Consider the following 105,320-nt stretch of genomic DNA (forward strand, 5'->3'; position numbering starts at 1 on the left):
ATTTTGCATTTCATTAATTTTTTATTGATACAATACTCGTATTACTTTAAAAAAGTCAAGGGAGAGTCGAATTACTTTCGGATCATCTTCAGCGGACTACGCGAGTCTGTCTAGCGAGCCTAGTGGGCGTGTAGAGCCTGAGCAGGGGGCTTAGCGATAGGTTCTGGGTTGAGATGACGTCAGCTGCTCGCTTCGTTGATTGGCTGCTTCGAGAGTTGTGACTCGCTCCAAAGTTTCAAATGCATAAAATCAAAGATGTTATGGAAATAATCTCCCTCTACAATAGTAAGCTTCAGAAATTTTAGAAAAATTAAATTGAAAAGTTCTTTTGATGCCTCAGCAGTAACTGTTGACTCAACACAAAGTGATTTTACGTTTTTCTTTCTTTAAACTGTACACATCAATGAAATCGTCTAAGACTCGATATTTCGGCGCAATTACCGCACGTGCCATCATGCCAAACGTCAAGATTTGCGGTATGGCTTCATAACAAAAATGTAGTAACTGAACTTAATCCTGTGTTATTTTTTTAGTCTTTCTTAAGTTGGGGGCCAGGCCCCCCCTGGCCCCTCCAGAACTCCGCCTATGCCCTATAAGCTAAGCAGAAGTATCCCCCGTCATTCAACTATTTCTCAACTTTCACACATGTCATTTTTCACTATATTCTCGGTTTTCTCATCGCGGACAAACACAAACATTCATGTCCTAGCCGAGCCAGTGTGTTAACGTAAGTGTTATCGGAGAATGTCTTACATGATCATATTTATGTATTCCCCACCTGCCACATTAAACCCCTCCCCTACGTATAAAAATACGCCACTCATTGTTTACCAAGTTTATCTAGCGTATGCATTAATATCAATCACGTTCCCCACACTCGCCCCCATGTTCGCAGAATGACCCAAGGATTTATCACAAATGTCACGTGTCAATAATCATTAATGACCGAAGTTCTGTACCGTTATTATTTATAATGTGGAAAATAGGCACGAAAAATGAAAAAAAGGCAAAATATCCGAAAAAAGGCACATTTGTCTTTAATTTTTGGTAAAAATGTTAAAATCTACATTGGGAAGAGCATCTCAGTTTTCTCCGTCTTGATTGCACATAACTACAACTTAAGTTCTCAACATTCATTGATAGTCGTCTGTCAGAGAGTATGTTTTTCATAATAGAAAATGATCTTTCTACTTCGACAGAAGTTATTGGAGTATACATAAAACAAGCTAATGTAGCTGGACTCATTTCGGTAACAGCATTTTCACCTTTTAGAATATCACAAATTGTTTTCAATTGTTTCAAGTTCTCATTTGCACTCACTACCCGTTTGCACTTTTCCACAACAGCTGACCCCTTTTCTCCTGGCACTTCCATCATCTGCTGCATTTATTCCTCGAAGATTTTCATAGATGCTATAAGAGTGTCACCTCTTTTTTCTAGCTTTGTAATTGTCTCTGGCAATGCACCATAATGTGCAAAAATAAACGACAGTTCATTCTTCAGTTCTGAATAGCACAGGCGTTTCTTTCACTTCATTTTCTGGAAGAGCATCGATCACCTCACTGATTTTTTCAAGGTTGTTAGCATAATATATAGCTACTGATATCCAGGTTCCCCATCTCGTCAAGACTGGTTGCGGAGGTAAACTAAGTTCAGGCGCAACTTCCTGAAATTTTCGGGTTCGAGAGGGAGATTTCAGAAATATCTTCTTTGTGTTCGAAATCAACCTGTCCATTTCTGGGTGCAACACTCTAACTTCTTCGGCGATTCTGTGCATTGCGTGGGCTACACATGTGATATGAAGCATGTTCGGGAAGAGAATTTTCAATGCTATGGCAGCCTTCTTCATATAGGGAGCTGCATCACTGATAAAAAGTAACACGTCATCATGATTGTACACCATCTGGCCAGAGCAGAAGTAGGGAATTTGAGAATAACTGAGCTATTGACGAACCATTGGCTCTCTCTACTTGTTCTGGCGTGAGAAGAAATGACGAGGATTCTCCGCATGTTGGTTCCATAGTTCCTAAGATGACTTTGTCTATGTAGCGTCCCATAGTACTTTCATCTATTGAAATCCAGATCTTCTTTCCAACAACTTCAGCACCAGTTCTTTGCAGAGCTTCTTTCTAGCAGACGCTTAAATATGTTTTACGCAGCATAGATTTCGACGGCACCGTTTTCTTTAGTGTAGTTCTCCAGGAATTTCCTCAGTGACTTTTTTTCCACTTTCTAGAATGGCATTCATTCCTGCTTCCATGAAGGCTTTGCACAGTTCAAGAGAAAACTGAGATTGCCTGTTGGATGAAGTGCCCACTGATGAAATTAGGGATATCTTCTTCTGTCCAATCATTTTAGCAGCTGCAGATTTAATATTTGCTGTTGACACATGCTGAGATATAAAGTATTTTTTCTCATGGTTGATTGTTTTTTCACATATCTTGCAGAGAAGAATTGTACCGTCTGTTGAAAATGTGCTTTCACCAAATTCACGCACGTAACCATGTAACTTACCACTTAATGGCACACTAAATTTCGGCATGATGACAACAACACGATTCTTTCCCTCCAAAGTGTAGAACTAAACTAAAGATAGAGAACTTGATTTTGGAATCCATGCAAAGGCCCTTGGGCATTAGTGCTGTTTCTTGTCAATAACCTCCTGACACGGACGCTGGACGTGATGACGTAATTGTCCAGGTGTTCTGCAACAGGTTTCCAGCAGTCAATCATGCACAAGGAAATGTTAACAGAAAGGCAATATCCTAACTCAGCATGAAATACTTTTTTCTTACATTTTTCTCCTTCAGCAATGTTGAAACATGCGTGAGTTCAATATTACTTAAATAAGGCGAAAATTATTTACATAATAAACGGAAGAAAAATAAATGCCAACAACGTTTTTTGGGAGAAAAATAATTTATATACACACTTTTTTTTTAAAAAAAAATGGTCAAATTTCATTGAAAAGCGCAAAAAAGGCATTATAATTAAAAAGTAGGCAGTGGGGTCCCAAATAGGCAAAATGAAAAGGCTTCTAAAACATTCGAAACAACATGAAAAACGTATATCCGGAAAAATTTTATCAATATATGCAGTAGATAAAAAGAGGCATTTTGCCAAACTTCCGGGCTCTAGTTATTATGTACAGTTTTTCTACCTACCTTTGGGTAATCGCGGTGATGGGGTTGAAATGAAACACCACTTCTTATGCCTTTAGAATAGGTTTGGAAAGAAGGTGAGGGGGGACGTGCTGCTATTCACATTAATACAAGGTTAGTCAAGCAGATAAACTGTTAAAATAATAAGGTTCAGTACACTAACAATTTTGTACGTTTTATGTTAACAAGCATGAGAGTGAGCCTAAAGTACGTACCTATTGTTTTATTTATTTATTTTTTATATTTTCCACATTATAAATGCCTTCTTGCCTGCCTATTTTAACCAAAAAAAAATGGCTAAACATCAGGGCTCTATCCATCACCAAACAAGAAAAAGTTGAGTTCATCTGCTTCTTCAAATGCAGTGGCGTGTCCAAGGGGGTGTTGATGGTTGTCATTACCCCCTTTGCCCAGTAGATATTCCTTAAAAAAATTAAGTAACCCCCTCCCCCGTTCGAAAATCCTGGGCACGCCACTATTCAAATGCTTCATCGCGATTGATCTGGGCAGTTAGAAAAGTTAAAGACAACGACAATAGAAATATCTCTCATAAAATGCCAATGCATTCTCCTTCTTTCGCGTATTGTCTGTTAGCAATCATCGTCGCTGCTGCTATCTGCCGGCCACGCGGTGAACTTGTGCCGGCCATTGTGGAGTGGACTCCTGATTAGCTATCATTGCGGAGGTCAAGTGGCTTCTTAATCTCTGGACGGCCCTTCCTAGGCTTTCTTTAGTCCCATTTATGAAAGGCGTCTTTCTTTGTGCGTCACCGCTTCTGTTGCCACAGTGACGGACCGCCCAAGGGGGTGACTGAACCTTGATAAATCTGTTTAGTTACCCCCCTATGTTAACAAGGTGGATTATTTTTTTAAAAAAATCACTTTAAATAAATCATTTATAGAATAATGTACATAATGATATTGTAGACATCAGAATCACTTTTGGTGAAAGTGAATTCATCTTGTAACCATTTAATAATGTTTACTAAGTTCTAACAAAGGAAATTAAAATAAAAAAAATACCATATACGAAAGGAAATGTATTATGTAAATTGTGAACACACTTAAATTCTCCTGATATAAAATTCAATAACCTTTATAGGCAAAAAAGCAAACATTTTGTGTAGAAAAATATACAAGATACTAATCATTTTAAACCGTAAATAGTGTTATTATTATTAAACTGTAAATAAACATGGCAGCTAATATTTTGCAAACTCTCATTAAAATAATTCCAAAATTCAGCTACAAAGACTAAAAATATATTTTAAGCTATAATTATAGAGTACATTTATTTATTTATTTATGCTAGTATTATCCTGCTGAAAAACAGCTGGCTGGCCTTAGTACAGCAGTACGTTTACATGTAAATACAAAAAAAGTCATAAATTTATAATACAAGATTGAATGATAAAGATGTGACTGTACAAAAGAAATACTAAATACAATAAGAGGTACAATAAAATATGAATGATATATACATTAAAATATAAGTCATTAAAATAGGCCTGGTGAATGATTAAAATACAATTGATATTTAGGCTCGTTGGAAATCATTATAACTACTGAATATGAAGTTTAAAAACTCATTATATTTATAATCTGTAGATGTTGTCAATAACGACCCTTTATTGCGTACTCGATACGGCGTAGCTCGTATAGATATTCTCGATAAAAGCGTAGGGACAGAGTAGTAACCTTCTAAAATTTTCTCAACGAATTTTATATCATTTCTATTTCTTGTAACTGAAAGGGATTCAACTTTTAACTTATTCAATAGGTTGTCATAACTATAAAATAATTTAAACAGTTTAAATATAAAATATAAATAGGAAAGAAATTTCTTTTGTATATTCTCAATGATGTCACGTTTTCCAACACCACAGGAAAAATTCCATGTCACATCCAGAATGTTTTATTTTCACTGGAAGAAAAGTTATTGAAATTGTGTATTATAATTTCATTAAAACACTCAACAAACATTCCCATAGTAGGTTCATATATATAGTATCAGAAACAGAAATATGTATGTATTTCCTTTAATCAATCTGTTCAAATATTTTACAGAGCCGTTTATTAGAAAAAGCTTTTCTGTATAAAGAAAAAAATATGTTATTTATGGTGCCAGAAACTATATCAGCAATTTTAAGCGTGTTTGTTTTAAAAAAAATGTAAAAAATCTACTTAAATAAAAAAAAGGCCGATTTAAATAGAGAAATCATCAAAAATATTTTTTAAAATAAAGACATTATTTTTATCCACCCTGTATGTCAATGGCATACTTTTGTAGGCGGTTGCCCGCGTAGCTTGATTTCGTACTCGTCGACCAACTAGAAAGCAAACTGACCCTTTCTCAAGACACCAAAATATCTTCTTCACTTCCACGTAGTACACCCTAGACTGCGTTTTGCAGGCTAGCGAGGCTCTGATTGTCTAGACCCATGGTTAGTATAATTCTCTGTGGGACTTGTGTGATGTCCATGTGTGTTTGTGATTGTCCTTTCATCCATTTTATTGTATCGCCATTCATTCTCATCTTCCCAAAAGTGGCAGAAATGCGAAATAGAATAAAAATTCAATATGCTGACCAAGGCAGTAATTTAATTTTATTATAAAACATAAACTAAACGTAACGTTTCAACCTTATCCCTCTATGGACGAGCGCCTCAAATATGTAACGCTTCAAACGCAGCCTTGAAAGGGGACAGTTGGTAACATTTTCGTTTCGTTGCCGATCGCGACCGATTTGTTACGCTTGAACTCTCAACCCCCACCACTAGCGACATCTTGCAGCTATCTGTAGAACTTTCTGTTAAAGGTATACGTCGCTGATGCTTTGTCTCCTGGCATGTTGTGTGGGGCTCACAAGAAACTATTCTTTTTCTGAAGTAGAAGGTAAGTTGGAAACTTTTCAAAATTTGTAGTACATAGAAGTAAATTATATGTAGCCCTTCGCAAATTAGTTATGAAATTTGACAGTGTTGTAAACTTTTACAAGCTTATTTCCAAATGTTACAAATTTGTGTAGTCAGGCATTTACGTAAGAATGTTTTATTTTGCAGAAAATGGACGCTAGATTATTTTACGGCAAAAAGAGGGTTGCAATCACCCGCCCTGCAGGAGGAGAGGATGGGGATAGTGAAGATAGCTGCCTAAGTTCGTGCTCAGATGATGATGGTGATTATGTGCCTAATAACGAAGAATCTGTAGGTTCCCTGAGCAGCTCTGAAAGTGGTAAGTTTTAGGTGGTTTTAGGTGTGTGTTGTGTATAAATATAAATATCCATACATATGTGTGTGTCTGTTTTGTGTGTGTGTGTGTGTGTTTTGTGTGCGCGTGTGTGTGTATCTTGCATATATTCATTTACTATATTAGTACATACTAATGAGCTTTTAGTGAAAGGAGGGGCAGGTTCATTTAGTAACGTCCTTGCTTCATGTGCTTCCTGTATTTAGTTAAAAATATAACTGTCCTCTTCCTGATTTTTTGTGGGCTTATATTTAGTATCATTGGCTACATAGATAATTATAAATGGAATTTTTAACCGGGGGCTGCAGGGGCTACTGCCCAATCTAGAAAGGAATAAGAATATGAGTAAAATCATTAATAAAAGGCCATTGCATTTAAATAAGTGTAAACTTAGAACAAAATATTGTTTTCTAAAAAGTGGGCTATTTTTTCCCTCCCAGTAACAAAGGTAAAATTCCACCAACTATTAGAATCAAGTGCTTTTGATTGCTGGTCCAATTGCTGGTCCAATGACAAAAAAAGGATAAATATTCTACAAGTAAATATCTTGGGCTCAAATTCAGAAAGAAAATATGATTTCTTCCTTTGGGATATTCATATTATTTTACTATTTTTTGATAAATAAATGTTTTACTGTTTCACTTTGTTTTCAAGCTGAACAATTTCATTTTTTTTAGATGCTAGTGATGCAGAAGGAAGAAATGAGACTAGAGATGATGGTAATACTCCTACTTCTTCAAGCGGAAACACCAGGCGGAGACCAATTTGGAAAACAGTGCAAAATAGAAACAGTGTTTGTGACCCACCTGAGTGGTTAGGTAGCATACCAGACTCCACCTCAATTAGGGAACCAATTGAATATTTTCAACAGTTCTTTACTGATGAATTGCTGCAAAATATTGTTGAGCAGTCAAATTTGTATGCTGTTCAAAAAGATCCATCAAAACCTCTTCATCTGACAATGTGTGAACTTGAACAGTTTCTTGGTAGTGTATTTTATATGTCACTTGTAAGTGTGCCTCGTACACGGTTGTACTGGTCTTCCCTATTTAGTGTACCCTGTGTTTCTGATGTCATGGGCAGAGATAGGTGGGAAGAAATCAAATCAAATCTGCATTTTAATGACAATACATCAGCACCTGATATTCATGATCCTAACAGAGACAAATTATTCAAGTTGAGACCACTAATAAACAATTTGCTGTCAGTGTTCAACAAGTTGCCAATTGACCGCATGCTATGCGTTGATGAACAAATGGTTCCTTTCAAGGGTTTGTCAAGCTTGAAGCAATACATGCCAAATAAACCAAACAAGTGGGGATATAAAATTTTTGTTTTGTGTGATTCCAAAGGTATTGTATACAATTTTGAAGTGTACTGTGGAAAAATTAATCCTGTACCAGGAATCCAAGATTTAGGAGCCAGCGGAAATATCGTGATAAGCCTTGCACAAGTTATCCCGAAGGAAGTAAACCATCTACTGTATTTTGATAATTGGTTCACAAGTCTCCCTCTAATAACAGAACTTGCAAACATGAACATATTTTGTTTGGGAACAGCTCGGAGTAATAGGCTACAAGGATGTCCACTAACCACTGACAAAGAATTGAAAAAAAAGGGTAGAGGTGCTTATGAGGAAAAAGAGGCTGAAGTTGAAGGACACAAAATAAGAGTTGTCAAATGGCATGATAATAGAGCTGTTGTACTTGTATCAACCTTTGCTAGTGCAGAACCCTTGGGTAAAGTAAAACGATGGGACAAGCCATCTAAACAGAGGGTTGAAGTAGACTGTCCATCTATGGTATTGTGTTACAATAAGTTCATGGGGGGTGTTGATCTGTTGGACTCTCTGATTGCATTATATAGAATAACAATTAGATCTAAGAAGTACTACCATCGCTTGTTTTTCCATTTCTTGGATATGGTGGTAGTAACTTGCTGGCTCTTATATAGGAGAGACTGTGATTTCTTTGGTGTGCCTCAGTCCAAGCAGAGTCCACTTTGTCGGTTCAAGGCTGAAATTGCTGATGCTCTATGCAGAGCAAATAAAGACATGGGTAGTAAGAAAAGGGGACGACCATCTGCAAGTGTTGAAACAGAATACAAAAAGAAAAAGAAAACAGGTCATGCTTCCAAGCCAATACCCCAGAAGAATGTTCGTACAGACAGTGTGGGTCATTGGCCATGTGTATCTGATAAAAGAGGTCGGTGCAAAATGCCCAATTGTAAAGGTAGTCCATCCATAATGTGTCAAAAGTGTGGCGTTAACCTCTGTTTGGAAAGAAAAAGAAACTGTTTTCTGAATTTTCACAGAGAATAACTAAATGTAAAAGAGAAGTGTCTGTTACAGGAAAGAGTAATAATTATACTCATCATCATTATGTTTAACAAATATATTTAGAATGTTATTAATATTTACATAAATTCTTGACAAATTCCATTAATGTAATTACTCTTTATATAGGAAATTATGTGTAATAAAGTTGAATATTTAAAAATAATAGTAATTTACCTTGATCACTGAAAAAAATCTCCTATGCCTGATGCTACAAATTTGTCACGTTTAAAAAAATATAACAAAAACACAAGCTAAAAGATATTATTTTCAAAATATGTTCAAAGTAGCTCATGAAGTGTAGATATACAGTGGCAATATTTTTTTTTCTCTACTGTTTCAAAATTCTGTCCATAGAGGGTTATAGCAAGGTATTCTTCAGACTCTGCACCAAGTACAAATGTAACAAGGTACAAAAACAGGACGATTTATATACACAAACATTACTCCCCTCCAGACTATTAGAAAGTTGTTCTGGAACATTCTAGCAGGTGGCTTTCCCTTGTCAACTATACTTTCACCTAAAAGGCTAAACATATTAACTTCCATAGAATGTGGTTGGACTTTTTTATCTCACGTGAGGAAATAGAGAAGAAAGGTGAAGAAGACACAATGAACTGGAATGGGGGACTGAAGTTAAACAAAGAATGGAAGAAGGTGTTAGAAAGAGTGGAAAGGACAAGAGAGAAAGAGGAGAGAAGAAGGGAGAAGAATGAAGGAAAAAGAGCGTGAGATAAAGAGTCCAACCACATTCTATATGGAAGTAATTGTGTTTAGCCTTTTAGGTAAAAGTACAGTTGACAAGGGAAAGCCACCTGCTAGAATGTTCCAGAACAACTTTCTAATAGTCTGGAGGGGAGTAATTTTTGTGTATATAAATCGTCCTGTTTTTGTACCTTGTTACATTTGTACTTGATACAGAGTCTGAAGAAGACCTTGCTAGAAGGTTGAAACGTTACGTTTAGTTTATGTTTTATAATAAAATTAAATTACTGCCTTGGTCAGCTAATTGAATTTTTATATCATGGAAACAAGGCTTAATGGTGTTATAACGAAATAGAATAAATCAATTCATTAATTCAAACTGATGTGAGCCTCCCTACTAGTTCTCCAACTTGCTCTCGTCCTATATTCACCACCGATATCTTTACTGAATGCAAGAAAGAGTATCGTCCGTCTATGTGTAAACAATAATAAGTTGCAACTACTCGTAAACAATGCAGACTCTGTAATACACGTAGCCTGCAGTGTAATCTATGTTAACAACACTGGGACGAGCGTGAGCTTAACAATGGACATTGGAGAAATAAAATAGAATTATCCTGCATTTCAATTGTGGAAGAAGTGTGAAAAGTACGATACTTTCCACTTTCTTTACAATTAGGAACAATTTCCTGCTAAATATCAAACAAAATATATACACTGACTGGTATGGCAAAGAACATTGGCCTCCATTTGAACCAAGCCCGTGATAATAATTTTGGTCACTCTGAAGTCTACATTACAGAACAGTGCTTCTCAACCTACGTGAGACTGAGACCTGGTAAAGTCATTTTTTAAAAGTCGATCCCGACAAATTTACTCGTAAATACCTGTTACATTATACCATTGAAATTAAATATTAATTAATAAATTATGGCACAATTATAAAGAGTAATACAGTAAAACCTCATTAATCCGGACCCCGATAAGCCGGACTTCGCTTAATCCGGACAGGCAAAAGGCCCAAAAAAAGAAAAGAAAAACAAGGCAAGGTTTTAAATGTGACTAGAAAAGGAAAGGAAGTCATCCACTGATGAAATTCTGTTTCCCGCAGACTTTGTACTGTACTGTATAGTGTATTTATGCCTATGCCCTTTAATACAGCATAATATACGTGTTTCGTTACTATAAACGAAGTTCTAACGCACTTTCTACTGTTCTTTTAGGTTAAGTTAATCAGGACTTTCGTTAAACCAGTCAACTTATCCTCCCCCCATTAGTCCGGATTAACGAGGTTTTACTGTAGTTCGATAGTATATATATATATATATATATATATATATATATATATATATATATGGGGAGACTTTAGCGGGTCCAAACCCTTCCCTCTCGTTTAGTAAACTTTTTGCACTAATTATGTAATGAAATAAACAATATTTGAAAATTAGTCAAGACACTATCTTGATTGAAATGGTTTCGATATTTATGTTAAGTAGGTGTTTTAAAAACAAAAGCTTAACAACAGTTGGCCACCACTTTGAACAACTCTTACAACACAGGTTAGTACTCGTTATTGAATATAAATATAATTGTTTGCATCTAAAGATATGTGCGTAAAAATAAGCGGGACGTTAAGGATCGAAAATGTCGGCATCTTCGCCATGCCTCGCCGTCAGCAGTCACGCGCTATCTCGGCCCCGAGCCAAACTGAACGCTCTGTATAGCACAAATGTACTAAAAATAATATTATTACGGTTATTGCAATTAACGTACGCCAATGTTTACATGCAAATTGTTTAGAGAAAGTTATTATTAATAATATAAGTGAGATTAATAAAGAAAAATACATACTAATTTCCCTCATTGGGATAGTGTCGTTTGTCCACTTCCCCCCTGGAAAAAGTTTGTTTGCCCTATTCCAGGAGTAAATTATGGGTACGCCCATGACCCTGACCCCTCTTCCCCCCTCCAGTGACGCTTCTGGCAGCGTGGCGTTGAGGAAATCGAGGCAATTATTTTGTGAAACGGATGTTGTGGGAGTGCGATAAAACATTCCACGCTTGTGACAATCGTAGGTGCGCTCTTTGGCGATCACAGGCTTCTGGGTTCATCCCAATTAGCAGGAGGAAGCAATTATCTAGGAGGAATAATGCACGCACAAACACAGGGTACGCTGTCCTCCATTTGGTTACGGATAGCAGTAATGTCACGAGTGTGGTGTTTCGATGAGATTCAAGGCTTACGAGGTTTGTTGCATTTATACGATTTCTCATTACCTTACGATTCTACACAAACAAATGTACTGTCTAGAAATTTCAGCGAAAGACCTGGTTCGAGTTTTGGTGTAGCCAGGATTTTTCGTTGAAGGTTCAATATGTTTACGATTCCTTGTTTGTAGAGAGATGTTTCGTCCTAGGCTGTACCTCATAGCCAGGCAATTATCTTGTATTCTAGTTTGTGTTTCAAGTCTACTTTCGTCGTCGCCTTGTAATCCAGGGGTCCCGGGTTCGATACCCGGTGGAGGCATATACACTCAGAGAACTAAATGCATCATATCGACTGATGCACCAGAATGCGTCGATTGATGCACTAAAGTGTGTTTGTTTTATGGCTTCTTCAAAGAATCAGATTCACATTTGATGCATTTGGGTGCATTTTTGTATGTCGTGAAAGAAACACCAAAGTGCATCATTTGATTCAAGTGTGGATTTATTTCAGTCGAGATGCACTTCAATGCATCAGTTGATGCGTTTTGATGCACAAGAATGCATCTTTTTTGATGCACGAGAATGTATATTTTGTGATAATGTACATAAACTTTGTAGCTCAGACAAAACGTTTAAGTAAATCATCCAAAAAGATGCAGGAAGGTGCATCAAGGAACATCAACTGATTCATTGAAGTGCATCTCGACTGAAAGGAATCCTCACTTGAATCAAATGGTGCACTTTGGTGTTTCTTTCACGACATACAAAAATGCACCCAAATGCATCAAATCTGAATCTGATTCTTTGAAGAAGCCATAAAACACACTTTAGTGCATCAATCGATGCATTCTGGTGCATCAATCGATATGATGCATTTAGTTTTCTGTGTGAGTGGTTCGGATCCCACTTTAAACTGTAGGTATCCAGTCCTGATTAGCCTTTCTGTGCATAAAGTGGTCTTAAAACAACAAATCAATCAATCAAGTCTACTTTATGCACAGATAGGCTAATCGAGACTGGACCTACAGTTTTAAAGTGGGACGTGAACCACTATGTGCTTCTTCCGTGTATCGAACCGGGACCCTTTGATTACAAGGATACGACGTTACCACTACGCCATCGGAGAGTACCCAATTATTATTATCTTGTATGTTTCGGGAAGGATCCGTGCATGCTATTTGTATTTGTGTATTTATTTTACGCTTATTTTCTGCCACTTTTGGCTAATCGCGACGATGAGAATGAGTGGGAATTGTTGGGCTTGTTTTAAGGCCACTTTGCGCACAATCATGCAACAAACGGTATACAATTCTAATGTTGGTACGGTACAGTGGGATCCATGCGTATTACCGTGCAAATTGTCCATCACCATGTTCGTGCACTTTATTTGACCCAATAAGAGCTTCAAGAATTAAAAGAAAACTCAAAACAAGCTGTTGACAACTTCTGCACGAGCATACATAAAAATCCATCGCTTAAAAACACATACTATGTAAGAGAAAAAATTAATGAAAGCAGTCATGGACAATTTGCCGAGCTATAGTAGTGGATCCCACTGTAGGCTACTTGGCAATTCTGTCAAGGTGAACCGGACGTTCTAAATTTGTAGCGCGAAGTTTCCACTGTCGCAGGTTAGTGAATGTGTAATTGCTCATGATGACGCAACGATTCTGATTCATGGAAGTTCCTGGCGCTTTCTTCGCTTTCTCCGGACGGAGAAAGGTGAATTAAATAGTTCATTTTCTGCGAGTTTTGTGGAGCGCGATCTGTGCAGTAAGTACATTCCTCTTTATTCTGTTTTCATTATTTCCTTATCTGCCAAGTAAGCCGCTTGTGTACGTTATTGTTGCGTGTGGGTGCAATAAAGGGGATGGCTATTTTTCTTGGTTTCGGTTTTGGACTAAATATTAAATTCGTCGAATACAAGGGCGTACGGAAGAAGTAATTGGACAGGTTTTCTTGCCAGTGTCAAAATTACCTTGACATATACTGCACAGGTATTGTTCGACAAACTGGCAAGAACCATTTTCACTCATTTTTCTCCTATACTTCAATATCTTCATATTCTTGAAGCTCTCACTGCGTGAACCATGTGGCTGGCAATTTGCTTGATAATACTTATGCATCCCACTGTACAAACCAGAGTTGTTACAGAAATTACCACTATAAAATATGGACTTCTCGGACTTGGTGGACCCTCGACCTTGCCACCAAAGTTCCCGAGTTCAAATCTTGTCGTGGGCATCGGTGTTCTTTGTGAATGTCCCTTCATCAATTTCATATCATCACTCATCCTCACCGTCGCCGCAATTAGTCAAAAGTTGAAGGAAAGCGACACTAATACAACTGAGGATATTGACATCAATGAAAGGAGGAATTCGCAGTTTTATTGAATTTAGTGACTTTGGAATAACAAGGCACGAACCACTGTTGCATATTCTCAACGTTCAGAGGCGCAGTGGCGTGCCCAAGAGAGAGAGATGAGTTGATGGGGGTTGTGACTTCCATTTACCCCACCATTCATAAAAAGCAGAGAACAAAATACCGGACTGACTACTAAAATAGAAGACAAATCCCCCACTTTTGGTCATATTCCCCCCTTACGAAAATTCTGGTCCACGCCACTCTTGGAGGGAATGTTGAAATCCGAAAACCTGTGTTAAAATCACTGTAAAATTCAAGACGGTATCTATCGTCCCATAAACAGTGATATATCTACACCCCACCCCTTAACAGGCGTAGTTATCGTCCTTTTAATCAAGGGGTCCCAGGTTCGATACCAGGTGGAGGTACGTAAGTTCGAATCCCACTTAAAACTATAGATCCGGTTCCGATTAGCCTCTCCGTGCACAAAACGGACTTAAAATCAACATAAAGTCCAATTTTGATGGTCATTTGCCGCTAAATATGCATATTACATCCAGTTGGGGAATTATGGATAATGCTTATGAATATAACACGTGGCAATATTTCCCAGTGTTCCTCGAAACTTGATTGTGACTTGCATGGGCGTAACGTGTGATCTTACTTTGGGGGGCAGAATCGAAAAGTTTTCTATCCCATAAAAATAGCATCCGGGGTTTTTTGCTAAATAACTGTTACATTTGTGAAATCACAATTGTTCCTCTTTATTATTTTGCTCCTCAAGTCCCAGGATGTTAACACACAAAGGTAACGTTTCCTTTTAAATTTTAATTAACCTGAATATTTGGGAGGGGCAAGTATCCCCCTTGCCCCCGCCAAATTACGCCTATGGTGACTTGCTCTAAAGATATTTCTACAAAAAATCCCAATACTTCCGAGACGTAATTCTTGTCAACTAATGCCGTCTCAATGTACTTTATTGAACAACCTGCATGTATTCATCTGACCGCGCGTATGACGAAAATAAACCTTATCGCATAACGGAGGGATGTTGCAATGTTGGGTGGAGCGCTGATATGAATGAACCCTCGTTGCACCCCTCTCTCCTCGCCCCTCAACGCATTATTGCGTTCCCTGACGCACGAACACGACAAAGGTACTTTCCTTCCAGCAGAGCGTGTCGAGCCTACTTTCCACGGCCACGCAGAATGCTCGGAGGCGAGTCTGCGATTGTCAAGGCCGATCGCCACAGCATCAGTCATGCCAACCCTAGCATGATGGTGCTAAATGTAGACAATTTGAACTTCGATGGTACTGTGTTTGACACAATGGTAAAAAAATCCATCATCATCTGCCAACGCACATCCCTGAGAGACAGGTAAATGGAATTGAAAGGAATATATATTTTGAAATTATATTTGTGCGGACATGTTTCAAACAAGAGCTCACAAGGAACATTTTATTGAAGGAAATCGGGAGAAAGCTGGGGTAACAAATAAAACAAGCCTTTCCTAGTCGTCGAATTTTCTCAAACTTTTTCAAGCACTATATTGAACCCATTTCATTAGTTAAACCTTTGTAATATGGTGGAAATTCCCAATATTGTTTAGCTATAGTACGAGCAATAACGCACGTTCCCAACTCTCCCCCCCCAAAAAAATAGATGTATACATTGAACTTGAAACCTAAGTCATTGATTGAACGATTGAATTGCTGTTTTAAGTCCACTTTATGCACAGTAAGGCTAATCGGGACTGGACCTATAGTTTAAAGTGGGATCCGAACCACTGTGCCACTTGCCTCCACCGGGTATCGAACCCTGGAACCCTTGATTACAAGGCAACAACGCTACCACTGCGCCATCGGGGTAAAACCTAAGTCATCCGAAAATAATAATAATAAATTAATAATATTTATGTAATAATAATGTAAATACTACTAATGATAACAGTAATAGATCTTAGCACAGTTTAGACGCATTGAGCATAATTTAAGAGAGGGCCTCCCCGATGGTGCAGTGGTAGCATCGTTCTGTAATCAAGGGGTCCCGGGTTCGATACCCGGTGGATGCACATAGTGGTTCGGATCCCACTTTAAACTGAAGGGCCAGTCCTGGTTAGCCTAACTATGCATAAAGGTGGACTTGAAACACCAAATCAAACCTAATTTAAGAGTTTAATCAGCCCTTTTCCCGATCGGGTGGTTGGCAACGCTGCACAGCACAAACCACATGCCCGCTTTGGAGCAGACGAAAAGTGAAAAGTTGGCCGACGTCATGTAAACCCGTTTGGAAGCGCAAGTGACGTGTGTGTTGGTGAGATTGTTTACTTAGTGATAAGTTCGTTCCTCATGCGGCTAGCTCGGTGAACGCGTGTGCAACAGTTTGTGAAACAAAAGAAGGTTTCTGCAAAAGTTTTCGCGGACAGGGGTAGCTCATCCAACAACCATTCCTGCCCACTGGAGTAGCGACCCCAGCTTTACATGGCGTGGGAAGCGTCATGGAGCTTTTCGAGAGTGTCGACTTGTCCTCGACGGCGAACGTCAGGTAAGCGATGCTCTTTTGTTTACTTGCGTTGTCTCGTCTACTTCTAAACTCACATAAGAATTCCATACGAAAGGTGGCGTCAACAGTCAACCGTCACGAAAAGAGTTCCGGCACTTTACGTCAGCAAGATATCTCGAGGTGACGTCATTCATGAGCGATTATACCCATTCATCAATTTCATTATATCATCACTCATTCTCATCTTCGCGATTAGCCAAAAGTGGCAGAAATGCGAAGTAAAATAAACCAAATCAATCAACCGAAGTGGGAGCTGGCTATATCCTCGTGCATTGCAAATAAAACCAGTAGAACACCAGAAAATTATATATCTTATGTATTATCACTCTTTGGAAATGTTTGTACAGTGGGATCCATGAGTATTGCCGTGCAAATTGTCCACCATCATGTCGTGCACTTTATTTGACCCAATAAGAGCTTCAAGAATTAAAACAGAACTGAAAACAAGCTGTTAAAAAATTTCTGCATCAGCATACATAAAAATCCATCGCTTGAAAACACATGAAATTCATGAAAATAGATATGGACAATTTGCACGGTAATACTCATGGATCCCACTGTACGTTTTAGAAATATGAGGTACGATCACCCGAGAACAGTTCCACCGATTGATTTTCATTTTGTTTTATAGATTATTATAATATCCAGAAATATTTCTGTCCCGCAGAGATTTTGCACAAACACAAACTCTGTTCTCTTCCATTTTGCATTGTCACATTTGATACGACATGGACTTTGTCTTACGTAATACTGTATCGCGTGTTGTCCCATCCATGGCCAGCTTCGTGCAAGAAGTTCCCGTTATCACCGTACAAGACACCACGGTCGCCATGGTAGCTAGCGCCTCTAACGGAAACTAGCCGAACTCGTTGAGCAAGAACGGTCGTGACCTGACGTGAACTCCACAAAGTAGGTCGGCGAATACGAGATCGTTAACGTAGCCAACAGAACATTTCTCTGTTCCCATTTCGGTAAAAGTCAGAAATCCTGAATAGAAAGATAGTAAATATTCTAGTCACAGCGACTGCTTGTGGTGCTTATTTTGACAAGTTTCAGTTCAGCTGCTAATGCCAAAGCCACTTCTCTCTGCCAAAGCTGTGACGTTGCGATAAGGAATTGATGATATAGTTGTTATCCTGAAGCTTATACAACCTCTTCGCACGAGACTGTTGTGCGGGTTATATAGGGGAGAGGATACGTCACATTTCTTGAATTTGTGATAGACAACGACAACTTTTTCGCTCGATTTATTGAATATCTTTACAAAGGGCGAGAAAATAAATTGATTTCGAAAGTGTTTACACAGATAACAACAGCAACTATGTATGGCATTGTTGCGAATAAGCCACCCATTCAAAGCCAAGGCCTGATAAGCAGATTTTTGTTGTGTGAAACGTGGTAAACGCATTAGATCCCTTCGCCGCTGTTTTCTGACTGTAGATTGATTGATTTAATTGGTGTGTGATTGATTTAATTGGTGTGTGATTGATTTAATTGGTGTGTAAAGTCTACTTTATGCACAGTAATGCTAATCGGGACTGGACTTACAGTTTAAAGTGGGATCCGAACCACTATGTGCCTCCTCCGGGTATCGAACCCGGGACTCCTTGATTACAAGGCGACGACGATACCACTGCGCCATCTGGGAGACCGTCCCTGACTTTAGAGACGGGAGTCCGTCACTATTGCTTCAAATTGCTTGCTAATTGTCCTCACGCAGCTGGACATTTTGCTTATTTTATCCTACAAATGCTACAAAAAACTACATTCACTCTCCTACATGCATGCCCGAAATTTAAAGCGTAATAGTTACTAAAATACAATGAGACAAGGCTAAGAATTAAGATGAAAACAAATTGTTCAAACAAGAGGATTTTCGAAAAGGAGGGGTGTATATATATACTTCAGTCTTCATTTTGCCATTATAATCCCCGCCATATCCCCCCCCCCTTTGGGCACGCCACTGAGAACAACCCTTAACTAAAAGTAAGAAGTGGAACAGAGGAATGGAACACCGAATAGGAAGGTGATAAAAGCACTGAAGAAAGAAAAATCTAAAATAGCGTGTGAAAGAAAAGGGGAGCTACAATTTTAAAAGTGGGAAGCTCAGGCCCGTAGCCAGGCAGGGGCCAGGGCCAGCCCCCCCTAGCACTGCCGCCAACCCCCTTGATATTAGGTAAAACTATTTTGTACTCTAATTTCTTTTGAGGTGAAGAGTGAAAATGTAGACAGCATATATTATTTTGTTCACAAGTTCCCGAGGAATAAATTCACAGAATATGAACAGCAGCTATTAGATTTGTTCATCTTGTTTGTGAGCAGAAGTCTAAGTACCGACAAGTGTTTAGAATATTCTCTAGCCTTTAGAAAGTTCTTTCATAGGGGAGCTTCTTTATCTGTACCTTCCTTGCCCCTGTTGCAGCCTCTCGTTTGACAGAAATCTGTGACTTTGATGTCATTATCCACATTCCTTCCACAGCTGCGTCAAATATCAACAGATCCATAGTTTTGGGAACGAAGAGGAGTTTTATTGCTTCGGCCGGGCACAGTAAGCACTATGATTGAAGTGAATATTGTACATCTCTACTTGTATTATTTAAATACCTCTATCATCAAAAATAGTGGGCCTCCCCGGTGGCACAGCGGTAGCCTCGTTGCCTTGTAATCAAGGGACCCCAGGTTCGATACCCGGTGGAGGCACATGCCACAGTGGTTCGGATCCCACTTTAAACTGTACGTCCAGTCCCGATTAGCCTTACTGTGTATTAAGCGATGGTGTGAGTAGCAGTCAATTAACACTTCAATAGATGTTTTAGGAGACATAGAAAAAATTGTAGTACGAGTTGCATGATATTTCTAAATTTTATGTTTTATAACATAATCTCCTCCTCCAATTTACCTTCATTTCATACTGTTAAACTTTTGAAAACTGGACTTGATTTACAAAGTCCCCCCGATAAGCCGTGAGCACCCCCTGAAAACCCATGGGAGCCCCCTGGAGATCAATTCTGACTGCGGGCCTGGAGAAGCTGGAAGCTAGAACGAAACATGTATTTAAAATAAGGAATCAGACTGATTGAGACTCGAGAAAGATAACGAACAGTTAGAATACAGATGGAATTACTTATTGATCCTATCGAGCACCTTTCTTGCCGGTTTACATGGCGAAGTGGTCAGCGCAACGCACCTCGAACCAAGAGGTGAGAAAGGTATAGGTTCATACTTGCGTTTGCCTGCCCCCGTGGGGGAGTGGTTAGCACATCGCGCTACGATGCCAGGGGTCCAGGGTTCGAATCCTGACCTGGGCATGTGAGTGTCCATTCATCAATTTCATCATATCATCCCTCATCCCCATCTTCGCAAATTAGCCAAAAGTGGAACAAGAAGCGTAATAACATAAGGCAAATCAATCAATGGTACTTGCGTTTGTCCCATCAGCTATTTTATTAATACCTCTTTCCTCATCCCAAGGCGTAGAAAGCGGAATAAATTAACGGAGATGGAAGGGGGGGAAATGGAATGGGTCATTCCATGTGAATGTGCCCTGAACCTCAATTTTCAAAATTAAATGCAATGCTCTAACTTTTTTCTATCTTGTGAGAGAACAATCTAAAATTGTCATTTGGATAAAAATTCAAGAATTATGCATAATGAAGTTAGAATGTAGAAGGTATTTTTCACATTGTTCGTTTATTTTAACTTTTTATATACCTTTCATTTTTATTGTGTCCCACCCGTGACACCAAGAAACAATTAATTTCTCCTTTACCTGTTACATTTCCCCCTCAACTCCATATCATTACCTTATATAATTTATTTTTCGTCATTTGACAATTCACAGAAATTAAAATAAATTTCTTATTAACTGTTCCACCCGTGACACAACACTGTCCACTTATAGCTATAGATCTTGGAAAGTATTTTAAGGGTAGTTATTTATTTATTTATTTATTTACTCACAGTTTCAGATACAGTCTTATTTGGCCATTTTACACTGAAACAATATAAAGTAGAAACAAAAAATAACAAAAGATAAAAACAATAACAAGATGGGATAGATTTACATGTTGTTGGTCAGTAATATACAGAAATTACGTTCTGGAAGGAAAATATCTACATTCAGGGGAAGTTTGTTGTAGATTGCTGGGAGCCTGTATAACAAGGAGCGCTGTAGAAGGGATAGCCTAGTGGTTGGGTTGTGGAAGAGTTGCAGGTTGCGCGTTTGCTTTTGGGGTACCCTAAGTGTGACTTCACTGATTAGGAGATCTGTTCTGATTTTGCCATTTATTATCTTGTATAAAAATTTCATGTCGGCTAGATCACGACGAAAGGATGGAGTGTGAATATTCAGAGCAGCCATGGTGTCTGATTTGGATACATGTCGAAAGGAAGGTATTCTATGGCGAACAATTGCAAGAAAGAAACTGAGAACAGAATCTATTCTGGTGAGATTGGTTTTTGAGGCCATTGCCCAAATTGGGGAACAGTATTCGAGGATGGGCGAGATGAAAGATTTAAAGAATAAAGCAAGAGATTATGGGTTTTGAATTTCGCTAAATCTGTATAGAAGACCGAGAAGGCGCATCGCTTTTTTAGTGGTAGCTATAATATGATAATTAAAAGTGAGTTTTTCATCCATGATAATACCTACGTCCTTTTGGGTGGAAACGTTTTGGATTGGATTGTTTTCAATAGTATATGTAGACACCACTTTGTTCTTTTTTAGGGAATAAGTAAGGAAAGAGCATTTCTGAGGGTTTTGTTCTAAATTCCACTGACGACACCACTTAACAAGTTCTGTAAGAGCATTTTGAAGAATCATCATGTCATGATGCGATGAGATCTCCTTAAAGAGTTTACAGTCATCCGCAAACAAAAGTATATTGATAGGGAGGGAGGACAGTTTTTCAGGGAGGTCATCCATGTACAGAAGGAATAGGAGCGGCCCTAAGACACTCCCCTGGGGAACTCCAGACAAAACGGGAAGAAAGTTAGATGAGGTACCTGAAAGAACAACACGTTGTTCACGCTCATGTTTAATCAACAGTATTTCAAGTTTCACATTTCATTGCACAGAAACTGTAAGAAAAATGTTGCTTAACTATCCGTAGAATTGTTACTTTAATACAAAAATGTAGTCCGCGTGTCTCACCTCGTGATAATGGAATGCCCCAATTGAAAAACTTTGTCAAACATTGTATTTTTTTTTATCAAGACAGGTTTACCTTAGGTAACCAGATAAAATATCCAAAGGAACAGAGGACCTCACGATGACAGTGCGATAGCTCTAACCATTACAATCATCGGAGAGGTTCAATAAAGTACACCCATTTCAATTTCTTACTTTCCCTACACCCATCATCTAGAGGGAGTCGTTGCTTTGTTGTACACGTTCCCTTCCCCCACCACAACCCCCTCGCACCCTGATGAATGGAAACAGAAACGCCCTCACACAAACATGAGTGACCTATTTATCGATTCCTTCCCCACAATCCATAGGTCAGGTGTAGGACGTCACCTAGGTAACAGATCGAAGCATTCCTTTCAATTCTCATCTTTTCCCCCAAATCGATTGCTCTGTCAATACAACTTACATTGTCCGCAAGTGGACAAGTTTTCCTATACCTTCTCAATTCGAAGTGTACGTTCAAATCAGTAAAGACACTCAAGATTGGAATATAAAGGTTGATCCATTAATGTCCTCAATCACTGTCTTTCGTATTGTGCTTATTTTACTTTGCTTTTCTGTCACTTTTTGGCTAATCGCGAAGATGAGGATGTAATATGAGTACATGAAATTGATGAAGGGACACTCACAAAGAACACCTAAGCCCAGTCTTGGACTCGTACCCAGAACTTTGGCTGAGAGATCGACGAGATGATTAAGTGACGTCACTTGGAGGACCTTGACTTCTTGTGAATACATACTTTTAACAGTGGGCTGCAATTAATCTCCAACATGAATTTATCTTGAATTATCCTTGGAAAACTACGCACCACAGAAGCAAGGGGGCAGCGAGGGAGTGGCTGCTTCCCCCATCCCAAATAATTGTGATAAATTGGGGGAAATTATTTTTTGACATAAAATGGAACCAAAAAAGGTTCGTATCAACCTTGTGAGTAGATTTTTTCTGTAGCTTTTGTTGATCCTTCGGAGACCCCTGATTCAGATGCGTCCCTTTTCAGAGAAGGAAGAACGGGTTTCAATAGAGTGCACTTTACAGCCAACTACAACCATGATCTCTCCACAGAATGTCCCGATTTATATATGTAACCCCGCCCCTCCCCTATACACAGACACACCTATATACAATTTCATTTGCCATTTTTAGGCCAGGTTATGCCACATTGTTAGTTATATTTTACCGTATTTCACATATCTCCTTTTTTTTTATCTTGTGCCCCTTTGTAGACGGGGGCTCCGGACTGTACACTTCAAGGCCACCTCTAAATCAGGGGCCTGGTTCCGGGTTCGAGTCCCGACTTGTGTACGAATCTTTCTTTGCTAGTGTCCATCAATTTCACACAATCATCATTCATCCTCATGGTCGCTAACCTCCGTGGCGGAGTGTTTAGCATGTCGCGCTACAGGGACAGGGGTCCCAGGTTCGAATCCAGGCCTTGTCATGGCTGTTCTTGGTGAGTTCCCCTTCTTCACTTTTACCAAATCAACGCTCTTTCTCATCTTCGCGATTGGCCACAAGTGGCGGAAAATCGAAATAAAATAATTAACTCTCTAGCATTTTTAAACCCGAAGGTTCACGGATGTAGCAACACAATCCTTCCATCTGTCCCTATCCTGGTCAAGATCAATCCAATCTTTTCCATCCTTACCGATTTCCTTAAGGTCCATCTCAACGTTATTCCTCCATCTTCGTCTTGGCCTCCAACAGGTCGGTTACCACCAGGTTTCCCAACAAGAATTCTGTAAACTCTTCTTACCTCTCTCATTCGTGACCTGCCCACCTAAGTCTTCTTGATTTAATTATTCTAATAATATCTGCATATGAATACAATTATGCAGTTCTCCACTCACGTGTCTCCTCATCCCTTTTAGGTCCAAATATTTTTCTAAGGATTTTATTTTCAAACACTCTTTTAATGGCCAGTACTAAACATGTTTAATTTTCAGGAATGTATAATGTGTGTTCTTAATAGTTACTAATGGAACGTATATGGTCGCCTGGGACATTCTTATCCCGTCGATGACATTGTTAAGCAAATTAAATTATGCTTAATTCAGGGTGCAATTAATTGCGAACCTTGCGAAACACCCTCACTGCGCAAGCTTCTGTAAGAACTGACGTGGCTTTTTCGTTCTTCATCGATCAGTTTCTCCCTCTGGAACGTACTTTCCGTGTCGTGAGTCCAAGTCACCATTCGCTCGCCGCACGTGAGGGAGAACAGCCACGAAGCAGACAAGTGGCGCCGCGGTGGCGGATTCCTGAAGTTCCCGAAAAACGTTACGGTGCTTCTCCACGTTGAGAGAGAAAATGTAAAAAAATACTTATCGTGTCGCTGAAAGGGCTTAAGAAGGGCAAGAATGGGGAAGCAGGAAACGGATGAAGTGGCTTTGAAGGAGAATGAAGTGAGTCCGGCAAAAGAATATCCACCGGTGAGTTGAATTTTGCTGTTTATGTAATTATTTATTTATTTGGCCCGTTCTGCAATAAGTCCAATAGTAAATGATCTCACTATAGTGTGCACAATGTGGTAATAGCATTCACCAGCGTTTTCTCTACACGGCGGTATATCCTGAGAGGTTATGCAATCCGACATGCTTGTGTGTAGTGTGCATTGTCTACCTTCACAGGGGCGCTGACTGGGGTTGTTTGCAATATAGATTCCTTAGTAACGGTTGGTATTGAATACTTATTTGATCATTGATTACATTACCGGGAAGCAATCGAAAAAGTTCTTGCAGAGGCATAAAATTATCGGCTCACGTGGTGCAGTGACTAGCGTGTTTGCTTGCTTCGTTTGTTCTATTTGGATATTCGATAAGATGAGGATCAAATACATGATGCGATACTCACAAGTAACACTTATGCCCAGGCTGGGATTCGAAACCTGGACCACTAGCGTCTTAGCGCGTTGTGGTGGTGACTAGCGTGACACGCTTCAAAGCTAAAGATACCGATCTCCGTGGCGGAGTGGTTAGCACAGCGCTCTACGGCGCCAGGGGTCCCGGCATTGGTGTTCTTTGTTAGTGTTCCTTCATCAATTTTAATTTTATCCTCATCTTCGCGATTAGCCAAAAGTAGCAGGAAAGCGAGGATAAGTAAACAAATGAATCAATCAATCCAAGACACTGTGGTCGATGTCCGTGTTTCTGTAGGTTCTCTCACATATTTAATCGCTTTATAATCCATGTGAGTCATCAATGATGGAGCGGAAGTTGATGAAATGTCATCTTTTTTTTCTGACATCTCGGACAGGATGCCCATCAAATATGCACAATATTACACTTCGTCTAGAACCCAAAAAAGATAATTTTTAAAGTGCATTTGTTTTGCTTTTTTTGCCAATTTTCGAGTTTTAGCTCATTTTCCCCGATTTTCGGGATTTTCTCGTTATTTTTCGTTATATTCGGTGTATTATTTCGTCATATTTTATCACTTCTTTCATTTTGGTAATATTCTTGAGTCTTTTCACTAAGGTGAACATAGGCCTATGTATATATATATATATATATATATATATATATATATATATATATATATATATATATATCGTAAGATTGCAATTTACAAGCACAGATGCGGGAAATTAATGCATTTTGCACCAGTTCATTCACCTGAAACTAACAAATTAAATGGTCATTTTTTCCCATTTTTTAGGACATTCTATAGGTCATATACCTACATTTTTAGGTCATCAACTTCCGCTCTCTAGTCATCATACACACTCGCCACACGCATTTGAGAGTGATTGACAAAAAATTAAATTTGTTGTCGTAAACACGGCATTTTGAACGGTTTAGGAACATTCTCCTCGTTAAATTGGCACAAGGTCAGACTCAATGTTCTTTCTGTATGGCCACTTCACGTCGCTTTTCTAACTATCTATATTAATTGCGACGATGAGGATTCACAGCGCGCTCGTGAATTAGGTAATAGGGCAAACATTCATCAGGATTCGAACCTAGGTCTCCTAGATTTGCAGCACGCTACGCTAACCACTCCTCAGAGAAGCCAGATGTGGGATCTTAATGGGGGTGGGAATTCATGCCTGATAAGTATGGTAATTTTGCTGTAAACACTTAATAGAGTTGATAAATCTACGTATTTCTGCTATCTGATCATATACAGATATAACATTATTCTATGATCTAGCTAGTGTCCACACTCGGACCCCTTACTTACTTGTACCTACTGTTTCTTTCGCTGTTGGGTGTACATTCAGTTCCTTATGCCGTGCTCTCAAGTGCCATGTTTCGTAATTACCCCGCCAGGTGGCTCCATCGGCGTCGTTTTCCAAGGAAACCATACATTGGCAGGTGGTGGAAGTTTCGAGAAAGGCATCCCCCATTCTTTTAACATTTTTACGTCCTCAAAAAGATCCGTCAGCTATTGTCCGTGAGTAGGCGGTTTGCGCCTTTGAAAATTGCCTGTCCGTCACTTCCCGTACTGAGAAAAGCACCGAGAGTCAAGAAAAATAACGGAATATTCCTGAAAAGCGTGACGACTGGGGAAATAATAAATCACGCGATGCAAAGTTTATTTTCCTAGCAGTTATGTTTAATGTAACTTTTTTCATCTCTCGGTGAGGGTATATCTAGCAACTTATTGCATAAGTTCAGATCAAGACAAGATTTATGCATGAAGCGTGGATATGCAGGACAGGTCTTGAGTCTGTGACGTCATATTATGCTATTATTATCGAAATGCACAACATGTTAGGTATGGTTCCGTTTTCAAGGTGTCGTCTTAATTGCGAACACTTGCTGCCTGAACAGGAATATACTCGAAAGACTATGTCCTAATCGCGAACACATTTTCCTGCCTCGAGACCTACAACTTTCTCTCACACTTCCCGAGTTTAACGATTTTTTTTAAAGGGGCTCAGATCGAGACTTGAGACTGGTCAGTGTTTGGTTGGATCATAGAAAATTCGACATTATATACAGCATAATTTAATAATAAAAGTGTGGCCTATTTTTTTATTGGAATACGTACTGCACACTTCTTAACTGAAAAGAGCTTCGTTCTTTAATAATACAATTATTAACTTTACCTAAATTTCAAATTCTAATTTCAAAACATATGACACTGAAAAATTTAGGAATACCACCAATTTCCTTATACTTATGAGTGCTCCACGCCAAAAAGCAAAAACACATTTTTTCTTCCGTTTTACATCTTCCATGCTCATTTCTAGGGCCCAGAACTTTATGTCCTATAAAACTGAAAAATATGTATGTAATTATGTCATAAAAATTGAAAAATATGTCATGAAAAATTCAAAATATGTAAGAAAAAGGCAGAAATATTTCCAGTAAAGCAAACATATGCACAACAGTACTTTCGAATTGCTCATTATATGGGATGTCGATATCGTCCAGGAAAGATCGATTATGGTGAGTTATTAAATGAAGTAAAAATTTCTTTAACAGAAGAAAGCAGTGGGAAAACACTCAAAATATTTCATTTCTGGAAACTAAAGCACAATTGGCAGCTCACTACAGCTCTGGTAAATCTGACTGATTGTTGTGAGAAGCTAAAAAAAGGTAAAGAAATGAGAACAATTGAAACTTGATTATCTCCTGTCCGGTGATTCTCGTGCCCGCACAACAATGACAGAGAACTTTTTTCCTCAATAATGTTCGCACGGCTATCAATTGTCAGCGGAATAAAAAAAGAGGGTATTATTGTTATGTAGAGTCGAATTACTTTCGGAACATCTCCAGCGGACTACGCGTGTCTGTCTAGCGAGCCTAGTGGGCGTGTAGAGCCTGAGCAGGGGGCTTAGCGATAGGTTCTGAGTTGAGATGACGTCAGCGGTTCGCTTCGTTGATTGGCTGCTTCGAGAGTTGTGACTCGTTCCAAAGTTTCAAATGCATAACAGTCAAAGATGTTACGGAAATAATCTCCCTCTACTAATGGGTAAAAAAATACATGTGATCTTAATTTCTTCGTTCGTAATTTCCTTTCTTCTGCCATAGATAATATGAACTATGCGATGCGCTGAAGGTACGAAGAATAAATTATAAAATAACCGATTACATGCAAAATAATTACGAGATTATACAGAAATATGTCTTATTTGGAGAACATTGAAGAAATATGTTGTAAAAACGCGATATTGCTAAAATATGTCAAAATATGCCGTATCAAGTTCGTCTATTTCGGGTCATATTCATCAGATATGTAAAGATCTGACCCCAATAATCGATCCGATGCCAAATAAAAAATATGTTATAACTAGAGCCCGGAAGTTCAGGCATTTATTTTAGTTAAAATAGGCAGGCAAAAAGGCATTTATAATGTGGAAAATAGGCACTAAAAATGAAAAAAAAAACAAGGCACATTTGGAAGTCTATTACTTTTATCTAAAATTTCTGGCAAAATGTTAAAATCTATATTGGGAAGAGCATTTCAATTTTCACCAAATTCACGCACGTAACCATGTAACTTACCACTTAATGGCACACTGAATTTCGGCATGATGACAACTACACGATCCTTTCCCTCCAAAGTGCAGAAGTAAACTAAAGATAGAGAACTTGATTTTGGAATCGATGCAAAGGCCCTTGGGCATTAGTGCTGTTTCTTGTCAATAACGTCCTGACACGGATGCTGGACGTGATGACGTAATTGTGCAGATGTTCTGCAACAGGTTTTCAGCAGTCAATCATGCACAAGAAAATGTTAACCGAAAGGCAATATCCCAAATCAGCATGAAATACTTTTTTCTCACACTTTTCTCCTTCAGCAATGTTGAAACATGCCTGAGTTCAGTATTACTTAAATAAGGCGAAAATTATTCAAATAATAAACGAAAGAAAAATAAATGCCAACAAAGTTTTTTGGGAGAAAAATAATTTATATACACACTTTTTTTTAAAAAAAAAATGGTCCAATTTCATTGAAAAAGGCAAAAAAAGGCATTATAATTAAAAATAGGCAGTGGGGTCCCAAATAGGCAAAATAGGCAAAATGAAAAGGCTTCTAAAACACTCGAAACAACATAAAAAACATATCCGGAAAAAAATTATCAATATATGCAGTAGATAAAAAGAGGCATTTTGCCAAACTTCCGGGCTCTAGTTATAACATAAAGGCCCTACGATCCTAAGAATGATGCCTCAGCCTTTAAGCTGGACTATACCTAGCTCACTGTTGATTTTGCGGTTCCATCCCCCAGTACATTATTTGTTCTGTGCTTCCTGTTGAACCAGTTTCAAATCACTTAAGGCACCAAGGGATTTCGAGTCATTAGCACACGAATGAAAGTCAGATTACGTCGACAGACTGAAAGGGTGAGATGGCCTTGGAGGGATTTGCAAAGCAGAAGATCATGATGAGTCGATCAGGTTGGCTATTGTTGTTGGTCTGTCGCTCTCCGTCACTACCTTATCTGTTTTTGAAAACAGATTTTCCAGTTTCATGTGTTCGCAATTAGGACATGAAATTATTTCTCACTTTTGTGTGTTCGCAAATAGGACGATTTAGGCATTGTTCGCAATTAGGACACAACCGTTTTAAAACCGAGACTAACTGTCCGTCTCGTCCGAGACTTTACTAAATGAAAATGTATGGCAGTCGTGAAAATCTGGAACCTTTATGTTCCGTCTCGTCAGAAATGGCAACGGACCGTTCCAGTTCAGTATTTTTTTTTTTTCATATTTCGCTAAATTTTGCTTTTAAGTGTGAACTAAATTCTTAATACTCTTTAACAGTACATATTATAGCATCCATATGATCTTCCCCTCTACGTAGAGATGCGTTCTTGCTCCGAGGGAGCTCAGCACAGTATGTTGCCTTCATCTTTTGTGCCCAAGGACGTATTTAGGGGAGGGATCCAGGGGGTCCGGACCCCACCCAAAGTAAATAATGAAAATATAATTGTTTTTGCATTTGTTCTATAATCGATGCAGTCTAGGATTAGAATGAGAACATAGAACTTTGAAGGACAGTACACTTTTACTTAATCTGCATAAAGTATTAATCAGGAACTGTACTTTCGTCACTGGATCTAACATCCTTTTGTTATTTAATAAATATTGAATTCGTTATCTGTTTGGTATTAATTTCCTTGCCAGTGCAGTTGTTCTACACAAATTTTGACGATCTTAGCTGCACATAAGCTAGATAACGAATACGTGCTGTTATATCTGTATTCATATACCGTCTTTTTACCTATTCATGAAATAATGACAATACAATTAATTAATTTACATACTTTAATTCATAATGTTATTATCGTTTAGTTTTAATATAATTATAATATAATTATTTAATGCAAACAATTATATTATTACTATTTCTGAGACACTTGTTTCGGACACCCCCCCCCGAAATATATTTTAAGATACGTGCCTGCTTGTGCCTTGTGGTTCTCTTTGTACTGTTTATTTCTTAATTGTTATTATTTATCGTGTCTTATGGGTTCTGATAGACATATTCTCCTACACAAGATCTTTTGCACAACAAGACTAGGATAATCTAATGATAAATTCTCCACTGATAAGACCCCATGCGTGAGCTCTTAAGTTGAGATCACCTATAAGAAATGTAAATTTAAATCAGGTTTCCAAAACACTAGAAAAAGGAACGGTGCTTTCCAATTATTTTTACCTGCAAAAGCGTTCAACAATGCATGAATTGCGAGAAAGGGTTAATCTCCGTTTCATCCTGTCCACTTCTCTGCTAGCAGGATTCCATTCCGTTTCCGTCGTGTTATCTAGCAAGGAAAAAAACAGCGTCACTGGCAGCAATCAATCAGTAGTAGAGTGAGATTATTTCCGTAACAGCTCTGGCCGTTCTGCGCTTGCACCTTGGGAGCGAGTCATAACTCCCGACACCTCCAATCAAAAGGTGAACCGCTGACGTCATCTCTACTCTGCGCTTATAGCTAACTCTATTGCTCACGCTGTACACTGCTCGTAGGCTCGCTGGCTAGGCTCGCGCAGTCAGCTGGAGATGTTCCGAACGTACGCGGACTCTACAAGGCTGCATACAAGCATTATCAAATTATTATTATATATATACATACATACATACATATATATACATATATATATATATATATATATATATATATATATATATATATATATATATATATATATATATTCAAAACAAGGCCTCAGCTAGCAAAACAAGTTGTGTCACAGACACCCAAATTTCCTAGACACCACATATCTTTTTAACAAACGCCGAATTTATGGTAATTTTGGGACTATATGCACACTTACGCCCCTTTAAATATGAACTTACACCCTCCCCCAGATGAAAAACTTCGGTGGTTCACTACGAAACCCTGTACACAGTGTATAATACCAAATACCCTTCTCTAATATTTTTGCATCTTTTTCAAAAAGATTGAAGCCGGACCCCGTGGCTGAGTGATTAGAATCCCGCTCTGGCATGGTTGTTTGTAAAAAATGTCCATTCATCAATTTCATCATTCCATCACTCATCCCCATCTTCGCAAATTAGCCAAGAGGCACAAACCGCGAAGTAAAATAAAACAAATAAATCAATCAAAAAGAATGAAAGATTGCTCGAATATATTAAAATATATATCGTACTTGCATCCACCCTGATCAAAACTCCTTCTCTTTTTCTCTCTCATCCTATTTTCCTCTGCATATACTGGCGAATGCTTTTCGCTGAGCTGGCGCTGAAGTTAACACATTCCTTATATTTCCTGCCAGGCTACCTAGCTAAACGTAACTCGAATATAAAATGAGGGATATGTAACGATATCATGGAATAATTGGTTAAATAAAGGCAATTTATTTGTGTTTCCTTGTCATTCTTACCGAGGATATCTCACTTTCTGGCAATTTTTAGGCTATTTTGAGGATTTTATATAGTTTTCTGTTATATTTTTGAGATTTTATTTGTTGTTGAATTTTTCTGCTTCTTATTCGAATCCGGGACCTCTTGTGTTAACCACTCCGCCAAAGAGATAGGCACTCGTTTTCTAGAGAGCACGAATTTGATTAATTTCCTGAATGTTAGTGGCAATGATTCTACATTAGCATGCAATGTTAATTGAACATTATCCATTGTCTAGCTCTTTTAACTATACTTCTAATACTATGCTTTGAGAGAGCACCTCCTCTCTCGTCTTCAGGTGAACAAATTAATTTTGTCGATGGTGGGAATCGAACCTACGCAAATCCGTTCGTCTAACCAATGGTGCGCCGAGGTAAGAGCAACGGATTTATAGTAAAATCACACGTGTGTCGTAGGTTCGATTCCCACCACCGGCAAAAGAAATTTGTTCACCTGAAGACGAGAGAAGAGGTGCTAGACAATGGATAATGTCCAATTAACATTGCATGCTAACACAAATTGTATTATTTATCTCTTTCGCTTCCATAGTAACAGTGGTCTTGCGGTTTTCTGAGCGACCATTCGAAAAGAAAAGCGAGTAGAATTGAAATGTTTCCCATCTTGACACCAGATGGAATTACAAACCTCTCTTTCAGGGATGGTATTATTAGGGATGACGAACTTTCCTTGAAAAATCTCCAAGAGAGGTACATATCAGGTGTGTCAATAGGATGTGATCAAATTTTCTTATGAATCACAAAATGCTGCCTGTAAGATCCATTTGACTTTTGGTCTCCTGTGTTGTGTCTACGTTCAGAGGACCACTTGTGATCTTGTAGGTGTCTCTTATGCTTTCCGTGTCATGCACAAACACTCCAGCTAGCACACTTACACGAGAAGTCGTACAACTTTCTACTTGACCCTGAATTGTGTTTCGGTGAAGAAGCCAGGAGCCGGAATTTCTTTCCTTTTGTCCAGGTGGGATGTGACCCGTGTGACGTCACATTGTCCTGTTCTTAAAAGGTTCCGCTCGCCAGGCATTTGATTCAAAAGGTATCTCGCTTCGAGCAACACCGCTGGAATTCTAAACAAAATTACAACAAGACTGCAAAACTTTGAATACCCAATACTTAAACAGGGTTCTCTGCTTTGAGCAAAGCATGTACTTCTTTCATCTTATCTAATGCCATCTCACCATAGCAGTGACAATAGTGAATACAGAGTATTTCTGGTAGTGTTTTTATACCATTCGGACATTGTATATACTCCTCCAGTGTGCATTTTATACTCATTTTATTTTTAGATCTATTGCAGTTTTTACTGTAGTTAGTCTGCTGATCGAATGCTAACTGAACCTAATTAGTTTTACTAACAATGAAAATAACAATATTTCTGCCTTTATCTTTCTGCTTGTTGAACTCTGAAATTTAAATAAACAACAGTATTTTTCGATATATAGTATATATATATATATATATATGTGTGTGTGTGTGTGTGTGTGTGTGTGTGTGTGTGTGTGTGTGTGTGTGTGTGTGTGTGTGTGTGTGTGTGAGAGAGAGAGAGAGAGAGCAAAGTCATGAAAATTCCATCCTATCCAAAAATTGTGGATTGGAGTCTCATCAATCTCTATCCGTTTCATCGTTGAGGCAACCCAGCGACACAGAACAATCGATAAGAAAGCAAGTGAGCGATGTGTTTAGAACGTGATAAGAGCTACGTGGGATTAAGTGTTCGCCTGATCACCTCTTGGAGGCAGAGAATGGCTGATTGATCGATGGAAAGCTTCCAGATTACAGGCTGGCAGTTTTATGAATGTTTTAAAGCTTTTCCAGGTGCATTGATCACGTTGGAGCAGATGCCACTCCACCTATCTCTCTTTCCTTCGATCGTTTAGGCCTATCAGGAAATCAATCCAATGTACTAGGTGCCATATACAGGGTGGATAACAAGTAACTAGGTATTGAAAATATGCTGTAGCTTTTGTAATATTTAAGCAATCGCAATGAACCTTTCTGTACATTATGGAATGTGTTACATACCTTTGAGTCAGCTCAGGAATTTCTCCTTTTTTAAAAAAGGTGTATTTTTGGATAAACGCACTTAACAGCAATTTATAAACTTTGAACCACATATTACAATTATTCTCGATCTTTATTTTACCATTATTATATCCCATTGCTATATGGTATTTTTAGCATGTTGATAAATCTCTCAGTTTGTTACATGTTGCCAGGTTTTGGCACATGAAGGTTAGTCTATTTGTCCATCTGATACTAGTTGCTTGTGACATCATAAATATTTACAAAGTTAGAAAAATGAACAAACACAATATTCTAACTAAATAACAAAGAATTAAAGTGTCATGTCTAGGGCTTTACAAATAGGATTACATATATGTGTATACGAATTTCACAATATGATAGCCGGTAGGGTCGTAGGTCCACATTTCCTGCATGATACCATAAATGAAGAACGCTACCTGACAATGTTGCAAGGGTATGTTTGGCCCATCGTATCTCGCTGGGGAAACATTGGTGAGCTTGTTTTCATGCAAGACGGCGCACCGCCACACTTTGCACTTACCGTACGGCCCTGGGTGGGCCACAATTTTTCGGGACGTTGGCTGGGACGACGAGGATCTAACGAATGGCCTGCCAGAAGTCCAGACCTCACGCCCTGTGACTTTTACTTGCGGGGCTGGGCAGAGGGGGAAGTGTACAGGACAAAACCCCACACTGTGGAACAATTGGAGGCACGGATTCGGGATGTTATCACAAACGTCCAGAAGGAATTCCGACAGAAGACCGTGCATCCCATCCCCGTTCGTCAGAGGAAGCTGGTGGATGCCGCCGGTGCCTACATTGAATTCTGACCTGACACATATGTAATCCTATTCCATAATGTATATGTAAATACAATTTTATTGAGATTGCTTAAATGTTACCAAAATCAGCAAATTTTCACCCACCCTGTATATCTTGACTGTAACTTCACGCTGTAATGTGCCAACTTTTCACGGCATTATGAAAACTAACAGAGATATTGTGACAAGCAAAAATATGGTCGATATACTAAATATATCGTATCGAAAGTCTTGAGAGTTCTGGCACCAATATTATTTTAAAGAAAACATTTCTTTGCGGTATTACTGTGTGTTAGATTTGGTTTATTTTAGATCGCTTTTCTGCCACTTTTGGCTAATCGCGAAGATGAGTATGAGTGATGATATGAGGGAATTGATGAAGGGACATTCCCGAAGAACAGGGATTCGAACCCGGATCCCCTGTCGTCTTAGCTCTCTGTGTAAGGTCCCTGCAGACATGTTATCGTGTCAGTATGATAATCGCAGAGATGAAAGTGGCATAAGAATATAACATAAGCTAACAACATATATCCATAGATAGTTCATACGCACTATTGATACCAAACTGATACATTCCAATCATGAAATCAGTGAAAATGAATAAACTTCATATTCAGTCGGAGCCTGGACGTCCCTATTCAATACGTCCATGAATTCGTGCGAAAATATAGATGAGTATGCATATTCATCAGTGCTGGAAACAGCTGTGTGATATTCAGTCGACGCGTCACTATGCCGCAAAATCAACAATTCTCAATTTATATGCGAGCATGTGTGAACAAGTGCATGAGTAACAAGTTCGTGTGTCGAGCAGCAGGCGGTAAGGTGATAAACAGCAGTGCTGGTTAGGAATAGACGGTTACAGTGCTGTTAGGACTCTGTGTCAACTTTGGAGGAAAAAAAGGTTTTGCTGTCTGCTTATCTTCACTCACGAAGCAGCCTGGCAAGGATGTTTGAAGGGTAGACATGTTTGTGAATGGATTTCCGTCTCACCCTGGGGTTCATATCGGTTTTGGCAACAAGGTAAATGTTTTCTTTTCAAGCGGAGAAATGTGATAGATTTAACGACAGGATCTCATGGCTGATACTTTAAATTTTGACCACCAGATGGTGCTATACTGATCACAGCCTAACTGGCTGCTGACGTACATCTGTCCACCAATCGTCTTCGAGAGGGTGTGGCTCGATGAGTGTCAATAACCTCAGTTGCGAAGTAACAGCTGCAGGTATAACATCGTTATCGCGTAGCAACGTTGCCAAGCGTACGTCTGTTTTTGTCAGTTGTTTTAATTGGCTTGTTTATACAGTGTTTAGGCGTTTTGTGTACTAATTTTCCGTGCTTTGTGTACTATTTTACAACTTTTATCCAGTAACAGCACTTATCAACACTCTTTCTCCACCGTTTTACAGCACGTTTGGCAACATGCTGTGTATCCGACGCTCATTTGTTTCGTCCCGCCATCAACTTGCGGTGCGTTGTCACTAAAAAATGCCCGATCTCAGCCGAAATTTCGACTGATCGTTGATTCGTTGTTTCCCAGCCGCCATCTGGAAATGCGAGCAGCATAGCTATGCGAGTGGTTAAAGTATAGACATGCGCAGATACAATTAGTTCCCTATGTTCCAAATATAATCTGGACAAGTGCTTGAAAAGTCGAATATGGGCAAAATTTCGATGAATGCACAAAACACGGTCTTAGGTCAGTTTCAATCATGTACCGGGTGGTCAGAATTAAAGTTACCCAACTCAGAGCCCTCTGTAACCTATTTGAGGCATCGTAGAACTCTGAAATTTGGTGAATCCACTATGCAGACCATGGGGAAGAGGATGGCGATAAAAATAGTTCAGTTTTCCACCACCAGGTTGAAATGTGGCGCTGTACTTCCATGATGGGTTGTAATAATGACGTAAACTGCTCCAATTGGTTATGGATTTGCCTTTACCTTGCAAATTTTGCAATAAACAAGAGATTATTTTCTCGCAACTTCCAGCCACTAACAAATGTCTTTCTAATTAATAATTCAGCTAAATCACTTAACGTGAGTGCTGAACAAAAGTTCGGAAGTGATCACCATGACAGGGGTCCCCATCCTCCCCCAAGGCCAATGGCGCATCCCCTCAAAATCATGTCATGCGTCCCCCCCAAATCATATCACGCCTTTAAACCATAACGTAATCCCCACGAAGTATTTAATTACGACAATGTGTCTACCGAAATTAACTTTTTTCTTAGCTTTACTGAACATTATAATAGATCTGCCCCTCCTCCCTAAACAGGGGTGCCATCACTGAAGAACACCCCTAAGATCGTTCATCATAATCGAAAATATCGCGTGGGCCCCACTTTAAACTGTAGGTTCAGTCCCTATTAGCCTTAGAGTGCATAAAGTGGACTTAAAAAAACACCAAATCAATCAATCGAGAATATCGCTTGTCTTGTAATGCAGCTTTAGCATAAAAACTTCATATTCATCTCATTAAACGCCAACACACATCGTAGCAACAAATGATTGCGAGCGAAGCGAACAAGAAAATTTTTACATCCATTTCTTTGCAGGCTTTGAAGAATACTAATTTAATGGGGTGTCAATACTTTCTTAAGATCCAGAGATATTTAGTCTTTTCCTTTTCCAGCTTTTCCTTTTGCACATTCGGGGTCGAAAACATGTGGATGCCTTATCGCTAAATACAGTCTCCAAAATGTAATGTTCGAACTCTCTCTCCACTACAGAAATCCCTTGACAATTTAAGATTTAGCACTTTATCAAGAGCTTTCAATCTCCCCCTTTAAATTTAATACTCAATCCTACCACCAAAATTACCATCCCAATTTTAGACTTACTGTTAATATTGAAGAGTGGATTTTGCCTCCTCCAAAAAAATAATTCTCAGTCTCCACACCACAATTTCCACAACAGTCTAAGACAATAGTAATACACAAAATTTGGATACCCCCCTCAATTTAATGCTCAATCCCCCTCTAACTAAAGAACTCGCCATAATCTAAGACCTAGAGTTGGATACTGCCCCTCCCAAAAAACTTTAATTCGTCGAACCCTGTGGCCGAGTGGTTATCACATCACGCTGCTGCGCCAAGGGTCCCGGGTTCGAGTCCCGCTCGGGCTTGGTTGTTTGTGTATGTCCATTCATCAGTTTCATCGTTTCATCACTCATCCCCATCTTCGCAAATTAGCCAAGAGGCACAAAACGCGAAGTAAAATAAAGTAAATCAATCAATAAAAACCAAAGTTTAATTCAGAATTCCCCTCAGAACCCACGTGTCAATTAAGGCTAAATATGTACGAGTTCGATATTTCTACCCCCTCCCTTCCGATAATGCCCTAAACACTTTCTTTTCTTCATCTAATGGATTAAATATATTGCATTTAAGGTGTAAAATTCTTACATAACGAAGCATTTAATTATGATAGGCAAAAATAACACGGAAAATGCAGACGAAACTATGTATACACACTGGTTGTCCAAAGCAGTGCTGTATCATCTGCACGTCCTGATGTAACTGGGATTCTCGGAAATTATTTGAAAATAAAGGAATTGAAATTGACCTGTACTTGAAAAGCTGGGACAGGAGAAAATTGCAAACATATCGTTGCAGTTCTTTCTCGAAAGAGAAAGGCTGGTTTAATAATAATATTCACGATTTCATGACCAGGCTATACTCACTGAAAAAGAACATTGTACTGAATGAAACAGTAACATTAGCATGTCCACCTATTTTTCTGGTTACATTTGACATTAATTCATTCTCAAACTATTTTCATCTTCTCTCTTAATCCACTTGCACCTGTTCCAAATTTCACACATACGTAATACCGGTAATACGTGAACGCATTGGGTAAGACGCTTCATGATTTTTCGAAAAAAAAAAAAAAGCTTTATTTATAAAGTACAATTTAAAACTTTACTTTCATGGTAATATATATTTATCTCTCGAAAAATAAAGTAAGCAGACTCGTGCATTCTTCGTAATTTCCTTGCCGAATTACAGTGTTATATCCCCCATACCAATCTTCTGTCAATTACGTTTTCCCTGATTTATTAACAAATTTCATTTTGTTGATTCCACGGGGTGGAAACACATGAAAACTTTTAATTTGTTCTGACCCATAAAACGATTTAGAGAGAAAAAAACCTGAACAGTAGACCTTACTCTCTCGCATATTCCCCATGCTTTAAACGACTTCAACACAACGTATCCTACTTAGAGTACTTCCTGGAAATCCCACCAGATGGCATATCGGTTAATTTTAATCGCGAATAGTTGTTCAGGATATTTATTCCTTGGTAGATGGAGTAGAAAAGTCAGAATTAAGTTTGTTTATATTTATTAGTTTATAATAATAATTATATGCATAGTTATTATTATTTCTACTATTCACGTTTTTTTCAATTGCCAACCCCCCCCCTACAAAAGTTTCTGGCTACGCCCATGGTCATGGTGAAGCAAAAAAAAACACTACACTACAAAATCAAATTGGACATAAAAGTACACTTAAACTCAAATATAAATCAAAGAACAAATTTGCTGTCACATTTACGAATGACCCGTCGAACGGTGTGATTTACAATATAGGAAATCCCCAAAGCGTGAATTGGTGTCCTCAATTGCATGATTTAATTATCTCTCGATCTGAGAATCACACCCACGCTTTGAAATTCATTTCCGGTCGACCTGTCGAAGAATCCATGTAATCGTTTGAGTGTTAAATATCTCGATCTCAATTACGTAACAGTTGTCGCACGCTAAGGTCCTTGTTTCCGGCAGAGGCATATTTTTTTGTGTGTGTATGTGACGTTCCTTTCATCTGCTTATCCATTGCAATTTTCTCGTGCTCAATTTTCCCGCGCTCATATGCTATTGGAGGACAGAAGTAACAACGGTCTTGTTTGCAGCAGTTTTGATACTCTTCAATTTGCAAAGAAGTACTTGCATGTGGTACGTTATCTTGGCATTATAGAACTTATTTTATTTTTATAACTGCTGTGTTAAAATGAGAGAAGCATTGTTTTCATTACTTTTCAGATCAAATGCTCTCTTCAAATCTTAAAGGGATTTTGAAAAAATTCAAGGGTTCTTCCAGTAGGGCCAACTTTTGAGAAATATTGGGTGGGCTAAGATCTGAAAAAGTGACAATGGAGAACATAATTTCTTGAGGAAAGTGAATTGGAAGATCGAAGTCAATAAAACCAGTACTCAGCATCTTTGGCTAGAAACCGCTTAAAGCCGGTGTGAGCCAACAAAGAAGAAGAAAAAGGGCTAAGATTTGTTTTGATTTTGTACAATAATATATGTCCCTGAACAGGAAATGTAATCTCTTACATTAGAGATGTAACAAATTATTGTGAACTATTTTCATAACCCTCAGTTAGTAATTAGGTTGTGAGAACTCCTTAAATGTATAATGATGAGACATTTTGTTTTCTTGAGTGCAGGGATTTTAATTACACAATAAAATATAATAATAGGCAATTATTGCGTGGGCTCGAGAGCCCCACAGGCCCATATAAGTTTGAGCCTTCTTGTCAAACATGACAACCAGTTGCAAAGAAATATTGAACAGCTTTAGTAGGATTTGGTTGAATGGGAGAGGAAAGAAGAGTTTACAGCATTCTTGTTGGGAAACCTGATGGTAAGAGATCCGTATGAAGGCCAAGACGAAGATGGAGGGATAACGTTGAGATGGACCTAAAGGAAATCGGTAAGGATGGAAAAGATTGGATTGATCTTGGCCAGGATAGGGACAGGTGGAAGGCTTGTGTTGCTGCAGCCATAAACCTTCAGGTTTAAGATTTTACTTAGCTTTTCTGCCACCTTTGGCTAATCACGAAGATGAGGAATGTCTGATGATATGATGAAGGAAACACAAAGAATATCCATTCTCAGTCCGGGGTTTCGAACCCGGGAACACTGGCGTCGAAGCACGCTGCGCTAACCAATCCGCCACGGAGGTCAGCTTGTAGAATTTGTCTTATGGTTATGTAAATGTATCTTTATCACAATGGGTTCTTTGTACTGCCAGTTTCGAACTAGATAACATTGCATTCGTTTTTCAAAGTCTTACCCGCACTATGGCGGACGTTTGACTCCAGACAATAATAAAGATAAACGTTTTCTCCAGACTTGTTAAGAGAAAAAAATCTAATCGCTGAAACGTAACAAAAAAAATGGCTCTGATAATGCGAATTCGCTCAACTTTCCTTGTTCGTAATCTTGTTTTTTCACTGAAATCTGCTTCACTTTGTTCTTGTGACAAGATAGTGTGTTCAAAGTAATTTATTCGACCGTTGTGTAAACGTTTTTTCTCTCTTTCGTTATGTTATATGGTTTTCTGTTTTCGTTCAAATTATCAGCAGTGGCGCCAGAAAGAAACTTGAAGGAACCAAGGGGGCAAAGTAACTGATTGGGGGAAAGGGGGAGTTCGCAAAATTCTCAGAAGTTCGAGCTTTAATAAATGATGTCGCATGTGGTAATAATAATTCCACTTTTTTTTTCTAGACAATAGGGGGGGCATATGGGGTGATGTGGAGGTATAGAGCTCCACATATTCTTGATCTCGATCAATGTGATCAGCGTCACGCCAGGCCGCCTTTATCCTCCAGAGTGGGTGGGCCTCAGAGCCATGCAGAAACAGGGAAATGACTGGAAAAATTTCTGGTCCAGATCACCTGCCCTGGGATTCGAACCTTCATCACTCATCCCCATATTCGCAAATTAGCCAAGAGGCACAAAACGCGAAGTGAAATAAACTAAATCAATCAATCAATCAACCGGGATCCGAACCCGGGTCTTTCGCGTGGTAGATACCTGATTTCAAGTCATAAACTTGACGTGACTCTGCAGAAACGTTTGTTGGGCATCTTTTTACCTCTCCGTCGTAGTACCCAAAGTACAGCAATTCATTCGTAGAGTCTGTGCGTAGTGGTAGTGCTCGAAATGAAAATTATTTTATCAGTGTGTGTGCGTGCAGTCAAGAAGTCCTGGCTTCTGGGTTCCATACTATACCCAGTGCTGGTGAAGGCACATAGTGGTTCGGATCCTATCTTAAACTTAAACTGTAGGTACAGTGCCGGTTAGCCTTCCTGTGCATAAAGTGGAATTAAAAACTCGGAAGTCAACCGTTCGATCTCTTTGGCTCTGCTTAGAATAAAAACAAGTATGGGCCTCACGGATGGCGTAGTGGTAACGCCGTCGCCTTGTAATAAAGGGGTCCCGGGTTCGATACCCGATGGAGGCACATGCCACAGTGGTTCGGATCCCAGTTTAAACTGTAGCAGCGGCATATACTCTGGGTAATCGCAGATGACCCGGCTGTATTTCTTTTTTTTAAATATATATATATATATATATATATATATATATATATATACATTTCTTCGCAATATTCTTCCAAACCAATTTCGATGCATACATTTCCTTGCTTCCAGCGCGCGAATACTTCCAATCGTTTGCCGCCGAATGTCCGGGAACCTTTCTCCAGTGGAATGACTTCAGGGAATCTCAACCTGACGTCATTCCTCCCGCTTTCCTTACAACCCTTGGCGAGGAGGGAGGAGAAAGGAAAGAGGGGGAGGAAACACTGCTTCTCAGGCGCGGTGATTCCGTGCCCAGGGTAACCTCCTCCTTGTGAGAGTCCATCGGTCGCACTCTCAACCTTCAGAGCCTTTTTACCATTCCCTCCGCTGAACTAGGGAAAACATACCCGGTAGAGTGCGAAGAACAGGAAAACTGAATAACATGGGCAAACCAATTCTACGCTAATTTTCACTTTACATTTGCTTCTGTCTTGCTGATTTCTGTTACTAGAACATAAATTTATCAAAAGGGAAAATCTTAAATATTGAAGATGAAGCAAACTGAATTAAAATTCAAAGCTTAAGCAATTAAAGCACCTATTTGCTGACTCCCCCCATCCTTGTATTTACAAAAATAGTGATTGTTTCTCCTCTCTAATCTTCAAAAGCAGCGAGAATACTTCTTTCACGGAACTGAATATTTTTTAAAGGGAAAGATATCAAAAATAAATTATATATATATTAGTTAATTTAAGTTGCTATATTCCGCCTGTTTAGATTAATAGTGATGAAGATGAACGAATTAAACATAAAACGAAAAAAACACATCAGGCACGTAACCAGGTGGAGGACTCGGGGGGGGGGGCTGAAACCCCCTTCCCCGAAATCCTACAAATATCTAATTTAAAAAGTGTATAGGGGTAATTAATTTTACTTCATTAGCAGGATTAAACACTTTGCATAATACGTTGTAATAATCTGAGATTCATCTTCAGGACTTCTAACCCCACTGTTTCAACTTTATGTGGCGGCTGCTAATAAGGGATGATCCCCATCCCGAAATAAAATTCTGGCTCTGACCTGCAATGATTCGAACTTTTAAAAATCTGTCATTTCGAGCTCGGAAAGGGATTTTTTTTTATCATTCATAGGGAATTTCATTCTGAGCCAGGAACACAACAACAGAAGTTTGGCGCGTGAAACTGAATGCGTGTAGTCGTTGGCTTCGTGCTGTGCTTCGTGTTTATTATTTATTTAGGTGTTAGTGTTTGTCGTGATTGTGCTGTGTTAAAGTGTAATGGATGTGATACAAGATTTGCTGGTGAAACCTTTTGGAACAAGATCTTTTCAGGAGAAGTTGCAAATTGTTAATACAGGTAGGCCAGTGTCATCGCTTGAACTTATTTCTACACACAAAGACAAAAATCGGGAATATGTGAGGCATTTTCGCAAGCAAATTATGACAAAACACCATGGTTGACAGGAAGTATAAGCATTAATAAGCTTTGCATTTTTGTTGGCCGTGCTTACTTTTCGGGGCTGAAAAGAATGTATGGACGCGTGGCTGATACTGTAATCTTTGCAACACTTGTGCCAAACATGAAAAATCCAAAAGTCACATAACTTCCTTTGTTAAGCTGCAATCTTTCGCACAGACACGTAATGACGTGAACTGGACAAACAGCGTGCTTTGGATGTGGTACGGCACAAGTAATCGGGTCCTGGAGTAAGTTGAATTTTCCACTTAAATTAATATTGCGGGGTTTTATTTCACTAGTGCACGTCTTTCATTTTATATTTCACAGGCTGTTTTTTATATCTTTATAATACTGTCTTGTTTTATTATTTGAAATTCTACACGTATAGTAAACTGCAATAGCGAGAATTAATTGGTTGTGATCGTAGCAATAAGTCAAACATTCCGACACAATATTCCTAAATCCAATATGGAGCTTGACATAAATTGCACGGAAACTTGGAGTTTGAGGATCAAAAGTTCGGAGATTACCCACTCGTTAGAACCAGCATACGCCACTGAACTGTAGGTCCAGTCCCGATTAGCCTTCCTGCGCATAAAGTGGACTTAAAACAACAAATCAATCAATCAATAAAAACAAGTATTCACCATGTGACATCGTCATTACATGTAATAAAGTCCCACCTTTTCGTTTTCATGCTCTTCCTGCCAAAGCATTTGTAACGTTAAAATTTGCAATCAAATCATGCTTCATTGGCCTACAAGAGAAGTGAAACTCAAGAATTTCATCTTCTGGCATGTAATTCCGTTTGAACCGTGCACTGTTTCACCTTTTACTAGAGATTTCGTTCGTTGTCACTTCTCATCCAGGTTTTTGCCAGCTGCAGAAGAGCTGAGCTGGATGGAACGATGGGAGCAGAAAGGTGCTTCTCCGGCACACATACATACAGTATTGAAGATGGGAGTAAGCTGTGATAAGTAATACCATAGTGCATAATAACTTAAAATGAAACACCATAATAATACTAAATATGAGAGGTTACCCCAAATCCATCCAGGCAAGGGCCGGGATGAAGTTTTGAATAGTCCTGGGAGTCTTGAGGTAAGTATTTTTTTTCTGTCAAGTTGTAAATGTGATTATCGGCATTTGGGGAGAAGGAAAATAGGAGATTTTGCAGCTAGGTTGCGAAGAAACTATTATCATTTTAATTTACTCATTTCTGAAGCAATTTTAGTTCATTTTCTTCACCGAGCATTACAAGGTGCCTGTTTCCTTAACGCAACTAGGATCGTTTTGACCCCTTGAAAGTATCAATCGATATCTCATTTCAGCTATTCCGTGTAACCTGCTGATTATTTATGTTGGAAACCGTAAAATATTAATTGCTAACGCGAATTGTAATTCAATAATACTATTCTCCGTAGGATTTGTTACTCAGAGGGGGAACGTAGGTTGGTATGTGTGCGATATTTCGATTGAAGTAAACTGACAGCTACAATTTTGACTTCAGCGCGAAGCCCTGGTAGAAAACCTCGATTTATACACTTTAAGACCGCCGGATACAATATGTGTGTATTATTACGGGAGGTAGAAAACAAGCAGTGTATCATATTCAGCTTATTGTTTCTTGTAATGTTAAGTTTTAAGTGTATGTTGTCTGTGCTTTTATATGAAAGCTTCTTTTTTATATTTTCCTCTTGTAGTTGAACCGTCCGTATGTAACTTGAATTCAACATGAATTAAAGGTTACCTGGATTTGTAAATCACTCCAGTATTTCATAAGTGAAATTTCAAGAAACATAATGTTTTTTTTACACGTTACTAATAATTATAATTTAATAAATTTACCATAATAGAATAATCCTTTTATTTATGCATTATACGTTTAGAAAAGAATCTGTAAAATGAATGGACAAATTATTTAGAAATTGTGTTTTTCTGTTTGAAAGTGTCAAGTATTTTTTTTAGATTATAAAATATTCTGAATATTTAAATTGATATATTTGAACTTACAATAAGAGTTTGTTGTAATATAGTGGTGAGAATGGTTCTCTCTGAACTGACAGGATGCTGCCACAATGGTGTGTAGGTATTGTACCACCACCAATTCATGGTAAAATTTTGTTCCCACTGCGGTCTTTTTAACTCACTATTTCTAACTGAAACATGGCATGCAATGCATGTTTGTGTCATAATTATCTAATTAGAAGTTGTAAATTTGGGCAGATTTTAAGTAATACTTTCATTCCTAGTTGAAGAACTAATATTGTGCCTTTTGTGTTTTACAGGGTGAGGCACTGGAGATGTGGCTCACCACCTCAGAGGCAAGCACTCTGGGCGTGGATGAGGTTGCAGGTCGACTGCGGGCTGATCTCCGAAATGGCCTCAGGTGGAGGGAAGCAGAACTCAGACGACAGATAGCAGGCCTAAATGAATTCATTGTCAAGGAAGAGGAGCCGACATGGAAAAAGTATATAGAACAGGTGAGAAGACATGGGTAGGGTTGCATAGATATTCTGTTTTTATGAGGCCACCCTGTATTCGACAATTTGTTTTGGCATCTTGTTGAAGGGTTAGGGGGGGAAAGTACAGACAAGTCAATTTTCTGTCATAATGAGGTAGTGATGTCATTTCCTGCCATGTTGATGCTGTGCTGAACTTTACGAGATGCTTGCTTTCATTTCACACATTTGAAACTTTCATTCATGGAATCATATGATTTTTGTACATTTTCATTTACATATCCAGTAAAGTTTTGGAATTAAAATTTCAGTTTTGGAGTTTGGCAAATCTTGACTTATCTGTTTTTACCTCCTGACCCTTCAAATCACTCAGATAGCAATTTAATTTTGTAGCCTTGACTTGGGTAAGATACTATATCAATTTTCTCTTCTGTTGACCTTTTAATTTTACAGTTGCAGGATGTCAAAATAACCCGATTTGCTTATATATGTTGCTTCTGACTCTTCTTTGCAATAGTATGTACGTAAGATAGTTATGTTTCAGTATGTAACCTTTGTAGCAGCTTCATGATTTTTTTCATTTTTCAGGTTACGTGCAACTTACACACTTTATGTACTATAAATAAAATAAAATATAACTTATTTTTACTTATGTTCAGTGAATATGTGTTGAGTAATTGACAACGTTTCAAGAACCACTGTTCCCTTCTTCAGGTCGGTTTAACGTCTTCATGTTTTTTTTTGTTTTTTTTTTCGTGGGCAACCGTGAAGCCAATAAAAAGCTTGGAATCTTTTCCACAACTCACCTGGTCGATAGCCTGAGAGAATATTTTCATGTTAATGGTAACTTCAATGAAAAGCACTGATATTACACAGTTACAATTATTTTATTTATAAATAAGGCATAAGTTACACCACATGCCATCATTTCACTAAGTTACAGAATTTCTGTTTTGGCATGTACTTGCTGTTTTCCTCTAGTTTTTGCGACATCATGCCAGCCAGAGAGGTAGTAGTGACAGGGCACTCGCCATTCTCTGTTACCTTCAATTATAACCCAACTTACCATGTTTTAAACTTTCACTATTCTTGTCTTAACTCTTTGAAGAAGCCACATGATCTGGCAAAAGCTAGCAGTAAGTATATGTCAAAACTGAACTCCAATTATTTACTTAGTGATTATATTTATGATTATTATGTTCCAACAATGTAATATTATTGACAAAATTCATTGTATGGCTGCTGCTTTTTCTATTTTGTTAAATGTGTCACATTGATATAGCTCTATAACGTTAATGAAATTAAAAATAAATGCCTGATGAATGGAGTGTGTTCTGTTGAAATGTAAAATAATAGTAATAGTGTTTTTGTGCTTGTAACAACCATAAACTACAAAGGAAATAGCATTTACTGTTATTTCATTTTGTTTTATGTTAATATAATGTTACTTTGTGGCTATTCATTGTTATGCTTCTCCCTTCCAGTTCAAGGATCCCCTCATATTGCTGTTGTTGGCTTCAGCATTCGTCAGCGTGTGCATGAGGCAATTTGACGATGCTGTCAGCATTACAGTTGTAAGTATTACATACTAAGTGTTCGATTATATCAAACTTTTAACCTGGCATTACTGCTTACTTGTTAATATTTATTGTGGTCTATGGACCCAGACTCCAACTATATAATTGTGATACATTTTGTACACTATTCAATTTCTACTCATATAATATGCATGACTGCAATTTTCAATTTTTTAAAAAAATGTTATAAACAATTTGACTAAAGGTAAGACATCTCCTAGCAGTGATGAAAACATTTCTTGAGTATTAGCGTACTGCCTCGAGCCACATTTCCTATTATGTTATTTTATGTGAAGAAAGAACAATGCATGCTGTTGAAGTGCAAAAAGCTATAGAGAAACGGGAGTTTTTTAATAATACTTTTTAGCAGAGATCAAAGACAACACACTATTTTTTTAAAAAAATGTGATTTTTTTTATTGCCTTGCATAATTTTGTAGTACAATGAAAACATTGCTTTATCATGAATAAAAAAATTCTGGTAACTGGCTGTGGGGATGGTGTAGCCGGTGAATAATTTATAACAAATGAAATCCCACTTTAACTTTTAGGATGACGATAGATAGGTTAGTATTTGGTCAGTTAAATCAGTAATTTTCACCACTTTACTTGTTTCCAGCCCTGTACTCTGTACTTATTTGCTTACTTGCATCGATTGATTCACACACCTCTAACACCAACCAAAATTTGCTTCACACTCCTAATCACGAATCTGAAGTTAAAATTTGTCGGAAACATCTAGAACTTGCGAACCATTGGCACGTGGTTAGGTTAGGCAAACATAGTTAAAATTTTGTGTCATGGTAGTATCAGGAATATATATATTTGCTTGTGAAACAAAAAATTTCGCGAAGATAGACTGTTTCCATTCCGAAAACTAACACCTTATTTTGCAATTTCTAGATGTTTCCGACAACTTTTAACTTCAGGTTCGTGATTAGGAGGCCTCAATTAGTGAGTATGCCAAATATGAAGAAAATCGGAGAGGGGTCCGGTCATCTCAAGTTGGTCCAAAAAATTATATCAATTCCAATTCATGGTCATTTTTGCTACAGATTTCTCCTTGCTCCCTTAGAGAATGATTCTTTTTTTTCCCCCATCTGTTGTTTCTTGGATGCAGGCTATGGACCAATTCACATAGTAAAAGTGAATTTATTATAATTCTGCTTCTATTTTAAGTAAATAGGAAAAAATATTTAGGTTTGGGGCTTTTACCATTACAGTCATGGCCCTAATGCTTATGTAATTGTTGTATAAATTAGTTTGTTTCTGCATTATACTCATCTGATTCATGTCTAATGTAGACTCTCCACCATTCTAGGCCATCATCATTGTAGTCACTGTTGCATTTGTACAGGAGTACAGGTCAGAGAAGTCACTAGAAGAGTTAACAAAATTGGTTCCACCAGCATGTCATTGGTAAGTACTTCTTTTTGTGGTACTTAGAGAACGGCAAATAGAATCCATACAAAGATTCTCTAGACTTAATTCTTAATAGATTTTATTTTTGTATTACTTTTTTTTTTTTAACATTTATTTCTTTGCTCACACAAACCACACTTTCAGCTGAACTTTAATATTGTGTATCATTGTGTAATTCTTTGTTTGACTTTTAATCATTATGTGGAAGGATTTTAATCAGCCTATTACGCCCGTTTAGCACCAACGCTAATTTACTCGGGAGTAAGTGTAAACACACAGTTAACCCACGAATTGGCTGATTATCTGTTGCACTAACAGAAATGTCTGGTAAGCTGGGGGTAAAAAGAGGGTCAACTTTGCTCTCCAAGATCAGCGAGTGAAAGTGGAGCAAATCCACGCACAGCGGAGTAATGGCTGCCATCTGCAACCGGTAATTTATCACTCCAGAATTTCAAAACGAAGTAAATGTGAAATGAAAAGTAATAGACTCAAACTGCATATATAAGAAGCGAGAAATATATAGTCTGTTATTAAATATATACTTTGGTAGATGTTTCTGCAATACAGAGTTTGTAAAGTTGCAGGTGCAATACATACACCCAGCAGCTGGAGAAAATACAACAGTCTAGTCATAAAACGATCATGAAGGTGGATGTATGTAACGAAGTATTACATTGTATTAGTCATATCACCAGTTCCTTTATTTGACCCATGTGATACAAAAATAGTACTTTTGACTAAATTGCAACGTCACTCAAGCAATGAGTGCCTTTACTATGTGTTGATTTTGATGTTTTGTTTTCTAAAGTGGACCATTTTCTCTTTACCTTAGTCTACGAGAAGGCCAACTAGAGACGTTCCTCGCAAGAAATTTGGTTCCTGGTGATATTGTGTGTTTGAATGTTGGAGACAGAGTACCTGCGGACATGAGGTTGTTTGAGGCTATCGACCTGGCGATAGACGAGAGCAGCTTCACGGGAGAGACCGAGCCTGCCACCAAGCTCACGACCCCCATTCTCAAGAGCAACGGGGGCACCTCCAAGTTGAACATCGCGTGCATGGGGACTTTGGTTCGGTGTGGCAATGGGAAGGTGAGTTCTGTTACGGGCATGTGGTGCACGTTTGTTTCAAATTATGTCAGAGCGTGCTTGAATATTGGAAAAGAGCCTTGTGTATTCCAGAGTGTGCATTTCTCACTTTGTGGCAAACGCTGGCAGCCAGGGTTGTTCAAGGTCCAGGTATCCATAAATTGTAATGGGTTCTATTGGGTCCCGCTACAGGATCGGAACCTTTTTTCTCGCACAATTTAAAATCTGTCCAAGTTGCGTTGTTTCATTCAAAAAAGGTTCCCGGACCATATTGGAATACTTTACAGACAAAAAGGTTCTTTACTGTCCAGAATCCATTTATGCTTGCTAATTTTCTCCCCTGAACCTGAATTGAATTTATTTAAAATTCCTGGACTTTTAACAACCGTGCTAGCAGCTCTTTATGTTTATTAGGAAAGGGAAAGATTAATTGGTAATCTATTGGTATCAGCCGATATAGGCATATCAATTTATCGATAAAATTACTGTTTATACTTTAGTGCAAAATTCTGCCATTTTATTATAATGCTTAAGCATAATCTTGCACATCGCGCTACGATGCCAGTGGTCCCAAGTTTGAATCCTGGCCTGGGCATGGATGTTTGTGAGTGTCCATTCATCCTCATCTTCGCAAATTAGCCAAAAGTGACTCAAGATGCGAAGTAAAATAAAGCAATTCAAACAATCAATTATGCATAATCTGTATGCCCTACTTTTTTTAGAAAAGTAAATGTCTAAATATGCACCTTCTTTTGCACTGCAGTCACCTTGAAACAAACATTGTTAAAGAGGTCAATGATCCATTTAGGTTCTTCAAGGCCTATTTGGAATTTTATAGTGGATCAGTATCTGTAAATTTTATATCTGTACTGTATAGGTATCAGCCAAAATTTCATGTTGGCCCATCGCTAATGTTTGTTAAGGTAGATTATGGCTGTTAAATCATATTTCTTAGGGGAAAATGAACTTTCTCTTTCTTTCTTATGTAATACATCTTTAATGTAAAATTTTTTATCTTAAAAACAGACCTTTTAGGGTTTTAAGTATTTGAAGGCTTCATATCCTCCTTTTCTCAAGTAAGTTTCCATGGAAGAAATAATTTCACGTGTTTGCTGTTGGTGGATATGAATCTGTTTTTTATTATTGATGTAATTTCACATGGGTAGTTTTTGCGGTTTAAAATTGTAACTGAACTGGCATATTTTATGTGCATGTACTGCTTTGTGATCAGATTTTGATTGTTGTTTCAGGGCATTGTTATCAACACAGGAGAAAAATCAGAATTCGGAGAAGTCTTCAAAATGATGCAAGCTGAAGAAGTAAGTATGTTTAGAGATTTAACTGTGTGTCAAATTGTTTACCTTTCTTTCTAGACGGGATAAATTGCTGGAATGTTTCTTCAGAAACATTGTGAACTTGCCATTCTTTTTAATTTTTAGTGGTCTTGCGTGTACTTTGAGGTTTTTGCTATATGATTGACATAATTGACTTTTCTGAAAGCTTAATGATAGGTGTCCTGGATTCAATTTCCAATGCAGGGTGCATTTCATTGCTGAAAATAAACTGCACAAAAATTTTGGCAAGTTAAATTTACAATTAGCAAAGTACAGTCACGACACTTCTAGATTCTAATAAATCCATTTACTTTCAATGGGTTCGTTAGAACCCAGAAATGTCAGTGACTGTACAAGCAGATTATGAATTGCAAAAAAATATAAATAATGAAGTAAATAAGGTATTGTCATTGGTACAGAATTATGAAAAAATGTTTTGCATGTAATTTTTTCAACTACAGAAGTTTAATTCGAATGGAAAAAATATTTCTGCTAAGGGAATAACATTATTTTTTTCTGTAAGGTTGTTCAGGATGTTTTTTTTTTAAGAAAAGTCACGATCAGAATATTATAACATTTTGAAAACTCAAATTCTATGCACTGTTTCTTGTTGAAGCAACTGTTTTCACATTTCCGGAAACATAACCTCCATTTTCAAGATATTTCAGGAAGTTCAGCCCAGATAACTTAGAGAATTATACACTCATATCATATGGCTATTTGAAATTTTCTGACTGGAATCATGAAATATCGGGAAGTAATTTCCTCATGTCAGGATTTTTGTTTCAATTATAGAACTGACATTCCAGGATCTTGTACACCCCAAATTTGCAATTTACGGGGTGGAGGTCTTAAATTTTTGTCATGTATGCCTGATTGTAACATGATGCATAACTGTGTAGAGATTCTATAGACACACATGCTACGACCATTACGTATTAGTAGGGCTTGGAAGTTGATGACCTAAAAATAATTTTTGATGTGATTAAAAAGATTGATTTTTCATAAATTTCAAGAGAGAATTACTTACGTGAAATTTAGAAATTTCTGCTTTCTGCGTTGCACAATTTAATGGTTAAATCCTATTAATTTCGAAGATCCACTGTCTTCATTCACTGAAGGGTACAGCATCTGGAGCGGAGATAGTACTGCATCAATGCTTTGTTTGTTCCTGGGTGGCGGTAGTTGTAATTTCTCCCGTTTGGCAGCGCTGGTGTGTGCATCCTGGTTTGCGTCATCTGCTTCCTGTTGTCCGGTGGCACTGCCGGGTGGAGGTTGGAGGCCTGGGCCATGCTGCTCGGTGCGGTGCAGTTCCTGTTCCCCGCATGGCTGGAGGAGGTCGAGTATGCGCACCACATCTTTTCTTTTTGAGGACGGGGATCCAAGTTGGGTGTGCCTGTCCATTGTCCAGGTTCAGTGCTGGTTTGGACACTGAACCTGGATAAATTGTGCAACACGGAAGTGCGAAATTTCTAAATGTCACGTAAGTAATTTTAACCGCGTTTACAGCATTCATCATGAATTCAAGAAAGTAGTTGAATAATTTGATAAAACCTGGTGTTGGGTTTTTAAATTACTGATGGAAAGGGAAAAGACAATTAAGTGTTATGTAGTTTTGATTATTTTTACTTCAAGGTTATTAAAATATACCTTAATGTTTTCCTGTAAATCCATTCACCTCCTTTCAGAGTGGGCCTTCCACGTCGGCCAGCATCTGAGAATACGGTTTGTGCTTTGCATATATCAGATTATAATTTGGGACCTTTTCAGGAAATTTAAATATGTCAGTTATGCTAGCAAATGCATTTAAAATTCACGGAACAACAGCGAAGGAGGAAAGTAAACTTTCAAAATGAAGAAAAATGCAACAAAGACAACCAAAAAATACTGAAAAAATGACAAAGCTATAGAGAGGTCGAAAATGCAGAATAAAAACAATGTTTTCTGGTTCTAACTGTAGGAAAACAAACCGATATCAGGTTTAGCGTTGTTTTCAAGGCTCAGAAAAGAAAAACAGATGATTTATCATCAACTTCCTAGCCCTACATATTAGCTTACAAACTTTGGAGAGCTAACCTTTCTCTCTTTTCCAGGTATCAAAGTGAAGTAACATCGTCAATATCTTCTTACCCCCGGCAGAGCCTGAAATCATATTTTCTGATGCATAACTGTTTTTCCAGGCTCCCAAGACCCCTCTCCAGAAGAGCATGGACATCCTAGGGAAGCAGCTCTCTTTCTACTCGTTCTGCATCATTGGAGTCATCATGATGGTCGGCTGGCTGCAGGGGACACCCATTCTCTCCATGTTCAACATCGGAGTCAGGTGAGCTTTGGTTTCTTTATGGTGCCATTCACCATGTCCGGATAAAGCTTGGACCAAATGGAAGTTTTTGCTAATATAAATGAACCGTTTCATTGTCACAGGCTACATTTTTGACATTAAGGTAACTATTCTACTAACAGTTAAGCAACATTTTTCTTGCAGTTTACGTGCAATGAATCATGAAACTAAAGACTGTTGATTATACATAACTACCCTTACAATACTTTCCCAGATTTGAGTGGGACCGGTAAAAAACACTTCCTCTTTACTTAATAAGGACTTTATTTTAATTTCCGTAAATTTTCAAAGGGAAAAAAAATAAATTATTTAAGACAGATAGCAAATGATTGATCTGAATGGTTAGAGGAAAGTTAATGGTTTTTTGGCATCACGGGTGGGACAAGATACAAAACAAAAGGAAATCAAAAAGTTAGAAACAAACAATATATAATATAAATACCTTGTATTATCAACTGAATTTCTATCCAAATGACAATTTTGAATTGTTGACTCACAACATTACATTTAATTTAAAAAATAATAGAAATTTAGAAGCACTTTGTCATACCCCATATCTTTCCAAGAAAATAACTTGATATTCTACTGCTCCAATACAAAATGGTATATCATAAATCAGCACGAAATGAAAAAGGACAAGGTGTGGTTGGTATTTCAGGTATATCTGTCTCAACCCTCTCTGTAATTACTTTCGTGAAATTTCATATTTCCATGTTGCACAATTTAATGGTTATTTCCAATTAATTTCGAAGGCTCACTGCCTTCATTCACAAAGGGTATGGCATCTGTAGCGGAGATGGTAGTGTGCTGCTTCTTTGTTAGTTCCTGGGTGCCAGTAGTTTCATTTTCTTCTGTTTGGCGGCTCTGTAAGCTGTCACACTTTCTGGTATTTTATTTTCATGCCAAGTTGTGTTTGTGTCCTGATGTTAATACAGGGAGAACTATATACAGTTACATTCATATGATGTATTTTCTGTTATTCAGTTATCAGTTTGTACCACTGTTAAACTAATGAAACGTTTCTTCCAGTCTGGCTGTAGCAGCAATCCCAGAGGGCCTACCAATTGTTGTGACAGTAACGCTGGCGTTGGGTGTCATGCGAATGGCTAAGAGGAATGCAATTGTCAAGAAGTTGCCAACAGTAGAAACGTTAGGTATGTGACACTAATGATTGTATGTAGTTCTATTATGCTCTATTTCTCTTTTATGAAAGCTGGCACTGTTTGGGCACTTCCCTCGTGGTGCTTTCATACAAACAAGTCTCCAGATATTTAGTATTTAAGAATGTATTGTTACACTTAATGTTTTTGGAAGACTGATTAACTGGGGTGTAGATTTTCCTGTTTGCCTCTTTTCTTCCTTCATTTCATCTTGTGTTTTAGCCTTATGTAACATCTTTATGGTACCTATTAATGCCTATTTAGTCTTGCATTAAGATATGTTTTTTGATAACTTTTGTTCACTCTTGTGCCTCTCACAAGACTTTGTGGGAATTGTAGAATTTCAGTGCTAGCTTGATAGTTTGTATCGAAAGCGAAAGGAAGTGATTCAATAGTATAGAAAGTACTACTATTCCTAGGATCTTACTACCTTTAGTTGTTTTTTACTGTCCTGTGAAATGGTGAGAACATTTACTATAAAAATGCATAATAATACCTTATGATCAATTGCAATGTTAATATAAATTGATAATTTTACAACTAACATCACTTCCCACTTTCCTCATTTGTGATACTGAGAGATTTTTAGTGCCTATAAATTGACCCCTTAACAATGGCAAATAAATGCTTGAGTGTTTGAATTATTAAGTGCACTTTGTGCACAGATAGCTTAATTGGGACTGGACCTACCATTTAAAGTGGAATCCGAACCACTGTACAGTGTGCCTCCACCAGGTATCGAACCCGGGACCTCTTGATTACAAGGCAACGATGTTACCACTATGCCATCGTGGAGGCTGAATGATACATAAATATATTTCACTAGCTATTATACAACGGAAACTTTACGTGGAATTGCAGTAAAATTTAGTGCACAAGAAAACTGGTGCATGATGTAATATTGATTAAGAAACCGAAAATCTTGTCCTGTTGATACTATTGACCCTGCACTTCTGATTTTCCATTTCTTTTTTGCAGGTTGTGTGAATGTGATATGTTCAGACAAAACTGGAACGATTACAAAGAACGAAATGACGGTTACAACTATAGTAACCTCTGAGGGCTACAAAGCGGATGTGAGTATGGGTGATGTTTTTAGAAGCTAAGTGTGAAAATTTGTATTAGAAACACTTAGTTCACGGACACAAGGTTTACACTCTCCAGTCTGCAGATATATTTCAGATGTCCAAAAATTAATCGTGTACAAATTGTTCGAGAACAGCATGTCGAATTTCTCTTTCACTTTAAGAAAATTAATCAGTTTATTGGAGACTACTTGCAATTCACACAAATTGTTCAAAGATCACTTAAAGTACAAGAGTTTAAAATAATAGCACCACAATCACTAATTAAAGCCTATAGATGTTATCTAATAGAAAATGAAGCAATTTACGTAGGTGTTAAATTATATAAACTCCTTTAATTTTGTACCATTCAGAATTTATTGGCGTTAGAAATGACTCGTGCACATTTACCATTATAACTAATTTAACGTAGATGGTAATAGTTCTTGGTGAGATACATACCCTTCACGTATGCACATATCTACAGAAGTGTGTAACTTTGATAACATGGGTAAAAGATTACTAGAGGCATGTATATTTCGTTTTGACGAAAACACGAAATTTGTAATAACACATTGTAATGCTAATTTTTCATGTTCTGAAAGGTGTGAGGTGCATTTTCCTACCCTATTTTGTCACGAAATGATGCAAAATGAACTGCAAAATGCAAAATTGACTCTTAAACACGAAATTTACCGTTTATACACCGACGCGACACTTTCTGAAGTCAGAATTATCCTGAGAGTTATGGAATTCACAGAAAATTGATTTTGCTGCAAACATTTGAGAATCAAAAATGGACCCCATTATACAGGAATAAACTTAATATTCTGATAATGATTTAATGTGCTATTAGAAGGGATATGTTTATTTTGTGTAATGGTGCAGTTTTTAAATCAAATTTGGGATTATATTCACATTTTCAGAACCAAAATGTTATTTTATATGCTGCTTTTTCACCGCTATAACAGCGAAATTTCATTTTATTTACTGCTTTTGAACCTGAAATTGACTCTGTTTTTGTACCGAAATTTTGCTTTTTTATTTACCAAAAATATGTTCCTCTAAAGATTACTTGTGGAATGACAGGAATTCAACTACTAGAGCAGCACATTGGTTCCATTCATAATGAAAGAACTCTTCAATTTAAAAGTTTCACTACAATTTGGGCACCATAAAAGTGAATACATGCATGCAGAATGCCTTAAAGTAGACCTATACTTTGATCTGTTTCCTGAATTCATGGCTTTCCTTGTATTGCAGGTGTCTGGAACTGGATACAATAACCAGGGTGAAATTCACATTATTAAATGTGACAGTGTGGACATGGCAAGGAATGCCATATATAGGCTTCTGGAGGTAAGTCTCATACTTGAATGAGTTTCTTGTGTTGCAGGATGATGATGAAGACCAAAGTCTCTTGTTTTTGATGATTTTTTAAGTTTAAATCAGATTTTTTTATTTTCTTTAAAAAGAATAACGCTTGAAAATGCTGGTATAGTTTTTGGAACCACACACATACATATGCTGTTTTGTAGAAAGGCTTTTTCTATTAAAGGGCTGTGTAAAATATTTGAACAGTTTGATTAAAGCGAATAAAAAAAAATATATGTAAATATACATTTTTCTGTTTCTGATACTATATATATGAACCTCCTATGGAAATGTTTGTTGAGTGTGTTAATTAAACTGTAATACAGTAACTTTTCTTCCAGTGAAAGTAAAACATTCTGGTTTTACTCTACAATTGTAACTTAAAATGTTTTTAGTCTTTGTAGTTGAATTTTGGGAATTATTTTAATGAGTTTGCAATATATCAGCTGCAATGTTTATCTACAGTTTAATGATTGACACTATTTACGATGTAACATGATTATAAATACGGAGAAACTAGTACTCACTTTTATCCGCGAAGCTGTTTTTTCTTCTTTTTCGATTAATTTCAGTGGCCACTGCCACCATCCTCGTTGGAACTTGCTGTGCTGTTGCTTCAGTGGCCACTGAAATTAATCGAAAAAGAAGAAAAAACAGCTTCGCGGATAAAAGTGAGTACTAGTTTCTCCGTATTTATATACTACCGCGTCTCTCTTTTCCCAATCATGAACATGATTATTTTGTATATTTTTCTACATAAAATGTTTGCAATTTTTGCCTATAAAGGTTATTGAATTTTAAATCAAGAGAAATTTATTTGTGTTTACAGTTTACATTTCTTTCGTATGAGCTTCAGCCCATCACTACATATATTTTGTTTCTTTCTTTTCCTTCCTTAGAGCCTAATAAACACTATTAAATGATTATGAGACTAGTGTACTTTTACCAAAAGTGATTGTGATTTCTTCAATATCCTTTTGTACATTATTCTACAAATTGTAAGTGGCCCATTGTTCTGATGAATCCCTTGAGACAGGGTCATGTTGTGCATTTCAAAGCAATTGGTAGCCAGTCTTGTTTCCTTGATAAATAACATAATCTGGGATTTTAGTGTCAACTCTATGCAAATGTTCATATTTTAGTGGCAAATAACCTTTTTCAAGTTAGATAGCTGTGTTCTGGATGGAAGTGGAGAGGAACAAGATATACAATGAAGAATTTGGTTTTTAACCATTTTGAGTCTTCAATTTAAAAGTTATTCAAAGACAAAATTTCTAATGAAGGGGTCATTTTAAGGGGTTTGCATTTACCACTTTGGTTTTTCCCAGAGTTCTTTTCTGCTTTCATTTGAAAAGTTTGATTTTCTCCAAATTTCGATAAGGGCAGTGGCCCCATCAGCTCCTCCCCACCCCCACCCTTCCTGTGTATGTTAGTGTATACATATGTGAATGTCCTGTTAGTTTCTTCGCAAACAAATATACTGTAGTAGAATGCCAGTAATTAGAATTTTTTGTTGTTAATCGTATGTAAAGATAATGTATGGTTGCTTGTCTTTTGTCGTAGGTTGGAGCTGTCTGTAACAATGCTGTGATAAATGATGATACTCTTCTTGGACAGCCAACGGAAGGTGCTATTTTGGCAGTTGCCATGAAGGTGAGTGGTTTTTACATAAAAATGAAAATTATAAATGTTTTTGACCGGACGTCTGATGGATTTTGCCTTTGAAATGTAGCTGCATATTTAAAACTTTTAATTTTGTGAAAACAGGATGAACCTCAGTATAGATAATTTGAATATAGAGGTTTCAGACTGAACTTGTGTTAACAGTTGAGGGTAAACACTAAGGGTGAGCCAATGTGCGAGTATTGTAATGGATCACATATACCAAGTCATAGGGTCTGCACCACACAACACTTCTATGGAGTCTAATTTTTCCTAGAAATTGTGTGAATTTGATTTATTTTGCATCAGTATTGTATGAAGGTATGGGATTTGTCATTAAATGACAACTATTTTTTATATTCTAGTGTAATTTTTTGAACGTTTTGAAGGAAAACAAGTACCGTATAGGTGTATAATGCGCAACCTGGTTTTTGATAGGAAAAGTTGACAAACAATTATGTCTCGTATATAATGCGCAGGACAATCCAGGTTCAACTAATTGCTTTCTTAGTTGTAGGTCATACAGCTGTTGCTGTGCTGATCAACAGTGAATGACATCATTCTTATTCAATGAGTCCCCTGTTGCTATGTGGACCAAGAGGAGAATATCCTCTTGTTTAAATAAGTCACCAACCCATGCCACCTACCCCCTCTCCCTGCACTGTGTTTAGCATCCCAAAGTTTTCGCTCTTTAACCACCTTATTTATTCTGTAATAGTAGAAAGCGAGATCAAAATTACGTTATGGATTTGCAGTGCTCAGAAAGTTGTTTTTATTATTTCTCGCCCAAAAAATATCGCTGATACACATCCCATATGACGGGAGGTGCATGCTCGAATTCCCCAGAATGGCACTGCTTTTCTTGATGTCGCAGAACATTACATTACAAAGTAAAAAATGTGGGACATGCCCTTTAAACTTTTGTACGTAGTTTTGCTCATTTCCTCTTTACTTTTTATAAAGAACAGTTCTAAATATATACTTTTTACATAACTAACGTAGCATTTTTAGGATGTACATTCAGGCCCCTCAAACTAGCTATTAGGGCATTTCCACACTCCATATATGTAATATTATTTGGTAAATAATACATTTTAATTATTATTTTATATTTCCTTCTGTTCTTTCATCCAAAGTATCATAAAAATCGGAACATTCCTTCATTTTGTGATGAGCTCATTCCAACTGCATTGCACATTAGCGTCGCCATCTTGAATGAAATACTGTTGCCATGTTCAGAGACTACAGAATTCAAGCTTTACGTGATAGGGTTCCGTAAACATGAAATATCAATTCAAGTGTCACAAATTACTCTGTATGCTTCATGTTAGCTGTCCAAATTATTCCGTGCATAATATGCACCACAGTTTTTGGGGGCAAAATTTTTGGAAAAAAGTGCATGTTATACATGAGTAAATATGGTAAATGGTTTGTTTGATTGTTTGAGTTTGGTTTGAAGTCCAGTTTATGCACAGATAGGCCAATTGGAACTGAACCTGCAGCTTAAAGTGGAATCTGAACCACTGTGCAATGTGTGTCTACAAGGTATCAAACTCAAGATCCCTTGATGACAGGAAACGACATTACCACTGTGCCAATGGTGAGATGCAAAACTAGTAAATTGGTGTTGTATCTAACGATATAAGTTTGGCAGTTACGCGGAGATAGGTAATTAACTCTGATACACTTACTGTTCATTTTCCCACATAAGTTTTTTTCAGGGCTTGATTTTGCCACTCGTCTGGTGGCTTCGTCAGGCGTGAACTGTCTTGCTGTGGCTGGTGTGGTTCCTTCTTCTGCCAGCAGCAGCAAGACAGTTCACGCCTGACGAAGCCACCAGACGAGTGGCAAAATCAAGCCCTGAAAAAAACTTACATGGAAAAATGAATAGTAAGTGTATCAGAGTTAATTAGTAAATTGGACCTGGACTCGAACCCAGGTCTCTGGCATACCGTGCCATTGCTCTAACCACTGAGCTACCGAGCCGGCTTAGCCTTGCCTGATTTTTCATTTTCACTTTAGTGAATGGTCACCGTGAGTTGTAATTGTATTGCTTTGCACTTCATTAATACCCGTGAGAAGTTATAATGCTACTATTTTCTCTGTGTAACTTATTTATTGTAAATTATTTGTTATTTCTGTGTTGCAGTTTGGTATGTATGATGTGAGGCAAAACTATGTGAGGCTGCAGGAATTTCCATTCAGCTCTGAGCAGAAGTTAATGGGTGTCAAATGTGTTTCCAAGGATGGCATTGTAAGTTTCGTGGGGATACATCCCCAAATAAATTTTTGTTCTGCAAGTCTTAGTCTGTGATAGACCTCGTTGATGTATTGCTTTATGCAATGAAATAAGATGTTTCTTGTGCGTGTGTTGCAGTTAATTGGAGGCTTTATTGTGTACAAAATCAATTTTTATGCATTGAAGGTTACTGGATGATGAGCTCATTGAGTGACACATAGTAATTTTCTGAATGTTAGTGGCAGTGTTTCTACATTAGCATGCAACGTAATTTCAAGAGAGCACCTCTTGTCTCATCTTCAGGTGAACAAATTTTATTTTAGCAGTGGTGGAGATTGAACCTGCTATAGTCATGTGATTTTACTATAAATCTGGTGTGCTAAGCAAGGTTGGCGAAATTTGTTTTTTTAAAAAAACAATTTATTTTGTTTTAAATATTTTAAGCAGTGTTTTAATGAAGTACAAATAAGAAATTTAAAACATAATGCCAAATAGGCTTATTTTCCAAAAATAATGGTTGATAAGGAATCTGTTAATCATGCGAGAAAGGACTGTGTTCTTAGTTATAAAGTAAATACGTGACTACTACTTAAAACTCCTATTTATGTTACTCTTGAATCTCGCTTGAGCTTCTAAAAGACATGCCCTGTGCTATAAACTGGCCCAAGTCTACAGTAGCACCGGTACGAGCTGTAACTTGCCTCGGTACAACGCTGGATCTTGATTCCGGCTCTATTACTCCATACCTAACCATTGTCAGAGCTATTCCTCCACGCTTACTTCGACATCGACGACTTCTCTTTGTGCTCTGATCACGTGAGTGCTCCCATAAGCACTTGCGTGCCAGCTGGCACTGTTAGTCAAGCTGTTGCCTCCAAATCGGTTGGAAACGTTGGCATACCAAGAAGATTGGAAGCTGTTGGAAAAAATTCAACAACTCCACAGTTGCTAGGCCCTACTCTTATCACGTGGTAGCTACTGTGAATTCCAAAATACGACACTCCATCATGAATGTGTCAAAATATGGACATTAACAACTATATGTAGTATGTTGAGTACGGAACAAGTGTTTCATCTATATACTATCCAATTATGAAAATGTTTTAAACGCCTGTAAAAAAAACATAGCCAGGTGTTTTAAACGTGGTGTACAGATACTCATTATGATATGTTTCTTTGTTAACTCAATATAAATTTTCAGCCATTGAAGAGATTTCTGTGCACAGTAAACAAAATGACACAGACCACATGAAAAGACAAAGTTTAAATGCAAATAACCACAGACTATCAAATATCAAGTATCAAAATGTGTTTCAGAGAAACTACTCTGCGACACCCCCAAATATTTGACCTTAGTCCTCCCACTTCGAGGGTCCTGGGTTCAAGTAACAGCATTGTGTGTGTTCTTTTGTCCAATCATTGTTACAATTAACCTGAAGAAGTAGAAAAAGTTACAGTTAAGCTTAATGAATTTTCTTTGTTTTTAATAAATGTCTTAAGTGTTAAATCCAATATCACAAGAAACAAAGTACATGAATGACATTTCTGGGCTAAAGTGTTACTTTTCAAATCATAATGCACCAGGTAAGAGCATTAGAACATAAATTGAGATTGTTACTAATTTTGTAAATATTGATTGATCACATTTAGTTTTCTTACTGATTATCACAATTGTGTATTTGTAGACGAAAAACGAAGTCTGCTTTGTGAAGGGAGCTCTTGAAAGGATTCTACAAAAGTGTACAAAGTATTGTGAAAATGGAACATTCCAGCAGATGAATTCAAAGAAGGAGCAAGAGTTTCTGCAGGAAGCTTATGAAATTGGAAGGAAGGGTCTCAGAGGTATGTAGTGGTTAATGGATATAATTGGTGATTTCAGACAAACTTGTTTTAGAATTCAACAACAGATGATTACTGTTAAAAATAAGCTGCAAGGGCAGTGAAGACATACTGCAAATTTTCTTCCATAATGTATGTCTTTTAGTTACCTCAAATATAATTTATGCCCCATATTTTAGTCCAATTTTTGTTCAAATAAAGAGTAACCTTACATGTGTAAATACACTAGTTATATTTATTGCTGGTTAATTCATAAAATACCACTATTTAAGAAGTGAGTGTCATTTATACAGTTTCCATAACCATTATTAAGTTCATGGGGTACATTAACAGTTTTGTTAGTGCCCTAGACTCATATGAAAACTAACTAACTCTCTAGCCTTGTTAAACCCGAAGGTTTATGACTGCGGAAACACAAGCCTTCCATCTGTCTCTATCTTGGGCAAGATGAGTCCAATCTTTTCCATCCTTACCAATTTCCTTTAGGTCCATCTCAACGTTCGTCTTGGCCTTCCTACAGGCCTCGTACCATCAGGTTTCCCAACAAGAATCCTTTAAACTCTTCTTTCCTCCCCCATTTGTGCCACATGGCCTGCCCACCTAAGTCTTTTAGATTCACGTGTGCAGATCTTAATGTTTTGTAGCATTGGCAGTTGTGTTTCTTTAATCAATGCTAATGCTGTCTTCTTTTCATATCAGTGGTTGGAATGGCATGTGGCTCTTCATTCGAAGATCTGGCCTTCCTGGGGTTTGTCGGCATATGTGATCCTCCGCGGCCACATGTGCGAGAATCTATCCAGACCCTGTACCAGTCGGGTGTCAAGGTGAAGATGGTCACAGGAGATGCCCAGGAAACTGCTGTTGCTGTCGGTAAGTGGTGCCGGATACAAATGTTGAAAGCAAAATTGACTTGAGTGTTAGTGAAGGGTTTCAAGCAGCATTCAGACTGAAATAAGTGTGTATGACCAACAGGTCTAAACGAACATATAAGTAGGCATGGTTCATTTCTAGTTACAAAAAACTACATTTGGAATTTTTATTGGGAATAATAAATGAAGTTCAGTGAATTAGTGTTTGAAACAAATGGTTACACAGGGTGGGTACTCACCGGGAATTCTGGGAATTGTGCGTGAATTTTTCTCCTTAGACATAAAAATTGCAACTTTTAGTAATCAGAATCCCATTGAATTTTTACATATTTTTAAATGTCATGAAGAAAGTTTTTCACACTTTAGCTCTTTATTTTTATCAAGGGAAAAAAAGCTTGCTGAAATATAAAACATAATTTTCTCAATACGTTTAGTGTCCTTTGCAGAAGAATCTATCTGACAGTCGGAAGATTATTGCAAGATAAGATATCCTGAAGTTGATTAGGTAAATTTCAGTTTGAAATTTTTATACAATTAACAATTTTTCGTAGGTTAGTATATCCCATAATGTTTGTGACTTGTGCTTGTGGATGTAGTATTTCAAGTCTGAGTATGTGAAGTGACAACTGTAAACTGAAATATATTTTTTGAAAGTAGCCTATATATACCGTTTAATTGAATTGAATTAGAATGGATACATTGGAATCACACAGACCCTGTATATTGTTAATGTATTTGTGTGTGGGGGAGTGTGGTGGTAATATGTAAGGTTGAAATGGAGAAAACATCGGTTTGTGCCCTTGAATGTTTGGAAAGTTCACCTTGAAAACCGGGAATTATACTTGAATTTTGTCAGGATCTTAGAGTGGCCTCCCAGGTACACAATATTCAAAATTACAATAATTAGTTTTGTGTGTTTTCTTTGAGTAAAATTTCTCTCCAGACTTTTAATGCACTTTTATCTTGAACAAGGTGTGTTAAGGTTAACAAAGTAGAATAACTATACATTTCAATACACTAACTGTATCAGATATTCACTCCAAAGATATAATAATTATAAATTGTTAGGAATAAATTTGGTTTTTATTAGTTTATAATAATTATTACTACATGATAAAAATTATAATCATAATGATTATTATTATTTCTACTATTAGAATTTGTCAATGGCCTGCAGCACATGTTGCTTCAGTCTGAAGGCTTCCAAAGTTTCAGAGCAAGGTTGTCTTTCTCTGTAAGAAATACATGGGAATCGGAACAAATTTATTAAAGATATGATTTATCTAGCCTAATGATCAACTCAAAGTTCCCCTTCTAACTGTAATGTGAGGAGACTGCAGTCTTCTCTCTTTTTTAATGTATATGTGCCCATGTTGACAGAATTTAAATAAATTCGTGAAACTGTACCTCATCCCCCTTAATGTTGTTAACTGCTGTATTCACTGAATTCGTGATCCTTTTCTTTGCAGCATCAATGATTGGTTTGGACGTGACCCGCATGCAGGTGTTGTCAGGAGACCAGATAGATGCAATGAGCGATCACCAGCTGGAGCAGATCATCATGAATGTGAGCGTTTTCTACAGGGTCACCCCTCGCCATAAACTTTGCATAGTAAAGGTAGGTGCCTTTGAACTAAGAAGCTAAATATTCTTCAGTGCGCGTTAAAATTAGAGGCACACATTTTTGGTAAATAAAAAAGCAAAATTTCGGTACAAAAACAGTCAATTTCGGGTTCAAAAGCGGTAAATACGAGGTCTGACACAAAAAAAACAGATTGATTGCATAAGTGAAAAAACAAAAAGGAGTTGGCAACAACAGTTTTGGTAACGTCATGCGACACCCCTAGTCTATCTGTGCTGCAAGTTTGGACTCAACCGGTCTTGTCAGCAGGGAGTATTACGTCATTGAGTGAACACAGTGTTCTGCCGAAAAAATGTCTATTGTGAAAAGTGAACAAAGAAACATCAAATTCCTTGTGAAACTTAAGAAATCGGCAACAGAAACATTCCAAATGTTAAGTGAGGCTTTTGGAGATGATACTTCGTCTAGGACACGCGTGTTTGAATGGCATGAACGGTTTTCAGAGGGAAGGGACAGTGTGGATGACAATGAACGTACAGGGCACCTACGAACTGCGATTACGGAACAAAACATTGCAAGAGTTCTTGAAGTGATACGAGGTGACCAAAGATCGATTGGTCGTGCAGTGGCTGAATTAGTTAACTTGGAGAGGGAAGCTGTTCGACGCATTTTAACAGGGGAATTGAACATGCGGAAGATTTGTGTGAAGGTTGTACCAAAAGTTCTGCCAGATGACCAAAAACCGTGTCGTAAAGACTAGAAATGAGCCGAGTTCGTTGGAATTTGTTGTTACTTGCGATGAGACATGGAACTTTACCTATGAAAGTAAGTTTCACACGGAATTTGATGTTTATTCTTTGTTCACTTTTCACACTAGACATTTTTTTGGCAGAACACTGTTGCAGGTGTTCACTCAATGATGTAATACTCCCAACTGTCGAGACCGGGTGAGTCGAAACTTGCAGCACAGATAGACTAGGCGTGTCGTATGACGTCACCAAAACTGTTGTTGCAACTCCTTTCTGTTTTTCACTATGCAATCAATCTAGGTTTTTTTGTGTCACCTCGTATAATATAATTTTGGTGCTATAGCGGTGAAAAAAATGGATCAAAAGCAGTACGTAAAATGACATTTTGGTTTTAAAATTGTGAACATAATCCAAAATTTGATTTAATAACTGCACTTTTTACAATATAAACGTAACCCTTCTAGTAGCACATTTACATAGTTACCAGAGTGTTAAATTTATTCCTGTATAAAGGGGTCCATTCTTACTTCTCAAATATTTACAGCAGAATTAATCAATTTCCCGTGAATTGCATAACTCTCAGGATAATTCAAACTTCAGAAAGTGTTGCATCGGTTAATAAACTCTAAATTTCATGTTTAAGAGTCTATTTCGCATTTTGCATTTCATTTCGCATCATTTCGTGACAAAACAGGATAGGAAAATGCACCTCACACCTTTCAGAACCATTAAAAATTTATTTCACATTTTGTGTTTTCATCAAAAACGAAATATGCATGCCCCTAGTTATAATTTCTTCCTTCAGTTTATGAGGTGTTTTATTTATGAAAACCTGTGTTGACATTCCTGATAACTGCCGAGTGACGGCAATAAACCATTTGATTGATGTTTGCAAAGTACAGTGGCCGCGGTGGCTCAGTCGGTAACGCGTCTGACTACCATGCTAAAGGTCCCGGGTTCGATCCCCGGACGGTTCAAATCCAGGAACTTTTCTAACGATGGAAGCGGCCCCGGCGCCCACCCAGCGTCGAATAACATGGGTACCTGGGGGAAACCCTGGGGGGTAAAGGTGGTCAGGGGCGTGATGCTGATCACATCACCCCCAGTCACGACCGGATCAAGAAAGTGTGGGGCGTTACCCCCACACCCCCTATACGCCTTCATGGCGTGGTGCTAAGCACAGGGGAACACTTTACCTTTACCTTTTTTTGCAAAGTACTTTTGTGAAAGTAACTATCAATTACTTTTGGAGTTACTTTGTACTAGATTACATGTACAACAGGATGTGTTCCGTGCATGAACTGCAAGTTGATTGCTCTTTTCTTTACTGGTAACCATTCAAAATTAACACTAATCAGTCTGGAAAAGCCAGCGAATTTAGTTTTTCTGGAAAGTCATAGAAATTTACTGTTTTCTGGAAAAATCAATATTTATGTGGAAGTGCACTAAAAATAGGTTCTTGAACACAGAACAAAAGGACAATAAAGAAATTTTTATTTTGTTGTGGTTTAGCCATACTACAGTTTGATATACTAAATATTTCAGGCAGTTACAGTAGAAATTGCATATTAAATATTATAAGAAAAGGGGTCATGTTTTGAACTATTTTCAACTACAGTAATCGGCTATTGCCATTTTTTGCATTGTGTTGGTACATATTTGGATTAATACATACATTACTCAATTTTACTATAATTATATATTATTTATGCCATGATTGTTATGATTGTTTGGATAAAGAAGATTTCTTTGTTTATCATGAGTCAATATGTGGCTCACTCCTGATGCCCCTATCCAACAGTAAATTTCTGTTCAGTTTTCCTTCTCGTTATTAGTTTTAACTTTGTTTTGTGGGTCTTTAATTTAACTTAAATGTAGTGGCCTTCTTGTGCAAACGTGTAAATACATGAATTGTCCTAGAGACTTGTCTTGGAAAAATTTGCTACAAACCTTATTTACATAATTTCTGTAACTACCTAGTCGATAGCCCCAGAGAATCTTTTCATCATTCATCGCCAGGAAAGTTTCAAGACTTCGTAGTAAGACTTACTAAAAAAACTTCATGCCTTAAACTGCGTTTACCACATTCATCATGTAATCACTGTTGTTTTCAATTTGACATTTCTTGTCAAGTAGAATTTTTCTAATTTCTTTCTACAGAGGCTTCTGTGTGTCAAAACAGTTGCCATTCTTGCCTTAGATACAAGGAATCCTGGGTTCAATTCTCAATTAAACCAACAGCACCAGATTCCAGTCTTTAAAGCTTAGGAGCAATAGGACACGATGCAGTGACTGAAGGAAGAGATTGGGTGTGATTTTTATAGTCGTACTTTCGTAGCTACAAAAATATTGAAAGATTTTACAACTTAAAACATGATTTTTGTTTATTACTTGTTTGATGAATTTCTTCAGTATGATATAACCTACATAATTATTTTTTCTTTTCTAGGCTCTCCAGAGGAATGGTGTAATAGTTGGTATGACTGGTGATGGTGTGAATGATGGTGTTGCCCTGAAGAGAGCTGATATAGGCATCGCCATGGGTAAAAATGGAACAGATGTGTGCAAGGAAGCTGCAGACATGATTCTAGTAGACGACGATTTCCAAACCATAATGTAAGTCACTTTCACATAAATAAACTTACAGAACATGTTTGTTAATTGTGTAAAACCAGGAGCACACTACACTTCAAGTAGTTAATTTTGTTAAGAACTATGTATGTGCTGTGTGTCATTTTATGCTCCTGGTTTTGTATACCTAAGGCAAACATGCAAGTCACTTTCTTAAATTCATGATGAAAGTTGTGCAAATTACTCACAATTATAATATTAAAATATATTAAAAACTTACGTTTTGCGAGTATCTATACTGCTTCTGCTACGTTTCGGGACGCCACTGCTCCCTTCTTCAGGCTGTTCACTTTTAGGTTATACTCAAATTCATAACCTCGTCGACCTTTTATTAGGTATAGGATATGGGATTGGTTAAGTGTGTGTGGTTAAACAGTACATACTTAACACCCATAACAGGTGTGCGTCAATTTTACCATGCTGTTTTCCTAATTAAAACTGCCCCTTGTAACGTTAAAACTTTTAAAACTAAATAGCCACGGCCCGCGTGTGCTGCAATTGCAATACTTCCAAGTTTTCCTCGTTAAGTATGTACTGTTTAACCACACACACTTAACCAATCCCATATCCTATACCTAATAAAAGGTCGACGAGGTTATGAATTTGAGTATAACCTAAAAGTGAACAGCCTGAAGAAGGGAGCAGTGGCGTCCCGAAACGTAGCAGAAGCAGTATAGATACTCGCAAAACGTAAGTTTTTAATATATTTTAATATAAGTTTCTTAAATGTTCCCATAACGAGCATTCGACAATTAAGGATAAAATCGGCAAGGTGAGCAGTTCCTGTTCCACAATTTCTTTTGATGTTTCGGCCTGGTTTCCAGAATCTTCTGCAGTTATTCCCACGCATTTAAAGCATATAAAAGTGACCCACCATCTGGGTTAAAACTACCTGTACAGATTTTGGAACAGGGACTATTTGTAAGTACCTTGTTATTATTGTATAATGATAATTGCTTGGTTCACATGTGTCTACATTGTAACCACTGCATCTATGACATCAAACTTTTCGTGCTTTTCACTTAGTACAAATGTTGGGATTTCTCTATGAAAGATATAACATGATCGACTTTCTTACTGGCCACTGAAGTTCCCTGGTTCAAGTCCTGGCCTAGCCATGGGTGCTGTTTGTTGACATAAACAGCCACAACACTAACTTCAACGACATTTCTGACTCAGCATTACACACGGTCTTATCCCATCAACCAACACATCCTTCTGGAAATGCTGGGCAGACCCTACATATCAGTTACACATGCAACTATAACTGCCAAACTCAACCTATCTGCTTAGTACCCATCGCAACCTGTTCCCTACCGTTGTTGCCTTGTAATCAAGGGGTCCCAGGTTCGATACCCAGTGGAGGCACATGGTGGTTCGGATCCCACTGTAAATTGTAGGTCCAGTCCCAATTAGCCTTACTGTGCATAAAGTGGACTTAAAACACCAACTCAATCAATCAAACCAACCTATTCCCACCCACCCCTTTTCTATCCCGGCCACATATTTTCAACATTTTCCATCCCACTTATCGACCAAAGAGAAACACTGGTGATGGCACATGTTGCAGAACACCTGTTGCTATTATCTTTCATCTTCTGGCTACACTGAAGTACACAGCTATCTTTTCTTTATTGAAAATGAAACCATGTTGCAAAATATAGAAACTTTCATTTTGTGTATTTACTATTTCCTTTCAATTGTATTAATCTCCCCTATTAGTTCCTTTCCTTCCTTTTGTGTGTGTGTGTGTGAGAAATGTAGCTTTTTTACATCTTTAATTTTGCAACCCTTTTTTTTTCCTAATCTCTTGTATTTGTTCCTTGCAGTGCTGCCATAGAAGAAGGGAAAGCCATATTTTATAATATTAGAAACTTCGTAAGGTTTCAGCTGAGTACAAGCATTGCTGCTCTGTCTCTGATAGCACTTGCTACGTTGATGCACATTCCAAACCCTCTAAATGCCATGCAGATCTTGTGGATTAACATTATTATGGATGGGCCTCCAGCTCAGAGGTAGGCGTTAAGTAGTTGTAGCAAATATTTCACCTGGGTTCATTCTTGTAAAGTCCCATGTGTCTGTTCAATAACTGTCATGTAATTAATTTGTAAATTGTAGAGTTTACTTTGTCTGCAAATAAATGCTATTACTTTCTTCACTTTCATGTAGTTTCTGTTGGGAAGGCAAAGCAGAAAGATTATGATAAATGCTATGAAAGTCAATGTGAAACGTAAATGGCCTCCATCCATCCTCCAACTTACTGGTTAGATTTAGTTCTCTCATTTCTGTTGAAACTCGGAGCCATTCATGTTCAAATTAACTTAATAGAGTTATGGTTCACAAGAGTTTCTGTATATTATAATGACACACATGACTGGGAATCAAGACAACAGAAGCTCAAGAATTGTTATGGATTTTGCAGTTTTGAACGCACAGTGTCTTAAGAGTGAGTGTGTTGAGCTTCTGGGAGAGAAGACAATCCAAGTACATGGATGGAAGGTGATAAGTCTTTTTCTGCTTCCCAGTATCCTATCAACATAATTTGGATATTTTATCGACACATGCATTTTTTTAAACCTGAAAGATCGTCCCATTCCTAAGGATCTAAGCATATAAAAAAATACTGTAGTAAAGTACGTGTGGCTTACATCAAGGTTATATTTTTCGTTGCCTGTGTAAAACCAATAAATCATACTCTGCATGCAAATATTAGGGTGGATCAAATTAAAATGGAACAGGGGCAACAGAATGAAATCAACAAGGTTTATTTCAAATGTAATCTCCAAAGTTACCCAAGCACTTGTCCCACTGTTTCACCAAGCAGTGAATACCCTGCTCGTAGAACTCCTTTGGCTGAGATCAGAACCAGTTGCGAACATTGTCCATGACTTCATTGTCCAAATGGAAGCAGCGACTCTTGAATGCCTTTTTCAACAGATCAAAGATATGGAAGTCGCATGGTGATATATCAGGGCTACATGGGGGGTGTTCCAACACTGTCCACCCAAACGTCACCAATGCATTGTTTGTAACAGCTAACGTCCGAGGTGTGGCTAGAAAAAAAACTGATTGATGTTGCTATTGACAAACGGCAAGCGCGTCAAGGTCAAGCAGTGCATGAGTGTATAAAGTGATATCCTGCCTATCGACTGTGTGATTTTCCAGGGTGCGCGGCACTCAGTTCTGCTGTAGCTCGTCGACGAAGTGAACCGTACATCTGTGCTCCGTCGGAAAAATGTTAAGTGTGAAAGTGGAACAGCGTATCAATGTGAAGTTTCTTATGAAACTTGGAAAATCCGCAACAGAAACCTAATGTTTTGTTGAAGGAAGTGTACGGAGATGAGTGTTTATCACGCTCTCAATTGTTTGAGTGGTTTCAAAGGTTTAAAGAGGGACGAGAAGTGATTGCGGATGACTCGCGTCCTGGACAGCCTTGCACGTCGAAAATGGAATCAAACATTGCAAATGTCGGTGAATTGATTCGAGAGGATCGTCGCTTGAGTATTCGAGCTATTGCAAAACAACCAACATTATTACATTAAGATGCTGACGACCCTTTGTGAGCGAGTAAGAAGACGTCGACCTGATTTGTGGAAAAGCAAGTCATGGATTCTTCATGAGGACAATGCTCCTGTCCATACGGCATTGTCAGTCAAGGCTTTTTTGGCCAAGCATGGGATCCCAGTGTTAGAACATCCACCCTATTCACCGGGTATCACTCCGTGCGACTTTTTTTATTCCCAAAGGTCATATCAGCACTGAAAAAAAAACAGATTTACGACCATAGAACCTGTGAAAACAAAAGCGATGGAAGTCATGAACATAGTTTCAGAAAATGATTTCCAGCACTGCTTCCAGAAATGGAAGATTTGTATGGAGCGGTGTATCGATAGTTCAGGGGAGTACTTTGAAGGGGATAATGTTCGTATTGTACAAAATTACCAATAAAAGATTTTGTAGCAACAGTCCGGTTTTTTTCTAGCCACACCTCGTATGTGGCTGCACGTTGTCATGCAGCTAATCCACTCCAGAGGACAACAGGCTGGGCCATTTGATACTGCTGCCCGACCACCTACACATATCACGTGCTCACGCATGACTATCTAGTGCAAGTCTATAAGCAGTAGGGGTTTCCTTCATTACCTCCCACTCTACCTCGACACAAGGTTGTCACCACACACATACATAAATATAACTCAATACATCCCCTGTTCCGTTTTTATTTGATCCAACCACATAGTTAAAATGCTGATGTTTCACTGGCTTCATAGGTTCTGCTTCCTTACCTATAATTTTTATCCTGAAAATCTTAGCACAGTGTGCTACAATGCCAGGGGTCCCATGTTCAAATCCCAGCCTGGGTATGTGTCCTCCTTCATATCAATACTCATTTTCATTGTAGTGATTAGCCAAGAGTGGCAGAAAAGTGACGCTAAATAACAAAAATAATAATGCTGGCAGGAATCTGGTGTAACATTGGCTTTTTTTCTATTTGTGGGCCATGTTTTTATGAACCTTGTTTTATACACCACTTGGCATAAAAAGGGCTTCCCTGATGGTGTTGTCTTGTAATCAACGGGTCTCAAGTTTAATCCCAAGTGGAGGCACATTCCACGTTAAACTGCTATCTGAACATAGCTTCAAACAAATATGGTGCAAGCAGTTATTTAATTGAGTCAAGGTTAACATTACAATGTTGACACTTTTATGATAATGATTTTTCAGTGTAATTTGTGTGAAACCGTAACTTATTCTCATGCACCCTTGTTCTTTTCTTCCAGCCTGGGTGTTGAGCCAGTGGATAAAGATGTAGTGAAGCAGAAGCCGCGCAATGTCCAACAACCGATGATAACCCGATCTCTTGTGGTAAATGTTCTCCTGTCGGCCCTCATCATCATCAGTGGGACTCTCTGGGTCTTCAAAAGAGAGGTAAGGAGAGTGACTATTTCTAGTCTAGAGAAAAGTTGCCCTTGTTATGGAATCATCAAAACTTGTCTGATTCCCACCATTAAAGATAGCAATGTTTGAAAATTGTAGCAAGTGAAAGTTGTCCAAAATATTTATCAATATTAATAACCTGGGGCATAGCAGCCCACGAGGGCTAGAGCCTACCTACTGACTGTCGACCTCACTCCCACATGCCTCAGCAGAGGTGGACAATCATCCAACCAGCAGGGTGACGTGTGGGCAACACGACAAACCCCAGTCGTTGTCGTAGGTTTTCTATGTCTGGGTTACGCTACTCGCACCGGTCCCATACACAGGCTGAAATCTTGGGAGAAAAGTTGTTACGGTTTCCTCAGGAGACGAACCTGCAAGCATCCTGCAGCCGAAGCCCAAAGGTTGCACCTTACACTGCATGGTGTTTTTTTTAGGGTTCAACTCTCTCTCCCCCCCCCCCCCTCCGGAACTTCTGGCATGTTGGATTAATGGAAGTTCAGAAACCAAAATCTGCAACTTCACAAAAATTCATAGAGACAATGTCGAGACGATCGAGCTAGAATTTTCACACATTGCCAATTCCTGAAACTTGAGCGAAACCTCTTTTATTCTTGGAATCGCAGCTCACCCGTGGCCCCTTTCACTTTGGCTGTCTTATTTCCCAAAATGATGGCCCCAAAATTCCCTTTCCAACTTTTAAATTACCTGTTTGATAAGGTTTTAATCCCCCTTGACAGGAATTCAAACGCAGAGCCCCCAGCTTCGTAGTGTGTTACGTTCACTATCCTCCTCCACCCATAGGTCGATGTAGTACATACATGCAACATATATGCGGTCCCATGAAACACATGTAATTGCATAGTGCAAAGTGGTTGTATATAATGCTGTTTGTTAAGTATAGTAACAATTATGACCAACAGGAGGAGGATCGAACCAGTCCGTAGAGCCCCTATGGAATTGGCATTGTTTATTGCAAATTACAAAATAGCAGAACATTTGTTTTTTATTGTTAATAACAGAAATAGAGCTCAGTCATTTAATATTTGAACAGAATAACCGAAGAAAAATTGCGTTATTTGTTTTGTTGTTATTTTTATTTTTACTTTTTTTTCCTTGTTTGATATAATTTGATCAAAAATCGATTGAAATTAATGAAATTCAAACTTCAAAATTTACACTCCAGTTTTGTAACCAAGCATTTAAAATTTCCAGGAAACCGAACTGATTAATTTATGTTACAAGATAGGAACAACTTTTGTTTTTTTGTCCAAAGAATAAATAATTCCACAGTTTTCAAAATTCAAAAATTAAGTTTTATGTGAGAGGTCAAACAACAAACTTTAGAACTGAAATTCCCTTCTAACTTTTAAAGCTATTTTTGAAGGTGTCTAAAATTTAATAACAAAATATAATAACTGTGCGTTTCAGTACACACTACAAAATAAAATAAATAAAAATAAAATAAATAAATAAAAGGCAGTTGTGCTGCATATTGACTCATCTGATGGATTGAGTAGGAAAGACCCCTCAATAATAATTATTATTATTTCTATTAAAATTTCTGGTGACGTTACCATGTGAACAATTATGAATTCCCCCCCCCCGAAATTTTTTCCTGCCTACGGCCATGGGTGTGGGACATTTATCAATATTAGTGAGTGATTTTCCACTGCATGTATAAGCATCAGAATATTCAAGAATTACAATACAATATCAAAATACCTGTTATGTAATCATAAAATGCTGTTTTTCCCACAATATCACAACAAAATAAATGAAAAACAAATAATTTGATCCAATTCCCTGGATAACTAGATTCTGCGAACTGTTGTTTGGCATTTTTGCAGTCCCCGCAAAACACCAAAATGTTGGAAAAGTATGTGTAAATAACATCCAACGGATACTTTTTAATGCGGATACCACTGTTGGGCAATACTGATATACTGATTTTGTCTCAACCCTAATTTAAACATATCCTAAAATTCACTATAATTTATATTCCTTTTTGGCAGAGAAGCAAGGTAATGGGAAAAAATTGAAGGGAATACAAGATGCATTGTTTTTCAATTTTCTCTTGACTGCATATCTACAGAGCTTATGCGTAACACCTTCACCAGAATGAATTATAGGATCAATTAAAAATGGGGTTTCCTTTGTACCTATACTGCTTCGTCAGTACACAAGAAAATTGAATCATTTTCCATACTGCCCAAAAAAAATATTGTTAGGATCGAAGTGGCACATTTTATAAGGATGAACAGTTGAAGTATGTTACACTTTATCTGAACAGGAGTGTACATTCAAATTGGACTGAAATAATTTATAATATTACATACATATGTTGCTTATGAAATTGTGATGTATTGTTTTGTTTGTTTTCCAGATGAGTGACAACAAAATCACCCCCAGGGATACTACCATGACATTCACATGTTTTGTCTTTTTCGACATGTTCAATGCTCTTAGTTGCCGGTCTCAGGTGAGTCTCCCGTTTTGTTGTATTTCCACAATACTACAAGTTTCCAATGTTTCCATTTTGTGAATTTTTGGATTGCAGTGTTTTCCAGGTTATAGTTTATACCCCTACGTGAGCCTCCCTGATGGCATTCACAAGATGACACTCCATTAATGTTCATTTATTTTAGTACAAAACTAAAACGTGTAGTATCTGTATATAAGTATATAAATATGATTTTGTGTTCAGTGTGCAATGACTGGCCGTGGGGTGTTAGATGTTAGATAATTCTGGGTGCGGCAAAAAAAAAAAACTTAAAGCTTCTTGTCTCTCCAAACAATATGTTAGTATGTTGGGTTAGAGGACAACTAAGGTTGAACAAAGAAGAAATTGGTGACTGTTTTTTTAATGCAATCAGTGAGTAGTGTTTGCCTCAAGTTACCCCAAGCAACCAGTCATTATGGTTCTTCACCAGTGGCGGTCCCTCCATGGAACAGAGGGAACAGGCTGTTCCCTTCTACTTATTGCCCTTTTTAGCTATTTAAATTATCTATAATAACATAATAAGAACACTTCTTTCTTCTAAAGAAAAACTTTCACCGTGACTGGACGTTTGTTTACTTCACCTACCCTCATCGTCCCACCCTCTGCTGTCTGACAATCCTCATGGTGCCACCTTCCACCACGGAAGCTGAACTCTAGCTGTTCCCTACGAGAGACATAGCGAATTAGTTTTTTTTTTTCGAGGTTTTGCTATGTGCTAAAGTTTAATCACGTTGTAGTGATAGTTTTGAGTGTAGGAAGTCTATAGTTTCCTGATCTCATTGCAAAATTGCATCTGCCAGTCGTAACAAACTGGAAAAATCTTCTACAGTCTAAGTGTCTGCTAAATGCCTTTGCTAAACGCTGGGAAATAGCTTCCGAGGAAACAGCTCGCGTCCACCTGTTCCACCAGCCCCAAGACGCACGCAACGGCAGAACAAGAAAGCGAATGTTGCGAGCGTAGGGTTGTGAATGTTGTATGATCAACCGGCTAAAGCTTTTAGTTAATTTAACTGTACAGAAAAGACAGCAAACGAACACCTATCCAAACCGAATTAAAAACTAAAACGAAATCGTACACAAGGCATTTTCAAACAAGTTACTACAACTCTGTAAAATGATTAACTGGATACTCTTCCAGTGGCAAATTATTGTTGTTCTTGTTTGTTTGTTCCTGAGAAGGGAGTTTGGAACAGTTCGGGTTTTGTCACAATTTTTACAAATCTAGGGTACGACATGAAAAAACTTGGCCATCTGATTGCCATTATTGCATTGAGGACGTTTGAAGTACAAGAATGCTCAACTCTACAAAAAATGTCAACTTAATCTACAAATAGAGAGATGAAACAGGTTTCGACAAAACATTTTTTTTTCTCTGATGACTCATAAATTGTTTTTATTATTTTTTCTTTGTTGCGCATCAACAATTTTGTTTTTAATGTTTTCTTTACATTATATCAGGGGAGGGGCAAGTGCAGGTCACCTGTTCCCCTGCCTGATTTAGCACCGCATGCCACTGTTCTTCACCAAGTGCCTGCATGAAGGGACACTCACAAAGAACAAATTATAATGTCGGTCGTGTATTACACAAAGTTTTGCAAGTTTATTTTCATATAAATCCACAGCCGACCTTCACGCCAAAAAAAAAAGTATGTCCCTTGAACTTCAAATTGAAGAAACAAGTGTTCGTCGAATAGTGAAGGAAATTGGTGCACGCTCGTACAGATTCTGCATGAAATTAAACGTGAGATCAGTGTTCCAACATGGTTCAAGATATGATAAGATGAATGGAATACGTTGTCAATAATGGTGAAAAACATGTTGTACATGTAATTGTTTGATATGAAGTATACTGTATCATGCAGTTGCGTACTTCTCAGAAATAAATGAGTTCAGCTTCAGTTAAGTTTTTTTGTCGCACTCTGTATTTATTTGCAAATGAAATCTCAGTTTTACTTTTTACAATGTTAATGTATTATAGTGTATATTGCACCTTTTCATGAAGGTACCCTTTGGGGATGAGGGGGGTTAAGGCCACACACATTCTCGATCTTAGCAATTTTAGAGTTGATGTGACCATCACCATGCTCCGGTTGCCTCTACCCTCCAGGTATCCATTTATTTGAGGCTTGTTGAACCCCACGTCTGTTTTATGCAGGGGAAAAAATGAAACCTTGGATTACCCATTCTGGGAATCAAACCCGGGTCTTCCACATGGCAGTCAGACCACTATACCACTGTGGCTCCTTACATATTAATAGACTGTAATTAAATTGAGCAGTTTGTTTTGGTCATGCAAGTCAACAATTTTGACCCTTTGGCTATTTTTCACCCTTGCAGTGTTAGTATCGTTGAGAAACAATATGTGAAAAATGTTAATGTAACTTTGCATCTGTTTTTCAGAGTAAATCGATCTTCACCATTGGTCTCACAACCAACCGAATGTTCCTTCTGGCTGTGACGCTGTCAGTTGTGGGGCAGATGCTGGTAATTTATTTCCCTCCCCTGCAAAAGGTGTTCCAGACAGAGGCTCTCACGGTTACAGGTAAGAGAGATTGTAGTTAACAGGTTTTTGTTAGTGTGGGTTCTTCCAGTAGGGTGGAACCTCAATTTTACGTTTTTCAGGGGACTAACTTGAAAAAGCTTAAAATGTAATATCTGGGAAAATTTTATAGCATTATTGGGACCATGAAGATCGAATTATAATGTGGGAAAATGTAAAACTCTGGAATGTACCATTTTGGGTTAGGGATGAAATTTAAACAAAAAAATGCAGGTATGAGCAAGACTTGTACCGGGGCTGCAAAGATTTTGCAGACTTCATAGATTCAAGGGAAATTTTTATGTTAGGCAGCAAGGTAGGTGAATGTGAATCAACAGGTGGTTCTTTATTGTATTTTTCAACCTGACCAAAAAATGACACTTTTCTTATCACTGTAATACATGAATGCTTTGAGCAACAATCCCCAAACTAGCCATTGGTATGAACACACTCTAGTATGTGATTTCAAAGCCCTTAGCGTCAATCACAGGCTGGCTGGCACTTGTGTGGCATGGAAACAGTCATCTCATTCTTTCTTCACCTGGACATCTCTTTGGCATTCTTGGCTGCCTTGTGCTTCAAACGTCACTCCCAACTCATCCTACATGTGCTTCATGGGATTCAAGTCCTGACTGGCTTGGCCACTTCGTGCGAGTCATGTGATTTTGGTTGATTCACTCTTGGCCCATCCCAGATGTGTGGTTCGAGTCATTGACCTCCTGCAGGATGAAGCCATGTCAGAGGTTGTGATGAGCGAAAGGGTACGTGACATTCACGAGAATGTCTCTGTACATGTAACCCTCCATGTTGCCCTTGATACGGCGGAGGGGACCCATCCAAGTGCAGAGAAGCACCCTCACTCCAGTACATTTCCCACAGTCATGCTTGGCGGTAAGCAGTTGGTACTTGGGGGCGTACCTTTTGCCTTTGGGACATCATACTCACTCCCCACCGTCCGTTGCAGAGACTGTACTTACTCCCATTAGTGTGCAGCACGTAGATCCACTGGCTCCATGTCCACGTCAGGTGCTCCTTCGCACACTTCAGTCTGACCTTCCTGTTATCGAGGGAGATCAACAGCTCATTCACAGGCCAACATCCGAACATTCCCCCCATTCTCAGCCACCGCTTCACAGCACCCACGGATGGTGGCTTTACTCCTGTTGCTGTTATTTCCCGAGTAATGCCCCTTGAAGACAGGCAGGGGTTGGCACAGGCAGCATGCAGAATGCTCCTATCGTACAGGGAACTGTCGTACTCGGCATCGTGGGCTTGGGCATCTTGACAATGCTTCCCCGTACCTTGGTCCACCGTAGAACTCTGCAGATGCCCGATCTTGAGATGCCAAACAGCCTCCCAAGCTGAAGGCAGAATGGGGCACGATCCTTGAGTCGGTGATCGATGCCATGTAGGTGTCATGCTGTGATTGATGCTAAGGGCTTTGAAACCAAATACTGCAGTGGGTTGATACTGGTGACTAGTTTGGTGATTGTTCCTCAAAGCATTCATGGAATAAAAATAAAAGTGTCATTTTTTTGCACACTGGTGGTCTGCATTACTAAATCTGTCTCATCTTTGTCTTGATGCCATCCCTAACTGCATACATCCTCATATCATAAGAAATTGTATGTCTGTGTTTCCTTCAAGACTTGTTGCTCTTCCAGATATCCTGTTCTTGGTTGCACTGACATCCACGGTGTTTATATTCTCCGAGTTGAAGAAGCTGCTTGAACGACAGATTGAGAAGCGAAAGAAACTGCTGAAGGCGGACATGGACTTTGTATGACAGTTAAGAAATACCAGAAGTAAGATCCGAATGGACTAGGAGGGACGCGTCTCCCCCTGGCAGATCGAATCAGCTGGTCGCTTCTGGTATTTCAGGAATTAACTGTCACAAATCAAAAAGATAGAAAGCTGGATGACAACTAATGCAAGTGAGATTCCAACAACTACAGATGGAAAGAAATGGATCTCATTTAACAGAAAATACAAGGAAAACACAATGGAGACTCAATGAAAAACAATATGAAGAAACTGCAGGAAACACATTTTCTCCTCAAATGAGATGAAATCTCGTTACAAATTGAAACTAAAAAGATTAGAAAGAAATGGTGGTAAGATTTGCAAACCCCCTTATGCAAATTGTCCATTTCCCTTCGTGTGTGTGTCGTGCGTGCATGTATGTACGTATGCTTGTAGTCTGGGATGTGTTTGCATGCGTGAGGAAGCATCTTAAATTATCCTACGTACACATGGTGTCATTTCACTTCATAAACGAAGCGAGCATGTATTGTAGTCAGCATGGAAATCATGCTAGTGGTGTTCTAAAAAGAAGAAAGGATGATGTTTTTGCATAATAGCATCGATCGTTCCCCTCATGGAGTATGCAGAAGAAAGGAAAAAACACTTCAGTATTACTTGTCGTGTGTAGAATGAGTGTGTTTAGATATATCGTTGTTCCCAAAAGGAAAAAAAAAAAGAGAACGTCATTAATACTTCATATTTTTTAATGGCTTCACAGTTCCTCACCTTTCTTGTTGTGACACTTTGTTAGCATAAAAGAATGGTAGAAGCTTTGTTGTATATTGCTGTTGTATGAACCGTTTTAATTATATGTAAAAAATGCAAAGTTTTTAATGTGTTGTTGAGCATAATGTCGAGGTAGAACTTCTTCATGGTAAAAAAAAATTGTGACACTTTTGCACTCTATCTATAAATGTATGCTGGTTACAACAAAAATGTTTTTTTTTTTCGTCAAGACATCCCATGTATTTCTCATTTCATACAGTAGCTAGCTAAGCACGTTGTAATGGATGTTGAAAGTAGAATTATAAAAATATATATCCTGTGATACCTTTCTTGGTAAACTGATCCTACATAATCTTTAAGCAAGATTTTCTACCACATGTTCTTTCTATGAAAATGTTACTACTGTTGAATTTTAACTCACTGTAATCATATTGGAAGAAAAGTACATTGTAGTGTTAATGAAAATTAATGAATTTATTACAAAGGGACAAGAACCAGTTTGATATTTCTTTATTTTTGTCATAATTGTTCCGACCAGTTTTTTATGTATACATCGAAGGCAGCTTGCTATTTTCTTTTATGGATGAGAAGGTAAAAAACTATTTTGTTTCATTATTAGGTTCCTAACATGAGTTCTCCACTGTGTTTGTTTCCTTTGTTGTCATTCACAGCAATTGTTGTTTACTTAGTGTTGTTCACGGCCAACGTCTGTTATGAACAAAATAACTTAAAAATGACAAATGTATTTTAAGAGTGAAAATACACAGCTTCCACAAACTAATTGTGTTTTTTCTTATTACTTAATCTTCTGTTGAGGTGTTTTCCATGTCCTCCTTCTAAAGGTCAATAGTTTTTTCACTGTGCAATAAAAATAGAATTGGGCAAAATTTGACTGAAATGTTTGGGTCGGTATGAGAAAAGCATAGCACAAGTCCGTACAACCCCATCACGAGAAATTGTTTGACACTTAAGATCCAGTTTTCCAGTTTCTACAATATCCTTGACAATTAATTATGAGAAAATAAGAGAGAAAGAGAAGTATAGGACATGTCCTGATGAATTGTCATGTGCAAGGAAATTTATAATAAAAAATTTGCAACACTCATGGCAGTGGCAGTAAGCACAATAGTGTAAGCCTAGCATCATGATGATTGTTCATATCACAAACAGTACTGTTTTGTTTCCTTAAGTTCAATTATATTGGTTTTATTTCTGCCAGAGTGATTAAAAGCAATAATGCATAAACAAATTTAAATAGAATGAATTGGAATTTCTAACTAAATTAAATCATTAACCCTCTCTCTGTGCCACTGATGCCAGACATAGTTAATTCTAGTGTGTTTGAAAAAAGGTACAAGCCACAAACTGTGATTTTCTGTTGCTCTCTTTTAAGTCTGAATCATTAGAGCATTTATATGTATAAATTTTATGTTGGGCATATGCAAAGGTTTTAAACAGAGATGATCTAATATGTATATCATGTCTACAATGTTTGCTATTTAAAGAATGAACATAAAAAACTACCTGCAAGTACTTTTTTTCCCGAACACCCCAGAATTAGTACAATACAGGTTAATGCCCACTTTTGGCATGTATTTATCTTAGAATTGAATGTATTACACAAATGTGATGACAATAAATTGAAATAGTGACGTTAATAAGCAGAGAACAATGGCTGCTTGGAAGCAACATATTTTCATGCCTTAAAACAACACAGGATGTACAATTAAGAAGTATTGAAAATAGTGGCGGACAATTTGCACTCCATTATCTTTGCCGTTGACTGTACTACATTTCTTATGTTCCCTCCTCTATACAAATCTATGCTCTATGGTACAACATTTCTTACCTCTATATTAATCTATACTCTTGTAAAACATTTCTAACCTTGCTTCTTCTATATTAATGTACACTCTATGGTACAACATTTCTTACTTCGCTTCCTCTAAATTAATCTCTACTCTATGGTACAGGATATCTCAGTTTGCTTCCTCTATACCATTCCATACATATGGGAAATTTCTTACTTTGTTTTCTCAATGGTACAACACTAATTGCCTTAGTTTCTCTATATTAATCTATACTTTATGGTACGACATTTCTTACTTTGCCTCCTCTATACTAATCTATGCTCTATGGTACAACATTTCTTATCACCTTGCTTTCTCTATATTAATCTATACTCTATGGTACAACATTTCTTACTTTGCTTCCTGTATATTGCTCTATAATCTATGTTACATTTTTTACTTTGCATCCTCTATACTAAACTACACTTTATGGTTAAACAAATTACCCTATGGTACAACCTTTCTTTCTTTCAGGGTCTCGCCGATAGTGTAGTGGCAGCATCATCGCCTTGTAATCAAGGGGTCTCGGGTTCAATACCCGGAGGAGGCACATAGTGTTCAGATTCCGCTTTACACTGTAGAACCAGTCTCGATTAGCTTTACTGTTCATAAAGTGGACTTAAAACACCAAATTAATCAATTAATAATCATCATTTCCTTCCGCTATATTGATCTATACTCAATGGTATAACATTTCTTACTTTGCCTCCTCTAAATTAATCTATGCTCTATAGTACAAAATTTCTTACCCTGTTTCCTCTATATTAATCTATACTCTATGGTAAAACCAGGCGCGGCTCGTGCATAATTTTCCTGGGGGTTCACCAAAATTATGCAAAGAGAACTTATCTAAACCTTTCGAGACACTAAACGCTTTTGTTCGTAGAGATAGTACTGGGAAAATTATCAAATTTTGGCCGGTAGATTACTGACAAAGTTAATTTGCTTTATGTTCAGATAACAGTGACAGCACCAAGGAGTGTGTGTATAGGGGGCGATCATTTTAATTTAAGATTTTCGTATGGTATTGTATTTAGGGGTATCTCAGAATTCAGAAAATGTTCTCGCCTCAATTTTGCCTCTTCCACTCTTGCCAACTCATTTCTGGTCCCACCACTGTCAAATAGACTATATTATTGGAACTGGATCCTGAACCTACAGTTAAAAAATACAAATCTCTGCCTGCTAAAATGAGTATGTATCAGTAATCGAACCCAAGACCCCTTGATTGCAAGATAATTCTTATATAACTATTCGCGACGCCAAGGGTCCCGGGTTCGAATCCCTGTCGGGTTTGGTTGTTTGTGAATGTCCATTCATCAATTTCATCATTTCATCACTCATCCCCATCTTCGCAAATTAGCCAAGAGGCACAAAACGCGAAGTAAAATAAACTAAATCAATCAATCAATCAATTATATAACTATTCGAAAGTATATCGCTAATTAAAACCGATTAGATTCTATTCTATGCAATATGTTAACTTCTCGCACAGCAACATCTACACTCCTTCCAATACACAATCCACCTCACTTCACTCAACGTATCACTATGCCATATATATTTCAATCACCAGCCATGCACTTCAAAACAAACTAACAAGTATGGAGACAATGACACGTAACAAAGTTAAATGCGCGCGTCCCTTCGAACACCCTCTCGCACTAGAGTATAACTGATCGCACGAAACCAAAACAACTTTTTGGTCGTCTTCTGACGTAAGTGCGAAATGCCTTCATTGTTAGGTTAGGCTTGAATAAATAGCAAATATTACATTTTTGGTCAAGCACGGTAAGCCCCGAAAATTGAGTATATATATTCTAAGACAACTAAACCTAAAAAGCCTAACATGTCAACGAAAGCATTTAGTCTGACGTAAGAAGACCAAAAGGTTGTTTAAGTCTTGTCCGATAAGCAACCCCTCGCCCTCGCGCTATTTTTGACTTTTCGGCTCCTTCCACCTGAAGTGTTTCCATCTTAAAGATGAAAACTCTGAATGTGTAGGCAAGTTGTTTTCTATCATATTTATCTTATTTGTCCCATCATCTTTACTTCTAGCTTTCGTTCGGTGTTACCTCTACATTTATATTACACCCTCTTCATTAATCTAATAAGTCTTGTAAAATATAAAAATACAAAGAGAATGCCAAATGAATTCAAATTGAAACACATAGTGCAACACTGGAAGAGAGAAGAGCGTGATTCACTCCAGCTCGCTGGTGATCCTATGAACTGCGCATGTCCGTTTTGACGAGACGGCCTTCCTCCAGTCTCAGACTGCATGTATTTTCGCCATATGTACGCGTCGAGCTTCTGCTAGCCGTCCTAAGCTTTTAGCATGGTAGGGGTTGGCTTGCGGAGGTTCAGCGGAGACTTTGCACGAAACGGAACTAGAGGGGAGCTGAGTGGCTCTGGCCCGCGGTTTCTCCTTCTCACTAAGAGAATTTGCCACTCTACGCTTATGAACTTCTCAGTTATTGTTTATTTTGTATATTACTGGGGGTTCACTGCACATTTGCGCTATACAGCAAACTGCGCCTGGGTAAAACACTTCTTACCTTGCCGCCTCTAAATTAATCTATACTCTATGGAACAGGATATTTCAATTTGCCTCCTCTATACCATTCCATACTCAATGGTACATTTCTTACTTTGCTTTCTCTATGCCATTATATATTCTATGGTACAACAATATTTACTTTGCCGCCTCTATAGTAATTTATGCTCTACGGTACAAAATTTCTTACCCTGGTTTCTCTATATTAATCTATACTCTATGGTAAAACATTTCTCACCTTGCTTGCTCTTTATTAATTTATACTCTATGGTACATTTCTTACTTTGCCGCCTCTATACTAATCTACTCTATGGTACAGCATTTTTTACCTTGCTTCCTCTATACTAATCTATACTCTATGATACAACATTTCTTACTTTGCTTCCTGTTCCTGTATATTAATCTATAACACTGGGGAACAAAATTTTTGTTGCATTGATACCAGCACTTGTTCTTATCTAATTTGAGTGTGCTGAATTCAAATCTGAAGTTGGTTTTTCTCTGTAAGCTCCAGATTTTTTGTAATTCAACATTTTCATTTTTTGCGAAATTTTGATGCCTCACGCATGATGACATGGTATGTCTGTGGAACTTATGGCCATGCTGTCGTAAAATTAAGCATATACAATTGTATTTGCAAAGATGTATTCACAAAAAACATGTAAGTGTAAGAAAATATGCATTACAGTTTTACAAAATCACTTTTGTGGTGTACAATCAGTATTGCTAATTGTCGAGTTTTGAACATTTTTCTATTATAACCAAATATAACTATGAACTAATGATTTTCACTGTACATTAACATGTAACATATATTATGAGGCAAAGTTCAAATTTGTTCTAATCAGGCAGGACTTTTCGCTTGTAGCTATGGCGTTTGTGGATGTCCTCAGAGCAATCTCGTTTGATGCTCCAGCAGTAGTCTGCCAACATATGTTTATCCCATCGCGTTTGATATCTCTGTTCCATCGTCATGAGGTCTCGATGGAAGCGCTCACCCTGTTCATCACAAATAGCACCTAGTTTGTCGGGGAATTGATCAAGGTGACTATTCAGGAAATTGAGCTTCACGCTCATGTTGCACCCAAGATCACGAAGTGCCAACAGCATTCTGCTAACAAGAAACTCATAGTTATCTGCCTTTTTGTTACCAAAAAAGTTTTCAATAACTGCCACAAAAGACAGCCATGCTGCCTTCTCCCTGTTGTTCATCTTCCTGACAAATACTTTATCACGTACAAGGGCACGAATGTTAGGTCCATCGAACACACCAGCTTTGATCTTCTCAAAGGACAAAGTAGGAAAAGCAGAAACTATGTGTTGAAAACAATCACCATCCGGATTTAACGCCTTCACGAAATGTTTCATCAAGCCGAGCTTGATGTGGAGGGGGGGGGACCATTTTCTCTACTGACAATTGGATCATTCACAATATTGGGCATACCTGCTTCTTGAGTTTAACGGATGGGCCACTCCTTCTGTACCCAGTGTTTCTCCCGAGCTCGACTGTCCCACATGCAGATATAGCATGGAAACTTCGTGAAGCCTCTCTGTTGACCCAGGAGAAAGTTCACCATTTTCAAGTCCACGCAAATGATCCAGTTGTGCTCATGATATCTGAGTAAGTTAATGATCACTTTGATGTCATTATGTTCTTCTCGCAAATGTACTGAGTGACCAAGTGGCACCGCTCCATATACATTGCCATTGTGCAAGAGAACACAGTTGAGACTGCGCTTTGAGCTGTCCACAAATAAACGCCATTCTGTTGGACAATACGAAGTTATACCTAATTGTTTGAGAAGACCTGGAATATCGTTGCAATAAACAAACTGCTTGTGTTCTGAAAAAAATCTGGCCCCGCTTTCGAAAATAATAAACTTTTACAGAGCGGCCAAGGAGATTTTTTTCCTGCAGTCTGGAGACTAATACCTCAGCCGCTTTCTTGGAAAGCCCTAAGTCATGCACTAAATCATTCAATTCAGATTGGTTAAACAGCTGAGGAGATGATGGCTGTTTGGTATCAGAGTCGTCAGAGTCTGCAACCATATTTTGTATCTCGTTATCACTACCCTCATGCTCTTGCTGATCATATTGACTGCCTTCATCTTCAGATGAGTCAAAACCATTAAAAACTGGAACTGGGAGTTCTGAAGAGTGCGGAAAAGGTCGAATTGCTGAGGGAATATTGGGATAGGAGATCTTATGCCTGTTTTTCTTACCGACACCCTTTGTGTTTACCAGGCAAAAATAACAGTCAGTTATGTGGTCTTTGGGTTCTCGCCACACCATGGGAACTCCAAAAGCCAGACTGTATCGTTTTCCTTTTGTCCAGTCACGAAGCATTTCCTCACAATTATGACACACCATATGTGGGGCCCATTTCTTGTCTTTGTCACCCAGGGGAACTTCAAAATAGGCTTTATAGGCACGCCGAACAAATTAAGTTATATTGCACCTTTGACGAAGAAGTGTGTAGCAGCCACATACATAACAGAATGCATCAGGTTTATTTACGCATGGATGCCTACTTGACGAAGCCATGATCAGATCTGAAACAAAGTAAAACAGGTATTATAAACTCAACAATAAATATAAATTGGCCTCATTAGTGCAGATGTAAGCCTACTTCTCCAGCTACCCATACTGTATATATATATATTTGGCGAAAATTCATAAATTCCAAACTGCATGAAAACTAGAGCATGTAGCAGAAAACTAATTTCAGATTTGAAATCAGCATTGAAAAAGTATTCATAAGCAGTTGAAAAATCTCATGCAACAGAACATGAAAAAAAATTGTTCCCCTGTGTAATCTATGTTACAACATTTTTTACTTTGCATCCTCTATACTAGACTACACTTTATGATTAAACAAATTAATGTATGGTACAACCTTTCCTTCTTTCAGGGTCTCGCCGACAGCACAGTGGTATCTTCATCGCCTTGTAATCAAGGGGTCCCGGGTTTGATCCTCGGTGGAGGCACATAGTGGTTCGGATTCCACTTTACACTGTAGGACCAACCAGTCTCGATTTGCCTTACTGTGCATAAAGTGGACTTAAAACACCAAATTAATCAATTAATAATAATCATTTCTTTCTTTCCTTCCTCCATATTGATGTATACTCTATGGTACAACATTTCTTACTTTCATTGAGTGATTGATTTAGTTTATTTTACTTTGCGTTTTGTGTCTCTTGGCTAATTTGTGAAGATGGGGGTGAGTGATGAAACGATGAAATTGATGAATGGACATTCACAAACAACCAAGCCCGAGCGGGAATCGAACCGGGGACCCTTGGCGTCGCAGCGCGATGTGCTAACCATTCGGCCACAGGGTCCGGCATTTCTTACTTTCCTTTCTCTAAATTAATTTGTACTCTAGGGTACAGGATATCTCAGTTTGCCTCTTCTATAACATTCCATGCTCTATGGTACATTTCTTACTTTGCTTTCTCTATGCCATTTTATTCTTTATGGTATAGCTTGACCACAAGGAAAAAACCTTCCGTCAAAAGCATTCAAGCATCTTCCCTGCCGTTATCGGTTCTCGGGGCAGTGTTGCCAGGTCAGACTTGAAAAAATCGGGAGATTGTATCCTTGGGAAACCTGATCTGCTACAAAATCCGATGATCTAATAGTAGGGGATGAACAACGTTCTCGGAGGCGGCATAGGCATGCACACTGGGAGGCAAGGCGACGTCCACAGATTTTTCCAGCGAGGGGGAAACAATTTATTTTTATCAGGCTGGTAAACGAGGCATATTACCCGTAATAATGTTGCCCTCTCAGAAAACACCACTTGAGTTTGAAATTATCACGTTCCTACATTCCTATTATAATAATGGATGTATATTACTGTGACTGAAATCAACTCATACATGTGAGATAATAGGTACTTTTATGTCAACATTCATTTACCACAATCTTTCAAGTCAAATGCTAACAATAACAAATTAATTTGCCTTCTGCTGGTGTTCGGTGCACAGCTATCACTAGGGGTGGGAACGCATCCTGCACCATAATGAGAAAAATGCATTACGTATGTGAAATATAATTCAAGATAGCAACCTTTATGCTAGGGTGCCACCTATCTTCCCCATCTGCTAGAAATACACACGACACCCAAACCCTCACACATATATACATACATGTATAAATTAATTTGCCCATGCTACGAAGTCAGTGAAGGGCCTCCCCCATGGCGCAGTGGTAGCGTCATTGCCTTGTAATCAAGGGGTCCCGGGTTCGATACCCGGTGGAGGCACAAGTGGTTCGGATCCCACTTTAAACTGTAGGTCCAGTCCCAATTAGCCTTACTGTGCATAAAGTGGACTTAAAACAGCAACTCAAACCAAACCAAAACGAAGTCAGTGTTCCTCTCCTACCTAGTAAGGCAAGGACGTTTCACTGTGTTTGTGTCACTTCATCCATTTCATAAGTTTTTCATTCATCCATATTGTTGTACTTACCCCTAGAGGCACAAAACCAATGTAAAATAACTAAAATAGAAATAGATTTTCAGGTGGGATAAAATAAAACCATCCAAAAATAGTAATGTAGGAATAGTAATAAAATAATAATAATGTCCTAGCACAATTGAGTATCGTTTGGCATAATTTCACAGTTCAAACAGCACTTTTCATGGCTGAGTGGAGTTCCACTATACCTCTCTACTCCATGTTCAAGTAAGATGAGCAGGAAACATGTTTTTGAGCGGGCCGTTGAAAGTTCCATAGCAATCGTTTATTAAGGAATTCTCCTGAGAAATCAATAGGTCTGGCAACACTGGCGTGAGTTACTTTGAAGGCTCCTTCTTCCCTGTCCTTTCCCCCACCTGCCAGCACGGTGAGGTTCTGCGCAGGTTTCTTTCCTTGTGGTTCCACTATACAAGATTTCTTACCTTACTTTCTCTATACTAATCTATACTCTATGGTACGACATTTCTTACTTTGCCTCCTCCATACTAATCTACGCTGTATGATACAAAATTTCTTGCTCTGCTTCCTCTATATTAATCTATACTCTATGGTAAAACATTCCTTACCTTGATTCCTCTATATTGATGTATTCTCTATAGTACAATATTTCTTAACTTGCTTCCTCTCAATTAATCTATACTCTGTGTTACAGGATATTTCAGTTTACCTCCTCTATACCATTTCATACTCTATGGTACATTTCTTGCCTTGCTTCCTCTATGCCATTCTATACTCTATGGTACAACATTTCTTACCTTACTTCCTCTATATTAATCTATACCCTATGGTACGACATTTCTTACTTTGCCTCCTCTGTACTAATCTATGCTCTATGGCACAACGTTTCTTACCCTGGTTCCTCTATTAAATCTATACTCTGTGGTAAAACATTTCTCACCTTGCTTCCTCTATATTAATGTATACTCTATGGTACAACTTTTCTTAATTTGCCTACTCTATACTAATCTACTCTATGGTACAACATTTTTTACCTTGCTTCCTCTATACTAATCTATGCTGTATGGTATAACATTTCTTACTCTGCCTCCTCTATATTAATCTATACTCTATGGTAAAACATTTCTTACCTTGCTTCACCTATATTAATGTATACTTTGCTTCCTGTTCCTGTATATTAATCTATAATCTATGTTACAACATTTTTTACTTTGCATCCTCTATACTAGACTTGACTTTATGGTTAAACAAATTTCCCTATGGTACAACCTTTCTTTCTTTCAGGTTCTCGCCGATAGCGCAGTAGTAGTGTCGTCGCCTTGTAATCAAGTGGTCCCAGTTTCGATACCCGGTGGAGTCACATAGTGGTTTGAATTCCACTTCAAACTGTAGGACCAGTCTCGATTAGCCTTACTGTGCATTAAGTGGACTTAAAACACCAAATTAATCAATTAATAATATTCATTTCTTTCTCTGCTTTCACTATATTGATCTATACTCTATGGTACAACATTTCTTAATTTGCATCCTCTATACTAATCTATGCTCTATGGTACAACATTTCTTACCCTGCTTCCTCTATATTAATCTATACTCTATGGTAAAATATTTCTTACCTTGCTTCCCCTATACTGATGTATACTCTATGGTATAACATTTCTTACTTTGCTTTCTCTAAATTAATCTATACTCTATGGTACAGGATATCTCAGTTTCCCTCTTCTATACCATTCCATACTCAATGGTACATTTCTTATTTTGCTTTCTCTATGCCATTCTATACTCTAGGTACAATATTTTCACCTTACTTTCTCTATTTTAATCTATACTCTAGGGGGTGTGCGGGATCCCGAAAAGTCGGGACCGGGATCGGTATGAAAAATGTCCCGTCCCGATCCCGTCTTCGGGAAATGACTTCCCGACTTTTGGGGATTCCGTGAAGTCGGGAAATACCGAATGGTCATTTTAGAAAGTCGTCAATTCTCGACGTTTTCTGCATTGCAAATGTTTGGAACTTATCGGGAATTGTTAGTTTTTGTACCAGAAATGCAAAAACTATCAGTTAAGGTGAAAATTACGTGTAGAATTCGAAATTTCCAGAGCTTGTGGAAATGTCGAAAATTTCCCGATTTTGTCGGGAAATTGCGATTTTTTCCCGTCCCGACCAAAAAAAAATCTGTTCCGCACGACATTTCTTACTTTGCCTCCTCTATACTAATCTATGCTCTATGGTACATTTCTTACTTTGCTTTGTCTATGCCATTCTATAGTTTATGGTACAACATTTCTTACTTTGCTTTCTCTATACTCTATGGTACAACATTTCTTATCCTGTTTCCTCAATATTATTCTATACTCTATGGCACAACATAACCTCTATACTAATCTATACTCTATGGTAAAACATTTCTTACCTTGCATCCTGTATATTGATGTATTCTCTATGCTACAACATTTCTTACTTAGCTTCCTCTAAATTAATCTATATTCTATGGTACAGGTCTCAATTTGCCTCCTCTATACCATGCCATACTCTATGGTGCATTTCTTACTTTGCTTTCTCTATGCCATTCTGTACTCTAGGTACAATATTTCTTATTTTACTTTCTCTATTTTAATCTATACTCTATTGTACGACATTTCTTACTTTGCCTCCTCTATATTAATCTATGCTCTATTTTTTACTTTGCTTCTCTATGCCATTCTATACTATGGTACAGTGGGATCCATGAGTATTATCGTGCAAATTGTCTATGACTATTTTCATTAAGTTTTTTCGTATATTCTATGTCGTTTTAAGCAATGGATTTTTATGTATGTTGATGCAGAAGTTGTGAACAGCTTGTTTTGAGTTTTCTTTTAATTTTTGAAGATCTTATTGGGTCAAATAAAGCGCACGAACATGGTGGTGGACAATTTGCACGGTAATACTCATGGATCCCACTGTACAACATTTCTTACCTTGCCTCGTCTATACCATTCTATACTCTATGCTACAACATTTCTTGTTTGGCCTCTGTACAACTCTATACTCTGTGGCACAATATTTTGTCGTCTGGCTCCGTCTATACCATTCTATACTATATTGTAAGATGTTTACATTTGGCAATGAGAACTGTATTTGCTTCTTCAATTACTTTTGATATTATTGGAGTTGAGTTACAGCAATGCACTCAATTCCTTAGTCACTGAAAAGAAAGGACAATTTCCTTCTCAGTATGCTCAAGAAAAGAGTCATAACCCTTGGTATGCGAACTGAAGGAATCCCTCCTCCCCTTTCTTCCACCCACGAGGACCCTCTTAGGATTTTGAATTTTGAATTTGAATTTAAAATTTTGGGAGCTTCAGCACTTAGGCTATTTTGCTCCCGTCACATTATACGGGGCCAGCCCCTTACCATTACAAATAACAACTCTAACGTTGCATAACTAAAAAATTTAAAATCTTCTGACTTCTGTTAAAAGCTGGGGCTGTAAACGGGCACTCAGCACACACAAGGACATAAAACAGGACAACACACACAAAATTATACTGGCCATAGTGCCAGTCGCTAATGTTGCCCACGAGACGATACTTTGACCTACGTGGAAGTGAGGTTGACTTTTGGGCGCCTACGTGGAAGGTGCCCCTTACAACCCGACCCTCTTAGAATAACTTTCCTTTTTTTTCTTTTCCCTTCTTATACCATTTATGCCAGCAGAGCAAAGTTCTGTGAAATGTGAATCACTATAATTATTAGGCTAAGTAAGTCTAAGTCTAAACCTTATCTAGCACCTGGATGCATATTTATTTCAAAATATCAATAATAATAATAATTGTTGCAGGCAGTAGCGAAGGATGGTCGTACGAAGGAGGCAAGCGATGTTTTGCTTTTGTACAATAGCATGCCGAGAGGAAGGGAAGGGTTGGGGGATACGTTATATAGCCTAATTGGCCCAGTCAGTTTCATAAACAAAATGAAAACAATTAATTTGCCAAAATATTATACGATTTACTCTTGTGCTCTTTAAAAATTAGGTACTTTTTCCTCAACCAATTTCCAGTCATCAGTTTATTGAATTTTCTTGTAACATTTGTGAAAGATCTCACTTGAATTTCCGCGTAAATAATTTAGCAGTTGCCAACACCAGTGACTTAATGGTTGCTGTTAACACTGGTGACGTAATTTGAGCTGGACCAAGCTGGATGCAGGGTGCAGAGATTCCACTTTCTGGAAAGACAAACACTCGCCCGGTATCTTTGCTCGAAGTCCTGGTGGTCACTGGGGTTGTAGAGAGTTGCAGTCTGCAAGGTAGCAAGTTGAAGTGGTCGTGTTGTGTGTTATGTTTCTGCGTGTGTAATAGATTTTTGACGTGGAACTAAAGATGGATAGAGAGAAGAGGAAAAATACATTAATAGATTATTTTGAAAAGAAACAAAAGAAGGAAGTTGAAGCTTCACCTTCCACAAATATAACCTCAGAAAAGGTCGATTTTAGTTCAGAGGAATTCCATTCGAATTGCGAGAGTGAAACGTGCGAACTTTCAAACTCTGATATTCAACAAGAAGGCATTACAGAAGATATTGGAAACCTTGTTGCAAAAATATGTCAAGGAACTGTCGAGGTAAGTGACGCTTGTTATTTGATAGCAGATATATCCATAGGCGCATTTAGAATTATTTTTTTTCTGGGAGGGCACAGCATGTGCTGTAAGCATACAAACGTGTGTGTGCAGGGGAGGGTGGTGCCCCCGTGTGTATGTCTGGAAGACGTGTGTAGGATGTCGCCCTATATCATCAATAAACTTTCACAGGTCGAGAGAACATTAAGGCCGTGTCCGAAAGGTGCAAGACCGTACTTGAAGCGAGCATACTTCGAGAATGGTCTCCCAGTGCGGTCTTGAAGTCGTGGACTGGATGTGAAGATCTTTCGAATTGACTTCGACTGCAGCGCCAAATACGATCAGTAGATATAACCGAGGACACGTTGGTTTTCCACGTTTTAAACACTTGTTTTTCACCACAGAAATCACACAGCATTTGTAAATGTACTAATACATACATTTCCACACATTAGAAGAACTGTAACAAACAACTTGCTGGCTTTCTACCTCCGCGATTTCAAACAAATGAACATCAAGTCCACTTGTCAAGTGACAGAGCCTCCAACTTCGTATGCTCTGCCCTGTGGTCTCGATTCCTCGTGAACTTGACGCTTTCGAAATGTACTAAGTGACGTCACTTCCGATAAGACCATACTTCAAGTAGGCTATGTACTTTGTACCTTTCGGACAGAGCCTGAGATGAACAACTTTCCTCAATGATTTCAGGGGCCTCACCGATGGTGTTGTAATCAAAGAGGTCCTGGGTTTGATCCCCTGTGAAGGTACATTGCACAGTGGTACGTATTCCGATTTAAACTATAACTCCAGTCACGATTAACGTATCGGTATCGGAGTATAAAATGGACTTTAAAACAATTTACTTTTCGTTTTGTTCACGATCCCTCGAAAGACGATATTACCTATCCTATAGATCCACCAAGGCATTTGAAACCCTGGCGTCGGTGCAGTGGCACTGGTGTCGCTAGTTAAAGCCACGGGGAAGCCTGAGGTTCACGTACATATTTTCCGAGGTCCCAGAAAGCTTGGTGCTAATAGGGTGACCAGACGTCCTCTTTTATCCGGACATGTCCTCCTTTTTAGGTGTCTGCCCGGCGTCCGGGCGGATTTTTCAGAAATCTGTATATGTCCTCCTTTTTTGGAAGCATCCAGTGGCGCAACTACAGGGGGCATTACCCCCCGCCAACCTTGGACGGAAATGAGTTCTGGGGGGCAAACATTGACGGCTAAGTGTTCCTGCAGGGGGCAATTACCGCCCACAACTTCAAATTTTATGCAAATAAAAATACTTTTCGTAAAATTTTTCTTGCTCGCTTCGCTCGCATTACCTACTTTTCTTAGTCTTCTCAAGTTTACGACTATAGTTAGGGGACGGCGGAAGTCGGCTCTGGGCGCCTAACGATCTAAATGAAATAAGTTGTAAAATTGATTGATTGATTTGAGGTTGTAAGTCCACAGAAAGGCTAATCGGAACAAAACCTACAGTTTAAAGTCGGATCCGAACCACTGTGCCATGTGCCTCCACCGGGTATGGAACCCAGGACCCCTTGATCACAAGGCTACGATGTTACCACTACGCCATCGGGAGGCACAAAAGTTGTAAAAGAGAGAATGCATTGGCGTCCCATGAAATTATTTGCGCCCTATTAAATCAATATTGATTTCAGCCTGCAAATAGATTGGATCCAAAAATTTTCTTGCTCGCTTCGCTCACAATTCTTTTCTGTAATGCATTGTAAATTACCAGACAGAGAAATAAGACTTGTCTTAATTGATTTTGTTATAAATAGATGAACAATTGTTTTGAGAAAAGGGAGCGTGCACATTTGAGCAGTGACGTGCACTGAGGAGTAGCTAGTCTAGCAGAGATAGATCAATCAATTTCAAATCTCTAATTATTTTCAAATCACAATATGTATTGTATTGTTGAAGCCACAGTTCATATGCAACACTTTTTTCCACGTGATTCTCGTCCCTCGGTGCGTTCAGCGGGCAAAACTGGCCTAGCTCGATCCTTTTCCGCCTCACAGTTCCAGGTAGAAACGGGTTTATGAAGGGAAAGGGAAGATTTGTGCCTCTACCTCCCTTGCCCCCTCGCCCCCGCTCCAATGGTTGAAAGTCCGTGCTTTCAGGTCTTCCAGTCTATCTCCTATAGGACAGATAAGGGATTGGATTCCCTTCGCTTCCTTTGTAAATCCTCTAAAGAACTAAGGGAAAATTTTTCTGCAGTACTTATGTTCTCTGTATTTACACTACTTTTTACACGTTGTATAATATGTATGTATAACATGGGATGTACTTTTATTATTTATGCAATTAGAACACCCTATGTGCAAACATTTTATGCTTTCTTTTTTTTCAAATATGGAATATAGTATAATGATTAAATAACAAATATTTGCTCACGCTCTCTTGCTCTTGTTTTAGTAGTGTTTTATTTAAATATACTAATCTCTTGGCCTCCAATAAAAAAATGGATAAGCTAAACAATCATAAATACGGATGTACTTATTTGGGCAAGAGAACTCGCGTTCTAATGGTTGTTGTTGGTTTGGTTTATTTGAATTCGTGACGAGCGTGCATTCTTGTTCGTATGTGTTGTACGCTGCCTGCAGTTAATAATGAAAAAAATAGAAATGAAAAATGTATCCCAGAACTCAAAAAGCCAAATGAATCATTGAAGAAAGTAGAAAAAGGTGTGTTTTGTTACCTGTTTATCCCCCATCGTTCTTCCTAGCTGTATAGATTTAATCGCAATAAGTAGCTAAGACCTTATGAAAGTCGTGAGGGACAATCATAAACAGAGAATTCTAGGCTCCTGATTTCACAGTGCCCTGCAGATGCACTGGTGGAAATTATTTGTATTTCCTTCTCTCTTCCATCGCTTTACCTAATTTCTGCCATGACGATGAACGTTGATTAAATTAAACGGGTGAAGAGTGGTTGCAAAGAAACACTCATCCAAAGGCCAGGGCTCGAGCCCGGATCCTTCAGTAACGAGATCGTGAGATGGAGAAATTAGGGAAATCAAGCAATGCAAAATTTTTGAATAAACGTTAGTCATATATAAAGATGGTATTTCAAAAATTCAATTGAAAATTACTACTCAGGAAAAATGCAGTTTGCTTTACCGATACCCACGTATCCGAAAGGTTAGCGCCTTCCTCTCATCTTTGTTGTCGGCCGACCTCCGTGGGGGGAGTGCAAGTGGTTCCGGATCGGTACCCGGTGGAGGCATATAGTGGTTCGGATCCCAAATTAAACTATAGGTCTAGTCCCGATTAGCCTTTCTGTGTATATAGTGGACTTAAAACACCAAATCAAGCAAACCGTGGAGGAGTGGTTACCACAGCGCGCTACGACACCAGGAGTTCCGGGTTCGAACCCCTACCTGGACATGGGTGCTCTTTGTGTTTGTCCCTTCATTAATTTTGTCGTATCATCTTATGTGTCAGAAAAGCGAATCAAATCAAATCATTCATTGATTGATTGTTTGATTTGGTTTATTTTACTTCGCTTTCCGCCATTTTTGGCTAATCGCGAAGACGATACGATGAAATTGATGAAGGGACACACTACACAAAGAGCACTCATTGCCAAGCCGAGATTCGAACCCGGCATTTCTGGCTCAGTAGTCAAATCAAATCGTTTTTGATTTTCGAAAGTGGGTGGGAGTTACGTGTACAATTTTTTGTAGTCATTCCTAACTTTGCAATTATTCCTGTCTTTGACGTTCTTCTTTTGGAATAATGGGCCCTAAGAAGGGGGGGGGGATTATGACCCACACCAACTCCCGTTGGGCACGCTACTCATTGCTACCCCAAGTGTCGACGTCACTGCATTTGAGAGACAATTTATGTAATTTTTGCTGTTGGTTTATTGTGAGATGGATGAATTGGTTCTGTAATGTATTTAAATAATATATGTTGTATATAATATGAATATGTACACAATTTAGTATCCACGTCGCTCCATGTTGCATATATGTTGAAACATATATCGTGCATGAAAGTTATACATGTTAATGTAAAAAAGAATTATATTTGGAATTTATTTATCAAGCATTTTTCTGTCTTTCAAAAATAGTTTGTGTGCTTGTTTTCCATTATTAATGTGAAATTGAACGTGTTGAAAAAATAATTAAAATCGTTTGTTCGAACACAAATGCTTTAGCACCAACTTCTACCCCCTTTTGCATAATTTACGTGGGTAATAACGTCTTTGATACTACTACTAATAATAATAATGTTAGTCCCGGGCTCAAATTCTGGCTTGGACATGGATGTTTATGAGTGTGCATTCATCAATTTCATCTCATCACTCATTCCCATCTTGGCAAACTAGCCAAAAGTGGCGCAATAAGCGAAGTAAAATAAAGCAAATCAATAATAATAATAATGTTATTAACAGTAGTATTATAAAATATTATTATTATAAAAAAATATTATTATTGGTACATTTATCCTGGTATTTGCCCCCATAGACAAAAATTCGCAGTTGCGCCTCTGATAGCATCGATCATAGCACATGTGCTGCATCAAGAATGCTTCCACACATAACGATCATCATATCACTTGAGGCGCGTTAAGTATTCGAGCAATGCTCACCTAGCAGCTGGGAGCTGAACACGTTCATTTTCCCAACTGAGTCATTGGTGGGGGTGTGCGGGATCCAGAAAAGCCGGTACCGAGATAGGTAAAAAGAATTTCCCGTTCCGATCTCAACTTCGGGGAATTATTTCCGCACTTTTCAGGATCCCGAGCAGTCAGGAACCTTCAAATGGTCATTTTTAAAAGTAGTTAATTCTTGATGTTTTCTGCATTGTATGTGTCTTGACACTTCTCGAAAATTGTAAAAAATAATAATAATAAAATCAAAGACAGTGACGTAAAATTCGTGATTTCCACAGCGTCGGGAAATTTTTAAACATTTCCAGTCCCGAAAATTTTACGGCTTGATCCGGAAATCGTGATTCTCTCCCGTCCCGATCAAAAAAAGTTCTGTCCCGCCCTCTCCTAGTCATTACATTAGTACGTATTATTCTAAGTCGTTGCTTCGCAATCTGAGACTTCTGAAACACGTGTAATCTGAGCAGTTCATTTTCGATTGATTGATATGGTTTATTTTAATTCGCTTTTCTGCCTCCTTTGGCTAATCGCAATGATGAGGATGAGCGATGATATGATGATTTTGATGAAGGGACACTCACAAAGAACACTCATGCTCAAGCTGGGATTCGAACGCGGGACCTCTGGCATTGTGGCGCGGTGTGCTAACCACTCCGCCACAGAGGTCGGCCAGTTCATTTTAGAGTCAAATATACGCGATACAAAAACGCGTAGCGTGAATATTTATTATTAAGTCTTATTTACTTTTATGAAATAACGAAGCGAAAGTGTAAATTCATCAATGATCTAAACAAGAATATATCCAGTTCTTAACGGATGGAAGAAACGAATATGAGGTAAAGTGTAAGGTGGCTGTCACTTTCCCCTGCTGTTGAAAGAGTGCAAACATGTTCGCGACATTAAAATCATATTTCCTGACACAATATAAACTACCTAAAATTTAAATTTGGTTTTTGGAAATAAGTTAAAGTGAAGCTTACTTGTAACATTTGCATTCACATATGGGGATATTGCATTCTAATATCCAAGAATTGGAAAAAATAGTAAAATTCTATTCTTCAAACTATAGATATTCTTAGTTATGATTGTCATGTTAAACAATAGATTAGGAGATTGCTTTTGTTGCTTAAAAGTAGGAGGAATTTATTGAAAAAATCATCAGAATTATCTGTGAGTAAAGTGGTTTTTTTTTTTATATTGATTAAATTTTGAGTAATGGCAAAATGTGTTCCCATTTTTTGCGGTCTCCTCTTTTTTATGACTTTGTCCTCCATTTTCACCATGCTCTGTCCTCTTTTTTGAATGTGTGTGTCTGGTCACCCTATGTATGCAACCACATTATAAAATCACGGTTGTCATGGACAGTTTTATTATTTTGTAGGAAAGGGATAGCATTTGTATTACGACACGGGATAGACTAGGCATCCTATGAACTGTAAATATTCCTCACAAATCTGAATATTTCCCTTGTACAAACGCAACAAATACAATAAGTAATATGTGTGTGCAGTAATAAATACATTTTCTGAAGGCACCTTTTCTGGCGCCCAGTTAAGAAAGTTTCACAAATCATACCCCCAATTAGAATAATTTACATATTTAGAATCCTCCACCTACTGTATTGTCTCCGTGTTGATCCATACAACCATATATAGCCTAGCCCCTCGTATCTCCAAACTCGATCAAACATCCCCTTCCCTTTCCGGCTAGGAATTTCCATTTCGAGCACTGTCTTGCAATATTTTGTCGGCTTCTGCTCAGTGACAGTGACAAGCCTCACAGATCCTGCGCTGCAGTGCTGGGCTTCGGAGGGAGGGAAAGTGGCCCCTTCAACAGTTGGTTTCGCAGTAACATAACGTTAACAACATACAAAATTCTTCTTCATAGACCTAATATGAAAATTAATGTCACACATTAATGACACTGTAGAAGAAATTGTTAATTACTGAATTGGTTCGTATTTGTTCGTCGACTGTCAAACAAATGTTTTGATCAATAAAAATAATATAATAATACAATGCCAAAAATGTACACAATATTTAGCAAAATCATCTCCACAACAAGTACAATGTTGATTCATTGAGTTGGTGTTTTAAGTCCACTTTATGCACAGTAAGGCTAATCGGGATTGGACCTAAAGTTTAAAAGTGGGATCCGAACCACTATGAGCCTGCAGATTCACCAGATTTTTTTCAGGTCTCCAATTTTTATTCCATTTCTTGACTCCTTCCTGCTTCAGTTGTGAACGTCTTGTTGGACAAAAAGAGCTACTGAGTATTTTCAAGTGCTTGCTTCCGAACTCTGTGGAATGTCAGGAAATTAAGAAGGGAATTAATGAGATGAAACATTTTGTAAAAATGTATGACTCCGTATTGCAGTTCATGAGATGACCGCTACAAGTGAAATGAAACTGTGGTATCGTCATCTTGCAGCAATGCAAACACGTCCAGTAAATGCTCTTCAAGCAATTGATATGTACAGTGAAGTAATATTTTCCTGTGTAAACACACTTTTGCGCATATTATGTACAATCCTGGTAACAACAGCATCAAATGAGAAATCATTCTCAACTTTGAGGCGATTGAAGACCTATCTTCGAAATACCATTTTCGAAGAAAGATTAAATGGGATAGCTGCTCTGAGCATTCACCGGGACATAAAAGTTACATGTGACGACATATTGTCAGAACTTGCACAGAAACCTCGACGCCTAAATTTCAGAATTTAAATTGTTGAACTGTGGTACCTTATTTGTTACAGTCTTTAAGACATCAAGTAGTCTTAATCTCTTTAATGTTGTTACAATGTTGAGTGTACATATTTTTTTGTTTTCTAATGGTATATGAGCAAAATATTAATACCGTAATTGAAAATATCCAAGCTGGTGCTTTTGTATGATGCTTTTTTTCTAAAATTATCACAAGTGTGACTTAAAAAATACAAACAAGAAGCATCCATAGCAAATACATTCATTGCGTTCATTGAGGTAAAACCAAAGTATATTAATTATGAAATTTCTTACATTCATTATTTTTATCAAATGAGCTTTTAAAACTAAAATTTAAGACATATTAATAATAAGTGCATATTATTGCCAGATAAAGATGACCTGTGAACTGGAAAATGTGTTGGATTCATAACCCCCCTCCCCCTTACAAAAACCTATGCACGCGCCTGCTTCCTACAGTTCATTTTTACTTATTTCCAGTTCTGTACTTTTTAGGAGTTTAATGCGTGTTATAAAATTATGAACGCAATGTTGCCTAGGTTAGTTACTGTCAAGAGTTGACGGATCTCGGTCGCTCCAGTAGTAGTCCAAAGGCGATGGACACGAGCTTTTCTGCCGCTCGCTGAGGAATCTCGGCGGTCATCCTACAGACAGATGGGTGGGGGGTGGATGGGGCAGCGCAAGGGAGTGGGAAAAGATTACGAAGATCGGCGAGGAGCGAGGAACCAGCAAGCATTTCCTCAATCAGCGATGCCAACCCCAACAAAACGTTACTAAACCAAGTACAATTTATTTATTGAGAAAATTACAGATACAGCACAGGTGGCTATTTTACACTGAAATTGTCAACAATGAAAACGCAATAATAATAATAATAATAATAATCAAAAGATATTAAAAAATAATAATTAAATGTAACAAAATAACACAAAGAGAATAGCAAATTGACAAAAAAATAAGCAAAATATGGCACTATTTGATATTATTTACAAACATTTCTTCTGATAGAAGACCGAAAGGCAAACTCGGAGGAAAATATATCGATTCTTGATCGGAGGTCATTGTATTGAGTGGCAAGTCTGTAAGAGGGATCTGTTTTCAATTTCTAGTTTAGGTTTCTTTGTATAAAATAATCTTGTGTTGCGAGTTGTGCGCCTAGGTACTCGAAAGTGGAATTCCTCAAGGAGTGTCTTGCAGCGGATTTTGCCATTCAGAATTTTGTATAAATAACTGAAATCATTCTGCAAACGTCGCTGATAAGCAGTTTGTAGGTTTAGAAAAGACAAAAGATGCGGAGATGAAAAATTGCGTAATGAGGGAACCCTGTATCGAACTATAACTAGGAGGAAGTGAAAGACTGAATCGATTCTAGAAAGTTGAGTGGAACACGCCATGGACCAGGCAGGAGAGCAGTATTCTATTATTGGGGAAATGAATGATTTGAAGTATAAGGTAAGGGCTGAGATGTCACTAATTTCAGTGAAACGATACAGTAAACATAATAGACGCATGGCCTTTTTTGTTGTTCCTGTTATATTTATTTATTTATTTGTTTCTTATTTATTTGTGGCGGAGATTAAGGCTCATGCCTTTTCTTACACTCAACCACATACAAAAGGTTCATAATATAGAACATATTCATAAATTGATTCATACATAAACATTGCAAATAACGATCACCCATATACCTTTCATGTCAAACCAACAGCGGTAAAAATATGTAGAATTCAATTAAATACATAAAACACACACACACACACACACACACACACATATATATATATATATATATATATATATATATATATATGTGTACACACACTCATACATAGGTTTATATACATAACAGGCCACTACAAATAAAACTTTCTCTTAATCTTCTTTTGAAGATACCTATGGAAATTGATTTTCTCATTTCATGTGAAAGTGCATTCCAGTCTCTAATCACTGATACAGTAAAAGAGTTACTAAAAAAATCAGTTTTGTTAGTTTTAATTGTCAGAAGATTGGAACTTTGGGATCTTGTGTGTGATAATTCTGGGTTTCCTAAAGGAAGCAATCTGTCTGTGAGATATAAAGGACTTCCTGTATAAAGTAACTTATATAGCAACACTAGTTTTCTGTACCTCCGTCTTTCTTTCATTTTAATCCAGCCTAATTTATTATAATATTCAGTTAAGTGGTCATACTTCTTAAGGTTAAATATATATCTTATGCACGAGTTCTGAATTGTTTGAAATCTCATTGCCAGCATTTCATTACAATCAGCATATACACTATCGCAATAGTCAAGATGCGAGAGGACCAAAGCTTGTACAAGTCGTTCTTTAATAACAGGCGGAAGAATTTTTTTTTTGATTTGTATAATAGATGTAAGGAGGCATAGGCTTTCTTACATATATTATTAATGTGTTCAGACCAGGTAAGGTTTGTATCTATAATCACCCCTAGATTATTTACAGATTTAGAAAATGGTATGCATGCACCGTTTAGTTGTACAATTGGGATATTAGCCGAATTTATACGTGCTAAAAACTGACGTGATCCAATTAATATTCATTTTGATTTATTGGAATTTATATATAACCCATGGCGGGCAGCCCAATTATTAATATTTGACAGTTCCATGTTCATCAACTCAATTCCACGTGATAAATTCGATAATGAACTTGATATATAACACTGAAAATCATCAGCATACATATGATGTGTAAGATTTCTTATGGTTATTGTTATATCGTTTACATACATTGAAAATAACAATGGACTCAATACACTACCCTGAGGAGCACCAGAGTCTAAAGATTTCCAGTCAGATTTTCCAGACGATGATGCAACTCATTGACGTCTACCAGATAAGTACGATTTAACCCAATCAACTGCACCCACAGAAAAATTAAAGTAGTATCCAAGTTTACTCAAAAGTATATCATGATCCACAGTCTGAAAGGCTTTACTAAAATCCAGTAACACTAATATAGTTATTTGGCGGTTATCCATCGCTTCAAGGATATCATCTGTCACATTTACGAGGGCTGTACAAGTACTATGGTTAGTTCTAAAGCCTGATTGGAAAGGATTCAACATATTATTTATCACAAGATGTTTGTTTATTTGGCTATGGACAACATACTCTAGGGTTTTCGATAAGGCAGGCAGAATACTAATTGGTCTATAATCCGAAGCATTAACCGGAGATGATATTTTCGGAAGTGCTCGCACATATGTAATTTCCATATTGATGGGAAAATTCCAGAGGTGAGCGAAGGATTGATAATGTCAGTGACATATTCAAGTATGACTGGAATAATTTTTTTAACCATGGTAATAGAAATGTCATCGGTTCCTTGTGTGTTACTTTTTACT

The 105,320-nt window shown here is 37.9% G+C and overlaps 1 protein-coding gene across 4 annotated transcripts; it reads left to right on the plus strand.

The window, feature by feature from the left end:
- The first annotated feature begins 11,673 nt into the window (after positions 1-11,673).
- On the plus strand, positions 11,674-81,929 carry SPoCk (secretory pathway calcium atpase). Of its 4 annotated transcripts, none has more exons than XM_083144008.1 (21): positions 11,674-11,695; positions 45,536-45,730; positions 47,194-47,283; positions 48,607-48,704; positions 49,540-49,798; positions 51,046-51,114; positions 53,310-53,452; positions 54,500-54,624; positions 55,609-55,706; positions 56,958-57,053; positions 58,632-58,721; positions 60,880-60,984; positions 62,655-62,811; positions 63,508-63,678; positions 65,147-65,295; positions 68,458-68,624; positions 70,469-70,654; positions 73,421-73,568; positions 75,964-76,059; positions 78,481-78,622; positions 80,284-81,929. In XM_083144008.1, exons 1-21 carry the CDS (start codon positions 11,675-11,677, stop codon positions 80,403-80,405), a joined length of 2,727 nt encoding a protein of 908 aa, XP_083000134.1. In that variant the 5' UTR covers position 11,674; the 3' UTR covers positions 80,406-81,929. The 4 variants fall into 4 exon arrangements, with proteins under 4 accessions (XP_083000134.1, XP_083000135.1, XP_083000133.1 ...); XM_083144009.1 differs by lacking the exon at positions 11,674-11,695 and adding an exon at positions 16,268-16,565; XM_083144007.1 differs by lacking the exon at positions 11,674-11,695 and adding an exon at positions 23,971-24,198.
- Positions 81,930-105,320: the final 23,391 nt, after the last annotated feature.

The sequence above is a fragment of the Lepisma saccharinum genome, chromosome 22, assembly GCF_977018435.1.
Source record: "Lepisma saccharinum chromosome 22, izLepSacc3.1, whole genome shotgun sequence".
Lineage (NCBI taxonomy): Eukaryota > Metazoa > Arthropoda > Insecta > Zygentoma > Lepismatidae > Lepisma > Lepisma saccharinum.

Bases quoted from the DNA above. Each gene is read 5' to 3' on its own strand.
- SPoCk (XM_083144006.1), top strand. From the start codon at position 44,253: ATGAAACACCATAATAATACTAAATATGAGAGGTTACCCCAAATCCAT. The intron at 65,296-68,457 runs GTAGGTGCCTTT...TTTCTTTTCTAG, and splicing joins ATAAACTTTGCATAGTAAAG to GCTCTCCAGAGGAATGGTGT. The intron at 76,060-78,480 runs GTGAGTCTCCCG...TCTGTTTTTCAG, and splicing joins CTCTTAGTTGCCGGTCTCAG to AGTAAATCGATCTTCACCAT.